The 144,179-nt window shown below is 38.4% G+C and overlaps 6 protein-coding genes, 2 long non-coding RNA genes and 7 other non-coding genes across 44 annotated transcripts; 11 read left to right on the top strand and 4 right to left on the bottom strand.

Annotated features, from left to right (window-relative positions):
• The first annotated feature begins 3,537 nt into the window (after positions 1-3,537).
• On the top strand, positions 3,538-3,626 carry TRNAY-GUA (transfer RNA tyrosine (anticodon GUA)). Its single transcript is given in 2 exon segments — positions 3,538-3,574; positions 3,591-3,626. It is a non-coding gene; the product is annotated as a tRNA-Tyr (tRNA).
• Positions 3,627-4,585: 959 nt separating this feature from the next.
• On the bottom strand, positions 4,586-6,324 carry LOC107765636 (putative pentatricopeptide repeat-containing protein At1g03510). Its single transcript, XM_016584305.2, has one exon. It carries the CDS (start codon positions 6,236-6,238, stop codon positions 4,952-4,954), a length of 1,287 nt encoding a protein of 428 aa, XP_016439791.1. The 5' UTR covers positions 6,239-6,324; the 3' UTR covers positions 4,586-4,951.
• Positions 6,325-16,961: 10,637 nt separating this feature from the next.
• On the bottom strand, positions 16,962-18,156 carry LOC107765629 (F-box/kelch-repeat protein At3g06240-like). The gene has a single exon (XM_016584297.2). The coding sequence runs from the start codon at positions 17,983-17,985 to the stop codon at positions 17,125-17,127; it is 861 nt and encodes a 286-aa protein (XP_016439783.1). The 5' UTR covers positions 17,986-18,156; the 3' UTR covers positions 16,962-17,124.
• A 7,210-nt stretch (positions 18,157-25,366) lies between these two features.
• Positions 25,367-26,382, top strand: LOC107823391 (uncharacterized). Its single transcript, XM_075223232.1, has 2 exons — positions 25,367-26,005; positions 26,125-26,382. Exons 1-2 carry the CDS (start codon positions 25,367-25,369, stop codon positions 26,380-26,382), a joined length of 897 nt encoding a protein of 298 aa, XP_075079333.1.
• A 7,519-nt stretch (positions 26,383-33,901) lies between these two features.
• Positions 33,902-63,831, bottom strand: LOC107802802 (uncharacterized). 24 transcript variants are annotated; one of them, XR_012711106.1, is made up of 12 exons: positions 63,560-63,831; positions 63,269-63,350; positions 39,469-39,626; positions 39,100-39,375; positions 38,908-38,998; positions 38,704-38,836; positions 38,549-38,627; positions 38,317-38,449; positions 34,669-34,826; positions 34,446-34,566; positions 34,082-34,355; positions 33,902-34,013 (listed from the first exon to the last, which is right to left on the bottom strand). XR_012711106.1 is itself a non-coding variant. In XM_075256349.1 (12 exons), exons 9-12 carry the CDS (start codon positions 38,428-38,430, stop codon positions 34,146-34,148), a joined length of 603 nt encoding a protein of 200 aa, XP_075112450.1. In that variant the 5' UTR covers positions 38,431-38,449; positions 38,549-38,627; positions 38,704-38,836; positions 38,908-38,998; positions 39,100-39,375; positions 39,469-39,626; positions 63,086-63,157; positions 63,269-63,350; positions 63,560-63,822; the 3' UTR covers positions 33,902-34,145. The 24 variants fall into 24 exon arrangements, 23 of the variants coding, with proteins under 23 accessions (XP_075112450.1, XP_075112457.1, XP_075112465.1 ...); XM_075256349.1 differs by adding an exon at positions 63,086-63,157 and having other exon boundaries at positions 33,902-34,355; positions 63,560-63,822; XM_075256356.1 differs by adding an exon at positions 63,086-63,157 and having other exon boundaries at positions 33,902-34,355; positions 39,469-39,546; positions 63,560-63,822.
• A 1,544-nt stretch (positions 63,832-65,375) lies between these two features.
• On the top strand, positions 65,376-74,846 carry LOC107806872 (uncharacterized). Its single transcript, XM_016631170.2, has 2 exons — positions 65,376-65,872; positions 73,867-74,846. Exons 1-2 carry the CDS (start codon positions 65,509-65,511, stop codon positions 74,559-74,561), a joined length of 1,059 nt encoding a protein of 352 aa, XP_016486656.2. The 5' UTR covers positions 65,376-65,508; the 3' UTR covers positions 74,562-74,846.
• A 2,019-nt stretch (positions 74,847-76,865) lies between these two features.
• LOC107806953 (uncharacterized) lies at positions 76,866-79,425 on the top strand. Its single transcript, XR_001652801.2, has 2 exons — positions 76,866-77,112; positions 79,081-79,425. It is a non-coding gene; the product is annotated as an uncharacterized LOC107806953 (long non-coding RNA).
• On the top strand, positions 77,176-77,331 carry LOC142165373 (small nucleolar RNA snoR134). The gene has a single exon (XR_012696167.1). It is a non-coding gene; the product is annotated as a small nucleolar RNA snoR134 (small nucleolar RNA).
• LOC142165351 (small nucleolar RNA U36a) lies at positions 77,570-77,658 on the top strand. The gene has a single exon (XR_012696160.1). It is a non-coding gene; the product is annotated as a small nucleolar RNA U36a (small nucleolar RNA).
• LOC142165279 (small nucleolar RNA Z223) lies at positions 77,728-77,821 on the top strand. Its single transcript, XR_012696139.1, has one exon. It is a non-coding gene; the product is annotated as a small nucleolar RNA Z223 (small nucleolar RNA).
• Positions 78,097-78,182, top strand: LOC142165371 (small nucleolar RNA snoR117). The gene has a single exon (XR_012696166.1). It is a non-coding gene; the product is annotated as a small nucleolar RNA snoR117 (small nucleolar RNA).
• On the top strand, positions 78,408-78,525 carry LOC142165289 (small nucleolar RNA Z278). The gene has a single exon (XR_012696143.1). It is a non-coding gene; the product is annotated as a small nucleolar RNA Z278 (small nucleolar RNA).
• On the top strand, positions 78,615-78,720 carry LOC142165335 (small nucleolar RNA snoR97). Its single transcript, XR_012696156.1, has one exon. It is a non-coding gene; the product is annotated as a small nucleolar RNA snoR97 (small nucleolar RNA).
• Positions 79,426-84,045: 4,620 nt separating the features above from the next.
• On the top strand, positions 84,046-102,156 carry LOC107807010 (external alternative NAD(P)H-ubiquinone oxidoreductase B1, mitochondrial-like). Of its 2 annotated transcripts, XM_075256307.1 has the most exons (10): positions 84,046-84,281; positions 85,828-86,104; positions 86,633-86,839; positions 87,453-87,703; positions 88,384-88,603; positions 88,975-89,079; positions 89,247-89,510; positions 89,612-89,733; positions 101,542-101,661; positions 101,759-102,156. In XM_075256307.1, exons 1-10 carry the CDS (start codon positions 84,202-84,204, stop codon positions 101,844-101,846), a joined length of 1,734 nt encoding a protein of 577 aa, XP_075112408.1. In that variant the 5' UTR covers positions 84,046-84,201; the 3' UTR covers positions 101,847-102,156. The 2 variants fall into 2 exon arrangements, with proteins under 2 accessions (XP_075112408.1, XP_075112414.1); XM_075256313.1 differs by lacking the exons at positions 101,542-101,661; positions 101,759-102,156 and adding an exon at positions 89,889-90,085 and having other exon boundaries at positions 84,052-84,281.
• A 16,697-nt stretch (positions 102,157-118,853) lies between these two features.
• LOC107785413 (uncharacterized) lies at positions 118,854-121,444 on the bottom strand. 6 transcript variants are annotated; one of them, XR_012711097.1, is made up of 4 exons: positions 120,919-121,421; positions 119,675-119,735; positions 119,339-119,537; positions 118,854-119,185 (listed from the first exon to the last, which is right to left on the bottom strand). It is a non-coding gene; the product is annotated as an uncharacterized LOC107785413 (long non-coding RNA). The 6 variants fall into 6 exon arrangements; XR_012711098.1 differs by lacking the exon at positions 118,854-119,185 and adding an exon at positions 119,825-120,011 and having other exon boundaries at positions 119,192-119,537; positions 120,919-121,444; XR_012711096.1 differs by lacking the exon at positions 118,854-119,185 and adding an exon at positions 119,962-120,011 and having other exon boundaries at positions 119,192-119,537; positions 120,919-121,441.
• Between the last annotated feature and the right edge of the window lie 22,735 nt (positions 121,445-144,179).

Below are 144,179 nucleotides of genomic sequence, written 5' to 3'. Positions count from 1 at the left end.
TTTTTCCTATTATTTGCCATTTTATAGGATTTTTGTAGGATTTTATTAATTGTTTGCATTTTGTGCAAGTTTAATTTTTGTTAAAAATCATAAAAATGTCAAAATATCATGCATTGCACTTAGATTTTTCTTTTATATTTAGGATTAATTAGTTAATTAATTGCTTTATTAAAAAATAAAAATCACAAAAATGATTTATTTTTACATTTTTACCGTTTAATTTTTAGATTAATCATTTTTCCCTTTTAAGTAGGATCAAGTAATTGTTAAAAATTTTATAATTAGATAATTATGCTTAATTTTACAATTTAGATTAATTTAGGAATTTTAGTTAAAGAAAAAGAAAAGAGAAAAACAAAGAAAAAGGAAATCAGAAAGGGGAATTGAACAAGGGAGTTTTTTATTTTGAAATTGGGCCAATTTAATACAAAATCAGTCTAAAAATTCAGCCCAAATAATTAGCCTACCCAACCGGACCCCCTCCCCCCTCCCACTTTAAAAAAGACCTAGACCTAACATTCTAAACCTAGACAGAATATAGAAAAACCCACTCCTTAGAGAATACAAAAGGGCGGCGGATCTCAAGGAGCTAAAGAGAGCATCAACGAAAAAGAACAAAAAAATTTCGCCGATAACTATGGAAAAACATCAGCCGCGACTTTTTTTTTCTCCAAAGGAAGTTTACACGAACAGGGAGAGGTTTAAAGGACAAAATTTTAGGGAGAACTGGGTTTTGGTTTTTGGATTTGTCACCTTCTAATTTCTGATTTTAGTTTTTGATATATAAAAAAGGGGGGGTCAAGTTCTCCTAGATTTTTTCCTTTAGCTTCAGAAACCAAAAAATGAAATTGGTATTCCTTTCGTTAGATTTTTGGATGTTAGGGATGGAGTTTAATTGAGGTCAAGTTTGATTCGAGATTTATGATGTCGTTCGCGTCTCCGGTGGTTGTTCGCCGTCTCCGTTCGTAATCGACATTCCTGTTAAATTTCGAATTTCATGCTACTTGAGTTATGGAAAGGCTGTCTACTTTCAACTGCTGATTTCTAGTCTGTCGCGGCTGAGCTCCATTGTCGGAGTATTCTGGTTGTTATTCGATTTTTGAATTTGTTTCACTTGCCGCTAGGTATGTGAATGCTCACTTTGTAATCCTTCCTTAATTGTATGAATGAAGACTCGAACTGTTTGCTGAATCTATGTTTGATTTTTGTGGGTTCGTTATGGTTGGCTACTAGATTCCTTTCCATCTGATTTGTTCGGTTTAAGTGCTTAAATTTGAAGATTTAAGTTGGATATTAGTGATTGCTAAGAATGCCTTGAAGCCTAGTCAAAGAATTATTCTGAATTTGTTTTGGCTGTGTAGCTGAAATTTTTCTCATGTCTAAATTCTCGGCCGCTATAAATAATTATTCATGTAATTAGGGTGGATACATGTGTTTATGGGTTTTATAATTGAAATTCCTCTTCTGAAATTAATCAAATTAATGCTTGGCCATGTGAATTGTTGATACTCTTATTTACGTTAATTTGTTAGTAATGAATGAGAATACGTTGAATGTAAAGATTCATTTTTTTTATACAGCGGAAACTATTAGGCAATGAAATAATTATTTTTTTAAAAAAAAAACACAAAACAGGAGCAAATTTCATGATGTTTTAGTTTATCTCTGTATCTTTGAGCTTCACATTATTTTGTTTTAGTTTGACTTAATAAAATTGTCAGTTAAACCTTTGTTGCATCTCACGATTATTTGGTTTTGGAATGTTGAAGATTCTGTTTGGATTTCGTAGGAATTGACCCCTTTTAAAGTGTATATGGGTTTAGATAGAAATTAATCCAAGATATCAAACACTTCCCTATAGCTAATTTATTTTTCCATAATAATTTCCATAACCAATGGCCTCATAATAATCTCAAAGTAGTCTTAGAAAGAATAATTCATGAATATTGTAGCTTGCTTTAGGCGTCATTAAATAAATCATCACAACTTCGAGTACGGTTTCCGTGGTGTAGTTATAATACCTAATTTTAAATTAGTTTCAAATATGAACATCCGTAGCTTGCTTTAATTAGGTGCAAATTTTTAAAAAATAAATCGAGGAGTGCCATCAATAAAACCCATAACTTATGGCCATCACACTAAGTATTAATTTAGTATAGTAAAACATCTTTTTAAACATTTGCAGCTTGCTTTAGGTGCGTTACAATAAAATTATTATAGCTACGGGTACGGTTCCCGTGATAGAGTTGTGATACCTAATTTCCAAATTCGGAGGTACATTTATGTGACCCGATCAAAACTTCTAATAACTTTAATAAATTAAACGTGTTGTAGATTGTGGGTACGGTTCTTGTGACATGATTCGCAATGTGTATCAAACAAACAAGTGTATGACAATCGTAACTTGTTCCAGAATAATTCCATAAATTAATTAAAAGCGGTTATAAAGTTAAAAATGCACAGTGGGTTTAAAACGTGTAATAAATCAGATAATATGCCAATTATTAATAGGTTAAGCGACCGTGCTAGAACCACGGAACCCGGGAATGCCTAACACCTTCTCCCGGGTTAACAGAATTCCTTATCTAGAATTTCTAGTTCGCAGACTTATAAAGTAAAGTCGAAATTTCCTCGATTTGGAACTTTAAAATAAATCGGTGACTTGGGGCACTCTAAATTATTTCAAGTGGCGACTATGAAAAATAAATAAAATAATCTCATTTCGAATAATGTCACTTTAATTGGAAAAACTCCCTTATATTACCTTCGGGTGGTAGAAAGGAGGTGTGACACCTGCCTAGAGGAACAACGCGCCCTCGAACATTCTTACACTTTTGTTTGTTTGTTTTTTCTTTCCTCCTAATGCAAAAACAAAATCAGAGTAAATATTATGTAATCAAAGGACCAGACTACGTGTCACCTTTGGCAATTTAGAATATTTCTTGCTATATAAGTGAAGATATAATTAATTTTGTATCTAAAACCTTTTCGGATGTATACATGAGCGCATACTCTCGTCTACATAAACTTTATCCTAAATCCAATTTCAGATAATTAAAGCTTTGAATTTCTAATGCTCAAGGGAGCAATACAAGGATGTAAAACTTTCTTTTTTGCCGGAAAAAAATTAATTCACTTGATTTTAGATCAAAATTTGATTTTCGTATAATCTTACAGTATCGTCTGTGAATTATTCTTTGTCCGAGAAAACTTTTAGAAGATTATATTGCTTTCTTTATGGATTTTAAAGGTAATATCCCTTGTACGTTAATAAACCAGATGATATAGAATAGAAATGATGAGGCAAAAAAATTAAAAAAGAATAAATCTTCCACATGAAAGAGTAAGGAGAGAAATACTCTATAATCTAGAAAAGTTTGAGTTTCCATTCATGCAACATTTAAAAATTGAAAGTAGTACATGCGTATCAATTTCTTTTGGTTCTCTTTATCTTGTATAGTATAATAAATTATTGGGAACAAGAATCACGTCTTTGTTTCTTAAATACTGAAATTTCGGAACATTTCGTAAGTAAATCCGACCTTAGCTCAGTTGGTAGAGCGGAGGACTGTAGTTTGATCAAACAGCTAATCCTTAGGTCACTGGTTTGAATCCGGTAGGTCGGAAATTTTCTTTTAATGTTTGATTTATTCTTTAATTTTTCATTCCACAGTATTCATTGTAAAAAAAATTGTTTAACATAGCGATGTACCAAATGCTGCCATCACTGAAAATATAAATTTATCACTTATGGTATAATAATTTTAAGTACCTAATTTTTAAGTTAATGATACGTGTTACAACATTATTAGTGCATGATATAAAATTGCTGGAAGTCAGACGCCAAATACGTGTGTAAATGATACGTTTTGGATTACATTAAGTTTTGGTGTGTAAAAATTCATCCTTGAAAATGGAGTGTGTTAAAGGCACCAAAGATGCAGTGGCGTATAATTTTTGTACGCAGTGTTAATATTAGAAGAAGTGAATAAATAAATATATTATTGTAACAATAAGCGGTGTTGAAGTGTGTTTTATTATACCTCACAATAGAATTGAGAACCGTTCCAAAAAGAAAATGTTTTGTTATACCTCACAATAGAATTAAATTTGGACTTTTTTACTTCTCGTAAAAGGATGTCATTGTTGAAGTGTGTGACAATTTCATCTGAAAGCTTAGAGATAGTCACACACATCAACATAGTATTAGAGCAGACAGAGGTCCTGAGTTCGAATCTCACCGCCACCCAATATCAAAAATAATTTTCACGTGCTTGGCTCATCAAAAAGAATCAAGCATGCACGTGAGGGACGTGTTGAAGACAAAATTAATAAATAAATGTGTGTTCTCTCTAATAGATTAAACTTTTAGACAAGATGGTCACACACAAATTTTACGGTCATTACATAAGACATGCTTTAATTTACACAAAATCGACTGGATATTATATCACATGGAGCAATCATCAGTGGTGCTCTCATTTGGATATTGTAAATTACATTAAGCATTGGAAATCAAGCAGAATGTCATCAGACTTAGACCAGCTTTCCGCAAAAGGCAAAGCACAGAACAAAGAGCAGCTTCTTTGATGAATTTTCCAAATTCATATTTCAAACTGTTGTACAAATTACATCAAAATTGTTAGTACACTCACCAGTTGCCTTTCTAATTGGGGAAGAGCTCTTGGCTACAATGTTCACTTTTTCTTCTACCTCCAAAAACTAGAGGCAGGTTCAGGATTTAAATTATACGGATTCACTTAATATTAAACCCATCTTATTTTTAAAATTATGGGTTAATATCTACTATTTGTTTTCAATTTTGATAAATTTTTACACAAATTTATGCTCTGTGTCGAAAGTACTGGGTTCAAATGAACCCGGTGCCAAAACGTTGCATCCGCCTCTGCCGAAACCCTCATCCCCACCACCCAAAAAAACAACTGAAAAGTCAATCTTGATGAACAACCCAACTGCTACCAGGAGCTGCTTTCATGCCCCTCTTGATCATCTCTCTTCTGAGTCCTTCTGCTTCCTCAAATCGCCCATTGCTAGCATAAATTCTTGCCAATATCACAAAATTAGCAGGATTCTCAGGCTCTACTTCAAACAAAGCTCTTCCAGCTATTTCTGCCAGCTCGACTTCTCCATAAGTTCGACAAGAAGCAAGAAGTGCACCCCAAGCTTTAGCAGTCACCTTCACTGGCATTCGCCTAATAACATCATACGCCTGATGCAATCTTCCCGCCCTACTCAATACATCTACCAAACAAGCATAGTGATCACTGCTTGCTTCGACACCATATCGATCTCTCATACGAGCAAAGTACATTTGTGCTTCATCAGCTAATCCAGCATGACTACAAGCTTTCAATACCCCAAGGAAAGTTATCCCATCGGGCCTTACATTGGCCATTTCCATTTCCTTAAAAACTTCAAGTGCTGTTCTTGCTTGCCCCTGAAGCGCGTACGCTGAGATCAAACTACTCCAAGCAACCACATCCCTGTTCCTCATACTAACAAACACATGATGGGCTTTGTCAAGACATCCACAACGCCCATAAGCCTCGATTAATCCGCTCCTCAATTGGGGGTCTGGATCAATGTCATTCCGTACTGAATACCCATGAATCTGTTTGATTAAATTCACATCTGATATACCAAGACAAGCACGTAACAATGCAAGAACCGTAATCAAATTCGGTCTCAGACCCATTCTTTCCATTTTTCTATAACACAAAATGGCCTTAGAAAACCCATCCTCTGTTTCCGCCAACGCTGCAATAATCGCGTTAAACGTGGAAGAATTAGGCTCCACGTCCATCACTCGAATCAGTTCTAACGCACTGTCAACATCATTAGAATGTGCGTGAAGCGAAATCATCGAGTTCCAAACGACAACATTTCTGTCAGGAGATTCATCGAACAGTTGGCGTGCGGACACAAGTGAGACACACTTACCATACATGTCGACTAAAGCGCAAACAACAAAGGGGTTGGAGGTAAACGATGCTTTGTATGTGTGAGCGTGAATGGTGGTGCCGAGCTGAGAGAAGTTAAGGGCAGCGCATGACTTAAGAGCAAGAGGAAATACGAAGGGGTCGAGCGAAAGGGAGAGTGTAGAGTGAATTTGGTAGAAAAGAGAAAGAGCTTGTTCATGTCGGGCTTGATTAACGTGGGATGTTAAGAGCTTTGTGTAAGAGAGCAAACGTAGGAAGTTTGAAGAATAAGTGCTCATTGCTTTGTAGCTTTTGCTGCCCAACTTTGATTATACATATACCGTTGGAATTCAGGGGTGGATGTAGTATGTCGACTAACTCATAAGTTTCGAGACGGAGTAAGTATTTATGTATAAAAATTCGTTAAAATTATGAAAATAGTAGATACGAACTCATAACTTTAAAAATATAATTGCTTCAATGTTAAACTCTGAAAAGTTGAACCCATAAAGTTTAAATTCTGAATCCGCCTCTGCGTTGGATATGGTTTTTTTTTAAAAAGCTTGAGCTTATTTTAACTACCCGTCCAAACAAAAAAATATTCAAATCATCTCATTACATCGAGTGCCGGGCAGAATTCTTTGCAAACAACTTAATTACGCAACGGGATACTGTAAGTGGCATAGTGACTTTGCTTCCACGAACTACCCACCACGAAGCATCCCCATTCACAAAATATCCCCACGTTCTCATAGGGTCCGGGAAAGGGCCGCACCCCAAGAGGTGTGATGTAGGCAGTCTACCCTAAGTGTATCACAGGCTGATTCCACGATTCGAACTTGTAACCTATAGGTCACACTGAGACAATTTTGCCTTCCCTTCGGTTGGATAAGTGAATTCAATAGGTACAAACCTCTTGATGTTTGTGACAGTTGGAGGAGGATATGGAACGCCAAAAGTAGATTTAGTTGGAATTGTTTGAGCAGATGAAGAAGAGGGAAAGCCATGGTAGATCGTTTAAATGCTCAGACACCAAGATAAGAAGATAAATTTAGAAGACCAATTTATGTTTGGCCATTGCATTTGCTTGTTTTTAAAAGTAAGACATACATGATACTAGAATATAAAATAAGAGTATAATCATAAGTGCAACAAATTTAAGTCCAATCGAATTACAAATAAGTACAAAAATTCTAACGAGACGATTTAAAGATATAATGGACTTAATGAACTATCTTAGTGACAAAGTTATGGATTTTGGAGGTAATACCTGTTAGGTATTGCCGGTAGTTTCAAAATCCACATAAACTAAATGGTAAATCAAGCTTGGTAAATTCGTACTTTTGGCATCAAATGAAAAGAATCAATTAATAAAAGATACGAGGACAAGAACATATTCAACATTCAGTAATTTCTTATTATGCATCAAGATTATGTGTAACAATTTATCATTTGGATAACATCAATTTAGATACAACACTACACTATTTTGATAAAGATAAGGATTCTGATCTTCACTAATACTAGCAAGTATCCCATTATTGTAGCTACAATTTGAAGTGTTTCATCTCTAATCAAATCCAATAGAACACTTAAAACGGCAACGCTGTTTTGTGGTAAAAGTATAATGTTAACCAGGCTTCCTATAGAAAGCTAAGCCCGTGAGTGAACATAGCAGCAAAAGCATTCATTCGAGTTTTGGGCAAAGACAAACCAATCTCTAAATCTCCATTAGAGTCCTTGGACTTGCTGAGGGACATTGATATGCCATCACCATTGTCAATAGAAACAAACTCTAACTTTTCTGGCTTTCCCCAGCCAAAATCAACAGCATATAAGTCAAGCTTTGGTGATCCAGCAATAGTAAGCGACCGTTTCATGTCTTCGGAGCAAAATTCCTTGAACCACTCCCCAGTAAGGATATAATCTTCATCCTTCATCCTTTTCTGAATGGTTTCTCCAATTGTAAAGCCTTCTTTTCCTACTAATTCAACATGACTTGCTCTTGCAATGAGCGTCACTAGGCAATTCCCGAAATAAGATTGAGGAAGTGGTGGATTGAGACGCGATCTGCAATCTGCTACACATCCGAAGAACTCTGTCACATTTTCTTCTATCTCTTCTCTGATCGAGTCCTCTGATTTTATCAAGCAAGTCCATACATAAGCACACATTACTGTGAAAGATGTTACATGAGTTAGGTTTGGTCGTCTTGACAACATTAAATTCTTGAGCTTCCCGATGACATCCCGTGTTATAATAAATGTACCTCGAACCTTATCAGGAGGAGTCACAAATGTCACACATCTCAAGCTTATTTTTCTTCGTTTCATCCCATATAGACATCCCTTGTCCATGAGGGTCTTTGATTACGGACCTATCATAAAATGGAATTAACTCTTTAGCTAAGAATTGTTCATCTCCACCGAATTTGTTGAGAGACGCCCATGCCCTTATGAACCCTAATATAGTAGCTCCATCACCAGCGACGTGATGGTTAGTGAAACCAATGGATATGCCAAGATTCGGAAAAAGTGTCACTTGAATAGCTAAGACCGGGGCTAATTGGACCCCTGATGCATGCTTAGGTTCTGCCAACTGAGGAACAAAGTGATAAAAAGCCTTAGCATTTCGGAGATGGTTACTAATGAGATAATTAAAATCCATATCAGTCTCAGAAAAGGTAACAGATACGGAATCCCCTGTTACATAACGCAGCTCAGAATAACCGCTAGAACTTAGTGGACAAGCAACGTTGCCAGCTAAGGGTATATAGTGTTTGAGAGCGAGGGAGAGTGAATCTTTAAGACTAGGAATAATAGTTTGGACAAAATCGGATCTGGAAATGGGGTGCTTGTAGAATAAAATTCGCCGCATACGGTTGAAAGCTAACCACATATGATCAAAATATGTGAGAGGGAGTGTGTGTTGTGTTTCTCGAATCAATATGAAGATTATTTGGGAGGAAAAACAACTCTATTTCACAAGAATAGAATTACAGAGAATTTACATCAAGAATTTCTCTCTACAAAAAAACCTCACCAAACTCTCTTTTTGTTCTCACAATCTCTTCCTGGATTGTATTTCAATCTCTCTGGATTGATGTTTCTGTGTAAAACATAAAGCTCTATTTATAGCCTTAAAGAAGGTGGTTGGTGGTTGAATTCTTCATTCAACAATGGAGGCTTCAACAATGGTGGCTTCTAGAATGGGTTGGTGGCTTCAACAATAGTGGGCTTCTAGAATTGGTAGTTGGCAGCAGCTGAACTTATCAATTCTCCCCCTTCAGCTACATTCCAACGCAACTACTATTTGAAAGTTATTCCAACTATGTCTCTGCACAGCTCTAACTTTTCTTGAGTGACCACCTTTGTTAACATGTCTGCTGGATTCTCCTTCGTATGGATCTTCATTAGTTTCAACAGTTGTTGATTCATCACCTCGCGTATCCAGTGATAGCGAATGTCGATGTGCTTTGTCCGAGAATGATACATTGAGTTTTTGCTTAAATCAATTGCACTTTGACTATCACAATGTATCTTATACTATGTTTGATTTATCCCTAGTTCTTGGAGAAACCGCTTTAGCCACAACATTTCTTTTCCAGCTTCCGCTATAGCAATATACTCTGCTTCAGTTGTGGATAATGCAACACACTTTTGCAATCTTGACTGCCATGACACAGCTCCCCCTGCAAAAGTATAAACATATCCTGAGGTTGATTTTCTTCCATCAGGATCTCCGGCCATATCTGAATCTGTATAGCCTTCCAAGACTGGATCAGCCCCCCCAAAGCACAGACTTGATTTTGAAGTACCTTTAAGATACCTGAAAATCCACTTAACTGCCTCTCAATGTTTCTTTCCAGGGTTAGAAAGAAAACGACTTACCACACCTACCGCATGTGCGATATCTGGCCTCGTGCAAACCATGGCATACATCAGACTTCCAACTATTGAAGAATATGGAATTGTAGACATCTCCTCAATCTCTTTCTTGGATGAGGGGCACAAACTCTTGCTAAACTTGAAGTGATTTGCCAAAGGGGCACCTACCGGTTTGGAATTACTCATATTGAACCGTTTGATCACCCGTTCAATGTAATTTTCTTGAGATAGCCATAACTTCTTGTTTCTCCTATCTCGAGTTATCTGCAATCCCAAAATATGTTGAGCTGGACCTAAGTCTTTCATTTCAAAGGACTTAGAGAGTTCTTTCTTCAACTGTCTAATTTTTGTTGCATCTTGTCCGACGATCAACATGCCGTCTACATAAAGTAGAAGTACAACAAAATTGCCATCCGAAAATCTCTGAATGTAAACACACTAATCTGCAGCAGTCCTTTTATATCCTTGACTTACCATAAATGAGTCAAACTTTTTGTACCACTGCCTCAGTGCTTGCTTTAGGCCATATAAACTTTTTGTAAGCTTATAGACGAGGTTTTCTTTTCCTGAAACCTCAAAACCTTCCGGCTGCTCCATATAGATTTCTTCATTTAGATCACCATGAAGAAATGTTGTCTTGACATCCATTTGTTCAAGCTCCAAATTCAAACTGGCTACCAATCCAAGGATGATGCGTATTGAAGTCAATTTTACAACTGGTGAAAATATTTCATCAAAGTCAATTCCCTTTTTCTGTAGGAATCCTTTGACTACTAATCGGGCTTTGTGCTTCACCACCTTTCCTCTGCCATCTTTCTTGAGCTTGAATACCCATTTACTCTTCAGTACCTTCTTTCCTTGTGGAAGTTTCACAATCTCATAAGTGTTGTTTTTCTGTAAAGAGTTTATCTCTTCGGTCATTGCTTGCAGCCATTTTTCTTTATCCTTATGAGATATAGCTTCATGGAAACTCTCTGGTTCTCCATCTAGAATATACTCGGTTTCTGGGTATCGAGTTGATGGAATCTGACCTCGTTCAGATCGACGAGGTTGTTGATTATTAGTACCGTCATCGTTCCCCTGTGATGGTTCTGTAGTTTCCTGAGGGGTTTGTGCCTCCCCCTGCCAAACATCCTCCTGTTCTGCTTCTGGTACTGTTTCATGCTCCCCCATGCTATTTGTGTCAAATTGCAATGGTAGTGGATCTGGACCAACTTTTGGGGCACTGGAACCTCTTTCATAAGACATTGTGGGCTTTTCAATGTTTTCAATTGTCTGGTTTTCGTGGAATGCAACATCCCTACTTCTGATCACCGTCTTCTGTATTGGATCCCATAATCTATACCCAAATTCTTCATCTCCATAGCCTATGAAGATACATGGTATAGTTCTACCATCAAGCTTCTTCCTGAGCTCCTTGGATACATGTGCATGTGCTAAACAACCGAATACCCTTAAGTGAGAATATGAGGGATTCTTACCAGACCATATTTTCTCTGGAACCTCAAAATTCAACGGGGCTGATGGTGACCGGTTGATTAGGTAGCAGGCGGCGCGAACAGCTCCTCCCCAGAATGGCTTAGGCAGCTTTGCCATACTGATCATACTTCTGACTCTTTCCATAATTGTTCGGTTCATTCTCTCGGCTACTCCATTGTGTTGTGGGGTGCGTGGGACCATCTTTTCATGTCGAATCCCTTGTCTCTTGCAATAGGAATCGAACTCCTTGGAAGTATACTCGCCTCCATTATCTGAGCGAAGGCATTTTAATTTCTTTCCCGTTTCACGCTCTACCATGGCATGAAATATCTTGAAATAATCAAAAGTCCGGTCCTTTGTCTTTAATAAGTACACCCACACCTTTCGAGAAGCATCATCAATGAAAGTCAGAAAATACCTAGTGCCGCCAAGTGACTTCTCCTCCATGGGACCACAAATATCAGAGTGTACCAGACTGAGTAACTCTGATTTTCTGGTTGAAGAAAATGTAAAAGAGACTCTATGTTGCTTTCCGAATAAGCAATGATTACAAGGTCTAAAGCAGCATTCTTGTCCATTCTGATAAGCTGCTTTTTCGTTAGAATTGATATCCCCTTTTCACTCATGTGACTGAGTCTTTGGTGCCACAGGTTTTGAGATGCCTCTTTTTCCATAACGTTGAGGCTGTCTGAACATACCTTCACATGAGTTTTATATAAGTTGCCACAAATATGTCCTCGAGCGAGAATCATAACCCCTTTCAGCAATTTCCATGTGCCTTTCCGAAATAACTTTCATAGCCCTGTTTGTCAAGAGCTATACCTGATATTAGGTTTAGACGAAGATCTGGCATATGACGGACATCCTTCAATATCATTGTACTCCTGATATTTGTTTGTATTTTGATATCACCAATTCCAACTATCTCACAGGAAGAAGTGTTCCACATCTTCACTACTCCAAAGTCTCCTGCTTTGTATGTTGTGAAGAAATCTTTTCGGGATGTGGCGTGGTATGATGCTGTAGTATCTACCACCCATTCGTTTTCTTCTTGACTTGAGACGTGAAAGCATGTCTCTTCTTGGATGGAACAAATGGCTACCTCTCCGTGGGTAGTGACTAATGCATCTCCATCCTTTTGCTTCAACTGCTCCTTCTCTTTATGCAATTTTCTGCAGTTCTTCTTTAAATGGCCCTTTATTCCACAGTGGTAGCACGCATATGATGACTTCCTACCATCTGTAGATTTTCCCCTACTCTTGCTTCTGCCTCTCCTCTTATCTTTACTTTTTTCTTGTTGTCTCCCTCTTTCTGTAATAAGGGCATGCGACTCACCATGATCGATGTCCTTTCTTCTGGCTTCTTCATTAAATAAGGCATCTTTAACCATAGACATGGTCAGATTTCCACTAGGAGCTGAATTACTGAGAGAGACTATCAGCGTCTCCCAACTATCAAGAAGAGAACTAAGGAGTAGTAGGGCTTGCATCTCATCCCCGAGCGGCATGTCAACAGACGATAATTGATTTATCAAGCTCTGAAACTCACTGGTATGCTCGGCAACTGAAGTTCCGTGCTTTAACTTCAAATTTACCAAACGCCTCATCAACAAGGCTTTGTTCCTAGCGGTCTTGGCTTGAAACATCCCTTCTAACTTCACCCAGAGGGCATACGCTTCTGTCTCTTGTGCAACATGATGAAAAATGCTATCGTCAATCCATTGTCGAATTTGACCGATAATTTTTCTGTTTAATTTCTTTCACTCTGCTTCTTTGGTGGAATCGGGGTTCCTACCCTTTGCTTCTATGGGATCAAACAAATCTTTACAACTGAGGAGATCTTCCATCCGAGGTCTCCACAATGTGTAATTTGTGGCAGTAAGCTTTATCATAGCTCCAGATGATGATGACTCTTCCATTATGTCTTTAAAATGGCTTGGTCAAAATTTTGGAGCAGGATCTCACCAAACGGAACTCACCAACGCGTCCGGAATGGTGAAAAATGGTAGGATTGACTCTTCTTGGGTCAAAATAGGGCCTCCAGAAAATTTTCAAAATTTACACCAAACTTTTGGGGTTAAATCGAAAATATACTAAACTTGTGGGGCAGATTTATAATTTCAGTAACTTCAGGGGTTATTTCATAAATTTCTAAAAATTATGATGACTGGGCGCTAACTAGATGCTGACGTGGCGCTGACTAGATACTGACGTTGCGCTACCTAAATGCTGACTGGATGATGACGTGGCGCTGACTGGCCAATTACTATTCATCATCTTCTTCCTTGGGCAGAAGAAAGAAAATTGCCATAACTTCTTCGTTTTAGCTTTGTTTGGCCTCCGGAAAATTGCGTTGAATTCGTATCGACGCAAGGAATCTAATGAAATGATCAAAACACACCGAAGATCACGTTTCGAAAAACGTAAATCCGGGTTGAAATTTTCAGTGTGCCGATATTTCTCGATGAACACAGAATCGAGGGCTCTGATACCACTTGTTGTGCTTCTCGGATCAATATGAAGATTATTTGGGAGGAAAAACAACTCTATTTCACAAGAATAGAATTACAGAGAATCTACACCAAGAATTTCTCTCTACAAAAAAACTCACCAAACTCTCTCACAATCTCTTCCTAGATTGTATTTCAATCTCTCTGGATTGATGTTTCTGTGTAAAACATAAGGCTCTATTTATAGCCTTAAAGAAGGTGGTTGGTGGTTGAATTCTTCATTCAACAATGGAGGCTTCAACAATGGTGGCTTCTAGAATGGGTTGGTGGCTTCAACAATGGTGGACTTCTAGAATTGGTAGTTGGCAGCAGCTGAACTTATCAATTCTCCCCCTTCAGCTGCATTCCAACGCAGCTACTATTTGAAAGTTATTCCAACTCCATTGTAGCTTTTGGTTGAGAAATACAGAGAGTAGGTTTGGCTTATCAATATATAGAAATATTGCACGTGACAAAAACTATTGCTTCTGGTGACTCAAGAGGTGACTTTCGTACATGAATTATTAGGCCAATAACGATTTGTGGCTGATATTGGATTAAGCCTGTCACTACAAGGGGCGGAGCTAGGTGCACCGTCCGAATCCCCTTTGTCGAAAATTACACAGTATATATAAAGTCAATCTTTCCATATATATATAATAGATGTTGAATCTCCTTAGCGTCTTCACGTGTTTACTTTTTTTATTTTTTGAATCCCCTTAGTGAAAATCTTGCTCCCACCACTAGTCACTACCATATGAAAGCTGCTAGGTTGTTGTAGAAAATCCAATTGCACATCTATAATTTTTAATCTATTCAATAGATTTCACACCAAAGTCTTTCTATCTTTTCTTTAATTATTCGACATTTGAAATTCATCAACTCGACTAATTTGATTTGTGCTGAATCGGATCATTACGGGGTAAATACTCCCTATTAAAAGTTCTAATATTTTCAAGGTTCGAACCCAAAAACTCTCATTAAGAGGATATGAATCGCGACTATCCCACGAAACTCTTTCGTGATCCCAAATGTTTTTACCTAATAATTCGGTGTGAACAGAAAATTCGGCGTGTGCGGACTTGAGAATATCTTCAACTTCATCATTGATTAGATTTAGTTATTTGGTCAATCATATAGTAAAGCAGTATTATGGGAACTTTATGTGAATAGATAAACGTCAAAAGCAAGACAATAAATTGCACAAGATTGTGAAATCCATTTCCAGGAATAAAAAATCTTTGTACTTCCTAGTTGCACTTTCTCTCATTATTTGATTGGAAACTAGAAGGGTATATAAATGCTAAATAAATAGGAATGTAGTTAAAACCTTGGACGACATTGTACTTAAATAACAATAAATACTGACAGTCATGTTGAAAAGGACATTATTAATGATTAAATATTGAATCCCTTTAATATAAGAAAAGATGCTATTGTAATGGTAAGGGGGTTCAAAAATTATTTTAAATCACAAGTTCAAATCCTAGATATGATATTTTAAAGTATTTCAAAACTTGCTCTAGGTTGTTTTTGAAAGGATGCCTTGGCGTAACTGGTAAAGTTGCAGCCATGTGACCAGGAGGTCACGGGTTTAAGCCGTGAAAACAACCTCTTGTAGTAATGCAGGGTAAGGTTGTGTAAAATAAACTCTTATGGTTCGGCCCTTTCTAAACCCCGCAAATAGCGGAAGCTTACTGCACCGGGTTGCCCTTTGCCCTCTTGGTTGTTTCTGTTGCATGCTTCAGCTTTAATAGGCAGATATCAGATGAAGGAAATTTTAAGTGATAGTATAAACTCAAGCTCTGCATTTGGGTGCCATTTTCCATATAAAGAGGCAGAGGCTTCTGAAGATTTCTCTAAATTTCTAAAGATTATTTGAAATAGAAGTTAGATGAATGAAGATGTTAGATGAATAACAGCTCGCTGCTATAATTCATCTAATATATGTCAGCTTAATTCTTTTCATTCTCAGACTGTTGATACTAATTCCCTTTACCTTTCATACTAAACTGTCTTGTTAGACAAGAAGAATAGGACGACGACAATAACAACAATCTAGTGTAATCCGACTAATAGAATCTGGGGAGGGTAAAATGTACGCAGACTTTACCCCTACCCGAAAAAGATAGAGAGGTTGTTTCCGAAAGACCCTCGGCTCAGGAAAGATAGAGAAGAAAGAGTAACAGCAAGTAACAACACCAGCAAATCAAACAGAAAGTCAAAGAGAAAGAAAAGTAAGCAATAACATAAATCTAATAATAAGAAAATACAAGACTAACACTGAGGGATGCATTAAAACTACCGGAATGAGCAAGGACACATCTCGACTACCTAGCCTACTACCTTAATTCTCGACCTCCACACCTTCCTATCAAGGGTCATGTTCTCAGTAAGCTGAAGAATAGTCATGTCTTGCCTAATTACCTCTCCCCAATACTTCTGAACAATACAACACCAAGTGATTTTATAAACTCTTGCACATAACAAATAAATCAAACTCCATTTCCTCCACAACAAGAAGAAACGACATAGAGGACTCATCCAACTCCAATGTGGGGTGATGCCGTACTCGATTAAGGACCCGTTTAGTTGTTGTGCGGTTGCAAGGGAGCAAAATGTATCAAGAAGATATGGAGCAAAATAGAAAATACTTTGAAGACAAGGTTACAACAGTGCATACTTTAGATGCTAAGGACTTTTGGCCCTTTGGTGCAGCAACAACAACAACAACAACAAACCCAATGAAATCCCATAAGTGGGATCTGGGGAGGATAGTGTGTACACAGACCTTACCCTTACCGTATGAGGGTAAAAAGGCTCCTGTCTCTGCAACTAAGTTGACTACATATAAAGACAAAGACCGTCAAAGCCGGAGCTAGGATTTTAGTTTACGGCTTATGGAACATAATCCTTTTTACTTACGGGGTACATATTCACATCAACTTTTTAACACAAAGTCAAGGTTTGAGTCAAGCTATTGGGTCCTGCCAAACCCGTAGTTTTAAGGCTGGCTCCGCCCCTGAGGTCTATCACTTGATTAAGATATGAAATCACAATAATTAAACGAGAAATACATCAAAACAACAACAAGAGTGCACTAACAACTAATATAAGGCAACAAATGGGAAAGCAAAAGTTCAACATTCAATATGCCATAATTAGATAGCTCTAAACTAGGTGAAGCAAATGTGATAAAACATCTTACACTCCCACTATGCCATGAAACAGAATTAGCGGAAAGCGACATTCCATGTCGATTGAACTTGGTAAAATACTTTACCTTCTAATCACGTTCTTCTTTCGCACACCAAGAAGTTCTATAGTCCAGCTAGTCTTCAATCCATAAGCTTCCCATTCCTTCCAAGAACTCGTCCGAAACTACATTATCTCCTTGAAGCAAAACAAGTGATTCCATGTAATTTTGAACATAAAACGAGCGGGAACTCCCACGGATACCAAGATCCTTCTTGTGTCCACTATTTGGATCATAAGAAACCAGCTCATAGCTCCTAGTTGAAAACAAAACTTCACCATTATTCCTAAATCCAACTACTCTCTCCATATCATCCAAATTTATACTATAAAATCTTGTCCAAGATTCCAAAACTCCGTACTGCTTCATCACCCATACTTCACATGAACCACCATCTATCTCCCTCTCATACTTAACAACAGCAAGGGATCCCTCAAACACCATGATCGATAAATTCGTTGCAATTTGACCAGCTAAAGCATCCAGTAACATAATATCCCCAAACACCTCATCAGCTATACTAAAAGACATAATTAAACTCCGAACACCACCATTCTCGCCCACATCATATGCAATCCAATGGACAGCTCCATTCACAAAAGCCTGAGACCACATAAACTCCACCATACAATGCTTAATCTCAACTCCTATCACTCTCCTCCAAACCCCAGTATTGAGTGAATAAATTTCAACCTCAGGAGGAACATTATACTGCGAAAATATATCATAATCATTCTTATGATACACAAGTCTGACCAACTTGTAATCATCATCATTATTAGAAAAATTATCAGCACCAAATCCAAGTACAAACATGTGGGGTGACTTAGGCCTAATTAAAGGCAAGGGTAAAATTATAAACTTTTGAATAGAAGGGTTCCATAGAACTATATCTACATTCCCTACGACAGCAAAAAAATCATCACACAAACACATGATTCCATTGCAGCTGCCAACTATTCTGAAATACCCAAGTTGGCAAGTGAATGGGAAATTCAGTTGTGATGAGAAATCCACGGATAAAGTTCTATTGAGCCACTATTCTATTGAGCCACATGGTAAGATCATTTTTTTTTCAATACACGGATAAAGTTATTAAAATTATAATATTAGCCCTCAAATACCCTTTTGCATTATCATATCTGTTTGCAACTAATTTAAAAATAAATTGCAATCACAAAATAAGAGAAAAATATTTTTACTAATCAATTCTGAGTATAATTTTATTTCTCCCTTCATTCTTCGTATTTCTCGAATGTAGAATAATTTCTTCTCTCCGGATTATCTCCATAATTCGAGGGCTGAAGCTGCGTATTTCTCGAATGTAGGATAATGCAAACCTTCATGGGATGTATTTGATCTCCATAAATTTATGTCTATCCGGCCACATCTTGATCTCTTTGGAAATATCACTTGAGTTTATGGAATTTTTGAGATGATCTCCATTTTTTTGAGATATCTTTTTAAGAAAATACGTAACCCTTTTTATAGGAATGACCTAGGGTTAGGATAGAGTAGCTTCCAATGCTGGACTTTGGTAGAATAGCCTCCAAACAACACTGACAAACTCCTAGAATTTCAAGAGGTCTTGTAGTATATTTAGCTTGATCCATTAAATTTTCCATGTCTACAATATCAAAGGTTCAAACTGAATACAAAATTTTATCCATGTTTATTCAGTTTCAAACCAAATATATATTTTAGATCACACCTTGCATCTTCTATTTTTAATTCGGTTGAACCAAACGAAACAATACTGTTAAATAATCTTGGAAATATTAATTCCAACATTGACGCCTTATAAAATAAGTCAGTTACAGATATGACCCGGGAAAAAATAGTTTGTATGAATTGATTGCGGGTCGGGCTCAATCGGGTTACCGAGTTTTGCAAAACCCCAAACCCCCACTCTTGTGAGTAACTAATTTTCCAGCAATGGCAGAAGTCTAAAAACTCCAAACCTTAACCTCTCTGACCTCCAAAAACAATGTCGATTACACTCTCAGCTCTCTCATCTTCAATCTCATCTCTCAATAAACCCCATAAAATCTCCTCCTCACATTTTCCTTTAAATGCTTGCCCTCGTAATCAGAATATAGCTTTTCCCTTATCTATAACCAGAATTAAACCTTACGAGCTTGAATTGACCCAAAAAAGATATTCTGGGATTTTTGGTAGTAATTTTGGATTTTCGTTAATTAAGGAAAATGGGTTTATTATTGCTATCGAGTTGCACTCGTTTGGTCACCGGTTTGTTGCTGTTATGTTGCCGGATCTCCCCGCCTATTTCAGAAGCTTGCTTGTTGTTTTTCTTCAGTTAATTTCGGCTGCTAGTTACTTTCGGTGCTACACCAATGGTAGCGGCGACAACCCTTTTTGGTTTTTGGGTCGTGGTATTTTCTGTGTTTTCAGGGAAATTCTCAAAATTGTTGGAGACAAGTTGGGCGCACGAGCACTAGCAAAGGAGAGCAACGTGGACGAGCGTCAACAAAGGGCGGTGGAAAGCGGTGCGTAAGCTTGCAAGTACATCGAGGGCTGCAAATCAACACAGGTTTGGTTCTCGGGAATTGGTACCTCCCGTTCTACTGTTTTCCTTTTGGTGTTAGCTAAATTGATGTTACTTTAGTTCACAATAGTTAAATCATTCAATAGGTGTACCAGTAGTCACTTGTTTCCTTCTAGTTTGATTCGTTGTCCGTTGTGCACTAGCGAGTCTTCTGTAGATTTGTCGTAGGTGTAGTGGCGGCAGTCTGGGATGATAGATTAAAGGCATGTCCTCAGGTGGGGCAGAGTGTGGGGCAAAGAGTGGGCCCGGGGTCAGGGGGTGGGTCGGGAGGCAGGGGAGGTAGAGGGGGCAAGGGAGCCTATAGGTTGAGAATCGGGTCATGGAACATAGGTTCGCTAACGAGTAAGTCTATAGAGTTGGCGAAGATCCTTCAGAAGAGGAAGATTAATATAGCGTGTGTCCAGGAGACTAGGTGGGTCGGATCGAGGGCGAGAAACGCGGATGGGTATAAGTTGTGGTACTCTGGAGTCGTGAGGGGTAAGAATGGAGTGGGTATCCTGGTAGATAGCCATCTTAGGGAGTCGGTGATAGAGGTCAGACGTGTGAATGATAGACTAATGACTATTAAATTGGTGGTGGGTGAGTGTACTTTAAACGTCGTTAGCGCGTACGCACCGCAAGTAGGTTGTGATGAGGAGATTAAAAGGCGCTTTTGGGAAGGGTTGGATGACATTGTTCGTAGTATTCCGCCTTCTGAGAGGTTATTCATAGGAGGGGATTTCAATGGTCATATTGGGTCGTCTGCAGGTGGTTATACTGAGGTGCATGGCAGCTTTGGTTTCGGGGAACGGAACGGAGGGGGCACCTCACTACTGGATTTTGCCAAGGCATTCGATCTAGTGATTGCAAACTCGAGTTTTCCGAAGCGGGAGGAGCATTTGGTTACTTACCAAAGTTCGGGGGCGAAGACTCAAATTGACTATCTCTTCCTCAGGAGATGCGACAGAAGGTTGTGCGAGGATTGCAAAGTTATCCCAGGTGAGACCCTTGCAACGCAACATAGGCTTTTGGTGATGGACATTAGTATTATGATAAGAAGGAAGCAGAGGTCACTACGAGGACGCCCGAGGATTAGGTGGGGCGCCTTGACTAAGGTTAAAGCCCAGGAGTTGGAAGGAAGGTTGTCGGCAATGGGAGCTTGGAGAAGTAGTGGGGAAGTAAACACTATGTGGTCGACGACGGCGGACTATATAAGGAAGGCGGCGAGAGAGGTGTTAGGGGTATCTTCAGGCCGCACCGGTGGCCACAAAGGAGACTGGTGGTGGAATGCAATTGTACAAGGTAAAGTGAAAGCGAAGAAGGTGGCTTACCTGCGGTTAGTGGGGAGCACTGGCGAGGAGGAGAAGAGAGCGAACATTGCGAGATATAAGGTAGCTAGGAAGGAGGCAAAGATGGTAGTGACGGAGGCTAAGACGACAGCTTTTGCTCGTTTGTATGAGGAACTAGGGAACAAAGGCGGGGAGAAGAAGTTACTCTGACTCGCTAAGGTGAGAGAGAGGACGGCTCAGGATCTGGACCAAGTGAGGTGCATAAAAGATGATGACGGCAAAGTTTTGTTGGGGGATGACCAGATTAAGAGGAGATGACAGACCTACTTTCATAAACTTCTAAATGAGGAAGGGGATCAGGATATTGTACTAGGTGAATTGAGGAATGCCGACAGCCCCCATGAACTAAGTGATTGTAGGGACATTGAGGTCGATGAGGTCATGGAGGCAATGCGTAAGATGAGAACGGGCAGAGCTACCGGACCAGATGAAATTCCGGTAGAGCTTTGGAGGTGTGTGGGTAGAGCAGGCTTGGAATGGCTTACTAAGTTGCTTAATGTTATATTCAAGACTAATAGGATGCCCGAAGAGTGGAGGTGGAGTACAATGGTCCCGTTGTATAAGAACAAAGGCGATATCCAGATCTGTAACAACTATAGGGGTATTAAATTACTAAGTCATACCATGAAAGTCTGGGAGAGAGTGGTAGAAATGAGAGTGCGAAGGACGGTGTCTATTTCAGACAACCAGTTCGGGTTCATGCCGGGGCGATCTACCACAGAAGCTATCCACCTTATTAGGAGGATGGTGGAACAATACAGGGATAAGAAGAAGGATCTCCACATGGTGTTTATCGATCTAGAGAAAGCGTACGACAGGGTTCCTAGGGAGGTCTTATGGAGATGCTTAGAGGCTAAAGGGGTCCCGGTTGCCTACATTAGGGCGATTAAGGACATGTATGATGGAGCTAAGACTCGGGTTAGGACAGCAGGAGGCGATTCCGATTATTTTCCGGTTATTACGGGGTTGCACCAAGGGTCTGCGTTCAGCCCTTTCCTATTTGCCCTGGTGATGGATGCTATAACGCATCATATTCAAGGGGAGGTGCCATGGTGCATGCTATTTGCTGATGACATAGTCCTAATCGACGAGACACGACGCGGCGTCAGCGAGAGGTTAGAGGTTTGGAGACATGCCCTTGAGTCCAAAGGTTTTAGGTTGAGCATGACGAAGACGGAATACCTTGAGTGCAAATTTGGGGCAGAGCCGACGGAAGCGGGAGTGGAAGTGAGGCTTGATTCTCAAGTCATCCCTAAGAGGGGTAGTTTCAAGTACCTGGGGTCGTTTATTCAGGGGACCGGGGAGATCGACGAGGATGTCACACACAGTATAGGGGTGGGGTGGATGAAATGGAGGTTAGCGACGGGAGTCCTGTATGACAAGAAAGTGTCACCGTTACTGAAAGGTAAATTTTATAGGGCAGTGGTTAGGCCTGCTATGTTGTATGAGACCGAGTGTTGGCCGGTGAAGATCTCACACATCCAGAGGATGAAAGTTGCAGAGATGAGGATGTTGAGGTGGATGTGCGGGCATACAAGGAAGGATAAGATTAGAAATGAAGATATTCGAGAGAAGGTGGGTGTGACCCCCATGGAGGACAAGATGCGGGAAGCAAGACTCAGATGGTTCGGGCACATTCAGAGGAGGAACACTGATGCACCGGTGAGAAGGTGTGAGCGATTGGCTGTGGTGGGTACGAGGAGAGGTAGAGGGAGACCTAAGAAGTATTGGGGAGAGGTAATCAGGCAGGATATGGCGCGACTTAGGGTTACTGAGGACATGGCCCTAAACAGGGAATTATGGAGATCGAGCATTAAGGTTGTAGGTTAGGGGAAATTGTGATTTCCTTTTTACAGCGCACTAGAGTGAGACTAGCCAGTTAGGAATTAGTTTTAGGATGCTATTGATCAGCTACTGATGATGGGCTTTATCTGTTGTTTATTAGTATACCTTACATCTTTCTCGTATTTTCTATATCTCTTATATTGCTGTTACTTTGTTATTTTATGGTATTTATGTTATGTTATGGATTTTATGGTATTTTATTATGAGTCTATTGATAGTACTAATATAGTGTCTCTTGTTGCCTTCTTGAGCCGAGGGTCTCCTCGAAACAGCCTCTCTGCCCCTCGGGGTAGAGGTAAGGTCTGCGTACATATTACCCTCCCCAGACCCCACTTGTGGGATTACACTAGGTTATTGTTGTTGTTGTTGTAAGGAAAATAGGTTTATTGTGAAAGCTGAGAATGGAAAAAGTGTTGAGATAGCTGAAAACGAGGTTCGTGGAGAGAGCACAATGCCAGATAGATTCAGGTATTTGACCAAAGAAGCTCCTGATAATCCTGTTAGATGGCCTTGGTTCATAGGTATGTACAATCAAAACTCTTTATAACAGTCTAGTTTATTACGATTTTTTTGTGAACTGCTGTTATAGAAAACATATACTATAACATAACATGACAAATTGGTTCCAAAGCAAACTTGGTTGTTATAGTTAACTATTATAGAGGATGACTGTTATAGAGATGTCTATTATATACAATCAAACCTCTCTATGCAACTTTGTTTGTTCCGATATTTTTTCACTGCTCTAGTGAACTGCTTTTATAGAGAATACTATAACATAACATGACAAATTGGTTCCAAAGCAAACTTGGTTGTTATAGTGAACTATTATGGAGGGTGACTTTTATATAGAGGTTTATTATATACAATCAAACCTATTTATAGCAACCTCGTTTGTTCCAATATTTTTTGGCTGCTATAATTAACTGTTGTTACAGATAACATATACTATAACATAACATGACACATTGGTTCCAAAGCGAACTTGGTTATTATAGTGAACTGTTACAGAGGATGGTTGTTATAGAAAGGTCTATTATATAGTCCCTTTGTCTCAATTTATGTGATACTCTTTCCTTTTTAGTCTTACTTAAAGAATAATATCTTTCTATATTTAGAAATAGTTTAACTTTAAACTTCTCATAATCAATTGGGACACGAGTATCTTTGGCTTGTTTTCAAAGCATTTGGTTCTTTCTTAAAAACTGTGCCCAGTCAAACATCATACATAAAATTGGACGAAGAGACTAGTATTCTTTATTTTGGAATAAAATTGGCCCCAAATAAAGCAGAATGGATATACATGATTCATATAGTCGACCGTGAGCAAGCATAGTTGATTGATTTTTCTGTTTTACTTAGTATTTTTTAGAATGAAATTGGCCCCCAAATAAAGCAGAACAGAAAAAAATTATTCGTATAGTCAACCCCAAGTAAGCCTAGTTGAATTGGATTGCTCTTACAAAAAGAAGAGAAGTCAACTTTTGTTTCTCTCTTTCACTTAATTTGAATGTTTGATGTTTCAACTTATATTATTTCCTAGTTGTGATAATTGGAGAATTCATAGAGAGAATATTGAGATGAGGGTAGAGATCATTCTGTGGAATGGACAAAATCTGAGTGAACACTGTTCTTATTTGAATGAAGCAAAAATATTGCAATCTTTATAATATTAAATGCTGTTATTTCCTAGTAGCAGTCCTATGGCTTATTAATGGTAACTTAAGAACTACTTTTGGTTGTGGTTAATTCCCATATAAAATGGAAATTATAGACATTTCAAGACCTCTTAAGCCTGAATTGTGGATTTTTCTATTAGCCTCTCTTCTGTTTCTGTTTAGTAAATAAGATTTTATTAGAAAAGCACCAGAAGGAGGAAATGAACTTTACATAATTACAAATTACTGATAGACTAAAGAAATTATTGGACATAAACCCAGGATAGTTTTCATTTCTGTTCTATTGGGCCTTTGTATAGTTGGGCCTCTTTTCCTTTCTCTTATACTGGGAACCGACCCGTGTCCGGATATTATTGATTATTGGACTACACTATACATACTAATAGACTTGATTGAAGTCTATTGAAGATATACATCATTTTTCCTCTCTTTCTATTTACCCGACGGTTTCTTAGTTTCTCTCTAACACCGACTAGAACCTAGGGTTTTCTCATCTCCATTCATGGAGATTCAATCTCTTCTTGCAAGTTAACATGGTATTAGAGCGACGATTCCTGACGTACTCGATGAGCCGGTTCATCCTATCAGTTCAGTTTTCTCAATTTTGAGTTTTTTCGCTGTATTCGATGGGATCTGGTTTGCGATTTTTCGGGGAATTTGGGCTTTTTCCGACGTCAATTGAGGATAATTTCAGCCCAAGGCTCTACTCCTTCGAGTATTGTGAAGGAGATACAGTACTATCTGTTCATCCCTTGCTAAATGGGTTTTGTGATCTAATTGAACGATTTGTGAAACTACTGTTTGTGTAATTGATTTTAGCTCAAATTTTTTCTGTAACCTGTTCTATACGTGTTGTAGTGTTAAGTCCCAAATTTTGCCCTTAATTGTTGTTTCAAACCATGGGTACAGAATCGAGCACTTCCTCTTCTGTTCTTCAGTCTCCTCCTACGCTTATTGACTCTTCTCATCCTCTCTATGTTCATCCATCAGATAATCCTGGTGTTCTGTTAGTGTCAGTTCCCTTTTCAGGGATGGGATATACTTCATGGAGAAAAAATGTTCTAATTGCCTTGTCTGCTAAGAATAAAGCTGAGTTGATCAGTGGTAGAATTCCACAACCCTCACCTACTTCTCCTCTTTATGATTACTGGGTAAGATGTAATGACATGGTCTTTGCTTGGCTAAGCAATTCCTTATCCAAAGACATCGCAGACAGTGTTTTACACTGTGATACTGCTAGGGACCTATGGAGGGATATAGAAGAAAGGTATGGACAATCTAGTGCTAGTAGGTATTATCAAATACAAAGGGAAATTGCAGGGGTATCTCAGGGTTCTTCCAATATTGCTAGTTACTACACTAGGCTTAGGAAACTCTGGGATGAGTTGAGGACTGTTGCATTTGGTCCAGCGTGCACTTGTGGGGCTGAGCCACAATGCAGTGATGGTCAGAAACTTATTCATTTCCTCACAGGGTTGAATGAGACCTACTCAAATGCTAGAAGCAATATCATTATGATGTATCTTGTTCCAACTCTGGTAAAGCTTACTCCATTCTTCTTCATGATGAGAGTCAAAGAGAAATTCAACCATCTGGTGGTTCATTTCTCTCGGAGTCAGCTTCCTTTTCTGTGAAATCTACATCTGCCCCTGCTCAGTTCACTAATGGTCCTAAATCCTTTCCTCAGAAAGTCAATTTTGACATCAAAAGGACAACTATTGTGTGCAAATACTATAAAAAGACTGGGCATTCTGTTGACAAATGCTACAAACTTCATGGGTTCTCAAGTGATTTCAAGTTCACAAAGGGCAGAAAGTCTGTTGCTTGTGCTCAAGTTGACACTTCTGCATCAGAGGATCAGCAGTTTTCTGAAAATATCACCAACAATCATGTCCATGGGTTCAGCAAGGAATAGTACCAGCATCTCATGAGCTTATTTCAACAGTCTCACATCTCCCCTTCTCAAGATTCAACTAGCAACACTACTGCAATGGCTGCTTGTGCAGGTGTGGTCTGTAGTCTTGCTGTTTAATCTCTTGCTTTGTGCTGTGCATCACAACTAAAAATAAACACCTGGATTCTAGACTCAGGTGCAACCAACTACATGACACCTAATAAACACTTGTTACACAACATCCAAATTTTGCTTTTTCCTTATCTTGTCACACTTCCAAATGGTTATAAGGTCAAAGTTCATTGCACTAGTTCATTACAACTATGTGATGATTTGATTATATCAAAAGTCCTCTTAGTCCCTTTCTTTGAATTCAATTTAATCTTTGTGCCTCAACTAGTTGATCAACTTACTTGCACAACTTTCTTCACCAAATTTTCTGTTATTTACAAGGCCCTTCTCTGAGGAGGCCATTGAAAATTGGTAGAGCAGCAAATGGACTTTATGTCATTGATTCTGCAGCTACTCTACCAGCACTTACATCATCTGTACATAGCATCACAAATAAAAGATCAGTCAGTTTACCAGAGTCTACATGAGTTGTAAATAACATTTTAAATAAGGCATCCGTTACTTTGTGTAATTACAGTGCTTGCATTTCTACTTGTAATCCTGATTGCCCTATTAATAAAACTGATCTTTTCTGGCATCAAAGACTAGGACATATGCCCTTTCATAGAATGAAATCTATTGACTTCTTATCTGATAAGTTGTCTTCTAAACAATCATTTATTTGTCCTGTATGTCCTTTAGCCAGACAATAGAGACTCCTTTTTTTGGATAGTTCTATTAAATCCACTAAACCTTTTCAATTAGTACACATTGATCTATAGGGTCCTTATCATACTAGAACATATAATGGTTTCAAATATTTTCTAACCATTGTGGATGACTTTTCAACGGTAACTTGGACACACTTACTTCCTTGTAAAAGCAATGCTTTGATCTCATTAAGGCCTTTGTTTTAATGGTCAAAACTCACTTTAACCTCCATGTACAAACTATTAGGTCAGACAATGCCTTTGAACTTGGCTCTAGTGCCAAGGCTTCTTCCTTCTTTGCTGAGTTTGGCATTCTCCACCAAACCACCATTCCCCATATTCCTCAACAAAATGGTGGGGTTGAGAGAAAGCATAAGCATCTTCTGGAAACTTCTAGAGCATTACTATTTCAATCCAACCTTCCAAATAAGTATTGGGGTGACTGTGTGCTCACAGCTACCTATCTCATTAATAGGTTTCCTTCCACCGTCCTCCAAAATCTCTCCCCTTATCACAAACTACATGGCCATCCACCCACTTATACTCATCTAAGAACCTTTGGCTCTCTATGTTTTGCAACTATACCAAAGGTCAAAAGAGATAAACTTCAGCCAAGAGCCTCCCCTTCTCTTTTTCTGGGGTACCCTTTAGGAAAAAAAGGTTACAAGCTATTGGATTTAGCCAATCATTCCATTTTCTACTCTAGGGATGTGGTTTTCCATGAACACATTTTCCCTTACCACTCATCCTCACCTCCTTTTGGGTTCCCTGCCATTTCTAATCCTTTTGTGGACTCTCAGGCTTCTTCTTATTCTCCTCTCTCTTTTGCTCCTCCTCATTCTCCCATTCAGTCCTCTCACCTCCTCAGTCAGTCATCACCTCACTCCTTAAATCAGTCTTCTTCTCATCCTTCCTCTCCTCCACTCATTCCTACTGCACAACCTCTCCCCCTTAGGAAGTCCACTAGGGTTTCCCATGCTCCAACCTATCTCAAGGACTATATTTGTTCTTCTGTTCAACTCCCTGCCTTTTTACCCTCTGAACCTCGATACTATCAGCAAGCTGCACCACATCCTGCCTGGCAGGAAGCCATGGAAAGGGAATTTCAGGCCTTAATGCTAACTCCACATGGGACATTGTGCCTTTTCCACCTGGGAAAAAGGCAATCACTTGTAAATGGGTGTACAAAATCAAACAAAAGTCTGATGGTTCCATTGAAAGGTATAAGGCTAGATTAGTAATTAAGGGTGATTCTCAAAAGGAGGGCATTGATTATTTTGAAACTTTCAGCCTGTTGTTAAGATCACAACAATCAAATGCCTTCTTACCCTTGCTATTAAACACAATTGGAATGTACACCAAATGGATGTCAACAATGCCTTTCTCCATGGTGATCTTAATGAAGAAGTTTACATGAAGATCCCTTTAGGTCTGTCTGTTGCATCCACCTCTTTTGATGTTCCTTTAGTTTGTAAATTGAAGAAATCACTTTGTGGGCTAAAACAAGCTTCTAGGCAATGGTTTGCAAAGCTTTCAGAGTCTCTTGTTTCAAGAGGTTACTCTCCTAGTAAGAATGACTCCTCTCTTTTTACTAAAGTGACTCCAACTTCTATTGTCCTTCTTGCTGTTTATGTGGATGATCTTCTTTTGGATGGCAATGATGATGCTGAAATGTTAAGCCTGAAGTCCTTCCTTGATCATCAATTCAAGATCAAAGACCTTGGGAGTGTCCATTATTTTTTGGGCCTTGAGATTTCTAAGGTGGAACAAGGGTTTCTTATCAACCAGCAGAAGTACACAAAGGAGCTCCTATCTGAATTCCATTTTTCAGAGGTCAGACCTGCTCTCACACCCCTTGATCCTCATGTCAAATTATCTGTTGACTCAGGGGAAGCTCTTCCTGATCCTACTGTCTATAGAAGATTAATTGGCAAACTGAATTTCCTTCAACATACCTTATTCAATGCAACATCTCAGTCAATTTCTTGTGTCTCCTAGAGTTCCTCATATGCTGGCTGGTTTACATGTTCTCAAATACCTCCTCAATAATCCTACCCAAGGCATTCTGCTGAGTGTTGCCCCTGATTTCTCCTTAAAGGCTTATGCAGATTCTGACTGGGCTGCTTGCGCCATTTCCAGAAGATCTGTGACTGGGTATTATGTGATTATTGGTGATTCACCTATTTCCTCGAAATCTAAGAAACAACCTACTGTCTCTTTTTGTTCTGTTGAAGCAGAATATAGAGCTTTAAGGAAGGTTGTTACTGAGGTGGTTTGGCTTACAAGGCTGTTGGCTGACATGGGGCTGTCTATTACTGCTCCTGTCCCTATTTTTTGTGATAGTCAGGCTGCCCTCCACATTGCTAGAAATCCTGTTTTTCATGAAAGAACCAAACACATTGAGGTGGACTGTCACTATGTGAGAGATGTGCTTTCTTCTGGGCTTATTGTTCTTGAACATGTATCTTCTGCTGATCAACTTGCTGATGTTCTGACCAAAGCTTTGACAGGTGTTCCCCATCATAAGCTCTTGTGCAAGCTGGGTGTGCACTCACCCTCCAGCTTGGGGGGGTGGGGGTGATAGGCTAAAGAAATTATTGGACATAAACCCAGGATAGTTTTTATTTCTGTTCTATTGGGCCTTTGTATAGTTGGGCCTCTTTTCCTTTCTCTTATACTGGGAACCGGCCCATGTTCGGATATTATTGATTATTGGACTACGATGAACATACTAATAGATTTGATTGAAGTCTATTGAAGATATACATCATTTTTCCTCTCTTTCTATTTACCTGATAGTTTCTTAGTTTCTCTCTAACACCGACTAGAACCTAGGGTTTTCTCATCTCCATTCATGGAGATTCAATCTCTTCTTGCAAGTTAACAAATACATTAGTCAAAAGTGGTTGCAACAGTCAACCTTAAACAAAGTCAATCGCATGATACAATCTCATTGCCGCCTTGCTCTGCTTTGTCATTATTATTTTCCTTGAGGATCTTTTTTCACTATTTACACTCCATTATAGGTGCCTTGGTTACCTTTAATTTTGTACTAGTTTCTTTTGTTCTAGTCTTCTAAGGTTCTCCTCTTTTACTATACTACAGGATTGTCTGCTTTGTGCAACGGTACTGTTAATTGTGATCATTGTTTCTTTGATAATCCCTGTGAATTGACGATGTAGGGTGCTACAAGTATGATAAACTTCTATGTGTATTTGATGACTGTTGAAATTTACCTTAATACACATTATGCAACTCTTCAACTCCTACACCCCCCCCCCCAACCCCCCAACCCCGCCCCCAAAAAAAAACATTAAAGAAAAGACCCACACAACAAATGTATTCATTCAGGCAATCTATTTCCATAGATAGATTATGACTTATGCAGTACCGGCATATTCTTAAGTTTGAGATCTAGAAATTTCAATCTTAAGCCATGGGATAGGTCAATAATACACCTAAAATATCATCTGAGTATACATAATGATTGAGTGGTATAACTTGATAGAATCAGTCAATTTTCTATTCTTGGTCATTAGTTTAGCTGAGTGCCCCAGTCTAGGACGGAGATTTGCGTAGTTGATAGTATAGCTGCTGCTTGGAAAAAAAGGAGTATAACTGCTACTGAGTTGTTGAGTGATGTTAGTGGTAGTGCAACTACTTTATCGAGCCTTGCTTAGGTGGTAACAAGGTCACTGTTCTCTTACTCCAATGAATTCCTAGAAATTCCTCAGAATTCTTCTATGTTGGTTTACTGTTATATCTTTGTCTGGATTACATGGTAGGTAAATAAGAAGGATTAGTTTGTCTGTTATATCCAATGTTATATCCAATGCTGGGCTTTGGTAGAGTAGCCTCCAAACAACACTGACAAACTCCTAGAATTTCAAGAGGTCTTGTAATATATTTAGCTTGATCCATTAAATTTTCCATGTCTACAATATCAAATGTTCAAACTAATACAAAATTTTATCCATGTTTATTCAGTTTCAAACCAAATATATATTTTAGATCACACCTTGCATCTTCTATTTTTAATTCGGTTGAACCAAACGAAACAATACTGTTAAATAATCTAGTGAAAAGCGAGCCTAATTGGCCTTAATATATATATACTAGTATAGACAGCCCGTGCAGTGCACGGGCCCAATAACACCGCTAAACAATATAGTATAGTTATGAATAAAAAAGAGGAATTTTCATAAAGTATTATGGTTGCATATTCAAACGTGCAATGAGTATAGTTTTTTCACGTAACGGATACAAACCAAGGCAAAATACCAAAAATTAAAATGCTCTTGTTGAGAGTCAAAACTCAAGACCTCCGCTTACTAAACGATGCTCCAACCAACTAAGCTATGAGATCCTATTGCTCTCTTATTTCAGTTCAAAACAATTAATCATTTATTTCATGGATTTATTACAAATTTCATTTATAGCTATGGATGATAAATTTGCTGAAAGTATAGCTACAAATAATAAATACGGCGTATATATATTTGTTGTGTAGTGTAATTTTTCCAAAATTTTTTTTAATTTTTTTTTTATCCCAAATATTATCTGAGAAATAAATTTTAAAAGACAACTTATATGTTCTGACAATATAAGTTTTAATAATATATCAAACATCAATTTTTATATATTATTTCACAAAATATGACAATTCAAAAAAAAAATTAGATTGTGTGCTACAACCCAAGAATTATTATGAAATTGTCCCCTTTATTTACCACTTTATTTTGCGTTCTTTATAAATTGGTTGAGAATTCTTCTTTTCAAACGTTTGATCATCAAAATCTTTTAGTTATCTTTCACTTTTGTAACTATTTGTTGGAAGTTGATTTTTAAAGTATAAACTTTATGTTGATCTTCAAAGAATCGGTTGGAAAAGTAATATTTTTATTGGTAGAGAAATTCAGTATCATCAATTGGCCTTTGTTACCACTTTTCTTCATATTTCTGGAAATATATTTACATTAGATTACCATTTGCAAAGTATATTTTTCCTTTATACCTATATATGTGCATCCAGATGTTCAACCAAAGACGATTTAAAAGATTCCAAACTACCTAACAATGGCAATAGGATTAACAAATTAAAATCAAGAACCTTAATGTTTAAATCTCTTCATAAGTCATGGTAAGCAAAATTAATATGCTATACACCTTTCTATTTGTCATTACCAAAAACTTTTTGAAAATATTTGGAATATATTTGTATACATGGTTGATTTGAAAATTGTTTAATTTTTGAGCTGTTATATTTGTATATAAAGTGATCATCTCTTTAAAACTATTCTCTTAAATTACAATAGTTAAAATATCACAGTTCAAACTGAACAAAAATGATTTATCACAGTTAGAGCAAAATAAATGCCACTATGCATGATAATTTTTTCTCATTGAAGATGGATTCCTCTTTGAATTATATGCTCCGTCATTGATTTTTCAGACTAAATTTCAAGCAAATTCAGATATTACAGAAGGATAACATTTTCTACAAATAGCCTTTTTTCTGTTTAAAGTTTTGATCCTCCTAAATCTCAATTAACTATATCATAGACCTTTAAATAAAATGAGGTATTAGAGAATAAATATAATTTTTAAAAAGAGCCTTTTGTTTTACTCTTCTTTTTTAAAGTTTTGATTATCCTAAATTTCAATTAACCCTAAATCCTAAACGTTAAAAGAGGAGATATTAGGGGGGGGGGGGATCTAATTTATATGTTACTTTGTAATTTCTCTAATTTTCCTTAAAATCTTTAGATTACTGGAGTCGACAGATTTACTCTAACATCAAATAGAACAATTCTTACATTTTCTATGTGAAGTTAGTTGATTAAGTTTTTGCTTATTTCAGCCTTATTATTTTTCTGGTCCCGATTCAAGTTTTGTATTTTTACGATTAAACTAACTCTTCCTAGTTATATGTATCAAAGAGGACGATAAGTTATGTGTAAAATAGAGAATTCAAATGGGGGCCAGTGTTGTAGTGTCTTGAGAGTTATTACGTGTGACCAAATGGATGTTCCGGGGCTCACGTTTAAGAGAAGATGTACTTCACTTTATCTCTCCAGCCCATGTTTATCTGTTTTTTTCTGTCCAAGCAAGGGAATGTACATATATAACGCAATAATTATGAAATACCAAGAATGCCTCATGACAGGCAGACATGTTGACGGGGTCCTTCCTGCTATTCCCTCTTATAAGATAGTTATATAATAACTAGATGGGATCAGCCCGGGCTTGCCCGGGCCCAACACTTTGGATTAAAGTGTGAGCAATTGAGAAAGTCAGATCATATCTATCAAAGACAATGTATAATAGTGTCATAAATTCATCAAACTCAACCATATACTTCTTATAGCTAAAGAGTGCCATTGGGAAAGAGTTCATTTATAAGCAAGTGACTTGTATGAACGCACTATACATCGCAAAGTTCAGCGATGTACAGTTCTAACCTCAATCAATCCACTGAAGATACATTCTTCATAGCAATTACTGAATCTTTGCATAGAACAGCATGTTTGTAACATTAATGTGAAACAAACAAGATATATAGCAACACTACATTCAGTTTCTACATTTCAATAAACAGACTAGTATGTACAACATCTAGAGGCCGCTCCAATATCCAAAAATAATACCAATTGCCTTCAAAAACATAGGCACATACTACTGACAACTATCTACGCAAAAAATGTGGAACAGTTTGTTAAGGCGGCCAAAATATCTAAACTTTGTTAAAAGATCGGTATGATCTGGAAAAATGTTATCAAAATGTGCATGTACATCGCATACTGTCTGAGCGAACATCACTGGTTCGACAATCTGTACAAATAATATATTCATTTTAAGAACATTAGTACATCGTAAAATATGGTATTTGAGTTTCTAACCTTGATTGTAGCTTTGGTAGAGTACTTGGTTCCCTTTTCCGTTTCTTAGTTGCTTTTGCATCAGTCACAAGTATTGGCTCTTCTTCCATAATTCTGTCGGCACCACTCGCAGATGTTGACTCTTCTGGTAGAAACATGGTTGGTTTTTCAGTGTATGACAAAAGAACCAGAGAACCTGCATTTTTGTCTGGTGTTCTGGATGATGACCTTTGTAGTTGAATTCTGAATAGTTTATCAGTAGTTGGTTGATATGGGCAACAGGGAATAACTCATTCTGTAAACAGATAGTAATATAGATATCATATCAGAGTATTATATTAAGTTTGTTGACCTATGTTACCTGCAATGTTGTATGTGTATGTACCTTAACAGCGGTGATATCATATATCTGTTCAGCTGTCATTGATAATATTCTTTCGCCCAAGCCTTTAGACATTGTTGTTATTGTGCCAGTTTCGTCTGTAATTTCTACCTCAAAGTGGCACCTATGATGTGGTATATTGTAAATTATTTTAGTTGAGGTACAATAGATGGCATACAATATCAAATATTGTCAATGATATAACCTTATTAGTAGTAGTTGTTACCTTGGAATTAACATTCGTGGCAGCCTGCAGTTTATGCATTGAATCTCCTTTTTTATTTTGCTCCGAACAAGATGGTTACATTCAGAACAACCTAGCAGGTAAAATCGTTGGAAATGCTCAGGTAGTGAAATTTCTCCTTCGACGTAAAAACTTTCCGCCTGCAAAGTGTTAACACGGAGTAATAATAGAAGGAAAACTTAGTGGGTAAGAGACAAAATGACTTGATTTTTTGTTCTTTTTATCCAGGTAAAAGCATGTGAAACAATGTGCATGTTGAAATAAATTGTGCACCCGTAGTTGTAAGTAGCATGAGTTAAGTGACAGATAATGATACATATTTACGTATAGTTTATCCTACATAACCAAATTATAGATGAGAAAGCAATTTCATCTTTGTATAACTATAAATAACTCCTATTGCACATTAAACAGAAAGAAGAATATTAGATCAATAAATACTGCAAATAACATGAAAGGGAAAAAAGTTTGTTCCACTTCTGAACAAATTTGCTCAGAGCCTATTTTAACTTTGCGGAGGCAATCATTTCTACTTAAGACTCATCTTAACTTTAGTTATGTAATTGAGAGAAACTTTAGATAAGACTTCCAATAATCTATGATGTCGGAAGTAGCAGCAGAATCGAAAATAGTGTTACGTATGGGGTTAAGCAAGAATCGACTTAACAGAAAGAATCTTCACCTCAATCAGGACAGAAAATACAGAAATGAAAACATATAACGAAAACAGCTAGAGTGGATACAGTATTAGTCAAAAATGATTGAGAAGCCACTACGAAATGAATATCCTTTTTGTCACATATAATTGTGCTCATTGATAGGCAGTTGTAGGACAATTTTCAGATGTTCTTTAACTTTTTTCTACAGTAAAACTAAGGAAAAACTTAAAGGTAAATACTAATATGAATAGTCAGTTAACCATCTGCTCCAACCTAAAATTCATTTGGTAAAGGATTTCCTATTCTTTAATCCAACCCCTATATATACTTCTCCTTTGCATCTTCTTTTCTTCACATACAAGTTTAAAGTATTGGTTATAAGTACACTTCTTACATAAAAAATAAACCAACAAAGCAATACTTTTAGTTTCTTGTCTTTTTTAACTCCATTTGTTTTCCAAGTTAGAAGCAATAAAATATCAAAGATGATGATGTCTATATTCAGTTCCTTTGATGCTCTCTCTGCTGAAGTTTTTGGATAAAAGGTCACAGAGCTTACGTAGGAAGGCCAGTGAAGATAAAATTATATATAATTTCACAAATATTTGCAACCAAACACTTATCCAATTTGAACAATTTCTAGTCAGCAGAAATTCTGAAAATTAGGAAAAGAAGAAACCAAAACCTATCTTATAACTATAAGAGAGGCATAAAGAGTAAAGACATATAATTTCAAGGAATTTTTGGTCAGGCAAATTAACTGGGAGTAAGAGCTCCGTAAGTTTAACCTAATAAGTTATAGTATGTTTTTCACTGTACTATCTAACACCATATTTCTTCTAAACCTTTGTCAACGGGAAAAAAACTCTCAAACTATTTGAAAAGGAATTCACAAAATTAGTGTTTTGAGTTGGGAGGGGTAGATGGCATCTTATTTCAATATTGTAAAAACTTAAAAACTTTTGAATAAAGTAAAGAATTTCAAAAAAAAAATATTGAAACACTTTTGGAAACAAACACCATCCAATCCTCTGCATTGCAGAAATTGTTGTTGAACCATTAGCAATAATGAAGAAGCTTATTAGCTGAACTATGGGTAGTAAACACAACATTCGAATACTAAATTTATCTCCAAAGATTATTTCTGGTAGAAAATGAAAATTTTAAGCTGTAATAAAACAGCGACAACCCAATTTAAACAATTTGTACGCAGCAGCTATTTCAAAAATCAGGAAAATAAGAAAGCTGAGAAATTCAACAATACAATCTGGAGGTTCATACAAGACATGCCTACCATTTCGAGTGGCGTTTAAGTTTATCTTCCAGTGTTAACTATTTATTAACTTTCGTGTGTCAACTGTCCTCAGATAAGAACGGTAAAGACAGTTACTGAGCAACTCTAGTACTCCAGTAATAAAAGACGTGACTTTATTGTTATTCAGTGAAAGTCCGCTCTAGCAAAGAGTAGTAACCATACCATCCAAACTAAAAATTGACAAACTATATATCAATGACTTTATTAATAATACACAACTTTAACAAAATAATCACAGCAACTCAATTTTCCCTTTTGGTCTTGGAATAACATGCATTCTAGAGTTTTATTGTGAAAAACTTATCAGTGCATAACCTACAAATGTTGTGCATTACCACTAAGCCTCAGATGACATATGAAGATATAATGAAAACATAAAAATGTAATACTGAAATAAGGATTGCCTAAGAAAACAGATAACAGGGTAAACTTTTGGTGTTTTACCAAGAAGAAACTTAGAAAGGAAAAATTAGTAATCAAAGGCATAACAAGATCCAATAGTGGTCAAGATGACATTGTGAGGTACGCAAAGGAGGGTTGAAACATAGGAAAAATCAGCAATGGTGCGAATGCCATAGTAGAAGTGGTGAAAGAAGAAATACATCAGAAGAATATAACTGGTAAATGAGAAAAATGTGCTATCAGTAATCCAAAAATAGATAACAACGGGATATGGTCAACTACCATATCTAGACATCAGAGATAACATAATTCATATTTTCATAGAGAATCTTATTGTTGCACCAATTGGAGTTATGATTCTTTACATTGTAAGCACGGAGAGCTTCCTGAAATTAGGACAAAGGACAACAAGTATTTCTTGAAGCTATCTCTTTATCGAATTAAGTCATTTCAAGATTCCTAAGTAAGTTCAAGTGGATTAGCTTAATCCCTTCATAGCATAATGCTAAATTTGTCACGAATTGGCGGGGAATAGAGCAAGTTGTTCTTCCTCGTACAAGTCTCATTCTTTGGTTAATTTTCTCATTCATGTGAAGCAAAAGTTTCAATTTCTCCATAGTAGTACCTTCGTTGACTTTGGGTTCACTAATGACTAAATTGGTCATGTATATAGCTAAATGTTTGTTACTTTACTGACCAAGCAGTCCATCAAAGGGAAGACAGGAAAAACGTAATCGATGATGATGTTTCTATTTGGGAAAAATAGGTCAATAAGAAGATCAGAAGATAATAAGGCACCTGTGGAATACCAGTAACAATAAAATGTAATTCTTTTAATGAAAACCAACTCTTGTCCTGACCTTATTAGATTTGCTATTATGTTAACGTGTGTGAATGTGCAATAACTAACAAAAGTGTTCATCACAATAAGCCAATTTTCCCAATCATTCTTGAAAATGACTGCATTCTAGAGCTTCATTATATAAAACTTAGATTTAGAAGTTTGTTGAATGCGGTGCATTACCACTAAAGTTGAAAAGATTGTGCCAAAAAAAAAAAGAAATTGAAGCACACTGCTTTGATGCAAATACCAAAAAATCTTCAAAACACAGAGTCGTAAGAACAAAGAACACTAAAAATAATTTTTATATACGAATCCTCATAATAAAATTCATTGAACTGTTATCCATATTGTATAAAAGATACATTGTGTGGCAGTTCTCGGCATTTTATTTTGTAATTTAGTGAACTCACAGTGGAGGTTTGCGTAGCAATAGCTGAAACAGATAATATTTCATCGTCAACAGCTACAAGATTAAGCGATGAAGCTGACTCTGCTGAACTCTTCATTGTGTATTCGATTAGCATTTGTTTGTTCTCATTTATCCTGTAATTCACACAGAAAATGTCAGACAATTATTTTTCCACAGAAGAAATAACAACTAAATAATAATGTGGTACATTTTAAGCACAATTTGTATTGTACCAATTCCGTAATTCGGTTGCTTGCACATATAGGGGATTGATTAAGATTGTTGAGTTATATCTTGTTGCGAAACGGGTAACTGTGCATGAAAATTTTGTTAATAACCAACGCGAAACAATAATCCATATATAGGAACAGGAGTTGCATGAACTTACCACCCTGATATTTTGTGGTACCTATCCGCTTTGCGAGAATAATAGGATATTCTTGTAGTTGCCTCACTTGTCTCAGTAACTCAGCTCCTTCATTGCTTGCCAAGTCTTCCCATATAGTGAAGAAGAGAGGTTTCTTCATGTACATGTACTTTTATAAGTGTGAGCTAGAGATTTTGTTATGCAACAGAAGATTAAATGACTCACATTTTGTCCATAACTATGGCCTCTTGAAATCTCTTACTCTGATCAACGGTGTATTGCATTGCCCCACAGTTTGCCACCACAGCTAATAGATCTGTTGTTATAAACAAAAAACAAATGTACGTCAAACCAATATACTTGAATGAGTTTCAAGCAATTAAGCTGTTATAAAGCATAGGGTAATTTGAAACATACCAACTCAACACCGGAAGGCTGTTGTGCAACGTCGGCGAACGAAATCGTACTCAGTCTTGACGGAAGAGGTAACGATGCCTCCTTTTCATTATTTTTTTGGATAGACTCCACAATAGTAAATCTGTCAACGATCCACTCAAATTGGCCTATATGTAGTGAATAAGGCTGCGGATTTCTAACCTTGGCAGTTGAAATCAGATATGTCTCAAAAAGTTCGAACAAGTTATCACATCTTCTAATATCGTCACCATAAAGTATCACACAAACTTGTTCCTCCTACAATGTTATTAAGAATGATGACTAAGTAATTATTGGAAGAGTACAAGTGAAAAGAAGTTATGTTACAACTATAGTTGTAACTTGACTTACGCTTACATCCTGGACAATTATTGTCTGAAAATGAACTCGTTGATCTCTACTGTCTCGTGGCCGAAATTTGTCTACAGCCTGGACTTTGCAAGTCCATTATGTAGTTAGTGGTGTAATTTCACTAATACTAAGTCTTTGTTCCATTTTATTAATATAACCTGCATATTGGTAACTGTAAAATTGCAAGAACAAACCATCCCACATTACAAATATGAGGCAGCAAATATATGTAAAATACACTTGACATTTTTTGCAACAATTAGGAATTTCTAGTAAAAGTTGGATTTGGATTTTGTAATCACTACATTTCTGAGTGTTGGAACTCCCTGCGTCACGAAAGAATTGAAAACTTTGTTAAAGATATTCAAGAAATTTTGGTAATATGGAGAAAAGGCAGATCTTAATACGATTGGCATGATAAGTGAAATTCATAGGCCAAAATCCTTTGAAGTTAGGCAAATATACAAACTTAAATCACGGTTCCTTTCACTCTACTTTCAGATTCAATTCAAACAGACATGAAAAAAAGAATGTGCATCAAGTCCTTCACTATCGATTCCTTTATTTTATTTATTTTTGTCAAAATGGGATTTAAGAACGAACTCAAAGAACTGATTCGTTTATTTTATTGAAGTTAATTCTGCCAGCAGTTAAGCATATCATCCAGATTCCTTAAAGTAATGCAAAGTTTTTTAGAATGATTCTGACCTAAAATGGCTTGAACTGAAGAAGTTTCAAATTTTTCATGAACTTCCTTACCGCAGGACTATTATGTATAGTTTCCTGAAAGGTTTATTCAAACTTATGTATTCCTGTAGCTTATAAAGAGAACAGCATAGGCTATACTTTTATTGGTTTTAGAAAAGCTATGTGAAAGTTTCCTTCTAGTGACTTCATACTAACTCTTCTTTCTCAAATTGACTAAATATATCATTGATTGTATGATTTCCTTTATCAGAAGCAGTTGTGAGCACGTGATTTTTGCTTCACGAAAACAACTCCCAAAGAAATCGAAAAATAAAATAAATTGCTTTTGGGTACAATTTTGAGAACTTTGCGTGACATTTTGGATAATTATTTTTGTCTGTGAATGTTTAGTTTGTTTTAATTAATTAAAAATATAAAAAATATATGGTGCATGCACATTTAAGATTTAATTGTGCACTTAGGAATTAGTTGAACCATGTTTTGTTTTAAGAGAAAGAAAATCACAAAATAATGTATTTTTTGCATTTCATGTTCAAGTTATGTGATTTTATTTGATTGTGTGTGTTAATTGTTATTAAAAAGTTAGTAGTAATTTTGTAAATTAATCTGGTCCAATAAGCTAATTTAGGATTTTTGGAATTTTTTGTTTTATTAGTCTAAGAAAAGAAAGGCAAAATAAAAGAGTGTTAAGTCATATTTGGGCCAAATCAATTTAAAGTCCAAATAATTTTTCTTCCCCTTTGAAATTGAAACCCGGATACCCAGCCCATACCTCATCCCCGACCTGGTCTGCCCCATAGCCCAAACAACCAACCCCCCTTTCCCCATTTTCATTTTCATTTTTCTAAACCCATAACCAAAAAAAAACTAAACATCCGCCCCCTCTTCTTTCTTCTTCTTCTTCGAAAAACCACCCCCCATGGCTGCCCTCCTTCCCCCTCACCACCATCTGCCCCAAGCGACCCCTCCAGCTCCAAACGACCACCCCCATGGCTGCTTCCTTCTTCATCTTCGTCCGAACGACCACCCCCTATGGCTGCCTTCTTCTACTTCTTCTTCGAACAACCAACCCCCATGGCTGCCCTCCTTCCCCCTCACCACCATCTACCCCAAGCGACCCCTCCAGCTCCAAACGACCACCCCCATGGCTGCTTCCTTCTTCATCTTCGTCCGAACGACCACCCCCCATGGCTGCCTTCTTCTACGTCTTCGTCCAAACGACCACCCCACATGGCTGCCCCCTCCTCCTTCTCCCTCGACACTAATTGCTGCCTCTCCGTCGAGCAGCAGCGAGCAGCAACATCTCCAAGCCACTGCTGCTCCAGCTCCACTGTCACGCCAACGACCCCTTCGTCGTCTCCCAGTCCTTCTCCATAACCACCCTTTTCCGTCGAGCAGCAGCGAGCAGCAACATCTCCAAGCCACTGCTACTCCAGCTCCACTGTCACGCCAATGACCCCAGCAGAGTCCCCAACCCTTCTCCATAACCACCCTCCAGTCCAAAACGAGACTAGCCATCCGAGGTCGGGCTCAGTGGTACGTCGAGGTTCCGTTCGAGTCCGTGTCTGTTAATCAAGTATCGAAACAGTGTCGTGAACGAAGCTGTGTTTCATCGGAAGTTCATCATTGTTCGACGTCGAATCATTAGCATAAAGGTCAGCCATAGCTCGTTCACGGATTTTTTTGTTTGCTTTTTCTTTGGAATTTCGTTTTCACTGTGTGTAACAGAGCAAGAAAGTACAGTAGTAAAGGTCATATCTTTTACCTCGAATCTATGCTATTCACGGACCTATTTGTGGTTTCGTTTTTAATGTGGGTTCATTTTGATAAAATCCGCGCATGAAGTATCCTACTGCATATTCGTTGAAATTATATGTGTATGCGTTTTTCCTACTATTTTGAGTTCAATTGATGATTGTGTTTAGTGATTTGGATATACTTGTTTGTTTTGTTAAGTTTGTTTCTGATATGAATCTGGCCTTGTTGAATTGTCCTGATGTTGTTGATTGGGAGTTAGTTTCATGTGTTTTAATTAGTCAATTGTTAGGATTTCTCACTTAAGATTGGTTATAGCTGCTGTAGTTTGGTTAATTAATTTAGGAGGATTGGATATAGCTGATGGGGTATAATGGTAATTTCAATAGTTTCAAGGATATTTCGGGATTTAAAATTTTTAATTTGAGTGCTCTGCCCACTAAGCACTAATAATATTAAAATAATACATTGTTTAATACATAGTGGGGGACAAGACATGTGGCAGTGAGAACTAATACATTTGTTTAATATAGTGGGGGACAAAATATTTGCTAGTGGAGAACAAAGCAGAGTGGGGAACAAGGCATGCAAGTGTGGGGAACAAAACATAATGGTATGAAAAGCTTAAAAAGGATTGATTAAAATATGTTGCTCATACCTGTTTTGGGTTATAAATAGGGTCATTTCAAGACAGAAAATAGGGCTGGTTTTTTGGAAGGAAAAATCAGTTCTCTTTCAGTCTTTTTTTTTCCAGAGAGTTTAGGCTGGATTTTTAACATTTAAAAGTTCAGTAATTTGAGAGTAAAAAAAGGAGCCTGGTTTTTAATCCTAAAAGGTTCAGTGTTTGGAGAGTTAAGAAACTAAAAAGGGTTTCAATTGGTTCTTCCTGAGTTTGCTATTGGTTATTGGCTACTGTTTTCATTGGGTGTTGCTGGAACTTTGTTGGTTCCTTCCTTTTTAATTTGTCACTGGGTTGTTCTGTCACTGCGTTGTTGTGTTATTACTGTTGCTGAATGCTCCTTCGTCTTCTTTTATTTCCGTTATCCAGTTCTACAGCTCTCAAATTTAAAGGAAAGGAAGTAAAGAGTTGTTGGAATGGATTTCTGAAAAAAACTATTTCTTTGTGTTTAATTTGATGTATAAGCAGTAGTTCACTTGATATTTCATAGTATGTATTGGAATGATTTTGAAATGCATAAACTGGACTGGTTGAATCTATTTCTACAAACATGGAATATCAATTGTAATTAATCTTAGTTGGTGATTACTAGTTATGAAATATACTGTATTTAGTTCTTTTGTTCAGTAGTCGTGAAACAGTTTCAAATAGTTTATGTCGCAAAACAGGTTCAAATAGTTTATGAAAATCAGCATGTTGGTTTAATAGGTTTAATTCTGAAATCGCGAGTTCACTTGAGTAAATAACATCATTTTAAATAGCAATGTGAATAATGTTAGTAACTAATGTTAGTTCTCGAATGTTAGTGATTCATGTTAGCTTGATGTCAGTTTTAAGCATTGATGCATTTTTCAACAAATCGTAAAAAGAGCTCAAAAATGGCTTTATATTCCACATAGTTAACTCCAATAATCCAATTCATATAATGAAGCTAAAGTTGAACTGGATCGAAATGGTAGCTAGTTTGTTAATATTTACAACGGCAGGCGGCGGATCTTAAGTTAGGTAGCGGGTTCAAACTAGAAGGTGTTTCCTTTTGTTTGGACCCGGACTTGAATTTGAAGCCCGAACTTTTAATGCTAATTGATTAGGATTTTTCTTTATTATTAAAGACCAATAAATAGAAAATCATAGTCGCTTTAGGATATCCTTGAATAAAAAATGAGATGAGCATCGCCAAATAAAAAATACAGAATTGCGAGGCCCTCAATAAATATTTGTTTTAAAATACTTAGACTTAGGGACGGGCCATTTAGCCAATTTCACGGCCTTCCCCAAAAGATAACAACGCGCAAGTCACTTCCGACGCGCTTTAAATAATTTACTCTCTTAAACTCGGGTGCACATTTATGTGACCCAAAGCCAAATCTCAACGAAGTCAAAATGTGTCGCTAATCACGGGTACATTGATTGTGACGTGGTTCGAGATACATTTCCATAATGTTGCAAATTCCTTTTAAAAATAATGAATGAGACGAGGCTCGACAAACAAAAATACACAAGCTGCGGGACCCTCTATACGTGTTGGTAAAATTACTTAGACTTCGGGATGGGCCGTTTAGCAAAATTTCACGGCCCTACCCAAAATAATGATACGCTAGTCGCTTTAGGCGCGTATTTAATAATGTTATCTTCTTAAACTCGGGTGCACATTTATGTGACCCAAATCCAAATCTCAACAGAGTTGAAATGTGTCAATAACCACGGGTGCATTGATGTGACGTGGTTCGAGATGTATTTTCACGATGTTGCAATTCTCGGTAAAAAATAATAATAATAAGAGCGGTACACAGTTAAAATTTGCACATAGATTCAACATGTATAAAAAATCAGATAAATAAGCCGAATATGACAGTGGAGCGAGCGTGCTAGAACCACGGAACTCGGGAATGCCTAACACCTTCTCCCAGGTTAACAGAATTCCTTACTCGGATTTCTGGTTCGTGGACTGTAATACAGAGTCAATATTTTCCTCGATTCGGGATTCAACCATTAACTTGGGACACCATAAATCTCCCAAGTGGCGACTCTGAATCTTTAAATAAAATCCCGTTTCGATTGTCCCTTAATTGGAAAAACTCTCTTTTAACGCCCCCCCGCGGGGTGTAGGTGAAAAAGGAGGTGTGACAGCTCTAGCGACTCTGCTAGGGACATAACCCAGAATCTCTGGTTCAGGGTTCAAAATTCGAGCTTAGATAAATTGTTATATTTGGCTTTATCTGATTTGGTTACATGTTTGGGCCTAATGTGCTAAATGATGCTTTTACCGCTTTGATATTATCCGAAATGTATATAAACTGTGCTGAACCCTTCTCTTCTTGCCTCCGGGGATGAGCTTGCTGGTCGAGACTCCCTATTCTGTTAGTGTCAATACCTGAAATAAGAAAGAGGCCGGATAAGTTACTAAGTCGGATGGCCTTTTGGTTCCCGGTACGTAGCCCCCTCCTCGACTCGAGTTGTCCGCTCGGGTACACAGTTTAGAACAAATACCCAGGTTATGAACCTAGAATAACTCAGCTTCATGCCGGATCCCTAGTAGGAACGTTTGTTTGCATCACATGCATTTGACTTTGGAGGCTCAACACAGGGGTTGGGTCTGTCTAGGACAGGTGTACCAAAAAATGGAAATGACCATCCTGATGCATCTTACTTTCTACCTGTGCATTTATTTGCTTCAGACTTGCATGCTGACCGACTTTTTGAGGAAAGCAAAATAGCAGTATGAGGGTTAAGGAGAGTTAATCGCCTGTTTTTGAAAAAAAAACAATGTCCAAATAGTGTCGAAACTCTGTCGAATTTTTCTTTTTGAGAAAGTGAAAAAAGAAAAGAAAAATATATATAGTTTTATTTGCCAATGAAAAGAGTCTGGTTTTCAAAAAGAAGTTTGTTTTATCGGCCCGAACAACGTCGGTTTGATTCTCACCGGATGTGAGATACGTAGGCAACCCTCATCGGGTCCAACTTCCCCTTTTTTGCAAAATACCCAGAAAATGTCAAAAATTTTAAGTTTCGTCATAAATAAGTCGGGTGACGCCGTTTTTGTCAAAATAGCCGAATGTTCCCAACAGGGACGCCGGAAGACTGACTTTGCATAAACATCCACTTGTAGTCATTTTTTGGATTTTTGATCGGTTGACTCACCCAGCCTCAATCTTCGTTCCCGAAGTGCTGAAAGGCCGTGTGCGGAACCGGATCTTCCTTTTAATTTGTGGAAAATTAAAAAATAGTCAATTAGTTGAGTCAAATAAATTTTATTTCTTAATCACCTTAATAAATGTGCAGGATGAGCACGATGCAAATTGAACCTTTTTTAATGACTAAAATCCCTTTCAAGTTGCGGCTATGGTGGGATGATTTAGGTAGTGAAGGGCAAGATGAGGTCAAGAAATATCTAAAATGTCTTACGGGTTTATTGGAAATCCAGCCTCGGGGGGATATCATAAGAGCTTTGGTCACCTGCTGGGACCCGACACACAATGTCTTCCACTTCTCCGATTTTGAACTCACTCCAACTTTGGAGGAAATAGCCAGGTACATCGGAAATGCTGAAGTGTCGTTGAGGCAAAAATACTTGGTTGCTCCAAGAGTTGTCACTGTGCATCGGTTTTTAGATTCGTTAAAGATACCCAGGACGATCCATAACCCAGATTTGGTCGCAGGTTTTTGTAATCCGCACTTCATATACGACAGATACGGTCATGTCGGAGGATTCAACAACCAGGGTAACAAGTTATGCAGCAAAGGTAACCGTCAGAAATGGGACGAGCATAGACGAGTGGCTTTTATGATAACCTTTTTGGGTCTTTTGGTATTTCCAAGGAAAGACGGAAACATTGATCTGAAAATAGTCGGGGTCGTCAGTACCTTGCTCACTCAAGATAAAAACTCTCTTGCGCCTGTGATAGTATCTGATATCTTTCGAGCTCTCAAAGCCTGCAAAGCCAAAGGGAACTTTTTCGAGGGGTGTAACTTGTTGCTACAAATATGGATGACTGAGCATCTCTGCCACCGTTCCCAGCTCTTGAGTTATGGTTCCTCGAAGAAAACTTGCATAGAAGAGTTCTACACAAGAATTAAGGGGGTCAGTCTACCCGAGGGAGTTACGGCGTGGACATCATTCTTTCGGACCCTCACCGCCAGCCAAATACAATGGACACTCGGATGGTTGCCTGTGGATGAAATCATATATATGCCAGCCACTGGGCCCGATTTCCTTTTGATGGGACTCCGGAGTATTCAGCCCTATGCCCCGTATCGAGTCTTGAGACAGTTGGGGAGATGCCAAATAGTTCCGAGAGATGAAGATCTTAGTGGCCAAGTAGTCGAGATCGGGCCCAACGGACAATTTCCTGAAGCAGTAGTCCGACAAATTTAGAGCGAGTGTCAATACTTAACATCCAATACATGTGTACGCGATCGGTCCAAGGGTGAAGTTTCGCCGGGATACCTTGCTTGGTTTAGGAAAGAAATCGAGTTTGGGAGACCGGCCAAAAGGCCCCATCTCCAGGAGTTCGTCCAGGCGTCGCAAAAACAGTGGGATTGGTTGGTTGAAGAAGAGAGTTACAGGGTAGAAATAGGCAAGCTGAGGCAACAGATTAGAGACCTGGAATTTGAAAATAGTCTGCAAGTTGATACCGATCGGGGAGAAAAGAGCAAATTGGCCCAAGAAAACGAGGCGCTGAAAGACCAAATCCGACAGATGAGGAGAGATGCTGACAAACAACAAAGGAGTCGGTCGGATGAGCGGTTGATAAAAGGGTTAAAAAGGGAAATTGGTGAGTGCCGGGATGATTTGAAGAAATCTAAGGATACCATAGCACAACTCCAGGAACAAGGAGCAAAGAGAACGTAAGAGCACACACGGTACTTACAGCAGGCAGGGAAAGATTATGAAAAGACCATTGTCAGTCTAAAAAGGAAGGTGACCACCCTAGAGAGCAAGGCGGCTAAACAAAACAAGGCTTTTGAAACCGAGAGTAAACACTGCTGTAATCTAATGGCCTCGATGGAAGATGAAATACATCAGTTACGGAAACAACATCTGCATGATTCTCGGGTTTTAAAGGCTAGAGGGGATCAGATAGAACGCCTACTCCTAGAGAAAGACCGAACCAGGAACAAGAGTCTGACTATTGCTCGTGCTATCACCAGGAAATTTTGGAAGTGCGAAAACATGACCCGTACTACTTTCTTCTCGGCGGTGATGATATTTGTGAAGCAAATTATGTACAAATTGGAACAGCTGGAAAGGAACCTTACACCTAAACCCGCGACGAGGCCGAATGACGCCCCGCGGGCACTCAAATTTAAAACTTTAATGTGTTCATAGTTTTGAATCTGCATTTTTTTTTCTTAGAGTCTGGTGTCTGTTAGAGTCTGTCTTTATTTCACATCAAAGTATGTCAGTAGTAATTGAGTTCGTACTTGGTTTGGTTTCGAATCTGTTATTTTCCTTTCCAAAAAGTGCCTGGTTTGTAATAGAGTGTTTATTAATGAAAAATCAAAAATTTCCAAAAAATATCTTTTTCTTTTCGCACTTATGTGCCAGAACTACGCGCGGTCTGATTCATGCAGGGACATGATACGTAGGCAATCCACATAAGATTCGACCACCACTAAAAAGAAAAAGAGAAAAGAAAAAAAAAAAGAAAAAGGGAAAAGAAGAAAAGAAAGAAAATAAAAAGAGAGATAAAGAAAGTTTCGGAAACACTTAAACAAGGCACAAACAAAGTAAGCCGGAATGACACATGCGGTCGAAGCAAAGACATGTTAGAAATGGTTAAACTGCCTAGGAACATTGCATCCCCCAACGTGAAATTGCAATATGTGTTAAACTCTAACGCTAACAAGTTTGTTGTTTATCCAGAGATTTCGAACCAGTTAGTTTGTTAGAACGTTCTGGCAGATTACCATTACCAAACAAGATCCAAAGGGCCCGTACTAAAAAGCATGACTAGTTCAGACCAAAGTGTCGAGGATGAAAGGACGGAGAATCAAATGCTGAAGGAGGAAATGGATAAGATGAGACAGGAGATGAAAGAAATGCAGCTGGCCTTAGCTAGGGTGCAAAAAGTGCCTAACCCTCCCATTATTCCCACTCTCCCACCAGGACACACGCCGGAATACCCTCCCCCCGGCCCTTCGACAAGCTTCCCCAGTCACCAATACTATCAGGGAAGAAATGCCTATGATCCCCAAGCTTCACAACCCAATCAGAACCCTCCTCCACCAAATGTTCCTGTTTTCGTGGCACCCCCACCAGCCACACTGCAAAGATCATCCAGCGAGCCGTTGTTTCAGGCTCACGATAACCAGTATTACCCCCCCGAACCAACCTTCAAAGCACCCGAGCCTCATACTTATAATACTCACTTCGAGCTCCCGGCAGAGACTTAAAAACCGGCTAAGAGCCCAGAGCAAGACGAAGTGCTTCGAAAGCTTAAAAGCCTGGAGCAATCCTTTAGGAATATCCATGGGTTAGGCAACCAAGTCAGTGTGGCCTACAAAGATCTGTGCCCATTCCCCGATGTTCAATTGCCGGCAGGTTTTAAGATGCCAAAGTTCGATCTATATGAGGGACATGGTGATCCCATGGCACATCTACGAGGTTTCTATAGTAAAATGAGAAGGGCAGGTGGAAAGGATGAGCTGCTGATATCTTATTTTGGTCAAAGTTTAAGCGGGTCCGCACTGGAATGGTACACGAGGCAGGATCCTAGCAGGTGGTATACCTGGGACGATCTAGCACAAGCATTTGCAGGTCACTTCCAGTATAACCTTGAGATCGTCCCTGACCGTCTCACATTGCTGAAACTTGAGAAGAACCCGGGGGAAAGCTTCCGAGAATTTGGGTTCCGCTGGAGAGAAGAGGAAGCAAGGGTTGATCCTCTTATGAGAGAGGGGGAAATGGTGGACCACTTTCTACAAACTCTAGAGCCAACTTACTTTGGTCACCTGGTGACGTCAGTTGGCAAATCTTTCAACGAAGTAGTAAAAATGGGCGGTATGATTGAGGAGGGACTTAAGTCCAACAAAATCCTAAGCTATTCGGCGATTAAAGCAACCACTCAGGCCATCCAGAGCGACATGGGAGGTGCACTCGGAAAGAAGAAAAGGGAAGATATCGTAACAGTCGAGGCAGGTACTTGGTCTAGATCCAGAGGTCCCACCCCTTACTACCAACCTAAACCCCATCACTCAAATTACCCACACATTCCATATGACCCTCCACAGCCCTACTACCCACCACAAGAGCCACATTTCTCTGTCCATCACACCCAAACTTACACCCAGCCTCCGGCTCGCCTGCAATGGCGTGTACTGGCTCCCCAAAATACATATCCCCCTCCACAAAACACATATCCACCACCAAGGGCCTACAGGAATCCTTCAGGACTAGGTTTTCATGGGAATCAGACTTTCAGGAATGAAAGGGTGCAGAGGCCGAGAACATTCACTCCGCTGGAAGAAACCTATACTACTCTGTTCCACAAATTGAGGCAGTTAGGCCTATTGAGTCCTGTGGAGCCCAAATTGCCAAATCCCGTTCCCAAAAATCTGGATCACTCGGTAAGCTGTGAATATTGTTCATGGGCTCCCGGTCATGAGACTGAGAAGTGTTGGAAGTTGAAGACTGCCATACAAGATCTTATTGACACCAATAGGATCGAGGTCCAGGAGCCAGAGGCACCCAACATCAATCAGAACCCGCTGCCGGCACACCACAGAACCCATATGATCGAACTAGTGCACGAAGGAGGGAAGCTCAAGAAGCCATCACAAACGGTAATGATGATCCGTGCCAGTCCGAAAGAAAAGTTTATCAGTGGAGAAGCGGTAGTACAGCCAGAAAGGGTAGAAGGCAAACCAGTGGTGGTGATGGGGAAGAGCTCGTCTGATGTTGCCAAGAACCCAGAGCAGATCAAAGTAACGGTGCAAGGGATATCAAGCACGCCAGTGTTGGTTGTGAAGGGGGCCCGCGTAGAACCAGTTGTTATCAGGCCAGTAATGCAGTTGCCGATAATCAGCGAGAAAGTTGTGCCATGGAGCTACAATCAAGTAATGGTAATGCACAGGGGGGAGGAAGTTGTGGAAGAAATATGTGAGGCACATAGGTTAACTCGTTCGGGAAGGTGTTTTTCCCCCGCAGAATTAAGAAGGGCCAATCCAGTAGCGACAAAGAATCCAGTTATCGAGGAAGGGGCGGAAGAATTTTTAAAGAAAATGAAGGCGCAAGATTATTCCATTGTGGAACAGTTGAGGAAGACCCCGACACAGATCTCATTGTTATCATTGTTGATCCATTCAGACGAGCACCTTCAGGTATTGATGAAAATTCTGAATGAAGCCCATGTTCCGGATAAGATCTCTGTGAATCATCTGGAGAAAATAGCAAACAAGATTTTCGAGGTCAACACGGTCACTTTTTCAGACGACGAGTTGCCCATGGAAGGTACAAAACACAATAGAGCCCTTTATCTGACCGTGAAGTGCGAAGACTCGGTAGTCACTCGAGTACTGATTGATAATGGGTCCAGCGCCAATATCTGTCCTTTGGCCACATTGAACAAACTGAAGGTCGATGGTGACCGGATTCACAAGAACAACATCTATGTTCGAGGGTTTGATGGTGGTGGTACAGACACGGTGGGTGACATCATACTTGAGTTAACAATTGGTCTAGTCGAGTTCACCATGGAGTTTCAAGTGTTAGACGTGGCAGTGTCATATAATCTTCTGTTGGGGCGACCCTGGATCCACACCGCCAAAGCAGTTCCTTCTACATGACATCAGATGGTCAAATTCGAGTGGGATAAGCAAGAGATCATAGTACATGGGGAAGACAATGCAAACGCCATAAGTGATGCCATCGTGCCATTCATAGAGACTGATGATAATAAGGGACCGTGGGTTTACCAGGTTTTCGATACAGTTTCAGTGGGTAAAATTTCTGAAGGCGAGGACCTTCCACTTCCCAGGATCGCAGCTGTGACTGTCATGGTAGCCTCGGAGATGTTGAAGAACGGGTTTGTGACAGGCAAAGGTTTAGGGGCTAAACTTCAGGGTATTGTTCAGCCGATTTCTTTGCCCAAAAATCTGGACATCTTTGGGTTGGGGTTCAAGCCTACATCGGCGGATGTGAGACGGGCCTGCAAGTTGAAGAAAAGAGTCTGAGTCCTTCCCAAGCCAATCCCGCGCCTATCCAGATCATTTGTCAGAGCAGGTATCAGAAAGCTGTCGATCTCGAAAGTTCTCGAACCACTGATTGGGCCAGATGGAGATTTGAATGAAGGTTTTGAAAGGTTGTTCGCTGATGTCAACATGATAGAAGCTGGAGAAGGTTCCAGTAAGGCAGACATACAGTTTGTAGGGCCTAGGGCCAATATCAACAATTGGATGGCTACTCCCCTTCCTACTCGGAGGGAGTCTTGGTAGTGGGCTCTGATTTTTCTTTCTTGTTTTTGGATTATTCCAGGGTTGTAATCCAGTTTTCTTTTGTATTCGGCAAAGTGTGAAACTCTGTTATCCTGTATTTTAATAAAGTGAAAGCCTTTTCTTCTTATTTTGTTTTAACTTTGTTTTCTTCTTTTCTCTTTCTGAATAGTTCTCTTTAAATTGGTTCTAATGACATGGCATGCACAATGGATCTTCAGCCCAGTCTAAAAAATCAATCTGATTCCGAACTAATTATACAAGGGGTTGATTATGATAAATGAATCGGAATACGATGAGGATGAAGCCTTTGAAGAGATAAACAGAGAGTTAAGCCAGTTTGAAGAGAAATCTAAGCCCAACTTAAATGACACAGAAGCCATCAATTTAGGGGATGCAGATGGTACCAGAGAAACTAAAATAAGCATCCACATTGCACCGAATATCCGGGAGGAACTAATCAAAGCACTTATTGAGTTCAAAGACATTTTTGCATGGTCGTATGATGACATGCCAGGGTTAAGCACGGATTTAGTGGTTCACAAACTGCCCACTGACCCGGCGTGTCCTCCCGTCAAGCAGAAATTGAGAAAGTTCAAGACAGATATGAGTGTGAAGATTAAAGAAGAAGTAACCAAGCAGCTGCAAGCAAAGGTTATTCGGGTCACTCGATATCCTAATTGGTTGGCTAATGTGGTGCCAGTGCTGAAGAAAGATGGGAAGATCAGGGTGTGTGTCGATTACCGCAATCTGAACAGGGCAAGCCCAAAGGATAACTTTCCATTACCCAACATCCATATCTTGATCGATAATTGTGCCGGATGTGAGATCGGGTCTTTTGTGGATTGCTATGCTAGGTATCATCAGATTCTGATGGATGAAGAAGACGCGGAAAAGACGGCTTTCATTACGCCGTGGGGGACTTATTTCTACTGGGTAATGCCATTTGGTTTGAAGAATGTTGGGGCAACGTACATGAGCGCAATGACTACTGTGTTTCATGACATGATACACAAAGAGATTGAGGTATACGTGGACAATGTGATTATAAAATCCAAGCATCAGGAAGACCACGTAGCAAACCTAAGGAAGTTTTTCCAAAGACTTCGAAGGTACGATATTAAGCTCAACCCGTCCAAATGTGCATTTGGTGTTCCATTTGGAAAGCTATTGGGATTCATCATCAGTCGGCGAGGCATTGAGTTTGACCCGTCAAAGATCAAATCCATCCAAGATTTGCCACCGCCGAAGAACAAGACAGAAGTAATGAGTCTGTTGGGAAGGTTGAATTATATCAGCAGGTTTATTTCTCAACTCACAGCAACTTGTGAGCCCATTTTTCGGCTACTGAAGAAAGATGTTGCGGTTGAGTGGACGGCAGAATGTCAGGAAGCATTTGACCAAATCAAAGGATATTTATCAAACCCACCTGTGTTGGTTCCACCTGAGCCGGGGAGAACGTTAATTCTTTATCTAACAGTCCTGGAGAATTCATTTGGTTGCGTACTGGGGCAACACGACATTACAGGAAGGAAGGAGCAAGCCATCTATTATCTCAGCAAGAAGTTTACAGTATATGAGGTTAAGTACACTCAACTTGAGAAGACATGTTGCGCCCTAACTTGGGTGGCCCAGAAATTGAAGCATTATCTGTCATCATATACTACTTATCTCATTTCACGCTTGGATCCACTGAAGTATATTTTCCAGAAGCCTATGCCTACAGGGAGATTGGCGAAATGGCAGATATTACTCATAGAATTCAACATCATCTATGTGTCGAGGACGGCCATCAAGGCCCAAGCATTGGCGGATCACTTGGCTGAGAATCCTGTTAATGAAGAGTACGAGCCATTGAGGACGTATTTTCCTGATGAAGAAGTTATGCATATAGATGAGTTGAAATTATCTGAGGAACTAGGTTGGAAGCTCTTCTTTGATGGAGCCGCAAATGCGAAAGGAGTTGGAATAGGAGCGGTACTTATTTTTGAAACAGGACATCATTATCCTGTTACGGCTCAGCTACGTTTCTATTGTACCAACAATATGGCTGAGTATGAGGCATGCATTCTGGGCTTACGGTTAGCTACAGACATGGATGTCCAGGACATCTTGGTCTTGGGAGACTCGGACCTCCTGGTGCATCAGATTCAGTGTGAATGGGAAACAAGGGATTTGAAGCTCATACCATATCGACAATGTTTGCACGATCTGAGCAAGCGATTTCGATCAGTGGAGTTCAGACACATCCCAAGAGTTCATAATGAGGTTGCCGATGCTTTGGCCACTTTGGCATCGATGTTGCATCACCCAGACAAAATTCATGTTGACCCATTGCATATTCAGGTTCATGATCAACATGCTTATTGCAACATGATAGAGGAAGAAAGGGATGGCGAACCATGGTTTTATGATGTCAAGGAATACCTCAGGATGGGGATATACCTGGAACAGGCCACCGGAGATCAAAAGAGAGCCATTCGGCGATTGGCAAATGGATTCTTCCTCAGTGGAGGAGTGTTGTACAAAAGAACCCCAGATTTGGGATTACTGAGATGTATAGATGCTAGTCAAGCCACGACAGTTATGACAGAGGTACATACTGGAGTTTGTGGGCCACATATGAGCGGATATATGTTGGCGAAAAAGATTCTTCGAGTAGGGTACTATTGGCTCACTATAGAGCGTGATTGTATCAATTGCGTACGAAAATGCCATCAGTGTCAGATACACGGAGATTTGATTCATTCTCCACCGACAGAATTGCATACAATGTCAGCACCATAGCCATTTGTTGCTTGGGGCATGGATGTCATTGGACGTATTGAGCCAGCAGCTACCAACGGTCATAGGTTCATTCTGGTGACCATCGATTATTTCACTAAGTGGGTTGAAGCTAAAACTTTCAAGTCTGTAACCAAGAAGGCAGTGGTAGACTTTGTTCATTCCCATATCATCTGTAGATTTGGGATCCCAAAAGTGATCATCACGGATAATGGTGCTAATCTTAACAGCGGTTTGATGAAAGAGGTATGTCAACAGTTCAAGATTACACACCGCAATTCCACACCATATCGCCCCAAGGTGAATGGAGCGGTCGAGGCGGCCAACAAAAACATAAAGAAGATATTGAGGAAGATGATAGAAGGATCCAGACAATGGCATGAGAAATTACCATTTGCATTGTTGGGTTATCGCACTACTGTTTGTACTTCAGTAGGGGCAACTCCTTATTTGTTGGTATATAGAACTGAAGCAGTAATACCGGCGGAAGTTGAAATTCCATCCCTTTGGATTGTCGCTGAAGCTGAGATTGATGATGACGAGTGGGTCAAAACCCGTTTGGAGCAGTTGAACTTGATTGATAAAAAGAGATTGGCAGCTGTGTGTCATGGCCAGTTATATCAAAAGAGAATGGCAAGAGCATACAACAAAAAGGTGTGTCCCCGGAAGTTTGAAGTGGGCCAGCAAGTGCTGAAACACATCCTCCCACATCAGGCTGAGGCGAAGGGCAAGTTCGCCCCGAATTGGCAAGGGCCATTCATTGTAATCAGAGTGTTGTCCAATGGCGTTTTGTGTTTAACAGATATCGAAGGGAAATGCGTCGACATGGCTATCAATTCTGACGCAGTTAAGAGATATTATGTATGATTTCTTTTGATTGTAATTGATGTTTGTTTGTACTTGGCATTTATCGGAGAATGAAATGACGGAGGCAATTCTTTCTTCTATCCAAACACTTTAACCTTTGCTTCCCCCTTTGAGCCTTATTTATTCTTTCATACCCCTCTTTTGGAATCAGTAATGAAAATGAAAGAAAAAGAGAAGAGAAAAATAATGATAATAAAGACAAAAGAAAGTCACAAGAAAAACAAAGAAATTGGGAACTACGTTTGACCTGATTCATCAAAGAAGGATACGTAGGCGCCTCACGGCTCGGTCATAGTGTAACAAAAAATAAAAATCCCCAAGCAAGAAAAACTGGGACAGAAGTTTGTGTTTGTAATTTTGGAAAGAAAGTTTGATTCCAAGAGTTGTATTGTTTTACCCATCAAAATTATTTTGAACTCTTGATACCCATTTTCTTTAGTCATACACGAAAACCCATATTGATGTCCAAAAGACCTCCCGATCAATATCCGAGAAGTGCCAAGTCATGCAAACGGATGTCGGGGATAACACCCCGATCCCCAGCAGAGAAGAAGATCATGAACTGGAAATGAATTGATAGCCGAAAAGAATCCCCAGCAGAGAGTCATATCGGTAGCACTCCAATCCCGAGCTGAAAATAAAATAAAATGAGAGTCTTATCGGTGAAAACCTTCACAGGCACCATAAGGCGACAGAAGATGAGAGAAATAAAATGAGAGAGTCTTATCGGTGAAAACCTTCACAGGCACCATAAGACGACGGGAGTTGAGAGAAACGAGAGAGTCTTATTAGTGAAAACCCCCCGAAGGGCACTATGAGGTGACAAGACAAGATTGGCAGAAAGGATCCGCATTTGGCAAAGAGTTGAGTGCTTGTTTATCCCCAGCAAGATGAGGTCATCCCAAAGATTGATTGATACAAATAGACCGGGTTGGTTAATCCGGAATGCACGACATGATCGTTGGGATCGGTTATATCATTCAGATAAGTTCTTTTCTTTCCTTTTCCCCAGCATTTGTTCGGAAAAATTTCTTCTTTTTTATCTTTTGAAATCATCACTTTTTCATTTCTTGGTTTAAAGACTTTACCTCCCCAGCAGTTTGTTTTTGAAAAGGATTTTCAGAGCTTACCACCAGTTGCCAAAATGGTGCAAAGCAAAATGCGAATAGGACAGGCCAAAAATAAGGCAACAAAGCGAAAAGAAGTTTGTCGCAAGACCAAATGATGAATGGGTCTAGATTCCAAGAGGACCGAATTTCCAGGGGAAGTTGGAGAAAAACAGAAAAAACAACAGTTGAAAAGTTATGGATTAAATTCCAAGAGGATCCCCAGCAGATTTGCGAGATGTAGGAACAACTCCGGCAGATTATCGACCAAGTTCTGCGATGGTCGGACAACACAGAGCGAGGAAGGAAGAAAAAAGAAAAACCATCCCCAGCAGGAATATTATCCCCAGCAAATAATATCATCCCCAGCAAGTTTTGTAATAAAGCGCAAAGCAGGGAAGGAAGAAGGGAAAAACCATCCCCAGCAGGAGTGGCACGACCACTCACCACGTTTTGAACTAACAAATTTTTCTTTAATTTGAAGCAGGGAAAGGAAATGTTATTGACAGCGGGAAGACATGGCCACAAAGAAGATTATCAAACTGGGGCAGAAAAGTTTCTCTCATTGTGAAAATTTTCTTGAAATCAGATAGCCACTTGGGGAAGAGGGAAATAACACAAGTTTTAAAGGAAGTAAAATCCCCAGCAGTATACGAGAGAAGGCGATACAAGTTTTAAAGAAAACAATCTTGGAAGAAGCAAGATAACCCGAGTTTTAAGGGTAGTGGTCCGTGAATCAGTGCCATCCCCACCATTGTTAAAGGGAGGAAAGTAACTAGTCTTAACGAAGGAAGATAATTCCCCAGCAGTGTTATCCCCGGTGGGTTTCAGAGAAGTGAAAACACCAGCCGGAGGGAAGTAATTCCAGTGGAAGGAAAGCGCCAGCTTTAGAGAAAATAGTCTTTGAAGTAGGAAAATGACATATTTTTGAATAAAACACCGGTGTTATCCCCAGCAGTTTTCAGAGGAATAAAACACCAGTCGGAGGGAAGTAATTCCAGTGGAAGGAAAGCGCCAGCTTTAAAGAAAGTAGTCTTTGAAGTAGGAAAATGACATATTTTTTAATAAAACACCGGTGTTATCCCCAGCAGTTTTCGGAGGAATAAAACGCCAGTTTTGAGGGAAGCAGTTAAAAGAGGATGATTTACGTTAGAAGGAAATTGGTTCGGGAGGCAGGAAGGAACAACATCGATTAAAACACATTTTTAAGAAGTAGTTGAAGTCAGGAGCCCGCCTGGAGAATGAAGGTGTTATATTTTTAAGAAGTAGTTGAAGTCAAGAGCCCGCCTGGAGAATGGAGGTGTTGTATTTTTAATAAGTTGTTGAAGTCAGGAGCCCGCCCGGAGGGCGAAGGTTTACAACAAAGATCCCCAGCATAAATTAAAGTTCAGAAGTCGGAAGAAGGGCAACACTAGCCAGAAGAAGGCGGTTCAAGCTTCGAAGGAAAAATAATTCGGAGCTCACAAGAAGGAAATAAGCAGTTCAAATTCGGCAATCAAGAGAAGACTACGAGTCAAGACAGAAAGAAAGAAACATCAGAGGAAACACCAGTCACCGAGACATCAAAGCAACAAGAGACACAAGAGCACGGCTGAAGATCTAGGTAAGATTTTGTAATTCATAGACTATAGTTTAGTCTAGCTTCTTGTTTTCTTTCAGCATGGTGTAATAAGGAAGTCGGAAAGCAGTAATAACAGCATGCAACAACAGTAACATTGCAGTCCCATGGAAGGCCCAGCTACCAAAACTTCCCGTACTACATTGACCTGATTCCCTTTTAGCCAGGGATATGTAGGAAACCTCTGAAGCAAAGGTTCGGTTAAATCTTTTCAAAAAATGCTTCACACGGAGTATTCCAACAGGCAAAAATCGCTCGTATCCGCTCACTGTCTTTGCACGAAAACTCTTTGTGTTTTCGGACAAAGAGGGGCAGCTGTGAGCACGTGATTTTTGCTTCACGAAAACAACTCCCAAAGAAATCGAATAATAAAATAAATTGCTTTTGGGTACAATTTTGAGAACTTTGCGTGACATTTTGGATAATTATTTTTGTCTGTGAATGTTTAGTTTGTTTTAATTAATTAAAAAATACAAAAAATATATGTTGCATGCACATTTAAGATTTAATTGTGCACTTAGGAATTAATTGAACCATATTTTGTTTTAAGAGAAAGAAAATCACAAAATAATGTATTTTTTGCATTTCATGTTCAAGTTATGTGATTTTATTTGATTATGTGTGTTAATTGTTATTAAAAAGTTAGTAGTACTTTTGTAAATTAATCTGGTCCTATAAGCTAATTTAGGATTTTTGGAATTTTTAGTTTTATTAGTCTAAGAAAAGAAAGGCAAAATAAAAGAGTATTAAGTCATATTTGGGCCAAATCAATTTAAAGTCCAAATAATTTTTCTTCCCCTTTGAAATTGAAACCCGGATACCCAACCCATACCCCATCCCCGACCCGGTCTGCCCCATAGCCCAAACAACCAACCCCCCTTTCCCCATTTTCATTTTCATTTTTCTAAACCCATAACCAAAAAAACCCTAAACACCCGCCCCCTCTTCTTTCTTCTTCTTCTTCTTCGAACAACCACCCCTCATGGCTGCCCTCCTTCCCCCTCACCACCATCTACCCCAAGCGACCCCTCCAGCTCCAAACGACCACCCCCATGGCTGCTTCCTTCTTCATCTTCGTCCGAACGACCACCCCCTATGGCTGCCTTCTTCTACGTCTTCGTCCAAACGACCACACCCCATGGCTGCCCTCCTTCCCCTTCACCACCATCTACCTCAAGCGACCCCTCCAGCTCCAAACGACCACCCTCATGGCTGCTTCTTTCTTCATCTTCGTCAGAACGACCACCCCCTATGGTTGCCTTCTTCTTCGTCTTTGTCCAAACGACCACCCCTCATGGCTGCCCCCTTCTCCTTCTCCCTCGACACTCATTGTTGCCTCTCCATCGAGCAGTAGCGAGCAATAACATCTCTAAGCCACTGCTACTCCAGCTCCACTGTCACGCCAACGACCCCAGCAGAGTCCCCAGCCCTTTTCCATAACCACCCTCCAGTCCGAAACGAGACCAGCCATCCGAGGTCGGGCTCAGTCGTACGTCAAAACAGTGCGTCGAGGTTCCGTTTGAGTCCGTGTCTGTTAATCAAGCGTCGAAACAGTGTCGTGAACGAAGCTGTGTTTCATCGGAAGTTCATCATTGTTCGACGTCGAATCATTAGCATAAAGGTCAGCCATAGCTTGTTCACGGATTTTTTTTTGTTTGCTTTCTCTTTGGAATTTCGTTTTCACTGTGTGTAACAGAGCAAGAAAGTGCAGTAGTAAAGGTCATATCTCTTACCTCGAATCTATGCTATTCACGGACCTATTTGTGGTTTCGTTTTTAATGTGGGTTCATTTTGATAAAATCTGCGCATGAAGTATCCTACTGTATATTCGTTGAAATTATATGTGTATACGTTTTTCCTACTATTTTGAGTTCAATTGATGATTGTGTTTAGTGATTTGGATATACTTGTTTGTTTTGTTAAGTTTGTTTCTGATATGAATCTGGCCTTGTTGAATTGTCCTGATGTTGTTGATTGGGAGTTAGTTTCATGTGTTTTAATTAGTCAATTGTCAGGATTTCTCACTTAAGATTGGTTATAGCTGTTGTAGTTTGGTTAATTAATTTAGGAGGATTGGATATAGCTGATGGGGTAGAATGGTAATTTCAATAGTTTCAAGGGTATTTCGGGATTTAAAATTTTTAATTTGAGTGCTCTGTCCACTAAGCACTAATAATATTAAAATAATACATTATTTAATACATAGTGGGGGACAAGACATGTGGTAGTGGGAACTAATACATTTGTTTAATATAGTGGGGGACAAGACATTTACTAGTGGGGAACAAGACATGCAAGTGTGGGGAACAAAACATAATGGTATGAAAAGCTTAAAAAGGATTGATTAAAATATGTTGCCCATACCTGTTTTGGGTTATAAATAGGGTCATTTCAAGACAGAAAAGGGGGTTGGTTTTTGGAAGGAAAAATCAGTTCTCTTTCAGTCTTTTTTTTTCCAGAGAGTTTAGGCTGGATTTTAACATTTAAAAGTTCAGTAATTTGAGAGTAAAAAAAAAAGGAGGCTGGTTTTTAATCCTAAAAGGTTCAATGTTTGGAGAGTTAAGAAACTGAAAAGGGTTTCAATTGGTTCTTCCTGAGTTTGTATTGGTTATTGGCTACTGTTTTCATTAGGTGTTGCTGGAACTCTGCTGGTTCCTTCCTTTTTAATCTGTCACTGGGTTGTTCTGTCACTGTGTTGCTGTGTTATTACTGTTGCTGAATGCTCCTTCGTCTTCTTGTATTTCCGTTATCCAGGTACATGTTCTACAGCTCTCAAATTTAAAGGAAAGGAAGTAAAGAGTTGTTGGAATATCAATTGTAATTAATCTACAAACATGGAATATCAATTGTAATTAATCTTAGTTGGTGATTACTAGTTATGAAATATACTGTATTTAATTCTTTTGTTCAGTAGTCGTGAAACAGTTTCAAATAGTTTATGTCGCAAAACAGGTTCAAATAGTTTATGAAAATCAGCATGTTGGTTTAATAGGTCTAATTCTGAAATCGCGAGTTCACTTGAGTAAATAACATCATTTTAAATAGCAATGTAAATAATGTTAGTAACTAATGTTAGTTCTCGAATGTTAGTGATTCATGTTAGCTTGATGTCAGTTTTAAGCATTGATGCATTTTTCAACAAATCGTAAAAAGAGCTCAAAATGGCTTTATATTCCACATAGTTAACTCCAATAATCCAATTCATATAATGAAGCTAAAGTTGAACTGGATCGAAATGGTAGCTGGTTTGGTAATATTTACAACGACAGGCGGCGGATCTTAAGTTAGGTAGCGGGTTCAAACTAGAAGTTGTTTCCTTTTGTTTGGACCCGGACTTGAATTTGAAGCCCGAACTTTTAATGCTAATTGATTAGGATTTTTCTTTATTCTTAGAGACCAATAAATAGAAAATCATAGTCGCTTTAGGATATCCTTGAATAAAAAATGAGATGAGTCTCGCCAAATAAAAAATACAGAATTGCGGGGCCCTCAATAAATATTTGTTTTAAAATACTTAGACTTAGGGACGGGCCGTTTAGCCAATCTCACGGCCTTCCCCAAAAGATAACAACGTGCAAGTCACTTCCGGCGCACTTTAAATAATTTACTCTCTTAAACTCGGGTGCACATTTATGTGACCCAAAACCAAATCTCAACGAAGTCGAAATGTGTCGCTAATCACGGGTACATTGATTGTGACGTGGTTCGAGATGCATTTCCACAATGTTGCAAATTCCTTTTAAAAATAATGAATGAGACGAGGCTCGACAAACAAAAATACACAAGCTGCGGGACCCTCTATACATGTTGGTAAAATTACTTAGACTTCGGGATGGACCGTTTAGCAAGATTCTACGGCCCTACCCAAAATAATGATACGCTAGTCGCTTTAGGCGCGTATTTAATAATGTTATCTTCTTAAACTCGGGTGCACATTTATGTGACCCAAATCCAAATCTCAACAGAGTTGAAATGTGTCAATAACCACGGGTGCATTGATGTGACGTGGTTCGAGATGTATTTTCACGATGTTGCAATTCTCGGTAAAAAATAATAATAATAAGAGCGGTACACAGTTAAAATTTGCACATAGATTCAACATGTATAAAAAATCATATAAATAAGCCGAATATGACAGTTGAGCGACCGTGCTAGAACCACGGAACTCGGGAATACCTAACACCATCTCCCGGGTTAACAGAATTCCTTACTCGGATTTCTGGTTCGCGGACTGTAATACAGAGTCAATATTTTCCTCGATTCGGGATTCAACCGGTAACTTGGGACACCATAAATCTCCCAAGTGGCGACTCTGAATCTTTAAATAAAATCCCGTTTAGATTGTCCCTTAATTGAAAAAACTCCCTTTTACGCCCCCCTGCGGGGTGTAGGGGAAAAAGGAGGTGTGACAGCAGTCAGTTTCAATTTTTCTTCTTTTGCGTGCGTGCGTGTGTCCGCATCTTTATTTGTTTCTATTGTAATTGGTTCCATAATTGAAGCCTATATATTATTTTCACTCATGCAGTGTATTAAAGACAATTAAATACAATCTCAAGTAGCCGTTTCACCATTGTCATAAGGACATTAGCACAGAATTTAAGTGTAGTTGAAGCTTTGAACAGGAAAAAACACAATAAAGTTGAAAGAAGAATTTTATCAAACACTTACAGGACAAAGAGAGTAAACAACAGCAGCACCACAGGTTTAGGTCAAACAAAAATCAACATGAAGACAACCCTACTACGCATAATATCCATTAAGAAAATCAAATTTTGATTAACAGAGCAAAATACAATATTCAACTAAAAATAATCATAAAGAATACAAATGAGGTGGCAAAGAAGGTCTTACAGTGAGAAGGAGTTAACTTTGGGGTTTAAGCTACAGGTAGCTTTTTCTTGCTATAAACATCGTTTCTTCACAATGATACAGCCTATAAAAAAAAACCAAAAACAAAATATTGATATTCCATTTCAGTTTTTGGCCCTAGAAAACTTTGAATTTTTCAGTAGAATTCGAATTCAAAAACATCGAAAGCAATAGCACAATCAGCAAAAAAGATAAAGAAATTGCACTTATGGATATGCAAAACAAGTTGTTATTAAAGATCAGAAAAGCTGAGTTCTTTGGTAAGGAAATTACACTGACAGAGATAGAAAATCGAAGATTTCAGAAGTGTTTCAGTCTGTGAGGTGGAACAGATATCCCTAATTTAAACACCGACCAATTTTAATCAAATACCAGTGAGTAAAGAAGAACGATGGAGAAATTCTCGTGTTGTTACTGAGAAATCCAGCAAAAGCTCACGGAGAAAATTCCATAGAAGATACAGAGGAAGAGAGATGCTGGGAGTAAAATCCGATGAAATTTCGTAGAAAACATCGATATGTATCTGTAGATGCATTCTCATCTCATATGCAACTTACTCAGCAAAGTTCAGCGCACGTGTAAGCGCAGCGGGAAATAGAAGGTATGTGAAAATGCCTAAATACCCTTTAGCAGCAAGCAGACATGACGACCTTCAGCTACTTCTCTCGCTCTTCTATATATTAGTAATATAACTAGTATTAGTACCCGCGCAATGCGCAGACAAAAATCATATCAAATTGTGATGTAGGTTGTTTGAATTATGTGCGAATAACCTTAAAATATAAACCTCTGAGATAAAAATTATATAACATTAGATATTAATTATGAAGAAGGATATGAAATTATTGTTCAAATCTCGTAGTGGACAACCTATTTTATATATATATATATATATTAGCATAATCCTTAATTGTAGTACTTGCATTTCATTTTGCTGTCAATATTAAAGAAAACTAAACATGTCATGTTGTGATCTGTCTTGTTTGAGCACATTAGATAATATTATTTTAACAAAATTCTTACTATCACTTTGCTTTTATCTGAAAGACTGAAAGTCAAATATGTCTTATTTATCACATCATTTTTATGCAAATTCTTTTTTTTTTGTTGTTCTTTTCTTATAGTTATTGTATTATTTATTAATTAATATTATTATACTATCATATAAGTTTTTATTAGCTTAATAATTAAATTAATGTCTTGCTTATTATCCTTTAATAGTCCTTAATAAATATAAATATTTATTCTTGAAATTTGGTATATTCTTAAATAACTTTCTCATCTCAAATTCAAATATTTTTTTATCATTCTATTTTCTAGATTGGACCGCATTTTCAAAAATTTATGTTATGCTTTCAAACTTAAATTAACTGTACTCAATTCAAATATTAATCATACAAAAGTATTTTTCTTAATTGTTTGAACACACTATATCTAAATGTTATAGTAATATTTACGTATAAGATAATTGTTTTCTCGATTTATCAATATTAATATGACTTCATTATTATTGTTATTAAAATATTTTTTTACTGATTCTTTAGTTTTTTTCTTACCTTATAAATAATTTGTATACTTTCATAAGATCTTATTTTGCTGCTTGAATTTATTAAATTTTTAAACTCAATAAATCTTTAATATTTTAAGCAAATTTTAGTTTTATTTATATTTTAACTTACTCCAAAATATAAATATTCATAGGTTATCTCAATTTACGTATCTTTATATTTTTATTTTTTTTCTATTATAATTTTTTTAATTAATTTTTTACCTCCATATTTCTAGCTAAATTTTTTACCTCCATATTTCTAGCTAATATAGAAGAAAATCTATGAGTTGATCAATATATAGATACAAATATATATATATAGATTAGATTTGTCTAAGATCTATTTAGATTATGTATAAGATTCATTAAACTACTTCCATTGATTATGTTTTCATTTATAATTTCTAATTATCAATGTTGTCCTAAAATTTTCAAGTGAATACTGTTAAATAATCTTGGAAATATTAATTCCAACATTGACGCCTTATAAAATAAGTCAGTTACAGATATGACCCGGGAAAAAATAGTTTGTATGAATTGATTGCGGGTCGGGCTCAATCGGGTTACCGAGTTTTGCAAAACCCCAAACCCCCACTCTTGTGAGTAACTAATTTTCCAGCAATGGCAGAAGTCTAAAAACTCCAAACCTTAACCTCTCTGACCTCCAAAAACAATGTCGATTACACTCTCAGCTCTCTCATCTTCAATCTCATCTCTCAATAAACCCCATAAAATCTCCTCCTCACATTTTCCTTTAAATGCTTGCCCTCGTAATCAGAATATAGCTTTTCCCTTATCTATAACCAGAATTAAACCTTACGAGCTTGAATTGACCCAAAAAAGATATTCTGGGATTTTTGGTAGTAATTTTGGATTTTCGTTAATTAAGGAAAATGGGTTTATTGTGAAAGCTGAGAATGGAAAAAGTGTTGAGAAAGCTGAAAACGAGGCTCGTGGAGAGAGCACAATGCCAGATAGATTCAGGTATTTGACCAAAGAAGCTCCTGATAATCCTGTTAGATGGCCTTGGTTCATAGGTATGTACAATCAAAACTCTTTATAACAGTCTAATTTATTCCGATATTTTTTGTGAACTGTTGTTATAGAAAACATATACTATAACATAACATGACAAATTGGTTCCAAAGCAAACTTGGTTGTTATAGTTAACTATTATAGAGGATGACTGTTATAGAGATGTCTATTATATACAATCAAACCTCTCTATGCAACTTTGTTGTTCCGATATTTTTTCACTGCTCTAGTGAACTGCTTTTATAGAGAATACTATAACATAACATGACAAATTGGTTCCAAAGCAAACTTGGTTGTTATAGTGAACTATTATGGAGGGTGACTTTTATAGAGAGGTTTATTATATACAATCAAACCTATTTATAGCAACCTCGTTTGTTCCAATATTTTTTGGCTGCTATAATGAACTGTTGTTACATATAACATATACTATAACATAACATAACACATTGGTTCCAAAGCAAACTTGGTTATTAAAGTGAACTGTTACAGAGGATGGTTGTTATAGAAAAGTCTATTATATAGTCCCTTTGTCTCAATTTATGTGATACTTTTTCCTTTTTAGTCTTACTTAAAGAATAATATCTTTCTATATTTAGAAATAGTTTAACTTTAAACTTCTCATAATCAATTGGGACACGAGTATCTTTGGCTTGTTTTCAAAGCATTTGGTTCTTTCTTAAAAATTGTGCTTAGTCAAACATCATACATAAAATTGGACGAAGAGACTAGTATTCTTTATTTTGGAATAAAATTGGCCCCAAATAAAGCAGAATGGATATACATGATTCATATAGTCGACCGTGAGCAAGCATAGTTGATTGATTTTTCTGTTTTACTTAGTATTTTTTAGAATGAAATTGGCTCCCAAATAAAGCAGAACAAAAAAAAATTATTCGTATAGTCAACCCCAAGTAAGCCTAGTTGAATTGGATTGCTCTTACAAAAAGAAGAGAAGTCAGCTTTTGTTTCTCTGTTTCACTTAATTTGAATGTTTGATGTTTCAACTTATATTATTTCCTAGTTGTGATAATTGGAGAATTCATAGAGAGAATATTGAGATGAGGGTAGAGATCATTCTCTGGAATGGACAAAATCTGAGCGAACACTGCTCTTATTTGAATGAAGCAAAAATATTGCAATCTTTATAATATTAAATGTTGTTATTTCCTAGTAGCAGTCCTATGGCTTATTAATGGTAACTTAAGAACTACTTTTGGTTGTGGTTAACTCCCATAAAAAATGGAAATTATAGACATTTCAAGTCCTCTTAAGCCTGAATTGTGGATTTTTCTATTAGCCTCTCTTTTGTTTCTGTTTAGTAAATAAGATTTTATTAGAAAAGCACCAGAAGGAGGAAATGAACTTTACATAATTACAAAATACTGATAGACTAAAGAAATTATTGGACATAAACCCAGGATAGTTTTCATTTCTGTTCTATTGGGCCTTTGTATAGTTGGGCCTCTTTTCCTTTCTCTTATACTGGGAACCGGCCCGTGTCCGGATATTATTGATTATTGGACTACACTGTACATACTAATAGACTTGATTGAAGTCTATTGAAGATATACATCATTTTTCCTCTCTTTCTATTTACCCGATGGTTTCTTAGTTTCTCTCTAACACCGACTAGAACCTAGGGTTTTCTCATCTCCATTCATGGAGATTCAATCTCTTCTTGCAAGTTAACATGGTATCAGAGCGACGATTCCTGACGTACTCGATGAGCCGGTTCATCCTATCAGTTCAGTTTTCTCAATTTTGAGTTTTTTCGTTGTATTCGATGGGATATGGTTTGCGATTTTTCGGGGAATTTGGGCTTTTTCCGGCGTCAATTGAGGATAATTTCAGCATTTCCTTGTTCTAAGTCAACAAGGCTCTACTCCTTCGAGTATTGTGAAGGAGATACGGTACTATCTGTTCATCCCTTGCTAAATGGGTTTTGTGATCTAATTGAACGATTTGTGAAACTACTGTTTGTGTAATTGATTTTAGCTGAAATTTTCTCTGTAACCTGTTCTATACGTGTTGTAGTGTTAAGTCCCAAATTTTGCCCTTAATTGTTGTTTCAAACCATGGGTACAGAATCGAGCACTTCCTCTCCTGTCCTTCAGTCTCCTCCTACGCTTATTGACTCTTCTCATCCTCTCTATGTTCATCCATCAGATAATCCTGGTGTTCTGTTAGTGTCAGTTCCCTTTTCAGGGACGGGATATACTTCATGGAGAAAAAATGTTCTAATTGCCTTGTCTGCTAAGAATAAAGCTGAGTTGATCAGTGGTAGAATTCCACAACCCTCACCTACTTCTCCTCTTTATGATTACTGGGTAAGATGTAATGACATGGTCTTTGCTTGGCTAAGCAATTCCTTATCCAAAGACATCGCAGGCAATGTTTTACACTGTGATACTGCTAGGGACCTATGGAGGGATATAGAAGAAAGGTATGGACAATCTAGTGCTAGTAGGTATTATCAAATACAAAGGGAAATTGCAGGGGTATCTCAGGGTTCTTCCAATATTGCTAGTTACTACACTAGGCTTAGGAAACTCTGGGATGAGTTGAAGACTGCTGCATTTGGTCCAGCGTGCACTTGTGGGGCTGAGCCACAATGCAGTGATGGTCAGAAACTTATTCATTTCCTCACAGGGTTGAATGAGACCTACTCAAATGCTAGAAGCAATATCCTTATGATGTATCTTGTTTCAACTCTGGGTAAAGCTTACTCCATTCTTCTTCATGATGAGAGTCAAAGAGAAATTCAACCATCTGGTGGTTTATTTCTCTCGGAGTCAGCTTCCTTTTCTGTGAAATCTACATCTGCCCCTGTTCAGTTCACTAATGGTCCTAAATCCTTTCCTCAGAAAGTCAATTTTGACATCAAAAGGACAACTATTGTGTGCAAATACTATAAAAAGACTGGGCATTCTGTTGACAAATGCTACAAACTTCATGGGTTCCCAAGTGATTTCAAGTTCACAAAGGGCAGAAAGTCTGTTGCTTGTGCTCAAGTTGACACTTCTGCATCAGAGGATCAACAGTTTTCTGAAAATATCACCAACAATCATGTTCATGGGTTCAGCAAAGAACAGTACCGAGTATCTCATGAGCTTATTTCAACAGTCTCACATCTCCCCTTCTCAAGATTCAACTGGCAACACTACTGCAATGGCTGCTTGTGCAGGTGTGGTCTGTAGTCTTGCTGTTTAATCTCTTGCTTTGTGTTGTGCATCACAACTAAAAATCAACACCTGTATTCTATACTCAGGTGCAACCAACTACATGACACCTAATAAACGCTTGTTACACAACATCCAAATTTTGCTTTTTCCTTATCTTGTCACACTTCCAAATGGTTATAAGGTCAAAGTTCATTACACTGGTTCATTACAACTATGTGATGATTTGATTTTATCAAAAGTCCTCTTAGTCCCTTTCTTTGAATTCAATTTAATCTTTGTGCCTCAACTAGTTGATCAACTTACTTGCACAGCTTTCTTCACCAAATTTTCTGTCATTTACAGGGCCCTTCTCTGAGGAGGCCATTGGAAATTGGTAGAGCAGCAAATGAACTTTATGTCATTGATTCTGCAGCTACTCTACCAGCACTTACATCATCTGTACATAGCATCACAAATAAAAGATCAGTCAGTTTACCAGAGTCTACATGAGTTGTAAATAACATTTTAAATAAGGCATCAGTTACTTTGTGTAATTATAGTGCTTGCATTTCTACTTGTAATCCTGATTGCCCTATTAATAAAACTGATCTTTTCTGGCATCAAAGACTAGGACATATGCCCTTTCATAGAATGAAATCTATTGACTTCTTATCTGATAAGTTGTCTTCTAAACAATCCTTTATTTGTCCTGTATGTCTTTTAGCCAGACAATAGAGACTCCCTTTTTTGGATAGTTCTATTAAATCCACTAAACCTTTTCAATTAGTACACATTGATCTATAGGGTCCTTATCATACTAGAACATATAATGGTTTCAAATATTTTCTAACCATTGTGGATGACTTTTCAACGGTAACTTGGACACACTTACTTCCTTGTAAAAGCAATGCTTTGATCTCATTAAGGCCTTTGTTTTAATGGTCAAAACTCACTTTAACCTCCATGTACAAACTATTAGGTCAGACAATGCCTTTGAACTTGGCTCTAGTGCCAAGGCTTCTTCCTTCTTTGCTGAGTTTGGCATTCTCCACCAAACTACCATTCCCCATATTCCTCAACAAAATGGTGTGGTTGAGAGAAAGCATAAGCATCTTCTGGAAACTTCTAAAGCATTACTATTTCAATCCAAGCTTCCAATTAAGTATTGGGGTGACTGTGTGCTCACAGCTACCTATCTCATTAATAGGTTTCCTTCCACTGTCCTCCAAAATCTCTCCCCTTATCACAAACTACATGGCCATCCACCCACTTATACTCATCTAAGAACCTTTGGCTCTCTATGTTTTGCAACTATACCAAAGGTCAAAAGAGATAAACTTCAGCCAAGAGCCTCCCCTTCTCTTTTTCTGGGGTACCCTTTAGGAAAAAAAGGTTACAAGCTATTGGATCTAGCCAATCATTCCATTTTCTACTCTAGGGATGTGGTTTTCCATGAACACATTTTCCCTTACCACTCATCCTCACCTCCTTCTGGCTTCCCTGCCATTTCTGATCCTTTTGTGGACTCTTAGGCTTCTTCTTGTTCTCCTCCCTCTTTTGCTCCTCCTCCTTCTCCCATTCAGTCCTCTCACCTCCTCAGTCAGTCATCACCTCACTCCTTAAATCAGTCTTCTTCTCATCCTTCCTCTCCTCCACTCATTCCTACTGCACAACCTCTCCCCCTTAGGAAGTCCACCAGGGTTTCCCATGCTCCAACCTATCTCAAGGACTATATTTGTTCTTCTGTTCAACTCCCTGCCTTTTTACCCTCTGAACCTCGATACTATCAGCAAGCTGCACCACATCCTGCCTGGCAGGAAGCCATGGAAAAGGAATTTCAGGCCTTAATGCTAACTCCACATGGGACATTGTGCCTCTTCCACCTGGGAAAAAGGCAATCCCTTGTAAATGGGTGTACAAAATCAAACAAAAGTTTGATGGTTCCATTGAAAGGTATAAGGCTAGATTAGTAATTAGGGGTGATTCTCAAAAGGAGGGCATTGATTATTTTGAAACTTTCAGCCTTGTTGTTAAGATCACAACAATCAAATGCCTCCTTACCCTTGCTATTAAACACAATTGGAATGTACACCAAATGGATGTCAACAATGCCTTTCTCCATGGTGATCTTAATGAAGAAGTTTACATGAAGATCCCTTTAGGTCTGTCTGTTGCATCCACCTCTTTTGATGTTCCTTTAGTTTGTAAATTGAAGAAATCACTTTATGGGCTAAAACAAGCTTCTAGGCAATGGTTTGCAAAGCTTTCAGAGTCTCTTGTTTCAAAAGGCTACTCTCCTAGTAAGAATGACTCCTCTCTTTTTACTAAAGTGACTCCAACTTCTATTGTCCTTCTTGCTGTTTATGTGGATGATCTTCTTTTGGATGGCAATGATGATGCTGGAATGCTAAGCCTGAAGTCCTTCCTTGATCATCAATTCAAGATCAAAGACCTTGGGAGTGTCCATTATTTTTTGGGCCTTGAGATTTCTAAGGTGGAACAAGGGTTTCTTATCAACCAGCAGAAGTACACAAAGGAGCTCCTCTCTGAATTCCATTTTTCAGAGGTCAGACCTGCTCTCACACCCCTTGATCCTCATGTCAAATTATCTGTTGACTCAGGGGAAGCTCTTCCTGATCCTACTGTCTATAGAAGATTAATTGGCAAACTGAATTTCCTTCAACATACCTTATTCAATGTAACATCTCAGTCAATTTCTTGTGTCTCCTAGAGTTCCTCATATGCTGGCTGGTTTACATGTTCTCAAATACCTCCTCAATAATCCTACCCAAGGCATTCTGCTGAGTGTTGCCCCTGATTTCTCCTTAAAGGCTTATGCAGATTCTGACTGGGCTGCTTGCGCCATTTCCAGAAGATCTGTGACTAGGTATTATGTGATTATTGATGATTCACCTATTTCCTCGAAATCTAAGAAACAACCTACTGTCTCTTTTTCTTCTGCTGAAGCAGAATATAGAGCTTTAAGGAAGGTTGTTACTGAGGTGGTTTGGCTTACAAGGCTGTTGGCTGACATGGGGCTGTCTATTACTGCTCCTGTCCCTATTTTTTGTGATAGTCAGGCTGCCCTCCACATTGCTAGAAATCCTGTTTTTCATGAGAGAACCAAACACATTGAGGTGGACTGTCACTATGTGAGAGATGTGCTTTCTTCTGGGCTTATTGTTCTTGAACATGTATCTTCTGCTGATCAACTTGCTGATGTTCTGACCAAAGCTTTGACAGGTGTTCCCCATCATAAGCTCTTGTGCAAGCTGGGTGTGCACTCACCCTCCAGCTTGGGGGGGTGGGGGGTGATAGGCTAAAGAAATTATTGGACATAAACCCAGGATAGTTTTTATTTCTGTTCTATTGGGCCTTTGTATAGTTGGGCCTCTTTTCCTTTCTCTTATACTGGGAACCGGCCCATGTTCGGATATTATTGATTATTGGACTACGATGTACATACTAATAGACTTGATTGAAGTCTATTGAAGATATACATCATTTTTCCTCTCTTTCTATTTACCCGATAGTTTCTTAGTTTCTCTCTAACACCGACTAGAACCTAGGGTTTTCTCATCTCCATTCATGGAGATTCAATCTCTTCTTGCAAGTTAACAAATACATTAGTCAAAAGTGGTTGCAACAGTCAACCTTAAACAAAGTCAATCGCATGATACAATCTCATTGCCTTGCTCTGCTTTGTCATTATTATTTTCCTTCAGGATCTTTTTTCACTATTTACACTCCATTATAGGTGCCTTGGTTACCTTTAATTTTGTACTAGTTTCTTTTGTTCTAGTCTTCTAAGGTTCTCCTCTTTTACTATACTACAGGATTGTCTGCTTTGTGCAACAGTACTGTTAATTGTGATCATTGTTTCTTTGATAATCCCTGTGAATTGACGATGTAGGGTGCTACCAGTATGATTAACTTCTATGTGTATTTGATGACTGTTGAAATTTACCTTAATACACATTATGCAACTCTTCAACCCCTACACCCCCCCCCAACCCCCCAACCCCACCCCAAAAAAAAAAACATTAAAGAAAAGACCCACACAACAAATGTATTCATTCAGGCAATCTATTTCCATAGATAGATTATGACTTATGCAGTACCGGCATATTCTTAAGTTTGAGATCTAGAAATTTCAATCTTAAGCCATGGGATAGGTCAATAATACACCTAAAATATCATCTGAGTATACATAATGATTGAGTGGTATAACTTGATAGAATCAGTCAATTTTCTATTCTTGGTCATTAGTTTAGCTGAGTGCCCCAGTCTAGGACGGAGATTTGCGTAGTTGATAGTATAGCTGCTGCTTGGAAAAAAAGGAGTATAACTGCTACTGAGTTGTTGAGTGATGTTAGTGGTAGTGCAACTACTTTATCGAGCCTTGCTTAGGTGGTAACAAGGTCACTGTTCTCTTACTCCAATGAATTCCTAGAAATTTTGAAGAATTCCTCAGAATTCTTCTATGTTGGTTTACTGTTATATCTTTGTCTGGATTACATGGTAGGTAAATAAGAAGGATTAGTTTGTCTCTTCTATGTTTGTCTTTTTGCGTTGTAAGCTTGGCTTTTTCATATTAGTTAAAAGCAGCCCAAGATACTGTGTAGTTTTGGCGGGCAACTTGCCAGGACATGTATCTGTTGTAAAAGCATCATATAGTTGTTGATCATTTGTGTTCCTTACAGTTCTCATTAAGTAATGGATCGCCTCCTCGTTCTGCACTTTTCTTGTGTGGCCTGCCCTCTATTTATGAAGAAGTGTTCAATAGATATAGATAGAGTATTAAACTAACTCTGTAAGTTGTCGATATGCAGCATTGGCCTTTCTGCTATATGCCTGGAGAACTGTCTTGTGGGAACTGTCTAATTGGAAAAAAGCTGTGGGTGCTATCTTCCGATTTCTTGGTTACATCCCGAAACTTGCATTGTTCTTTATATACTACTTCATAGGGGATCAGATCACAGCTGTAATTAGATTTATTGAATCAACAATTTACTCCATTCGAGCTTTCTACTCTGGTGTAGTTGCATATGCACCACTTCAAGAGCTGACAACAATCATAATTTTGGCATCTTGTGTACTTGCCATTGCTGAAGCGGCTGTTCCAGATTCTGTGAACAGCCAACCGTACCTTCTTACTGCAGCTGGAATAATGGGATTCGCTGCTGTGAGAGGTTATATCTCTGAGCTGTTCTTTTGGTTTCTACTTGTGGGCTTGTTTGTCTTTGCTCGATTTATTAGAAAAAGAGACTATGTGTCTTCCGCATTGCCTGCTGCAGCTGTATTAGCTGCTGTGGGAGAGCCTTGGATTAGAATGGTAGTAATGGTTTCTTATGCTGCTTTGGCCGTTATGCAACATTCTACGATGCCTTTGAATAAAAGTGAAGGTGAAACTACCGGTGCAGTTAGGAAGGTCCCGTTGCCTCTGATATGTGCTGCATTGGCCATTGGCGTTCGACTTGCTGCAAAATGGGCTGGTTATCGGCATTTGACTTGGATGATTGTTTGATATGCAACAAGTCTGCCCCTTGTCCGCGCTGATAGAGCATTCTTAGTTGTTAGTTTCTACAGTGGCAACATGTTTTTTCATTTGGCAAAATTGCTGCTTCTTTCTCTTTTTTGCCTGTCCAGTTCTTTTGTACAACTTATCTTTTACGGAGCTTATTTTTCTTTCAAATTATGTTCTAAAATCCACTGTAGTTGCAGTTTTTATTGGTTCTTTCTGTTTCCTTTTATACATGCAACTACAATGTAGAAGAGGCAAGACACTCAATGATATTGGCTATTTCAGATATGTGTGCGATTTTGCAAGAGTGGCGTGGTAAAAAACATAAAATTGTGAATTTGATTGAAACTTGTCAGATGACTAAATTTTTGTTACACTGCAACTAACCTATTTTACAGCAACGTAAATCGTGATTAAAAAAAATCAATACATCTAATTGAAGTCATTCAGTAAACAATGTAAGTTGTCTTTCAAATTTTAATTAAATCGTGTTCAGAATATAACTTTTAGTTGGGAAAGGTGTCAAAGTAATTTAACTTTGTGAAATAGCAGATTTCCCCATTATTAATAGTTGCGTCACATTTATCTTGTCGTTACCAAAATGGGCTAGATTGTTTATATTGGTTAATGGTAGAAGCTTTCCAAAACGTGGTCCTCTATTATAAAGGAAAAAAATCAAATTTGTCATTGAACTATGCGAAATGATGCAGATTTGCCCCTAAATTTTGAAGATGATCACTATTTCGAGAGGACACCACTATTTTCTTCAACACTTATTTCTATCCCCAAGCTTAAAGAAACCACCCTCAGACTTTAAATAAGTCCAAATGGAGCTCAAACTACAATTGTACGACCAAATCTAATCCTCAATTATATCGGAACTTCATCAATACAATTCCATCACTAATCTTTCTTAGATCGCCAATAGCGATGTCAGAGCTCCACATCGACCTCCTAGTGCTAAAATAAACTCAGGCACAAAGAAATCAACTCCTAAATCATTTGCAACAGAAATGTGGTCTTTTCGTGGAGGTAAAATAGTAATTAAGAGTCCCGAAGGGACGACCCAGTTGGGTTTGGAGTGCGATATCCACACGGATGACGCCGGTTCGAAACTAACTCTATGCTTTTCTGGGTCTGAGTCTGTTGTACGGGACTTGCCTAGTGCGGTTTACATCCCCTGTGTGGTTTGCAGGTTACTACATAGTGGGGGTTTACCCATTACGCACAGAGTGCTCATCCAAAGGGCAGAGACTGTAGCAGCTGCAAATTTTTCTGGGATTCCAAAAAAAAATAGTAATTAAAAAAGTGATAAAGATTAAAAGTATGACAGTGTTTATTTGAATGAATGATTTTTGTATGAAAATTATTGTTGTTCTTTTTTGGAGTGTCGTGGGAGTTAGAAGCAGGCGTGGAGTAACAATGATCTTCACGTGATGTTTTTAAAAGTGGAAAATATTAATCGTTATAATGGTGATCGATTTAGAGGGATGAAATATATTGGTCGAAAGAAATAGTGATCAATTTTGAACAATTTCGCAAAGTTTAAGGGCAAGTGTAGATCATTTCTCTTAGTTCAACGAAAAATTTGACCTTTTTCCTTTTAAATGAAGGTTCACATATTGAAAAATTAGTGAATAAGCACGAATATAAACCACTTTTACCATGTCAAGAATAGATTTAATAGGATTGCACAAACACAAGGCAAAGTGCAGCAATAACTACTTTTAAATCTGTTATTTAAAATATATTCATAATTTACAATGTATTTAAAAATTAGTCAATTCACTCAAACTTCAGAACTAAGTATTCTGAATTTAGAAATTCAGGACTTAATGTTCTGAAGTTTTGAGCTGCTAATTTAAAATTCAGGACTAAGTGTCCTAAATTTATGAACTACTAATTTAAAACTCAGGACATAAGATTCGAATTTCTGGACACAATTTTCGAACTTTAGGACACGATGTCCTAAAGTTTGAGCGAAATTGACTAATCTTTAAATACATTGTAAATTATAGATATATTTTAAATAACATGCTTAAAAGTGGCTACCTGGTGTCATTTCCACACAAACTTAAAACTCCGTGGTTGGAAAAAATAACTAGCACAATCTAAAATTTCAATATTTAGAGTAGACAATAAAATTACTTAATGGGCAAAATACAAAACTAGTAGGTCGACAGAAACTAATTGTATTTCTTATATAAAAATGTATAAATTTTTATACATATATATAATAAACCTATATACAAAAAATATATATTTCTCTTAATAATCAATATATGAATTCATATTCCTACATTTTAATTGTGGAATAGAAGAGCCCATTAGCTTCACAGATCCAGAACGGCGCAATTAGGGTTTCACTGACCCCCTCCTGTCTTCTATAAAACTAAGCCACAGCTCTCCTTGTTATAATACCCTGCCTCTTCTCCTCTTCCTCCAATGGCGTCTGTAATAATCATCGGAATCACACCCGAGCCTCTCTGACGCTCAACCGAGCAAATGCACCTGTTCAAAATCACGATATGAACTTTCAAATTATTGATCTGAGGTCATTTACCTTTATCTGTGCACTTATTTTTCTCTTTTCATTTCAGCTAAGTAAATTGTAAGTCTGCACGTAGCCTCCCGGGCTCGTCTGAGCAATTTTTACATGAAGTTAGCAGCCCCAAAGCTCGTGCTATATCTACCGCCGCTAGTGTTGCAGTTTAGCCCTTTTGTACCTTCTTTACCCTTGGCTTTATCTGTGTCAAAATCAACGGCTACATTAAATCCTCTTTACACTATTTCTATGTTAATTTCTTTTTTTTAATTTAACCAAAAAATGCCTCATATCACCTTTAGCTTATTTTCTTCTTACTCTGTGAAAAAACTAAGCTAGTCAACGAGGCTGAAATTAAAATAGCAGTGTCAACGTGGGGTTTATTGCATTTTTCTTACTGTTTTACTCCTAAGTCCACTGCTATATTGTAAATATTTGTTTTTCTAATTTGGGATTTTTTTAATGTTGGCTATGATTTAAAAATTTATCCGCGCTTCTGAGAGCAATCTATGAAGTATACGATAAAATAATGGTTGAATTTCTTAATATGAGCCTATGTTTTCTAATTTTTTCTTACTATTAAGTGAGTTTTTGACAAAACAAAAATTATTCAGCTTATTTGGTTTTTGGCAGTGATGATATATAAATACAGCTTTAAAGCCAGTTCTGCTTCTGAAATTCCGTGATTGATAGAGCTGTTTATTTCTCTGAGCCTCAATTTCATTAAGAAAATTACGTTTTTCACATAGTTTTGTCTTAATTTATGTGCTTTAAGTATAATTATTTACGTATAAAATGTTTTATTTATTGTTATGTTTAGCTATGTATACAAATAGTTGACCTGTCTTAATTGTACAAGTGGTTGAATTTGGATAAATGTAACAATTTTATGATTTTCTTGAATATTAAAGGTTGAGAAAAATGTTTTTAAGTGTGATAATTAATGGAGTATTGTTTATTAATTAATGAACGATTGATGTTTTGTTAATAAGAGGCCAGTGATGTATGGTAATTGTCCGTACCATATGAGGAGCTTCACGGCTCCTTTGATTTTAAATTTACCTTAATTTCTGAGGCCTCTTTAATCTTCCTCATTTTTCCTTATAAAACATTATTGTTCAATAGGTGACTAAAGTAATATAATAGCATTATAGCTAGTAAAAGTATTGTTTTTTATTGCTTAAACCTTGGCAGAGTTTGGCAGTGATGCACAAAGCATCTTGCGTTCATGCAGGCCCTTAGTAAGGGCTTGAAGCCGGGACAACTAAGAATTATACTGTTGCTCTAAGGCTTATTGTCTAGTTGCTGATGATGATATAATCTATTTTATATGAGGTGTAGTGGATCCAAGTCCCTGCTTTTGCAGGGGGAACCTCTTGGCGAAACAACATTACAAATGATCATATTGGATTTTTCTGAAGCTATAATTTTTTTAGTTTTTTCAAAATGGGATTTTCTTTCTTGCTGATTTCTTAATATGCTGAAAAAATGAGTTTCACTATACCCTTGCTCTTTAAATGTGGATGTAGGGTCTGAAAAACTCATATAGTTAAGTGCTGTCATCAGCTTCTTCACTTGTACCAAACATGTTTGGAGTCAAATAAAAGCACTACATTTTTTGCGTTTTTAGTTCCATCTAATTTCCTTTTATTTGTTAGAGTTGAAGAAATTGTGATTGTTTATTATTTGGAGTTGCGATTGTTGACTGTCAAATGTGCAATATTATTGTAGTCTGATCAAAGATGATCAAGTATATCTGATACAGTTTAGGACCATATTCACTATTTGATGATTAACAAAATATGATCATCACCTTTTACTCTTTGAGCAAGTAGTGAAAATGGTTCTAAATTGTTTTGGACATACTTTATCCTAGCCGATGTTGGAGTATTTTGAAGGATTAAGACTGCTTCTGGTACCTATTTCTCTTGTACTTTTGTTGATTATTGATATGTCACCTCTTATAACCAATCACAGCACTATTGAGTTCCAGTGCTCTATGTCACTGTTCCCCACATGCCAGATTTGGTTAGCAGCCTTGATTAAGTACAACAAAGAAATGTGATGAACAATTATCAAAGATCAAAGGATCTTTGTGTGATGATTAAACAAGTTGCTATCTTGCATGCAATTGTATCAATTGGCCCTTGTGGTTTCAACTAGAAAAGCTTGCTCAACACACCCATTTCCAGATTAGTACTTGTGTATTATGAGAAAATACTCCAGAAGTTGGCAAAAATGTCCATACGCTTAAAATTAGTCTGATTCATTACTGTAATGTATAAGAAAGTGTGTTTCTGAAATGAGACGTTTCTTCTTGCATTTTGTTTGAATTGAAAAATGATAATATGATACTATCTTTTATTAATTTTGACTAAAAAACTGTACTATAGGGACATTAATTTGAGCATTGGGGCATAATTTTCAATATATTTACCAATACCATAGTAAAAGTCTAATTATATAAGAAATAGGCGAGAAATTATAAAAATGTATATTAAATTCACAGTTATCTTTCTTGCTGAATAAAGTTAAAATAGCACGGCTAGTCAGTTTTCGGACTGGTCATTGAAAAATAGCCAGCGTTTGCAAAATCATTGAAAAATAGCCACTATTTTGCTGCAACGGGGACCGGTCCAACATGGCATATTGGAGATCAATGCACCTGTGTATGAACTTCCAGCATATTATGCTGGAACTCCAACACGCGAAAAGTTCCAGCATAATATATTGGAGATTGGAGTAGGACTGTGCACGGATCGAATTGGATCTGATTTAGCCTATTTCAGATTCGAATTTCGGATTTCGGATTCTGAAAAGGGCAATCCGAATCTGATCCGAATTAACATTGGATTGGATCGGATTTTAAACTTTGGATCGGATAATTTTTCGGATTGTCGGATCGGATTGTCACAAAAAATTTCAACAATTTAAAGTTCATTCGGTGTCTCTATCTCATCTTCCATCTACCAAAACAAACAAAAAAATCAAAATAAAATCAAAAGTTGAAGAATAGAACATGAAATAGACATAAAAGACAGAAGAGAAGAGAAGAGAGGCGGAAGAAAGAGACATAAAATCAAAGTAAAATCGGAAGTTTGAGTCATTGAGACTCTTTTAGTCTTCACTGAAGAGAAGAGAGGTGCAAGAGAGGCGGAAAAATCTAAGTGAGTGAGGGTGTGTGTGAAAAATGAATAAGCATAACCCTAAAATTTTAGTGTGTATTTATATAGGTACATATAATTTCGATATCGGATCGGATCGGATTAAAATCATACCAATCCGAAAATCCGAAATTTGAAATCCGAAATCCGAAATAGAGTGGATCGGATCGGATTTCGGATATCCGATCCAAATGCACAGCCCTAGATTGGAGCACATGTGTATGAACTTCCAGCATATTATACTGGACCGGTATATTATACTGGAACTCCAGTATATTATGCTGGAGTTCCAGTATACTTATGCTGGAACTCCATTATAATATACTGGAGTTTTAGTATACTTATGCTGGAACTCAATATAATATGCTGGAGTTCCAGTATACTAATGCTGGAACTCAAGTATATTATGCTGGAGTATTTTTCGGATTTTGAACAGTGTTTTCATTCAGATTTAGTGACTAAATTTTGATTACTTTTGAAACTGTTGCTATTTTAAATGACCACTTGTAACTATGGCTATTTTCGAATTTCTCCCCTGAATAAATGGTATTTATAATAGTACTAGTAAGGGATAGCCCATGTCACGCATGGGCCCAATAACACTATTACCTAAATATTGAAGCCGTGAAGATGTGTGTGCTAGAGTTAGACCGAGTTCATCTTCAAAGGATACTAAAGTCATAAGGGATTATATAATAAATTGTCAGTAAGGTCCAACATTAACAGCTTGTTTGCATGATTGTTGCTTATTGTGTTAGTATCGTATTGTTACTTCAAATACAATGTTTATTTTGATTATTACTTAAATTTATAATATCATATCGTTAGATCTGTCGTTATGTAACGACGAAAAGTGATTATGTAATGATCGATTTGGTATGGTCACATTGTTACCTTATTTTTTTCTTTTGTCTTACCTTTTTATTATTAAATAATTTTATTTTAATTACATGTATCCTCTCTTTTTGTACAATAATTCTACCCAAACCTTACTCTTTTTTTTTTTTTTTTTTTAATAAAAATATCTTTTTCCTAAAGTTGAAGCATAGAGTTTAATGTTCTTGTCGTTTGTTTTTTTTATTTTTGTAGATCCATCAATGCTCTCAGATCCCAATTAAAACCTTCTTTTCCTCGCAATTCTTCTGTAAAATTTAAGGTTTTTTGCTTAATTTTTATAAATTTATTAAGATACTGTAAATGATTAGGAAATACGTCTTCAATATCATTGTAAAGAACTAATACTTCCAACAATATCACACTAAATTTGCACCAAGCTAATCGCGTTGTTTGTTAATACTTCATTTTAAACTATAAAGTTAATCAATTTGGATCTTTTACATATCAGTATTGTATGCCTAATTCATTTTACCTTTATTATAAATTATTGAATAAAAAATATTGTTTTTTGGTAAATAAAGATATTTATTACCAAGTTGTAAAACTGTACAATGCCATACTGAACTGGCTATCCGGAAGATTGGGCAAAGCCCCCAATTCCTAGTAATGTTTACTTCTTTGGAATAGTCTTGTATTACTTCTAGAGTATTAGTTTTGTATGTTAGTTTTATTTTGGCAAAATACATAATTTACCCCTTGAACTATAGACCAAATCCCCATAACATATGTTTTGCGAACGAAAATCACTTTACACGCGTAACTTTTTCAAAGTCTGTCTAATACACCTTGCCTTTTATTTTTGATAAATTTTTATAATCTATTATTACAAAAATAATTTTCTTTATTCCAATAAATACCTTGTATTATAATATTTTTGGACATCAAACAATTAGTTCAATTTTTTCATCCACTAAAGTGTTGTAAAATAACTGCAAGTAATATAAAAACTTGCAGACAGAACAATAACAATTTTTTTTTTGGAAGGAAATGGAAATTGATGTACTTTGGGTGGAACATAGCTGCAAAAAGAGAGCACAAAAGAGCTGATATAAGCCATTTGATACTGTTGGAACAATTAGAAATATAAACTGTTGGAACAGTTAGAAATATTAAAAGAGGGGTCCACGTGATCGGAAGTTGCAATTTCAAATGCTCCTCTAAACACGTGGCATAGGAATTGAGGTTGGCCCCTATATTATCACCAAACTCAGCAAATATGTATAAGTAGGGGCGGCAAACAGACCTGTCGGGTCGGATATAGTTCGGGTCGAAAACGAGTAATGAAAAAATGAATCAATTATTTTACCTGACCAAAATTTATTACGGATAAAAAACAGGTTAACCAGCGGATAATATGGTTAACTATATTATCCATGACTTCTTGCATATGATCACTTTTGGGAGAATTTTTAGTCACTCTAACTTGAGGAATCCCCAATTTGAGGCTTTACAAATGTAAAAGTTAGACCCATTGATTATCCATATTTGACCCGTTTTTAAAAAGTTCATTATCCAACCAATTTTTTAGTAGATAATATGGGTGATTAACTATTTTCTTTTAAACATTTCGTCACCCTTATGTATAAGTGATAGAGCTTCAAGTACTGCAGCTGAAAGGAGATAAACAACAAAATGCCAAAAATGCCCTCACGATAAGCAGGGATGTTGACCGAAAGGTGTCTGCTAAACTCTCTCCTATAGAATAGTAGAATTTGCTTAGAATCAAATAGGAAATTTAAACGAGCCAGATATAGTATTTTTTAAGTGAAACGGATTTTGCGAAATTCTTAATTATATAAAAAGAAAATTTCATGAAGAAGTATTGACTGTTTCCTTTCGGACGGGACACCACGTTTCATGCTCGCAGGTCCCGATAGACAGATTGACATTTCTCTTTGTAGGCTATCAGTTCAGCGGAAGGTGTTGGTGCACTCTACTTGCTCCGGAGTTGCCTATTTGGTCAGTATGATTTGGACATGTATTGATTGGTATAGGGGGGGCCTGTCCCGACCTTTATGATATGTATGTACTCTTAGAGATTTGTAGACGGATGTCATGTATATGAAAGATTGTATGACCTTGTCGGCCTATGTTCAGTGTACGAGTGTTCATTTTGGTCTTATAGAAAGGTATATCACATGTATAAGTTTGTATTACATGTTGAGTCGTCTTATGTCAAGTAGTCCCTTATGTTTTATTCTAATTATATCATGACGGCCCTTCCGGCCCATTTACCCATGATGATATGATAAGAAAGATACGTTACGTTGGTACTCGGTTGGATAAGGTATCGGGTGCCAATTGCGGCCTTCCAATTTGGATCGTGACAAAAGTTGTATCATAAATTATAATGACAAAATGAATAGCGATGAGTATTTCATAATGGGACAAAAAAGGAAAAAAACCAAATAAATGATTCGATTTATTACTTATGGTATTTTTTAAGGTCAGAAATCTAAAATAATTTAGGATTAAAGTCCATCAAGTTCAAAATAACAATGATATTCTACTACATTTTATATATGCTATTTAAGCTAAAAAATAATAAATTCACTTATGTAGTAATACGTTCTACTAAGTAAATTGACTTCCGCATGGACTTTGTCATAACTCACCTCGCTTCAGTTTATATGACCTTATTATTTTTAAACTGTAATAAAAATAATATAATCACTTTTTGAACTTAAAAGTCATTTAACTTTATACTATTATTTTATTCTTTATAATAAAATAATAGCCACGCAAATTTCGTACCATGTTTAATAACTAAATTTTTAATTTTTTTTTTTTTTTGTAAACTCTTAAGATGTGCCACATGTAAACTAGGATAACAAAGAAGATTTCATATATTAAAAGAAGACGACTTGATAAACTAATTTTCAAATCCTGAGGTTTGGACCAAAAAGAGTTGACATTCTGTTTATAACCTTTTCAGACAACTTCTGATATTCACTTTACACTAACAATACTGAGAAGGTGTCAATCTTGAAACAAATTTGATCAGCGTTGCAAAAAAGAAGAAGCTGAATTAAAGAAAATGAATGGTTTTACATATCTGACCAGATTTCTTAGTAGCCATTCTTCTTACTCTAGACTTCTGCTTCTCTCTTCTGTCAGGTTATGTATTCTGTTTGATCATCACTTCATTTTCATCCCAAATTTGTGAATTTTAAGTTTGCTTGCTGATTTTTCACTTAATTCTTTGTTTATTTGACACTCAATGTTGTGTTTTTTAAAACCTTTAGTAAGGGTGTGAATTGTGAAGAGGATTTTGCCGTAACTAGTAAAGTTGATGCCATGTGACCGGGAGGTCACGGGTTCGAGCCGTGAAAATAGCCTCTTGCAGAAATAAGGCTGCGTAGAGTGCGCACAATAGACCCTTGTGGTCCGGTCCTTTCCCAAATCTCGCGCATCGCGGGAGCTTAGTGCATCTGGCTGCCCTCGCCAGTAAGGTGTGAATTGTGTGAAATTGCTTTTGCTAGATTCTTTATATTTGATTTTCATTTTTCTTCTACTGTTTTTTTTGCTTCAGTTATCCTTTTTCTGGTTGTGGTTACTGCTTCTCTTTTACATGTATTCTCCTTTGCCATATTTCCTTATCTAAACTATTGTGATTATGCTTTTCTTGAGCTGAGGGTTTATCGGAACAGGTTTTCTGCCTTCATAAGGTAAGGGCAAAGTCTGTGTATACACTACTCTCCTCATACTCCACTTGTGAGAATATACTGGGTATGGTGTTGTTTTTGTTTGTGTTTTTCTTCTGCTCTTCTTTTTGGGTTCTTGATTTTGTAGTGAAGGAGAATTTGTTAATTTATATTGACAATTGAACATATTTATCCTCTTTTTCTACCTTGCATTGAAGTTTTTCATCGAAGTCGGAAGTCTCTACTACACAGAGGTCGGATCCAAAATATAAACTTGATAAGTCAACCTTTTAAGGTTTTCAGTATCGAATACATTGTACTTTTGAATATACTGGGTCCAAAATCTGATATTTGTTGAAATTTGTGGCTTTTTCAATTGAAAGTATTGGTTTCAATTGAACCCATGAATTTAGGCTGCATATACTCTTAGGCGCAACAAAGGTAATGAAAGGAAAAGGACAGTTCTTTTCAAGTTAAGCATCAAAATAAATAGGCAAATAACAGGATTGGTGTGCTTTTTGACAATTTTTCTTTTAGAATGTTGAGTTGTATATTATGATGTAAGCTCTTGAAGATCTTTCTTTTTAATTTTTGTGGAATATAGCTCAAATAAATTTGATGAAGGGAACTATGTCCGATGAATTCAAAAGTGGGAGCAGAGTTTCTAATGATCCATGCTTGACAAATAACGATATCTTTTAAGAAGTTAGACATGAACTGGTTTGATTTTGAATACTTCGGTCTCTTGACTAAGATGTTCTTTCGGGTTTGTTACATCATTGTCTGCATTTCTTGTAGTTTTAGGTATGTTCCTCTTAAGTTGCGTATGAAGTGAGTTATGTTTATAGAATTCACAGTGGGGACAAATGCTTATTAACAGTTCCGACCTACTAAATTATACATAATCAGAGTCCGGATTCAGTGAAAGCATTGATGTTTAGTGAATCAAATGTCGTGTTTTTCTCTCCCATATTTGATAGAGGATTTTGCTTCTTATACTTTTCTGCTGGTTGTTACAGTACTGGAGGTCTATTGGTATATGCAGAATCGAACGTAGAGAGCAGAAAACAAGTCGTCGAAGAGAATCAATCAGTATCAGCGAAGAAGAGAGTAGTGGTGCTTGGAACAGGATGGGCTGGTACCAGCTTCCTAAAGGATCTTGACATTTCTTCATATGATGTTCGAGTGGTTTCGCCGCGTAATTATTTTGCATTTACACCACTGTTACCTAGTGTCACATGTGGAACAGTTGAGGCACAAAGTATCGTTGAGCCAGTTCGGAACATAATAAAGAAGGTAAGACAAGGTTTGAGAGAAGTCACTTGGAGCCAATCTGGATCTCCAGTTCTTGTTTTCATGTCATTTATAATTTTATGTTGTACTCACAAGATTTGGTATGACTGCATAGCTTTGTGCACTGCTTCAGTGCTTCTTAGAATGATCCTTTCGCCCCTTCAATGCTTCCAAATTCGCTTGGTTTATCGTTCTTTTTTTCGATTGTTCTAACCTAGTCTGGAAATTTTAACTTTTAGTATATGCTAAGTTTCTTCAAGATCTTGCTTTTCTAAAAATAATACAGTCAGACTTCTCTATAACAACATCGCTATATAATATCTGTTCACTATAAAAGCCAAGTTCTTTATGGAACCAATTTTTATGCTATTTATAATATATGTTCTCTATAACAGCACTTCACTATAACATTCAAAAAACTCCGGAACAAATGAGGTTGTTATAAAGAGGTTTGACTGTATATATTATTATAGTTCTCCTTTGAAGATTTTCTTTCTGTTCCTGTTTAATTTATGTTATTTGGTGTGGCAGACAAGTGGAGAAATTCAGTTTTGCGAAGCACAATGTCTAAAGATTGATCCAGAGAACAACAAAGTATTTTGCCGCTCCGGTATCAATGATAATTTGGTGGGACATAATGATTTCTCCCTACAATATGACTATTTGATCATAGCAGTGGGAGCTCAAGTAAATACTTTTAACACTCCGGGTGTCATGGAACATTGCCACTTTCTAAAGGTAGGATTTTCTTCCATAAAGATCTAAGTCGCTCGGACTCGTTACTTTCGTTGCCGCATCTGTGTCTGCACGATGTGTGTATGGATGTGGATCTGGGATCCGTACCAGATCTAGCCATTCGATTTTCGGTACTTTGACCAAAATCGACGGAGAAATTCAAGACATATATATACAATGATTTTGAAATCAATACAAAAGCTAGGGTGAAATTGAGAATAAAAGAGAAACTTTATGCACTCTACAAGCACCATGTAAGTTTTCCACATAATGTTTCATAATTTAGCATAATCTTATAACTCTATTTTTAGATATTTGAATTACTTTTAGCCGAACCCCCCGCACCCATATCCATACCGGGATCCGTACCCCGAATCTTGTTATTAGATCATGAAGGATCCGATCCCTAGATCCGCACCAGTATCGGGACATCCGCACCTGAGTTTGAGAAACTTAGATAAAGCCTATCTTGACTTAGCTGTAGATGTGTGGCATTGCTCCTGTTAGAGAGGGTGTCTTTATGCATTTTGAACCTGATCAGGTTGTGACATCTCATATTTTTCTTGAGATGCTAAATTTTCCTTGTCTGAAAATAAATGAATCATATCTCGTACAGGAAGTGGAAGATGCTCAAAGGATACGGAGGACTGTAATAGATTGTTTTGAGAAATCTGTCATTCCCGGCCAAACTGACGAAGAGCGAAGAACAAACCTCCATTTTGTTATAGTTGGCGGGGGTCCAACTGGAGTGGAATTTGCTGCTGAGCTACACGACTTTGTTCATGAGGACTTAGTAAGAATATATCCATCAGTTAAGGATTTAGTGAAGATCACACTTATCCAGTCTGGAGATCATATCCTGAATACGTAAGATGCAACGATTCCTAGCTAGATTTATTTCTAGATTTACTTTTCCACTGATTTTAATGCATGCTATAGCCTGTTTGTCGTCAAGATGGTGTTGAAAGATTTGAGACTAAGGAAGATAGACAGGTCGGAAGAGAGCACAATCCCTTATGTGGGGTTGGATGAGGAAATGGTGTAGATGGTTTAAGTGACGAAGGACAGAGGACATACCAAAGCTTGATTCTAGTTTGGACCTCCTATTCGGTGAGAAACTTATAAGTCGCGATACAACAGCTTGATCTTGAAGATCTAGTGAAGATAAAATGGTTCCTTAGCATATGAACATAGTTATCTGGTATCTATGCTGGTGCGGGGTAGCAGGTACTCCGGTAGAATAGTCGAGGTGCAGGCAAGTTAACATCCTACAAGGTGTCAATGGTTATTGAACAAGGGAGTATGGGAAGGTAGGGAGCGGGACAGAACGAAGAGCGAGAGTATAAATATAGTGGAAGGGGGCTTTACAGATCACATAGTAGTGGAAACTAAAAGATTTACCTAATATCAAATAATGAGCTTACTGTTATTATAATTTGCATGCACTTCTATACTAAAGTATAATTTCTTGCATGCAACACTTCAGTTAATAGAGTATAATATCTTGCTTGCAACCCCTCTAAAATCACAATTTTGTGTCTAAGCAGATTTGATGAAAGAATAAGCTCATTTGCTGAACAGAAATTTCAAAGAGATGGAATTGAGGTTATGACAGGTTGCCGCGTCATTAGTGTCTCTGATCATTTTATCAGCATGAACGTAAAATCTACAGGAGAACATGTTGAAGTACCCTACGGAATGGTTTTATGGTCAACTGGAGTTAGTACCCGACCATTTGTGAAGGATTTTATGGAACAAATTGGCCAGGTATTTTGCATTCCCTTTTGTTTAACTCTTTCATGAGTTGTTCTGCACTAAATATAGCAACAACAACAACCCAATGTAATCCAAGAAGTGGGGTCTGGGGAGGGTAGTGTATACGCAGACTTTACACCTACCTTGTGAATATAGAGAGACTGTTTCCGAAAGACCCTCGGCTTAAGAAACAACAAACAGGAAGTCGATGCTTAAAAGTCGACTAAATGCTATGCTTAAAAGAAACATTTGTTCTACACTAAATGCTGTACTTAAAAGTCGATGCTTTTGCCTGCCATATTCTGAGATAAAAAGTTTCTGACCTGCAAGAACTGCAAGTTTTAATTAGTTATGTCGATGTAACTTTCATTTTCCTCTTGCAGGGTAAAAGACGCGTTCTAGCAACTGATGAATGGTTGCGAGTAAAGGGATGTAACAATGTTTACGGACTTGGTGATTGCGCCACTGTAGATCAACGTAAAATAATGGTAAAGAAGCCTTAGTTCAAATAACTGTGCTGAGATATTTTATCAATTCTTGATCTATAGTATAATCAATTATTGACCTATATGGTATAGTCTTTCTAGTAAATGCAGTACCAAATTTCTATTTCCTTTACTCCCAATAATTATTTTCATGGAACTATGTGGTTTAGGAAGACATTTCTGCGATTTTTAGAGCTGCGGATAAGGATAATAATGGAAGTTTATCAGTTGAGGAATTCCAAGATGTCCTGGAAGACATAATTATTCATTATCCTCAAGTGGACTTGTATCGGAAGAGCAAACATTTGTTAGAGGCGACAGACTTACTCAGGGATTCAAAGGGAAATAAAAGAGAGGAGGTAGATATTGAAGGGTTTAAGTTAGCCCTTTCTCATGTCGATTCACAGATGAAGAGTCTACCTGCCACTGCTCAGGTACTTCCATATCTCGGGTCTCGCCTCCCCTCTTTCCCCCCCCCCCCCTCTCTCATTTCATTCCATGTTTTGCTGTAGTTTCATTTATCTTCACATGCTAGGTTGCTGCTCAACAAGGTACGTATCTTGCTGGTTGCTTTAACCGTTGGGAGCAATGCAAAAGTAATCCTGAAGGCCCCCGCCATTTCAAAAGTTCTGGTCGTCATGAATTTTTACCCTTCCGGTAATAGCTTAACCTTCTCGGACCTTTCCTTTTCATATTGTCCTAGCTTGTTACATGTAAGCATACTGGGAAAACTAACTGCTATTTTCTTGTTACACTTCTATACATGGCTCGTGCTATTTTTTCCAAATCCTCTATGGGGGATGAAACTGAAGTATGACCAGAATTTTGTTCTCTACAAATTGGTCTTGCATACAACAGAAGTTTTGTTAAGAACACATTTATGTTCCTTAAGAAAAGAACAGAAATGTGGTCCCGTCCCTCTATCTGTATTGGGAAAAATTGAGTTTACATATTAAAGTGGAATAAAGATGACGTGTCAAGACACGTAGACTAGTGAAAGAGTTACAGCTGGCAAAGAGACACGAGTTGCAACAGATACGAGCAAAGACAAAGGAAGAGGCACGGGCAGATATTCAAAGGACTCGGCGCCCGTATCTATTTAAGTCATTTAGGTCCAGGAATCAAGGGGAATGAATCTGACAATATATGAGAGTACATATATAGTATTTAGTGAGCATTAAATACTGAATACGTTAGAAAATCTTTATTAAATACAATGATTGTGTAACGTAGCATTAAATGTCTTTAATTACTCATAATAGCCTTATTATGACAAGGGCAAAACACATATCTCCCAAATAGCTATAAAAGGGAGATAACTGATCAATTGTGAGGAGACGAAATACTATCTGAATATATTGATTTACTTGTTTTTCTTCTGATTATATTATTGCTAGCCAAATTACTTTCTTTCATAAATTCTTTTGATTATCAGTAACCCGAGTTCTTCTAAATTAAAGCTTTGACCGAAATCCCATTTTTTGGTTAAACAAATTGGTTCCGTTACCGGGAATCTGATAATCTATTCTCTTTTAGCTTAACTTCTCTTGTTGTATCAACCATGTCGAACAACAATGGCGACATTCAAGGAAACCGAGAAAACCAACAACATCAGAGTGATCCACAGAATACTAACACCCTGGTCTCTTCTCCAAGAGATTCTCCTTTGTGGTCTCGTGAGGGCACTCCTGAGGGGTCTCATACGAATGGACACACTCAATTTGAAAATGCTGAGGCTATCGATGAAGCTTTGCAAAAACTAATTGTTGCACATGTCAATAAAGCTCTTGAGGCATTTGTTAACCAGTTACCTGCTGCAACACCCACACCCACTCTAAATAACAACACTTTGGAGAACTCTCGTTCCGGGCTTGTTAACTCAGGTAGCGGTGGAACTCTCAGTGAACCACAGGAGAGAGAATCAGGTAATTTAATCAATTCTGATTTACAAAATTAAGTACTAACATTACAGAAACAGCTCAAGGAGCAAAATGACCGCATAGAGCAAATACCCGGGGTGCCGCCCGTAATCAAAGGGGTAGATATGGATAAATATTTACAGTAACCCTGGAAGCCAAGTGCTGCTCCCTTCCCAATTCCAAAGAAATTCAAAATGCCTGATATTCCAAAATATGATGGAACAACAGACCCACGAGACCACATGACTGCATTCACAACAGGCGTAAAAGGCAACGATTTGACCAAGCAAGAGATTGAATCAGTATTAGTCAAAAAATTCGGTGAACACTCACCAAGGGAGCATTAATATGGTATTCTCTTTTACCCGAAATTTCTATAAATTCTTTTGTTGAGCTTGCAGATTCTTTCATTAAAGCACACTCAGGAGCTCAAAAAGTCGAAAAAAGAATGGAAGATATTTTCAAGATCAAGCAAGGGGACTCAGAATTGCTTAGAGAGTTCGTGGACAGATTCCAACGTGAAAGAATGACATTACCACGTGTACCAGATAATTGGGCAGCTATAGCTTTCACAAGCAATTTGAATGAAAAAAGCTCAAAAGCTACGAGGTGACTCAAAGAAAGCCTTCGTGAATTCCCAGCTACAACGTGGAATGACGTTTGCAACAGGTATAGCACGAAACTGAGGATAGAAGAAGATACTGTTCCATGACTTCAAAAAGAAAAGGTAAGTTCGAGACGTGCGGAGACCGAAAAAAGATCCGGTAAAAACAGGTACGAGCCATACATGGGACCTGCGGGAAAAGATTCACGATCAAAGCAGGACAATTAAAGGTATTATCACAGATCAAGGAATAGAGAGTCAGGTTCTTCGTCAAGATCTAGAAACGATCGAAATACCTAGAGTCACGAGATGATGATAGAAATTTGAAGGCGAGATTTGGCGGTTATAGTTTCAACGTGAGCACTTCCGAGCTCGTAGCTGTTTTGAGAATCATGGGAGATAAGGTACGATGGCCAAAAGAGATGAGATCGAATCCAAACAGGCGCAACCCTGATCATTGGTGCGAGTTTCATAATGACCATGGGCATAAAACGGCATATTGTAGGTTTTTACAAAGTGAAGTTGATCATTTATTAAAACAAAGATATCTCACTGAGTTGTTCAGTGAGAAAGGTAAGCAAGCTTACATGAAGAACATGCAGGATCCCCCGAAGCCACCTGCTCCCAAAAGAACCGTCAACGTTATAAGCGGAGGTGAAGACATCAATGGCATATCATACACTACAGCTAACAAAATTTCCAAAGTTACAATCACCCAAGGGAAACGAGTGCGGCATGTCATAGAGGAAGAAAGCATTACATTTGATGATGCAGATGCAGATGGCGTATTAACCCCTCATAATGATGCACTGGAAATATCTCTAATTATACATGATACTAATGTAAAACGAGTTTTGATTGATCCAGGTAGTTCCGTGAACATTATTTTGCTAAGAGTATTACGTGAGATGCAAGCAGATGATAGAATAATACCAAAGGGGCATACTCTATCTGGATTTGGCAATTCTAGTGTTGTGACGAAAGGAGAGGTAACACTCACCACATTCGAAGAAGGAGTCGTCAAAGATACAAAGTTTCAAGTAGTAGATATGGAGATGGCTTACAATATGATCCTTGGGAGACCATGAATCCATGAAATGGATGTTGTTCCTTCAACCTTACATCAAGTCATTAAATTTCCATCACCCTGGGAGTATGTCAAATTCGTGGAGATCAACATACATCCAGGAGCATCAATTATGTAGCAGATTCAAGTACGAAAAATGAAGGAATATAGCAATCACAGAAGACAGTTGAGGGCACCACAACACAAACCTCAACTGAACAGAGACGAACAGATGTGGATTCAAGGCCTGACACCATTCAAGAACCAGAAGAAAACGAAAATATCAAAACAACAATTGAGGAATTGGAGCCTGTTGTGTTATTCGCTCAATGGCCTGATAAGAAAGTTTACGTAGGGGCCAATCTTAGCCAAGGCATGAGAGGTAAGATAATTGAATTTTTAAAAATTAATGTAGACTGTTTTGCTTGGTCCCACTCTAACATGACAGGGATACCACCGGAGGTGATGACTCACAAATTAAATGAAGACCCATCATACCCTCCTGTCAATCAAAAGAAAAGAAAGCAAGGAACTTTCAAGAATCAGGTGATTCAAGAAGAGGTTCAAAAATTGCTGAAGATTGGATCCATCCGCAAGGTAAAGTATCCTAATTGGTTAGCCAATACTGTCGTAGTTCCAAAGAAGAACGGTAAATGGTGAGTTTGTGTAGATTACACAGACCTTAATAAAGCTTGCCCTAAAGATTCATTTCCCCTACCACGTATAGATCAGCTGATTGATGCAACTGCAGGGCATGAACTATTAAGCTTTTTAGATGCATATTCAGGTTATAATCAGATCAAAATGGATCCTGGAGATGAAGAAAAAACTTCATTTATAACAGACAGAGGGACTTATTGTTATAAAGTAATGCCGTTTGGTCTCAAAAACGCTGGTACAACATACCAGAGGCTGGTTACTAAAATGTTTCAAGAACATTTGGGAAAAACCATGGAGGTTTATATAGATTATATGCTCGTTAAAACTCAGTATTCGAGAGATCACATATCACACCTGTCTGATACTTTTCAAATTCTGTGCAAATTTAATATGAAGTTAAATCTTGAGAAATGTGCATTTGGTGTTGCGTCAGGTAAGTGTTTAGGGTTTATTGTTTCTAACCGTGGTATTAAAGTAAATCCCGCACATATTAAGGCCATTGAAAAAATCTCTGATATGCTTTTAAGTAAAAAAGAAGTTCAGAGATTAACAGGAAGAATTGCAGCCTTCGGAAGATTCATTTCCAAATCATCAGAAAAGTGCTTTAAATTCTTTTCAGCTCTTAAAAAGCAGGATCTTTTTGAATGGAATGAGGAATGTCAGCAGGCGCTCAGAAATTTGAAAACGTACTTATCAAATCCACCATTGCTGGCAAAACCAAAGGCTAAGGAAAGACTTCTCATTACCTTGCTGTTTTTGAAGTAGCGGTAAGTGCTGTTTTAGTCCGAGAAGACCAAGGTAAACAATCTCCGATCTATTATATTAGTAAATCTTTGTTAGATGTAGAGACACGATATCCTCAATTAGAAAAACTTGCACTTGCATTAATCATGACATATAGGGAATTAAGACCTTACTTTCAATGTCACCCTATTACTGTAGTAACTGCTTATCCCTTACGTAATATATTTCATAAGCATGAGTTATCAGGTAGATTGGCTAAGTGGGCTATAGAATTAAGTGAATATGAAATCACATACCAACCTAAAACTGCTATAAAATCTCAAGTGTTAGCTGATTTCGTGGCTGATTTTAGCCAAGGGATGCAATTAGAAGTAGATAAAGAATTACAGGTGTTCAATGGAGCTAACCCAGGAACTTGGACTTTATTCACTGATGGTTCATCTGACGTAAAAGGTGCAGGTTTAGGGATCGTATTGGTACCACCTACGGGTGAAACCATTCGACAAGATATCAAAGGTCATTCTATAACTAACAATGAGGCAGAATATGAGGCTATGATTGCAGGTTTAGAACTGGCACGAGAACTCGGCATAAATCAGATTACAATCAAAAGCGATTCACAACTCGTAGTCAATCAAATGCTGGGGACTTATACGGCCAGAGAAGCAAGGATGCAGCAATACTTAGCGAAGGTACAAGATTTGATAAAGCAATTTCAAACCTGGAAAGTAACATTAATACTAAGGGATGAAAATGTTGAAGCTGACGCCCTAGCTAATCTTGCATCTGCGACAGACGTGGCAAGCAATGAAAATGCTTCAGTTATTCATTTGTTTCATTCAGTTCTCGATCTCGATAAGAATGAGGTAAATTTTAATAACTTAACTTGGGATTGGAGGAACGAGATTGTTGCTTTTTTGCAGTATGGTATCGTCCCTGAAGATAAGAGAAAAGTTCATGCGCTTCGAAAAAAGGCTACTCGGTGTTGCTTAAAGCAAGACAATCTTTACCGAAAAATGTTCGGTGGTCCCTTAGCAAGATGCCTCGGACCTTCTCAAACGGAGTACGTAATGAGGGAAATACACGAGGGCCATTGTGGGAATCACGCAGGAGTAAGATCATTGGTAAGAACCCTAATTAGGCAGGGTATTATTGGCCTAAAATGGAAGAAGAAGTAGAGAGTTTCGTGGCTAAGTGCGATAAATGTCAAAGGTACGGTAACAATATGCATAGACCTGCGGAGTTACTACATCCGGTCATTGCACCGTGACCATTTATGAAATGGGGAATGGATATCGTGGGTCCATTACCACAAGCAAAAAGACAGGTAAAATTTTTGCTCGTACTCACTGATTATTTTACTAAATAGGTAGAGGCAAGAGCATTCAAACAGGTGCGAGAAAAGGAAGTGAAAGATTTCATTTGGTAGAATATCATATGCCGATTCGGTGTACCAAAGGGGATCGTGTGCGATAATGGCCCTCAGTTTATAGGAGCTCAAATCACGGAATTCTTTCAAAGTTAGCAGATTAAAAGGAACACGTCTACGTCTTATCATCCGGTGGGTAATGGGCAAGCAGAATCAACAAATAAAGTCATTATCAATAATTTGAAGAAGCGTTTAGAGGAATCAAAAGGTAATTGGCCAGAAGTGTTACCTGGTGTTTTATGGGCATATCGCACAACCGCAAAAACAAGCACAGGAGAAACACCATTTTTGTTGGTTTATGGAGCAGAAGCTTTAATTCCCGTTGAGATAGGAGAGCCAAGTACGAGGTTTACGCAGGCAACAGAAGAGTCTAATGACGAAGAAATGCGTGTAAATCTTGATTTACTTGAAGGAAGACGGGAAGCTGCATTAATAAGAATGACAGCACATAAGCAAGTCATAGAACGGTACTACAACCGAAGAACACGCCTCAGATTCTTCAAAATTGGGGACTTCGTGCTCAAAAAGGTTTTCCAATCTACGAAGGCAGCTAATGCGGGTAAATTAAGTCCAACATGGGAGGGACCCTATAGAATTCATGATATTGCAGGTAAAGGAGCATATGAACTGGAAACAATGGATGGCAAAATACTACCTTCACATTGGAATGCTGTTCATTTGAAGAGATACTACTTCTAAGGAATACCCACGGTCAGATATCTATGTTTTAAAATTCTATTTTCGAATTGTTAAAATTTTACTAACGATTTTAGATGATAGGCAAAAAGCTAGCCCATACTAAATGATGAGCCACGATCTGCAAGGCACGTGGAATACATTAAACTTCCTGGCCTAGGGTTACAAATATTCTGATAGAAATTCAAAATGGGTTAAGCAGTCTTTATCTATAATCGCACCTCCGAGTCCCGTATATTATTCCTTTTTCAGGGAAAGGACCAAATGAGAGGAATAATCAAGTGCTCGAGGCTTCATACTTCAACACTCAAACACTTGGGGGACTACATAATATACACAAGGCATGTGTATAAAGAAGGCAAAGAAGTCAAGTGCAGAGTAAAAGTCACGAAGTCACGAACTAAGGCCAAAGAAAACCTTACTATAGTTAGGGTAAATGCTATGTACTGAAACAGGTTATAAATAAAAACCCCGTGTTTATTATTTTTACTTTTTTAAATCTGTTACAAGAAAAACAGTTACGAGAAAGTTATAGATGTAATTCAAATGCATGTAAAGTGTTATTCAAAACTAGACAAGGTTCAAATAAAAACTTGTCAAAGTTATTTCAAAGAAACATGTGTGTTCCTATTTCTTTTCCTGTATGTTAATCACCATTATGAAGTTGAGACGTCTTCTTCATTAAATGTTGAATATAAAAGGGTCCTCTTCTATAAAACTTATGTTTAAATTAATTAGTCATAAGTTTAACAGAAGCATTTTTGAAGAATAAAAATGCAAATTATTCTGTAAGACTTTAGAAATAAAGGCAAGAATAAAGTAAACAGAAGTTCAAGATAATAACAAAAGAACTTCTTAATATTTAAAAAAAAACTTAAGACTAAGTACGTACTTAGTTGTAAAGCTATGAATTGTTTGTACAAATTGCCCCATGAAAAGGTCTGGGGACTTGCATTTCCAAAATAAACCCTCAAATGAAACCAAGGGTTTGATCACAATTTTCCAAATAAAACAAAACAAAGATATTCAAATAACTAAAGCTGGTCACTGAGAAGTTGAAGGTACTGAAGCAGGAGTATCAATAGTTGCGGGCTCAACTTGACTTGCAGCAACAGGCTCGACTAGGCTTGAAATAGTTGGGATACCCGTATCGACTTCAATATTCACGGAAGCTTTGGCCTCGAGAGAAGGAAAATCTTGAGTTTGCTGAGCTTTCTCAATAGTTTCATTGATCTTAGCCAACTCAGATTCCAAGTTGAATTTTTCTTGGCCAGCTTCAAGTAGGATATCACGGCGTGAATTCAAAAACCCCCAACTTACTTCAATAGCAGATTTATCTTCAAGGATCTCATAATCCCTTTCCCAGTCAGCTATCTCGGTCTTTAACTTTTCATTTTCAGCCAAGGCAGATGTGTAAGAAGTCTGGAGAGAGGCATGGGAGCTTTCTAAAGCACGCACCTTATCAGAAGAAGCTCGAAGGTCTTCTTGTGCCTGAGTCAAATTTTGTACGAGCTCCCCAGCGTAAGCTTCTTTTTTACTCAAAAGAGCCTTCAACTCTCTGATTTCTTCACTAGCCTTGGACAGCTACTCTGAGAAGGAAGTTTCAAGGCGAGTTTTTTCTTTATCTGTTTGGCTTGAGGAAGCCTTTTCAACCGCCAACTCCGAAGTCAAAGCCCGTACCTGCTGCTCTAAGGTATTCTTACTCTCTTCTAAATACTCCACATCAATTTGCAAGCTCTCAAACTGTTCCCTCCAATTGCACGCCTCTAACTTGAGAATCACACACTAATTGATCTGAGTGGGCAACTCTTTTCATCATCTCTGTGCCGATAAGGTTGGCCTAAAAAGGGGAAAAGGAAATAAGAATCCTCAAAATAGAAAAAGAAAAAAGAGAAAGGGAATACCTTCAAAGTGGCATGCACAATATCGTTCATCAGGGTCAAGGAGTTATGGCTCTCTAGCTTAGCTTTCTCAATTGGGCCAATTAAAGGCTCTAGCCATACATCCGCTTGACCTGATTTCCTTAAGAGACTGCCCTCAACAGGGACTTCAATGACTACTCGGCTCATAGCAACACTCCTACTTGAGGAACCAACTTCAGTGCGATGAATGTTTGGAGGAGGAATTGTCGAAGGAGGAACAAAAGAGGTGGTAAAAATAGTCTGGGGAGGAACAGAAAAAATCGAGACTGGCAAAGAATGAGTTACAGACACGGGTGACGAAAAAGAAGCCAAGGGTACTTCATCTAAAATAGGGCCTAAACCTTCACTACCAAACCTGCTAAAAAAAGCTGCTCAACAAAGTCATGAGCAGCAGCGGGAGCAACGTCATCATCAAGAATCAGTACCGGAGTCTCAGCAGACTCGGTAAGAGGAATAGAACGACGGGGGGGGGGGGGGATACCTTTGCTTCATTATCAGAAATGATGCGTCTTCGAGCTCGTGTCGTTGTCACCAAAGATCACCTGTCTTCCTCCTCTTCAGAGTCTTGTTCCTCAACGGAAATGACTTTTCCAAAGAGATGCGGGAAGCTGTGACTGCCTCGGCAGTGATTCCACGAATAGCAAATCCTGATAAAAAGATGGATTGAAATTAGTGCAATAAAAAAAAATATATACACGAAAAGATGAAATAAAATAAAAGCTCTTACCATGAGTTTTTACTTTCCAACCAAAACGGTTAGAAAGTGTCTTCCAAGACCTACCATCCATTAGTGCGGTCCTCAATAATTTGTCTAAAAAATCACGGAAATTGGGAACGTCTTCCACAACTCCCATGGTTGCTAAAAAAAAGCAAAATTATAAAAGTTGACAAACTTCAAGAAAAAAGGTACGAGAAAGTTAAAAGGACTTACGTGCAAAATTCCACTTCTCAGGGAAACATTATCATCACCCACTAAACCAACAGTGGGGGTAGCAACAAACCTGGCATAGCAGCCATAGTCTTTGTCATCCTCAGGGCTCACCAAAACTCTTTTGCTCCTGGATACTAGTGTGAAAACACCATTGCGAAAGAGTCTAGGGGAGTAAAGGTGAATCAAATGAGGGAAAGTAAAGGGAACACCGGCTGTGTTGGTCAAATGCCTCAAATAGGCAACAACCCTCCACATGATTGGGAACAAACATCGAAGAAACGACAGAACTCAAGAATAACAGGGTCAATAGATGGTCCAAACCCTAAAGTGAAAGGGTATGTATAAACAAAAGAAAACCTGGTTATGTAAGAGGTGATTCTTTGATTTGGACTAGGGATAATAATAGGAAAATCACTACTCCAATGACAGTCTCTATGAACTACAGAAATCAAACCTTCTGTAATTTGAGTGGGATAAATATCAGCACGATCTAAACCAGAGACTTGGTTCCTAAGAGATTCTCTGTCATGATAAAAAGATAGTTCCATAGGAACTATCTCCTCTACTGTAGGCTCACGAAGAGGTTCAGAAGGTTCCTTACCTATTGAAGAAGATCTTTGTGAAAGTGAACCCCTAGTTCTAGAAGAAGGGCCAGAACTAGGTAAAGAAGTGGAAGAACCGCGAACAGATCCTAAATTACGAAGCCTACCTCCCCTTCTGCTTCTAATGGGGGCATTAGGGAAGGTATCAACTATGGGAACCCTTCTAGGGTTAGAATTTAAAGAAGACATGATGAAGAAGGATGATACGATGAAGAAGCAAACAGGGATTTGAGAGATTGAATATTCAGTCTTTATGTGGAAAAGATAAAGAAAGAAATTATATTTATATTGATAAGCGACCGCCGAAGGAAAAAGTGTAATGATGGAAGTACCATAATAATGATAATTGACGCTTCGTGAATAGTGGAGCCATGAAAAAGCCTTAAAAAGGGATGCAAAATTGCAGAACTAATAAAAAGGTGACACATGTGAAGAGCATTAAATAGAAGTGACAATTGAAGCGTCAATTTTGTCATAGCATTAATGGTGACAAAAATTCTCGTTTTAATGAAATCCACTTCCAAATATTCAATTGATGAATAAATGGCAAATGAGGGGACTATCTGTGTTGGGAAAAATTGAGTTTACATATTAAAGTGGAATAAAGATGACGTGTCAAGACACGTAGACTAGTCAAAGAGTTACAGCTGGCAAAGAGACACGAGTTGCAACAGATACGAGCAAAGGCAAAGGAAGAGGCACGGACATATATTCAAAGGACTCGGCGCCCGTATCTATTTAAGTCATTTAGGTCCAGGAATCAAGGAGAATGAATCTGACAATATATAAGAGTACGGATACAGTATTTAGTGAGCATTAAATACCGAATACGTTAGAAAATCTGTATTAAATACAATGATTGTGTAACGTAGCATTCAATGTCTTTAATTACTCATAATAGCCTTATTATGACAAGGGCAAAACGCATATCTCCCAAATAGCTATAAAAGGGAGATAACTGATCAATTGTGAGGACACGAAATACTATCTGAATATATTGATTTACTTGTTTTTCTTCTAATTATATTATTGCTAGTCAAATTACTTTCTTTCATAAATTCTTTTGATTATCAGTAACCCGAGCTCTTCTAAATTAAATCTTTGACCAAAATCCCATTTTTTGGTTAAACACTATCATTTCTGCTTCTTTCTGCGGTGTGTTTAGTGTAGAGAATCATCGCTTTATACTTGTCAGCAACTTCGTTGAATTTATTAGCTGCTCATGTAGTTTATTGGTACTCTCTGATTTTGGTTTCTAGCCTCCTTTCCCATTGGTAAATAGATACTGTTGAAAAAATGAACTTTGTTTTGGAAGAAGAAAAGACTTTGGTTTTTGTGATACAAGGATTATCTTAGTTCATGTATTAGGAAATTATTTTAATGATACATGTATTGTTTTGTTCATGAACTAGGGAGGAGGAAAAACTTTAGTAGTATTAATTAAGGTACACGTGGAGTTGAGAGCTAGCTCACTTGGTGAACTCTTTGCCTTCTGCAGTTGAGGTAGAGGGTTCAAACCCCATCAGTAAAGTAGCATGCCCTTCCCCTTCCCCCCTCCTTCCTCCCCTGATGTAATTATTTTTTTTTATTTATAAAAAAGGGTACATGTAGTAGACTAGGTACTTGTTAGGAAAAAAACTCATAAATACCTATGTAGTTTAACCATTTTATGTAAGCAAGTAGAGTGAAGTAAAGAAGAATCATTTCCTCACTTGTCTAAAAAGAAAATTTGAGAGATTGAGAGTTTTCTCCTCCCCGAATTTCCAAAGATACATCCTCATTCACAATGAATATCCTTATACTAGCATGACTGAATGTCTGATGGTTTCAACCGAGGCATCAAATCCTCTCTCGCTCAGTGATCCTTTGCTTGACAATATGTTGCATTTCAGGTATCGTCATTTAGGGTCATTTGCCCCTTTAGGTGGGGAGCAAGCAGCAGCAGAACTTCCTGGAGACTGGGTTTCTATGGGCCATAGCACACAGTGGCTATGGTACTCCGTGTACGCTAGGTAATAGTTGATCGCTTTCTTGAACATGACTTGGTTCTGATATTATATCCTTCAGCAATGAAAGAGTCTAAATCCGGTAGCTTTATATGCATTTCAGCAAGCAAGTTAGCTGGCGCACGAGGTATTTAGTGGTTGCTGATTGGGCAAGAAGATACATTCTCGGGAGAGATTCAAGCCGAATTTGATGTGCTCAACCCCATTTAGAAGGTGGTGCTTGTTTTCTACTGTTTTGCTGGCATGCTTCGTGGCTTTTTAATGTTTATGACACTATCCGGTTACAGCAGTTCAAGCCGGACATCAGTTTATGTTGTTTAAGAATGTACATATCACTTGCGTATGAATCACATTCGATCAGTTCCTGGAGAAATACACTGAATGTTGCAGATTTGATTGTATAAACTTGTTGTTCTAGTTTGTAATTGATTGAGATTTGAGGCTCCAATATTGTTTTAAAGCAGAACATAACATGCTAGACATTGAGATCATCCATACTGATAACTTTTGCCTTTTCTTGTGTTGTTGAAACTTTGATAATGGTTGCTTTGCTATCTGCTTTTTATGCAACCTCTCTCTGTTCCCCTTCAAAAAAAAAAAAAAAAGAAAAAAAAAAGATTACTTATTCCCACTGCAACTTAAGGCTCGACTTCACTACTATCATTGAGGATGCCACTTGTAATATTTTTGTGAAAATGTCATTTTCAGAAAAATATTACATGTAGAGATGTGAGAGGTTAATCATGGCAAGGCTAGAGGAAGGGTAGAGAGAAACTTAAGAAGAATTGGAGAGAGGTGATTAAATAGAATATAGCACTACTTCAGCTTACCGAAGATATGAAACTTAAGAGAATTGGGGAGATGTGATTAAACAGAACATAGCACTACTTCAGCTTACCGAAGACATGACCTCGCTAGGAAGGTGTGGAGATCGAGAATTAGGGTTGTGCGCTGGCAGGTAGTCGAAAGTTTCTCCTAGTCGTACCATCAGTATTAACACTATTCTTGTAGTTTCGTATTCCTAGATCTTTGTTATTACACATTGTGTCATTTGCTTCCTATGTCTTATTACTTTTTTGTTGTTGTTTGTTCGTTGCGCCCTTTTCACTATTCTTGAGCCGAGGGTCTATCGGAAATATCATCTCTAACTTCATAAGGTGGGGGGTAAGATTTGCTTACACATTACCCTCCCCTGACTCCACGTGGCGAATTTCACTAGGTTTGTTGTTGTTGTTGTTGATCTATAAACATATGTATAAATTTAGCAAAGAGCCTAAAGGGGCCAGGCACCCACTCCTTTTACGTGGGTTCGCCCTTCCAATGTGATGGAATTTTTTTTTTATTCACACATGATGTTTACACCAAACTAATGAACATGTGATGTCTTATACATGTGCTTTTATCACATGTAATTTCTTATACATGTGCTATTATGTGTTAAAGCATAACCAATCGTGTGGGTACTAATACTAGTTATTTAAGAATACCACAAATCTACTTCTACTTAGAGTAATTATCAATTTATAAGCTAATTACCAGTATTATATTATTATTTAATATAATTATTACAAATACAGTTTCACTTAGTGTAATTATCAATAGTTTATTATAAGCTGCAAAATAATCTTAAGGATATTTCTATGAAATAGCATCTACGTGGTGTGATTATCAATTTTCAATAGATCATCGGCCAATCCACTTGTACTTAGTGTAATTATCAATTTATAAGCTAATTGTCACTAATACATTTCTACTTTATGTAATTATCAATTTATAAGCTAATTAATCGCTAACATTTCTTATTGATATTACTAATACACTTCTACTTAGTGTAATTCTCAGTGCATAAGCCAATCAATCAGTAATAGTTCTTAAGACTATACTAATACACTTGTACTTAATTAGTATAATTATCAATGTATAGGCTAATGAATCACAAGCATTACTTCATGATACCATTAATTTTACTTAACGATACCACTAATAAACCTCTATTTACTTTAATTATCAAACTAAAGATAAACAATCACAAACATTTCTCACAAATAGCATTAATACACTTCCATTTAGTGTATAATTATCAATGTATAGGCTAATCAATCACTAACATTACTTATATAAGGATGCCACTAGTTCACTAATACTTAGTGTTATTATCAATGTATATAGGCTAATCAATCACCAACATTACTTACATATATATTATTAATACACTTATATTTTGTGTAATTATCAATCTACATACTAAATACAACTAATACACTTTTGCTTGTATATTATCAATGTGTATGATAATCAATTATTAACGTTACTTAAGGATACCATTAATACACTTCTACTTAAAGTAATTATCAATTTATAAGATAAACCATCACTAATATTTCTTATGAAAACGACTAATATACTTCTTCTTAGTGTGTAATTATTAATGTATAGGTTAATCAATGTAGTTAAGGATACTACAAATTCACTTTTACTTTGTGTAATTATAAATTACTAAGCTAATTACCACTAATATATTTTTAAGTTGTGTAATTACCTTCACTTAGTGTAAATTTCAATAAATAGACCACTAAGATTTAAATAAATACTTACCGAGGGGTTTACCGACGGTCTCCCTCGGTATGGTGTAATAAAAAATAAAAGATAATTGTAATAATACACCGCTTCTTTCTAATGGCCAGAGCACAATTTTCACTAAGGTAATTTAAAATATAAAGAAGTAAATTTGTGAAAAAGTTGGCAAAACAAAATTCTACCCGTGAAAGCACAACTCAAGTACATTATTACAACTTTAATGATATAGCTATTAATTTGTTAGCCGTATATTATCAAAATTACTTTATCAAATCATTTTAAGTAAGTTATAAGATTCAGTATGATTCTTTTTTTAATTTTTAGTGAGCACCGACATAACCGCACCAAATTACACGAGCTAAGTGATAAAAATTGAAGGTGAAGGGACATAGGGGACCATCAAACCTAGTTTCGTGTAAATATATCCATGCATCGAGGTTCACATATAGAAACAAAATACAAGCATTTGTGGTGAAACTAGCCAACTAAACCATGTCCACATATTTGTTTTATAAATTTAGCCACTAATAAGCCAAGTGCAACAACTTAATACTATAGTACAAAGCAAAAGCTGAAAATAGAAACAGGTTTTGATCGCACTAGCTAGTTCAAGGGTTTGACTAATAAAGACAGTATCACCACCGTCGGAATGAGGAATTCTCCGGCAATTTCCACGGCGGAATCCGGCAACAAAAGTGGAATTAGATGGTTTTCCGGCATGGTACACGCCGGGAAGAAGGCATACATGGATAATCAGAAGCCGAGGCAGGTTGAGAAGGCTGAGAAAGTCATGCATCTTATCTGTTGGGGACCCAAATAGTTCATTTCTTAAGTAAGTAGTGCTTACGTTCGAATCTTGAGAATAAAGAATCTTTTCAGATGAAAGCGGTTTTCTCTTTAGTGAGTTTATATATTACAATGAAATCTGAACAATCGAATTAATGACTTCAATTATCGAATGGTTAATAAAAAAAAAAAGATTGTGTTTATAACTTTTTCCTTTTTCCCCCCTTTTTGGGGTTTGTTTTGCCCTTTTTTCCTGTCTTATTATCATCTCCTTTTCTTTCTTTTTTTTGTTTGCTTTAGTTAGTATGGCCTAATGGGAGAGTCGAAATTATTATGTTATTTGCTCTCTAGGAGAGTTTGTAATTATATATTAAATGTTGTTAAAAATATGTTTTGGTGGGAGATGTTTCGTCTAAATTTTCCAAATTGAACCAATATGTGATATTCTCAGAAATACAAAATGGAAATCAATCCAGAATACTAGTAGTAAATTTCTAACTTCATTTTAGACGATTCGACTTGATTTGAGTTATTAGTTCTGTGGTTTTACAACTTAATTAGATAGAAAACCTTCACCTAAAAAAACATAAACATATAGTTATGACCGAACACCACCTCATAATAAACCTAAGAAATAATGAATTCAGTTGTGAAATTGAGAAGAAAAGAGGCAAGTGAGGACAATTTTATGGGTCGTCGATAATCAAAGAGGTAAGGTCTGCGTATACTCTATCCTCCCCAGATTCCACTGATGAAATTTTACTAGGTGGTTGTTGTTGTTTTTGTTGATAAGCAAAAGAGGGCCTTTTAGTGTGTGTGTGTGTATATATATAGTAGTTTATAGACAAATAAATTAATTTGATCCCATGATAATGAATAAGTTAGACAAACATAAAATACTTAGCATTGATATGGAGACAGAACAACAGAAATCGTAATATCGGGAGCAGGGCTTCCGAGGACAATAATCACGATATAAATGAGCAAAAAGATAAAATTATATTGAGCTCTGAACAAAGTGTAGCATATGTTTGTAAGAAAATTCGTGTCATTTACAATGATAATATTGCTCATTATTATAGTTGCACCTAGGGAACAAGGTCCTAGGATCAAGCCCCTCTTTAATGACAATTATGAGGGCTATTGAAGAATGTGTAACAGTAGGCAATGAATGTCATATTCTCTATAACAGTCCACATACTTAATGCTGTAGAAAATTCTTTATTAAATGCTACCGGGTGGCAGACAATTATTTCACCTTCATGAGGATCATTTTCTTCGATAACAGACGAGATCGTTGCCTTCGGATCCGACTTCCTTCTATCTTCGGCTCTATGTCACTTTCTCATGTGATCATTTAATATAAACACATTTTACCCTATACATATGGCCCCCTTGCTTTTCGATGGCATAACTTTGTGTCAACGGGAAGTTGGTAGAAATACCTTTTTTGGCGGAAAATTCTCTGGCCCCCGCCGAAAAGTTTCTGACAGCTGATTAGACCCATGTCTCTTTGCATTTAATGCCCTGAACACGCGTCATCCCACGATTCATCACCACTTTTGTCGGTTATCGAGGTAATTATGGCCACGATTTTAGCCGCCTATTCCGTTACTTATACGTATCAAACTTCTCCATTTACACTTCATAACCTTCCAAACTCTCTCGAACTCTTTTTGTTTAACTTATACTTGTCCTCAACTTTCCCAAATCTTCTCTTTTAGTGAAGACCCTTTCCTCTTTTTTGATAGCAATGGCCTCTTCTTCCAGAAACCTTAGTTCTTCAAAGAACAAAGGTAAAGTTGATGACATTGCTCCTCTTACGGTGAGCACCATCATCCCAAAGAGTCTTATCAAAACGAAGGACTTCAAAGAGAAGTTTCCTACCGTTAATTCACGCACGTGGGTTGTTGGCATGTATCCTTCTTCTATCCGTCCTTCCAGCATCCCTGTTGTGAAGGAAAACCGACATTGCCTTGATTTGAACATCATCGCTCGTGACCTGTCGGAGTCGATAATCTTACCCAAGAAAGGTTTTACGTATTTTTATATGTATCCCTTCACTTTGGGGCCATTCTCTTTGAACTGGGAGCTTAACTCTGTTATCACGGAGCTCTGCATCCGTTATCAGGTATACCTGGCGCAGGTAAGTCCTTCTGTGTGGAGGACAATTGCTTGTCTTAGGCGTCTATGCCAGGAGACAGGAGAAGAGCTAACCTTGGCTTGATTAATGATCCCCCAAGATTTTCCGTGGGAGAATGATAAATTTCAGCAAGTGTGGCCACTATGCTCTGCTATCCAGCATGGATGATGATAACGATCGTGAGTGGAAGGAACGGTTCATCATAGTTGCCACAAGCGACATCATTCCGGCCACGGCTTCATCCTTTTCGGAATTATGGAACCTAACTCATAAGTTCATCATTTGTCTTTTCTTTCATTAAAGATCGCCCCATATCGTTATTGGACCTTCTTCTTTAGCTTATTTCAGCAACTCGGTGGGTACCACCTAGGGTTGAAGGCTTGGATCAGTGGGTCCAAAAAAATTTGAATGTTACTATGCTCGAGACCCGCACGTGGAAAAAACTTGCCCTTAAATATGGGTGGGAGGCCAAGAATCATGGTAAGTTGAACTCATCTTGTTTTTACTGTAACGACATGGCCAGTTGTTTTGAGTATTTTAGCCCCTATCCCCTATATTATGCTTCCTCTATGCTATACTGTAGTTATGTAACTTGCCTGGGTGGTTGGTTTTGGTTTCGGGTGAGTTTTGGAGTGAAATGGGATACATAGTCCCTAAGTTGGAAGGTTAAGTCGTAGGAGTTGACCGTAGATTGACTTGTATGAAGACGACTTCGGAATGGAGTTTTGACAGTTCCAATAGCCCCTATGGTGATTTTTGTCGTAGAAGCATGTCCGAAGGGTAATTTGGAGGTCTGTAGGTTGTTTCGGCGTGATTTGGCGAAATTTGAAAAGTTGGAGGATTTTTGGAAAGTTTGACCATGAGTTGTCTTTATTGATATCGGGGTCAAAATCCAATTTCGAAAGTTGAAATATGTCTGCAATATCATTTATGACTTGTGTGCAAAATTTGAAGTCAATCAGAGTTATTTTGGTATGATTCGGCATCGGTTTTAGAATTCGGAAGTTCATAATTTCTTAGGCTTGAATTTGGATTGCGATTCGTAGAATTTATGTTATTGGATGTGATTTTTGTCCTTGAGTAGGCCTGTTATTTATTTTGAAACTATTTGGTATATTCGAGCGGGGTCCCGGAGGCCTCGGGTGTGATTCTGATCGAATCCGGAACAATTTGGACTTATTGAATTTTGCTGAAGGTTGGCAGCTTCTGGTGTCTTTGCACTTGCGGAGGGATTAGCCGCAGATGCGGGCTTGCAAAAACGAGCACTTGGTCGCAAATGCGGAGCTAGGCATGCCCAACTGGGGGCGCATGAGTGGGAAATGTTCCACAGAAGCGGCTTCGCTTATGCATTGGAGGGGAACGTAGGAGCGACAGTGGTAACAGGTGAGACGCTTGTGCCGCAGGTGCGCATGCGCAGATGCGAACCTTTTTCCGCAGATGCGGATATCTTGGACTTAAGTGAAGACCGCACCTGCGATGGTTTTCCCGCAGGTGCGTAGCCACAGATGCGGTAGAAAGGTCGCAGGTAAGATTTAACTGGCAGAAAAAGGGGAAATTCGAGGCTTAGTTTTCATAATTTATTTTGGGATTTTGGGAGCTCAGTGGGAAATGAAATTTCGAGGAATTTTCAGTGAGAATGTTGGGGTAAGAAGAAGCCTTAACTCAATTTTGGTTAAATTACTCGAGTCTATCATTGTTTTATCATGTAATTAGGGATTGGAGTTGGAAAAATTGGGAAAAGGTGGTAGAACTTCTTAGACTAAGTTTTTAGTTTTGAAAAGCGAATTGAGGTCAGATTTGAATAATTCTTGTGTGATTGAACTCGATATCGAATGGGTGTTCGAATTTTATAATTTTGGTCGGGTTTCGAGATGTGGACCGAGTTGACTTTTTGGGTTGATTTTTCAATTCTTTGCAAAGATCGTAATTTCACTGTTTGAATTAGTTTCCTATAGTTATAATTTTAGTATGAAATTTTGGCTGAATTCGAGCCGTTCGGAGTTGGAAAATCGAGGGAAAGGTCTTCTAGTGGATTGACTTAGCATGATTTGAGGTAAGTGGCTTGCCTAACTTTGTGTCGGGGAACTTTCCCTTAGGATTGGTGTTACTTGTGATAATTGTGATGTGCAAAAGCCGTGTACGAAAGGTGACGAGTGTGTACACGGGCTAAATATGAAAATTATCGGTTTTTGGCTGTGTAAATTCCTTTCATGTCATAGTTGAGTTGCTTTAACATGTTATAGTCTTCATTTTTAGTCTAATTCTATATGTCTACTTCTCTTATCCCTTACTGGCTAATTGCTCTACATGTTTAGTCAAAATTCTTGTTTCTTTTATTCCGTATTCATTATTAACTATGGAATTCTTTATTGAAATTATTATTTCTTGGAATATCTTGTCGTTAAAATTAGTATTGAGTTGCAAGGGCCGTGATTCTATTGAGGCAAAGTGTTAAGTTGTTAAACATCATGCTATTGAGTTATTCCTCGGGTTGTTAATTGTTGAGACTTTGTGTACATTGTGTTTGAGTCGTGGGCTCCTTGTTGTGAAATTATGTTATTGTTTGGTTTCTCTGGCACGTTGTGATATTGGGCCCTTGAGGTGTGGTTTATGATAAGTTGTGATAGTGATACGCATGTGGTGGTATAAGGTTTGGGTGTTGAAACACATGCGGTGAGATAAGGTGGTCTTGATACGCATGGTTAGTAGGAAACTACTAGAATCCATGCGGTATGATAAGGTGGGCTGAAACGCGGGATGCTATTTCGGGAAAAATAATTTTCAAAACTAAATGTAAAGACTCCCGCGGTGATATAAGAAAAGATTTTGATTTATTTTGTGATTTGAGACTACGAGGCGGTACCTCAGTAGTGACTCTTGTTGACATTTTCCCATTTTCTTGTCTTGATCGGTTTTTCCTTAGCATATTATTAAATGTCTTGCTCTATGTTGCACTATTTGCTTAGTTTCGTGTATCTAATCTTGTTATGCTATTCGTTTGTTTAATTTTCATTACTATCTTATTATACTATCTATATTGTTCAGTCTTTTATTTATTTTTAGTAGGGCCTGACTTGATCTCGTCACTTCTCTACCAAGGTTAGTTTTGGCACTTACTAGGTATCATTGTGGTGTACTCATGCTACTCTTCTGCATATATTTTTATGCATATCCAGGTGCTTCCTACTAGCCCAGGCGTTAGTTAGGATTCTACTGCGAAGACTTCAAGGTATACTTGCCGGTGTCCGCAGGCCTTGGAGTCCCCCTCTCTCTAGATCTCTTATTTCGTCATCCTTATTATATACTCGTGATGCATATGATTATACAATACTCATACTTAGAGATTGTGACTTGTATTTTCACCGGGCCTCGGGATTTGTGTATGATGTGTTGAAGTGTTGGTATATATATATCTATTGAGTTTGAGAAGTTTATTTACTATTATTTCAATTATTTTGCATGTTGTTAGGCTCACCTAGTTGTTGTCACAGCATCCTACAGAGGAAATTCGAGGTCATGACAAGTTGGTATTAGAGTTCTAGATTTATAGGTGTTATGAGTCACAAGCAAGTTTAGTAGAGTCTCGCGGATCGATACGGAGACGTCTGTACTTATCTTTGGGAGGCTATGGAACTGTTAGGAAAAGCTTCACTTCTTTGATTCCTTATCATGCGAAATTGTTGACTTCGGGATTCTAAACTTCTGTCTTTCTGTTCTCTCATAGATGGTGTGGACACGTATAATTGGATCGGATTACGAGATACCCACGTCCCCTAATAGAGCCTCGAGAGGCCGGGGCCGAGGACGTCCATGTGGTGCAGCCAGAGCACCTGCACGAGCTGCTACAGAGGAACCACCAGTAGCTCTAGTTGGAGAACAGGCACCTGAGACGTCTGTTACTACCCAGCACTCCAGGAGACTCTCTCCCAATTTCTGAGCATGTTCGATACTTTAGCTCGGGCAGGGTTGATACCACTTTCTCTTGCCACATCTCGGGCTGGGGGAGAAGCACATACTTCCGCCACCCATACCCTAGAGTAGTGGGCCCAAGTTGACCAGGTCCCAAAGGTCATACCAATACAGTTGGTCGTTCCAGTTCGGCCCGAGGTTAGGGCAGCAACTTTTGAGGGGGAGCAGCTCAGGCTCGAGAGGTACAAAAATTACAACCCTCATACTTTCAGCGGCTTGGCGTCAGAGGATGCCTAGTGTTTTCTTGAGGAGTACCACCGTATCCTCTGTACGATGGGTATTGTGGAGTCTAGTGAGGTTGTTTTCACTACATTCTAGCTTAAGGGAGCAGCTTATTATTGGTGGCAAGCATATGAGTTGTGTAGTCCGACCGAGGCAGCTTCACTCACTTGGGCTTAATTTTCAGATATGTTCTTGAGGGAGTTTGTTCCCCAGAGTCTTAGAGATGCATGGCGCGCAGAGTTTGAGCAGTTGCGCCAGGGTTCTATGACTGTGTCGGAGTATGCGATCCGGTTTAGTGATTTGGCTAGGCATGCACCAACCTTGGTGGCTACTATTAGAGAGCGAGTCCATCGATTTATCGAGGGGCTTAACCCGGATTCAGATTTAGCATGACTCGAGATTTGGAGATGAACATTGCATACCAGCAGGTAGTGGAGATCGCTAGGAGGTTAGAGGGTATGTGGGCCTGGTAAAGAGAGGAGAGGAGGGCCAAGAGGCCTCGAGATTCTGGCACATATAGTGGTGCCTGTGCCCCAGTTGCAGCTCGTCATGGTAGGGGCTATGTGAGTCACTTTGTTCATTCAGTACTTCCAGCTTCCAGCGGTATTCTGGCCACTCCTAGGCCTCAGGATCCCTTTTATGCACCGCCATTATCTAGTGCACCTCCTGCACGGGGTGCTTTTAGCAGTCAGTCCAGCTGACCAGGCCCGAGCCAACCACAACAACCAAGTCCTCTGAGAGCTTGTTTTAAGTATGGTGACACTCGTCACATGGTGAGGGATTGCCCCAGACTCAGGAGGGGTGCACCTCCACAGACCACTCAGGCTCCGCGTATTCCACCGGGTCCTCAGGACATGGTGACCGCACCAGTTGCCACTCCAGCTGCATAGCCAACTAGAGGTGGAGGTCAGGCAGGTAGAGGTTGCCATATAAGGAGAGGTCAGGCAAAATATTATGGTCTTCCTGCTAGGACGGAGGCAGTTGCATCCGACTCACTCATCATTGGTATTGTTCTGGTCTGTCATAGAGATGCATCAGTCTTATTTGATCCAAGATCCATTTATTCCTATGTGTCATCTTACTTTGCTCTATATTTGGGTGTATCTCGTGATTCTTTGAGTTCTCTAGTTCATGTATCCATACCCGTGGGAGATTCTATTGTTGTTAACCGTGTGTATTGGTCGTGTTTAGTTGTTCTTGGTGATTTTAAGACCACAGTCGATCTATTATTGCTCAGTATGGTAGATTTTGATATTATTTCGGGCATGAACTGATTGTCATCCTCTTATGTTATTCTCGATTGTCACGCCAAGACCGTGACGCTTGCTATGCCAGGGTTACATGGGTAGAGTGGAGAGGTGCTTTAGATTATGTTCCTAGTAGGGTTATCTCATTTCTAAAGGCTCAGTGTATGGTTAAGAAGGGGTGTAATGATTATCTATCTTTCGTGAGAGATGTCAGTGTTGATACTTCTACCATGGAGTCAGTTCCGATAGTGCAGGATTATCCAGATATATTTCCGGTGGATCTTCTGGACATGTCGCCCGATAAGGATGTTGATTTTTGTTATTGATTTATTACTAGTCACTTAGCCCATTTCTATTCCACCCTATCGTATGGCCCCAATAGAGTTGAAAGAATTAAAGGAGCAGTTGCAAGAGTTGCTTGATAAGGGCTTCATTCAGCCCAGTGTGTCGCCTTGGGGTGCTCCAGTCTTGTTTGTAAAGAAGAAGGACGGTTCTATGCATATGTGTATTAATTATCGCAAGATGAACAAGGTTACAGTGAAGAATATGTATCCATTGCCACATATTGATGAACTATTTGATCAGCTAGAGGGCGCCAGAGTGTTCTCCAAGATTGACTTCCGTTCAGGCTATCATCACTTGAAGATTTGGGAGCCAGATATACCGAAGACTACCTTCAGGACTCGGTATGGTCATTACGAGTTCCCTGTGATGTCTTTTGGATTGACCAACGCCTCAGAAACATTCATGGATTTGATGAACAGTGTATTTCAGCCCTATCTTGACTCATTTGTCATTGTGTTTATTGACGATATTTTGGTGTACTCCCAAAGTCGGGAGGATCATGAGCAGCACTTGAGGACTGTACTCTAGACCTTGAGAGAAAAGAAGTTATATGCAAAATTTTCAAAATGTGAATTATGGCTTTATTCGGTAGCATTTTTAGGCCATGTAGTGTCGAGTGGGGGGATCATTGTAGATCCGAAGAATATTGAAGCAATGTAGAGTTGGCCCAGACCGTCTTCAGCTACGGAGATCCGGAGTTTTCTTGGTTTGGCGGGGTATTACCATCGATTTGTAGAGGGTTTCTCATCTATTTCATAGCCTATGACCAAATTAACCCAGAAGGGTGCTCTATTCAGGTGGACCGAGGAGTGTGAGGAGAGATTTTAAAAGCTCAGGACTGTTTTGACTACAGCCCCAGTGTTGGTATTGCCTACAGGTTCAGGGTCTTATACTGTGTATTGTGATGCATTACGTATTGGTCTCGGTGCGGTATTGATGCAGGACGGTAGGGTGATTGCCTACGCATCTAGATAGATGAAGGTGCATGAGAAGAACTATCATGTCCACGACCTTGAGTTACAAGCTATTGTTCATGCCTTGAAGATTTGGCCGCACTATTTGTACGGTGTTCCTTGTGAGATCTACACTGACCACCAGAGTCTACAGTATCTGTTCAAATAGAAGGAACTTAACTTGCGTCAAAGAAGGTGGTTAAAGTTGCTTAAGGACTATGATATCACCATTCTGTATCACCCCAGGAATGCCAATGTGGTGGCCGATGCCTTGAGTCGCAAGGTGGAGAGTTTGTGCAGCTTAGCATATCTATTGGTAGTGGAGAGGCCATTAGCATTGGATGTTCAGGCCTTGGCCAACCAGTTTGTTAGATTGGATGTTTCTGAGCCAGGTCAAGTTTTGGCTTGTGTGGTTTCTCGGTCTTCTCTTCATGATCGTATCAGAGAGCGTCAGTATGACAGCCCCCATATGCTTGTCCTTAAGGACACAGTTCAGCATGACAATGCTAAGGAGGCCACTATTGGAGATGAGGGTGTATTAGGGATGTAGGGCAGGCTATGTATGCCCAAAGTAGATGGTTTGAGTGAGTTGATTCTCCAGGAGGCTCACAGTTCGTGGTACTCCATTCATCCAGTTGCCGCGAAGATGTATCAGAACTTGAGGCAGCATTATTTGGTGGAGGAGAATGAAGAAGGACATAGTGGAGTATGTAGCTCGGTGCCTAAACTGTCAGCAGGTGAAGTATGAGCATTAGCGGCCAGGTGGATTGCTTCAAAAGCTAGAGATTCTAGAGTGGAAATAGGAGCGAATTACTATAAATTTTGTTGTTGGGCTCCCATAGACTCAGAGGAAGTTCGATGCAGTTTGGGTGATTATGAATAGGATGACCAAGTCAGCTCATTCTATTCATGTGATTACTATTTATTCTTCTGAGCAGCTAGCCCGAGTTTATAATCGCGAGATTGCCAGGCTTCATGGAGTGCCGATATCCATCATCTCTGGCCGGGGTACATAGTTTACATCGCGGTTCTGGAAAGTCGTACAACAAGAGTTAGGTGCACGATTTGAGTTGAGCATGGCATTTTACCCGTAGACGGATGGGAAGTCCGAGTGCACTATTTAAATATTGGAGGATATGCTTCGTGCATGTGTGATGGAGTTTGGGGTTTCTAGGGATCAGTTCTTGCCGCTTGCGGACTTTTCCTAAAATAACAACTACTAGTCAAGCATTTAGATGGCTCCATATGAGGCTTTGTATGGTAGACGGTATCGGTCTTCGGTGGGTTGGTTTGAGCCGGGTGAGACTAGGCTATTGGGTGCAGACTTGGTTCAGGATGCTTTGGAAAAGGTTAAAATTGATTCAAGATCGACTTCGTACAATCCAATCCAGATATAAGAGTTATGTGAATCGGAAGGTTCGCGACATTGAATTCGTGGTTGTGGAGTGGGTCTTGCTCCAAGTTCGCCCATGAAGGGTGTTATGAGGTTCAGGAAGAAGGTCAAGTTGAGCCCTAGGTATATTGGGCCATATGAGATACTTGAGAGGATTAGAGAAGTGGCATATAGGCTTGTATTACCACCTAGTCTAGCTGTAGTTCATCAAGTAATCCATGTTTCTATGCTCCGGAAGTATCACGGCGATCTATCTCATGTGTTAGACTTCAGCTCAGTCCAGTTGGACAAGGAATTGTCTTATGTTGAGGAGTCGGCGGCCATTTTGGACAGGAAGGATCCAAAGTTGAGGTCGAAGAACAATGCTTTAGCGAAGGTTCAGTGGAGGGGTCAGCTAGTCGAGAAGGTGAATTGGGAGACGGAGCATGATATATATAACCATTATCCTTATCTTTTCACCACTTCAGGTATGTCTCTATACTTGTTCGAGTACGAACGTTTGTTTTAATAGGGGGAGGATGTAACGACCCGGCCGGTCATTTTGAGTATTTTAACCCCGATCCCCTAAATTATGATTCCTCTATATTATATTGTGGTCATGTAACTTTTCGAGGTGATTGGTTTTGGTTTCGGGTGAGTTTCAAAGTGAAATGGGGCACATAGTCCCTAAGTTGGAAGGTTAAGTCGTAGGAGTTGACCATAGTTTGCCTTGTGTGAATACGACTCCATAATGGAGTTTTGACGGTTCTAATAACTCCGTATGGTGATTTTGGTTAGGAGTGTGTACGAATGTTGATTTGGAGGTCTGTAGGTCGTTTCGGCGTGATTTGGCAAAAGTTGGAAAGTTGGAGGATTTTGGAAAGTTTGACCGGGAGTTGAGTTTATTGATATCGGAGTCGGAATTTGATTCCGGATGTTGGAATAGGTCCGTAATATCATTTATGACTTGTGTGCGAAATTTCAAGTCAATCAAAGTTGTTTTGGTATGATTCGACATCGGTTTCGGAATTTAGAAGTTCATAATTTCTTAGGCTTGAATTTGAGTTGCAATTCGTAGAATTTAGGTCATTGGATGTGATTTTTGACCTCGAGAAGGTCCATTATGTATCTAAGAACTAGTTGGTATATTCGGACGGGGTCCCAGAGGCCCGGGTGTGATTTGGATCGAATCCGGAATAAATTGGATTTGTTGAATTTTGCTGAAGGTTGGCAACTTCTGGTGTCTTCGCACCTGCGAAGAGATTGGCTGCAGGTGCAGGCTCATAAAAATGAGCACTTGGTCGCAGATGTGGAGCTGGGCATGCCCAGCTAGGGGCGCAGGAGCAGAAAATGTTCCGCAGAAGCAGCTTCGCTTCTGCAATAGTGGGGAACGCAGGAGCGACAATGGTCGCAGGTGCGACGCTTGTGCTGCAGGTGCGCATGCGCAGATGTGAGCCCTTTTCCGCAGAAGCGAATTCCTTGGACTTAAGTGAAGTCCGTACCTGCGATGAGTTTTCCGCAGGTGCGCAGCCGCAGATGCGGCAGAAAGGTCACAAGTGCGATTTAACCGGCAGAAAAATGGGAAATTTGAGGGTTAGTATTCATAATTCATTTTGGGATTTTGGGAGCTCGGTGGGAGACGAAATTTCGAGGGATTTTCAGAAAGAACATTAGGGTAAGAATTGTTAATTCGATTTTGGTTAAATTACTCGAGTTTATCATTGTTTTATCATGTAATTAGGGATTGGAGTTGGAAAAATTGGGAAAAAGTGGTAGAACTTCTTAGACTAAGTTTTTGAGTTTTGAAAGACGAATTGAGGCCGGATTTGAATAATTCTTGTATGGTTGGACTCGATATCAACTTGGTGTTCGAATTTTATAATATTGGTCGGGTTCCGAGATGCGGGCCCAAGTTGATGTTATGGGTCGGTTTTTCAATTCTTTGCAAATATCATAATTTCATTGTTTGAATTAGTTTTCTATAGTTATATTTATAATATGAAATTATTTTGTATTGATTCAAGCCGTTCGGAGTTGGAATATCGAGAAAAATGCCTTCTAGTGAATTTATTTAGCATGATTTGACGTAAATGGTTTGTCTAACTTTGTGTGGGGGAGATACCCCTTAGGATTGATGTTACTTGTGATAATTGTGATGTGTAAGAGCCGTGTATGCAAGATGACGAGTGTGTACACAAACTAAATGTGGAAATTACCAGTTTTTAGCTATGTAAATTTCTTTCATGTGTTAATTGAGTTACTTTAACATGTTATAGTCTTCATTTTTAGTCTAATTTCACATGTCTACTTGTCTTATCTCTTACTTGCTAATTTCTCTACATGTTTAGTCGAAATTTTTGTTTCTTTTATTCCGTATTCATTATTTAACTATGAAATTCTTTATTGAAATTATTATTTCTTGGAATATCTTGTTGTTGAAATTGGTATTGAGTTGCAAGGGCTATGATTCTATTTAGGCAAAGTGTTAAGTTGTTTAATATCATGCTATTGAGTTATTCTTCAGGTTGTTACGTGGGCTCCTTGTTGTGAAATTCTGTTATTGTTTGGTTTCTTGCACATTGTGATACTGGGCACTTGAAGTGCGATTTGTGATAAGTTGGGATATTGATATGCATGCGGTGGTATAAGGTTTGGGTGTTGAAACGCATGCGGCAAGATAAGGTGTGCTTGATACACTCACTACAACAAAAAAGCTTTTTAGCGACAATAGATATGCATTTTAGCAGCAATTGTTATTGTCGTAAAAACTTTTAGCGGCAATTGATCATTAACCGTTGTATCCAGCGTCGCTAAAGGTTTTAGCGGAAAATAGACTGAGTGCTGGTAAATGTCCCATTTATTGCCGCTAAAAGATCTGACATTTAGTGGCATTTATATACTAGCAATTACAAGAGCCACTATAATTATCCCATAACCTAAGTTGCTCGGACTCGGGTGTGGGTATTCGATACGGGGACGAATCCTAGTATCGAATTCGGCAAAATCTAAATTTTATAATTCGGGAGTGCGGATCCAGATATGGATACGGGTGCGGGATTCGGCTAATAAAAAATAGAGCTATAAAAATATTATAAATTTTGAGGGATTTTCTGTGAAAAACTTACATAAATATTGCACAATTCAATCTTTCATTTCCCAAGATGGACATTATTCTTTCATTGTTCTAAATCTGTTTTATTTTTGATTTTGAGAACTCAAAATCTCAGTTTTTCTACCAAAGTTGTCGATGGACTCCGGTCAAAGTGTCCGAAGTCAGTTGACTATATCCAGGACGTATCCAGTCCTCGTATTCGTATCTATCCCGTATCAGGATGGGAACAGCACCAAAATCGAAGAGTCCGCGCAACTTAGTCCATAACTAGCCTTCTATTTGGTCTTAGCAGCATCTGTTATGGTCGGTAAATATTAATTTTTTTGCCGTTAAAGAAAATCTTTTAATGACCTTTCTTATTGCCGGTAAAACTATGCATAAATTGTCAAATGCTAATCGTCGGGAAACTATAAGCCTTTTCGACATAAAGGTAATAACAAAAACTGCACATATATAATAACATAAATGTATATAATAAAATATGCAAATATTTATTCTAGGAAGAATAAGGTGTTTCACTAAATTCATAATATACAGAGATAATTACAAGTTCATACTTTAGAGTTTCAGCAAAAAAAAATAAAAAAATACACCATTTGAATCCAACAATAGTTTTTTCTCCTCCTGACAAATCTAGTTCTTTCTGTGTCAATTTCTGCGTCCAAGGATATCATAATTAGATGAGTTAGAACAAAGCATCTTCATTGACTGTAGAAAGTCAGTTCTTGTTGACTCCAGCAAGTTTCATCCATTGGATACTAGTTCTGCAGCCATGTAATTTGTGGATTGTAGATTTAAATTGAACTGCAGAACAAAAGTTTTTTTTTTGTCAAAATAAACTTTTTTATTCAACCAAGTAAAGATTTATACACAGCTAACTCTTTTGGACCCAAGAGTTAGTTCTCTAGGAAAATTAAAACTACGCTATAATCTATCTATGCTGGGTAATAATTTAACCTATCTAGTATACTCTTCCATTTTGCAATTGCTCTGTCCTTTAATATGTAACTGTATTACAATTTCCTTCACTCTCTGTCTAGCCTCTTGCTTCCTTTGTTGAAATCTTCTTGCATTTCTCTCTGCCCAGACATGATAGACAGTTGTTGCAAAGAGAAATCATAGAATATGAGTCCTTGGTCGATTGTTCCTTTTAATTCTGCAGCCATGTAATTTGTGGATTATAGATTTAAATTAAAACTGCAGAATAAAGTTGCATAAAACTTAGGCATATACTCATGAAATGGGATTAGTTTATCTATAGTTGTAATGTAAAAAATGAAGGATAAAATGAACCTTGATTCTTTAGTCAAATTCTCATTTCTAGCTCTTTGCTCACATGCTAGTTCCTAACTTCCTGTTAGTAAGTAAAACACACATTCAGACAAGTAAACTTGGATTTGGTTTTTGGAAAATACTAGACAAACATATAAAACCATTTGAAACCTTTCCAGTTCAAATGTACCCTTCTCCTCAGTAATAAGTTTTTTTTCTCCTCAAGTTCAGTGAATTTCTACTAAAAATGGCTGTAAATCTTTTGTTCTTGCAAGTTTGCTTGTAGAGTTGCAACGCAGAATACTTACTGCTAGTTGTGAAAGCAATATTTTCACCTACTTAACCATGCTCGATCCAACTACAAGTATAAATGAAAAAGATGAATGTTTGAACATCTTATTAATACAATAGAATTCACATTTGTCTTTAATGGTGAAAAATAAGCTTAGCTACTTATGGAGATCACAAATATTAAAAGTTCATTTAATTCTTGCCATATACATTAGATGCAGTTCTACTTTTCATCTGTAGATCACCTCCCCAGCTCGTCTAATTTTAAGAACCATCAATACTCCATTTCTTATTCTAATAAACTTGAATTAGATATTTCTAATCAAAAAATGCCGGAGCAATAAATTTATGTAATTTAAGTCAAAACTAGATAATACATTGGCCCTAGAAGAACAGAGAATACATATCCAATATTCTTCATTTTTTTACTAAACATGTTATTTTAGAATCTTTAAACTAGTTTAAATATCCTCCACATAATATCTTCATTTTCAAATAAAACATTGATAACGAGTAACATCACAACTTAGAAGCCTCATTAGCTCAGAAATACTTCTATTGTTCTTCGAAGTTTAACATTTGAAACGACTCTAATTTAACCCATGATGAAAAACATTAAAGATTTTCAACCTACGAATGTCTAAAATTGATTTATCATCTTTTAACAATTGAAAATACTACTTGTAAAATACCATATATAAGTCATTATTGTCCAAGCGACAATATTTCTATATGACATTTTATCAAACACTTCATAGGCTTCTTAAGTTAGTTCTATAGGAGCAAACACCAAAAGTAATATTGTCTAAACAAATGAATTCAAATCAAACTAGATCACTAGCAATTCAGTAAAAACAAACGAATAAGAAATAAACTCATACTCCTCTTATTACAAAATGAGCATCAAACAAATGCCAAACTAAAAAAACCAAAACCAAATTATAAACAATTATTTACTGTACTTAGCTACCTACCTTCTCCGATGGGGAAAAAAATCCATAATATACCTGCAGTATTCTAACACTCGTACATGAACTAACCCATGAGCCAAAATAAATCTTCTGCTAGCATTGATAGCCTCATAATCCCAAGTTTTATTCATGCCAAAATGGAATAAAGAAAAATAATCAACAATTACCAAATCTTATAAGAATGTGAATAGCAAATGACAAAAAAATATTGATTGTGAAAGTACCATAGAGGTAGCCGGCAGTGACGAAGATGTAGGTGGTAAGGCAAAGAGTTCTGATCTACAACCGGTTATTCGAGATTTGCCAATGTTATAATGTTTGTGTTCATCCTTTTCTTCCCCTTTGGTTGTAGTCTGTAGATATGGGCTAACGAGATTCTGAAATAATTTTGATGGACGAAAATAAGAGAAATAAGAACAGTAAATAAAAAACAAGCCAAGGGCGGGAGGATTAAAAGAAGAGAGGGAAATGAAAAAGTATAGGGTTTCCTCTGGAGGGAAGGTTAAAAATAAAATATAGGCTCTTTAGTGACTAATTCGTTTAATTGCCAGTAAAATGAAACTTTTTACCGGCTAATATATATTTACCCTAACATTCTAGTTTAGGAATTAAATTAGTTGCAATTATCTTACTGTCACTAATTAATTACTGCTAAATAATTTTTTTGTGGTAGTGCACGTGGATAGTAGGGGAACTACTAGAAACCATGTGGTGTGATAAGGTGGGCTAAAACACACGATGCTATTTCGGGAAAAATAATTTTCAAAACTAAATGTAAAGGCTCACGCTATGATATAAGAAAAGATTTTGATTTATTTTGTGATTTGAGACTACGAGGCGGTACCTCGGTAGTGACTCTTGTTGACATTTCCTCATTCCTTTGTACTTGTCTTGATCGTTGTTTCCTTAGCATATTATTAATGTCTTGCTCTGTGTTGTAATATTTGCTTAGTTCTGTGTAGCTAATGTTGTTATGTTATTCATTGTTTAATTTTCATTACTGTGTTATTGCACTGTCTACATTGTTCAGTCTTTTATTTATTTTCAGTAGGGTCCTAACTTGGCCTCGTCACTACTCTACCAAGGTTAGACTTGACACTTACTGGGTACCGTTGTGATGTACTCATGCTATTATTCTGCATATATTTTTGTGTTGATCCAGGTGCTTCCTACCAGCTCAGGCGTTAGTTGGGATTCTATTGCGGAGACTTCAAGGTATACATGTCGGCGTTCGCAGGTCTTAGAGTCCTCCTCTCTGTAGGTCTCTTATTTTGTCATCCTTATTATATAGTCATGATATATAGAATTATATAGTACTCATATTTAGAACTTATGACTTGTATTTTCATCGGGTCTCGGGATTTGTGTATGCTGAGTTGAAGCGTTGTTTTATATATAGTTGTTGAGTTTGAGAGGATTATTTACTATTATTTCAATTATTTTGCATGCTGTTAGGCTTACCTAGTCTGAGAGACTAGGTGCCGTCACGACATCCTACGAATGAAATTTGGGGTCGTGACATTTACCTTTCGTATAAGGAAGTTGATTACCGTTTCTCTCTTGTTGAATTCAGGTCTACCCCAGGGATTAGTTGTCGTCCTTGAGGAGGACATTTTGAATAATCATGCTGACGTGGCGAGGCTGAAGGAGGATTTTACCCGAACATGTGTCTCTGAGCCTGCTTCTAGTGCAAGTGCTTTTTCTCGGAGTCCTCGGCCGGAGAACAATCGACCAAAAAGAAGACGTTCTTCCGCGGCCGGGGAAAAAATAAAAAGGCAAAGAGTGCCTCATCTGAGTCGTCCATAGACACCATAGTGATCGACAATGATGGAGAAGCCAACGAGGATGAGGATTCTCTACATAGAAGATGACGACCTTCCTCGGCTCAACATGCTCAACCTGTTGAGTTAGTTACCCCAATCGAGGATGATGCCTCGGCACTCTGGGGAGTATTATATGGTGAAAAATGCCAACTCCCGTTTTCGAATCCTAATCGTTGTGCCTGGTACCGCGAGGCTAGTACCGGGTCCCTACCGTCTTCAGTTGATGAGAATCCAACAATCAGCATTGCATTTACCACAGCTGCTTCGCCATCAGCTTTATCTCCTTCTTCTCCAACTCTGCCTTCGCCACCAACAACTACTACATCATCTCCACCTGTAACGATCCGGCCGGTCGTTTCATGAATTACCGCTCCATTTCCCCCTTTTTTACTTCTTTATGCTTGTTTCGTCTGTGTTATATGGTATCGGGTTGGTCGGTTCAAATTCGGAATGATTTTGGAAAGGTTTGAGACACTTAGTCTCTTTTGAGTAAGCTTAAGTTGGAAAAGTCAATCAGATGTTGACTTATGTGAAAAAGGTCTCAAATGTGAATTTTGATGGTTCGGATAGCTTCATGAGGTGATTTGGGACTTATGAGCGTGATCGGAATGTGTTTTGGAGGTCCATAGCAGATTTAGGCTTGAATTGGCGAAATTGGAATTTTGGCATTTTTCCGGTTGGTAATGAAGATTTTGATATAGGGGTCAGAACGTGATTCCGGAAGTTGGAGTAGGTTCGTTGTGTCATTTGTGACGTGTGCGCTAAATTTCAGGTCATTCAGATGAGGTTTGATAGACTTTTTGATCAAAAGCGAAATTTGGACGTTTTTGGAAACCTTAGGCTTGAATCCGATGTTATTTTTTGATTTGACGTTGTTTTAGGTGTTTCGAAGATTGGTATAAGTTTGGATTGTGGTATATGACTTGTCCGTACTTTTGGTTGAGGTCCTAGGGATGATTTCGGGTGGTTGACGGGAAGTTTGGAGTTGGAAATTTGCTGCTGAAGTTCCTGCCATAACCGCACCTGCGACTTGGAGACCGCAGGTGCGGGCCCGTAAAAGCACAAGGAGGGTCGCAAATGCGGCCAAGGTCGAGGAAGATTGGAACCGTAGATGCGGTGGTTCGAGCGCACCTGCGGCAGATGCAGCTAAGGTCGTGGAGGTAAGGTTTTTGGACCCTAAACTTGTTTCTATGATGGTTTTAACTGTTTAAGCTTGAAATCTATGGAAATTAGTAGCAAAATTGGGGGTCTAGGGCTTGGAAATTGGAGACCTTAACCTAGGGATTTGAGGGGTCAATTGTGGTCGGATTTTGGTATATTTGCTACGCATGGACTCGTGCGAGTGTAAGGATTCCAGTTTTGTGAATTTTATCGGGATCCGAGACGTGGGCCCGGGGGTCGGGTTTAGCCAATTTCGAGATTTTCTTTGGTGTTAATTGGTTATTTTGGAGTGGGATTATTCCCTTAGCATATTTTAATGGTATAAATATGTTTTTGGTTAGATTTGGAGCATTCGGAGGCCGAGTCGAGAGGCAAAGGCATCGCGGGCTAGAATTTGAACTTGATAGAGGTAAGTAATGATTGTAAATGCTGTCCTGAGGTTACGAAACCCCGGATTTCACATTGTTGTGCTACTTTGAGGTGATGCACATGCTAGATGATGAGCGTGGGGTCGTGCACCGTTAGGGATTGTGACTTAGTCTGTCCCATATGATTGTTAAGTCACGTATTTGATTAAAACTTATTTGATATCATCGTGTTTAGGAAAGTATTATTATATTTTGGGCTGAATGCCATATTTGGGCCTCGTGCCAATTGTTTTGGACCCTTAAGAGATTTTTACTAATATTCCTCACTGTTTTGATTTCATAAATTTTACTCAGTCATGTTGTATTCTACTATTTTCATAAACTCAGCCGTATTTACTCCGTTTTGATATTCTAAATGATATTTTGGGATGAGCTTCATGTTTTACTGTTTCTTGAGTGGCTTGAAAGGATTCTGACTGAGTGAGGCCGGGGGCTTGAGTTGTGAGGATTATTATAGGATCGGGTTGTGCGCCGCAGCATGTGTACTGGATTATGATACATGAGAGCCGAGGGCCTGATTTGTTATGCCACGAAATGGCTTGTGATAGCGCTTGGGCTGTAGGAGCCCCTCAAGGAGTCTGCACAGCCTCAGTGAGCGCATGCACCCAGTGTGAGATGTGATATTGCTTGAAGGGCTGTTGTTGTTTCATGTTATTGCCCGAGGGGCTGATACGAGTGATTGTGAGATGGCCCGAAAGGCTGGTTCTGTTGATATTTTGCCCGAGGGGCAGTTGTGGTATATGTTTTGCCCGAGGGGTTGTTAACATTTCTATTCTTTTCTCACAGTTTTCATCACTCGCTTGAAACTATTGAAAGTTGTTTTAAAAAAAGGTTTTACTGAACTGAGATGTTTTTACGAGTGTTATTGCTTTACTTGCATTGTTTTGGACTTATATTGTTTTGTTGTAGCGTCATGCTGTGGTTTACGTGTTTTCTTACTACTCAACTGTCTTTACTTTTATTACTTACTGATTTGGCGTACTCACATTACTCCATGCACCCTGTGTGCAGATCCAGGAGTCTCGGGTCACGATAGCGAGTGCTGATTTGGCTTCCAACAGGCTTTCGGAGTTGACTAGGTAGCTGCTTAGCATTCGCAGCCCAGTGCTTCTCCTTCCTATCTTTATTCAGCTTTATATTAGCTTTGTTTCAGACTATGTTGTCTTTTCATATTCCTAGACGAGTTGTAGTTGCTCATGATTGGTGACATCCCGATGTCGGGCCGTGTTTTATCTCTGCACTGTTCTATTCTATCTTACATTTTGGGATTTTAGCTTATTAATGACTTTAAATGACTTATTATAATTGTTTGGTTGGTTTTGGGGTTTGTGTCAGTTGGCATATTTTCACGATATGCGTCATCACGATCGGCTCCGTTTTAGGGTCGTGACAAGTTGGTATCAGAGCCTAAGTTACATAGGTCTCACGAGTCATGAACAGGTTTAGTAGAGTCTTACGGATCGGTACGGAGACGTCTGTACTTATCCTTGGGAGGCTGCAGAACCTTTTAGGAAAAACTTCATACTCTTTAATTCCTGTCGTGCGAATCTGTTGATTCTAGTACTAAACTTCTTTTATTCTACTGATATTGAGGACACGTGCTACCGGTCAGGATGGACGCCCACCAGTACCACTAGTTGTGGCCACTATAGACCGAAGATGCGATATAGGCCATGGTAGGGGTAGGGGTGTAGTCCACACAGCAGCTAGGGCAGCACTTGCAGATCCACCAGCCACCCCAGTTCATAATCAGGTCCCAGTTGTGGATGCTCCAACAACACCAGCTTAGGCACCAGCTGTGCCTATTGTAATTCCAAGCCTTCAGGAAGCCCTGGCCCATATTCTATCAGGTGCTACTTTTAAGGAGGTTGTTGATATTGCTTGTAAGATTGAGTCAGTTCGTAGCCAAGAGCGGGATGAGAGGAAGGCCAAGAGGCCTCGGGGATCTGGTAGTTTCGGTGGTGCTCCTTCGAGAGGTCACTTTTAGCACGGCAGAGTCCACCTATTCAGGCATGCTCAGTCAGCCCGTCCAGGTTATCGTAGGGCATCATTGGAGCATGGTTCTCACAGTTCTCATCAGGGTCATTCATCACTTAGTGCCCTTCTAGCCCAGAGTTCGTCTCGTGCTCCATCAGTTTAGGGCTCTTCTATGCCAGGGGCATTTGCTAGTCACTCTGGTGCTAGGTGTTCCCTTCAGTCCCCGTCTCTAGCAGCAGGGAGTTGTTATGAGTGTGGAGAGTTGGGATACATGTGGAGGCAGTGTCCTCGTCGTCTTGGAGGTTCATCCCAGCAGAAGAGTCAACCATCAACTTCAACACCAGTTACTTCACCACCTACCCACCCAGCTAGGGGTGAAGGACAGTCAGCTAGGGGTCGCCCCAGAGGGGGAGGTTGATTAGGTAGTGGTCAGGCCCCTTTTTACGCACTCATCGCTAGACCTGATGTTATTGCTTCAAATGTTGTGATTACAGGTATTGTCTCAGTCTGCCACAGATATGCCTCTGTATTATTTGATCCCGGTTCCACTTTTCCATATGTGTCATATTATTTTGCTCGTTATTTGGATACGCTCTGTGAGTCTCTTGTTTTATCTGTTCGTGTAACTACGCTGGTAGGTGATACTATTATTGTGGACCGTGTGTACCGATCGTGTGTGGTGACTATTGGTGGTTTGGAGACCTGAGTAGACCTTTTGTTGTTGTGTTTGGTGGACTTTGATGTGATATTAAGCATGGATTGGCTATATTCGTGTCGTGCTATATTGGACTGTCATGCTAAGATAGTAACGTTGGCTATGTCGGGTGTGCCACGGATTGAGTGGCGAGGTTCGACTGATTTTGTTCCCAGTAGGGTCATTTCATTTCTGAAGGCCCAGCGGATGGTTAGGAAAGGTTGTCTTTCATACTTAGACTTTGTGAGGGATGTCAGTGTAGAGACTCCCAGTATTGATTCTGTTCCTATAGTGAGGGATTTTCCCGATGTGTTTCCTGTAGACCTGTAGGGCATGCCCCCAGATAGGGATATTGATTTTGGTATTGACCTGGTGCCGAGCACTTAGCCCATTTCTATTTCATCGTATCGTATGGCACTAGTAGAGTTGAAGGAGCAGCTTCAAGAACTCCTTGATAAGGGGTTCATTCGGCCTAGTGTGTCGCCATGGGGTGCGCCTGTTCTATTTGTGAAGAAAAAGGATGGCACGATGAGGATGTGCATTAATTACAGGCAGCCGAACAAAGTAACAATCAAGAACAATTATCCTTTACCTCGTATCGATGATTTATTTGACCAGCTTTAGGGAGAGAGAGTGTTCTCCAAGATTGATCTTCGTTCAGGTTATCACCAGTTGAAGATTAGGGACTCAAAAATTCTTAAGATAGCTTTCAGGACCCGATATGGTCATTATGAGTTCCTGGTGATGTCTTTTGTGGGCTGACCAATACCCTAATATCGTTCATGCATTTGATGAACAACGTGTTTCGGCTTTATCTCGACTCGTTCGTGATTGTTTCATTGATGATATTTTGGTGTACTCGCGTAGTCACGAGGAGCATGCGGAGCATTTGAGAGTTGTGTTGCAGAGATTGAGGGAGGAGAAACTTTATGCACAGTTCTCCAAGTGTGAGTTTTGGCTCAGTTCATTGGCATTCTTGGGACATGTGGTGTCTAGTAAGGGTATTCAGGTTGATCCAAAGAAGATAGAGGCGGTTCAGAGTTGGCCCAGACCGTCCTCAGCCATAGAGATTCGCAGCTTCCTCAATTTGGCAGGTTACTACCGTCGGTTCATTCAGAGATTTTCATCTATAGCATCACCCTTGACCAAGTTGACTCAGAAGGGTACTCCATTCTAGTGATCGGATGAGTGTGAGGCAAGCTTTCAGAAACTTAAGACTGCCTTGACCACAACTCCAGTGTTAGTTTTGCTATCAGCTTCAGGTTCATATACCGTGTATTATGATGCTTCGAGAGTTGGTATTGGGTGTGTGTTAATGTAGGAGGGTAGAGTTATTGCTTATGCTTCTCGTCAGTTGAAGCCCTATGAGAAGAACTACCATGTTCATGATTTGGAGTTGGCTGCCATTGTTCACGCATTGAAGATTTGGAGGCATTATCTTTATGGTGTATCTTGTGAGGTGTTTACTGATCATCATAGCCTCCAGCACTTGTTCAAACAGAAGGATCTCAATTTGAGGCAGCAGAGATGGTTGGAGCCGCTAAAGGATTATAATATTATTATCTTGTACTATCCGGGGAAGGCCAATGTAGTGGCTGATACTTTGAGTAGGAAGGCGGTGAGTATGGGGAGTTTGGAGTATACTTCTGTTTGGGAGAGATCTTTTGTAGTTGATGTTTAGGCCTTGGCCAATTTCGTGAGGTTGGATATTTTGGAGCCCAGTCGGGTATTGGCTTGCGTGATTTCTCAGTCTTCCTTATTTGATCGCATCAGAGAGCGTCAGTATGGTGATCCTCATTTGCTTGTCCTTAAAGACAAAGTTCAGCACGACGATGCCAGAGATGTGACTATTGGTGATGATAGGGTATTGAGGATGCAGGGCCGGATATGCGTGCCAAATGTAGATGGGCTTTGGGAGTTGATTTTGGAGGAGGCCCATAGCTCACGGTATTCCATTCATCCGGGTGCCGCAAGATGTATCAGGATCTGAGGCAGCATTATTAGTGGAGGAGCATTAAGAAGGACATTGTGTGATTTGTAGCTCGGTGTCTCAATTGTCAGTAGGTGAAATATGAGCATCAGAGACCGGGTGACTTGCTTCAGCAGATGGATATTCCAGAGTGGAAGTGGGAGCGGATCACCATGGACTTCGTAGTTGGGCTCCACGGACTTTGAAGAAGTTCGATGCTATTTGAGTGATTGTGGATCGACTGACCAAGTCCACGCACTTCATTCCTGTGTGTACTACCTATTCTTCAGAGCGGTTGGCAGATATCTATATCCGAGAGATTGTTCGTTGGCATGGTGTCCCAGTTTCCATCATATCAGATGGGGGTACTCAGTTTACTTTGCAGTTTTGGAGAGTCGTGTATAGAGAGTTGGGTACTCAGGTTGAGTTGAGCACAACTTTTCACCCTCAGAAGGACGGGCAGTCCGAGCGCACTATTCAGATATTGGAGGACATGTTACGCGCTTGTGTCATTGATTTTGGAGGGTCATGTGATTAGTTTCTACCGCTCGCGGAGTTTGCCTATAACAATAGTTATCAGTCGAGTATTCAGATGGCTCCATATGAGGCTTTATATGGGAGGCGGTGCAGATCTCCAGTTGGTTGGTTTGAGCCCGGCGAGGCTAGGCTTTTGGGTACAGACTTGGTGCAAGATGCTTTGGACAAGGTGAAGGTGATTCAGGAGCGGCTTCATACAACACAGTCGAGACAAAAGAGTTATGATGTCAAAAAGGTTTGGGATGTGTCCTACATGGTTGGGGAGAAGGTTCTACTGAAGGTTTCACCCATGAAGGGTATTATGAGATTTGGGAAGAAGGGTAAATTGAGCCCTCGGTTCATTGAGCTTTTTGAGGTGCTTCGGAGGATTGGGAGGTGGCTTATAAACTTGCTTTGCCACCCAGATTGTCGAGTGTGCATCCGATATTTCATGTTTCTATGCTCCAGAATTATATTGGAGATCCATCTCATGTTTTGGATTTCATCACGGTTCAGTTAGATGGTGATCTGACCTATGATATAGAGCCAGTAACTATTTTGGAGCGTTAGGTTTGAAAGTTGAGATCAAAGGATATAACTTCAGTGAAAGTGCAGTGGAGAGGTCGGCCCATGGAGGAGGCTACCTGGGAGATCGAGCGGGAGATGCGGAGCAGATATCCTCACCTAATTGAGGCTTTAGACATGTTTCTTGACCCGTTCGAGGACGAACATTTATTTAAGAGGGGGAGGATGTAACGGCCTGGCCGGTCGTTTCATGAATTACTGCTTCGTTTTCCCCTTTTCTGCTTCTTTATTCTTTGTTCATCTGTGTTATATGGTATTGGGTTGGTCGGTTCGAATTCGGAATGATTTTGGAAAGGTTTAAGACATTTAGTCTCTTTTGGGTAAGCTTAAGTTGGAAAAGTTAACCGGATATTGACTTATGTGAAAAATGTCTCAAATGTGAATTTCGATGGTTTTGATAGCTTCGTGAGGTGATTTGGGACTTAGGAGCGTGATCAGAATGTGTTTTGGAGGTCCGTAGTAGATTTAGGCTTGAATTGGCGAAATTGGAATTTTGGTATTTTTTCGGTTGGTAGCGGAGATTTTGATATAGGGGTCGGAACATGATTCTGGAAGTTGGAGTTGGTCCGTTTTTTCATTTGTGACGTGTGTGCTAAATTTCAGGTCATTCGGACGAGGTTTGATAGACTTTTTGATCAAAAGCGAAATTTGGGTATTTTTGGAAACCTTAGGCTTGAATCCGATGTTATTTTGTTTATTTGACATTGTTTTAGGTGTTCTGAAGATTGGTATAAGTTTGGATAGTGGTATATGACTTGTTCGTACTTTTAGTTTAGGTCGCGGGGGCCTCGGGATAATTTCGGGTGGTTGACGGGAAGTTTGGAGTTGGAAATTTGCAGCTGAAGTTGCTGAAATTCCTATTATAACCGCACTTGCGGCTTGGGGACCGTAGGTAGGGGCCCGCAGAAGCGCAAGGAGGGTCGCAAATACGGCCAAGGTCGAGGAAGATTGGAACTACAGATGCGGTGGTTCGAGCGCACCTGCGGCATCGCAGGTGCGGGATTCTGATCGTAGGTGCGATTCTTGAGCGGATAAGTGACTTTCGCAGATGCGCACCTGGGAACGCAGGTGTGGGTCCGTAGGTGCAAGATTTTGACTGCATAAGCGGTTTAGCTGGGGCAGAACATATAAATTAAGTCCTTTGCAAATGTTTGGTTATTCCACCATTTTCACATACGGGTTTGAGCTTGGGAGAGCAAATTGAAGAGGGAATTCAAGAGAGTTTCGTGGAGGTAAGGTTTTTGGACCCTAAACTTGTTTCTATGATAGTTTTAACTGTTTAAGCTTGAAATCTTTGGAAGTTAGTAGCAAAATTGGGGGTCTAGGGCTTGGAAATTGGAGACCTTAACCTAGGGATTTGAGGGGTCAATTGTGGTCGGATTTTGGTATATTTGGTATGCATGAACTCGTGAGAGTGTAAGGATTCCAATTTTGTGAATTTTATCGGGATCTGAGACGTGGGCCCAGGGGTCGGGTTTTTATTTAAGATCTATACTGAGTCATGTTGTATTTACTGATTTCATAACTTAGTCTTTATTACTCCATTTTGATGCATAAAATAATATTTTGGGCTAAGCACCCTGTTTTACTGATAGCCCAAGTGACTAGATAGGTTTCTAACTGAGTGAGGCCGAGGTCCTTTGTTGTGAGGATATTATGGGATCGGGATGCACGTCGCAGAATGTTGTTATTGATTCATGATTTTTATGAGGCCGTGTGTTAGACCCCATATTTTCTTAAATGAAAATACACCATAAATAAATTAATTAATGAGAGCTCGGAAGTGAGATATTACGTCCCGCATTTTGTACGTTGATGTTTCGTCGTAAGTTAATCAGCGTAAGCTCGGAAATGAGATTAGTTTGGAATTATAAGTATTATGCTATTTCAAACAAGGAATAAGTAAATTAGTGAAGGTGAAAGGGTAAGCGAATCGAAGGAAATGAGTTTCGTTGAAGTTTGACATTCTGGGATAAAAACGGTCCGAGCTATAATACTCGGTATTTATGGACTAGTACCATATAAGGTACCACACGACCATAATAGTAAGGTGTATAAGGTATGTAAAAAGTAAGTAATATTTTAAGTAAGTGGAAATAATTCTCAATTTTGCGGATAATTAATTAATTACCGGGTAACGGAACACTACCTAATTACTTAATAAGTAGATAAAGATTAAAACACCCCACCCCTACCCCCACGTGGAAGCCCCCCAATTCTTACACTGTGACTCATGCCTTCATTAAATTATGTGGCTTGATGTGGTAAGTAATGTTTTCTTTTGGCGGCTGAGTTGTGCCAAGTTAGGCATTAATTAGTTGGTATTTAAAATTACTAGTTTGACTTATTCCGGTGCATGTGGAGAGAATAGCACTCTTTAAAGTTTTTATAAAGCTCTAATCAAGATTCTTGTGTTAAAAATGAATCAATCCCAAATCCTACCATACTCAAGGCTAACGAATCCTAGGAATATTAATGTCAAGCTAGGAGTTTTTCCTATTGAATTATTTCATACTAATCTGTATGAAGATCTCAAGAGTGTAGATGGAATAACCATGTATCATATGTGATGTACACATATCCAAATTTCGTGAGATCAATATCGTAATGGAATAAATCTTTATGGGAGGAACGTGACAATTTGGGTTGGAATTCACTGCACTGTGTTGTCTATCTAGGATTGAAAGAAGTAGTTTCTGATATGCTGGGGCGAAATAAATCCTGAAGCCTGCATTTCAGCATGCAGTGAAAATCACTGGACAACAACAATTTACATTGTAGCCAGTGAAGGTGATGTAAGTATGATAAACGAGATTTCAAAGCACTCCACTTTGTCAATGTAGCGTGAGATTTTTGCAAATTTTAAGGAGTACGGTGTAATCTTTCTTAAGAGAATTGGCTCAGGTATGTTAAGGTTATCTCTTCTTTCTTTTGGCATGATTCATACGATACAAATGAAACATGCAAATGCAAAAATTCCATAAATGACTCTATTCATAGAAGTATTAGAGATATCTATATTCTTGAATTTCCATGTGTCATAATATTTTATCATCTGTTCACCGGCCTCAGAAAAATATAAAAGTTGAAAAGAGTTTACTTTATGATAGTACTCAAAAGCAAAATGGTCTTGTGAAGCTCCGAAAGATTTTATTAACGTATTTTTCATGCATTGCATACATATGCATTGACCCATGACCAGATGACGTTATATACGCGTATATATGTAAATATATGTATATGGGATATGGGAAAAGATTACGGCGTTATATATGCACCACCACCTGATCAGCTGGTATATGATAATGATGTTGCCCACAATGGATGAAATATGACTCAAACGGTGTTATATACACGTATATATGTATCTATATATATGTATATGGGATATGAGAAAGGTTATGGCATTATATACGCATCACCACCTGATCGGCTGGTATATGATGATGATGTTGCCCGCAGTGGCTAAGATATGATTCAAATGGCATTATATACGCATATATATGTATGCATATATATGTATATGGGATATGGGAAAGGTTATGGCGTTATATACGCACCACCACCTGATCAGCTGGTATACGATGATGATTTTGCCCATAGTGGCTGATATGATATGATGGGATGCCCTCAGAGGCTGATGATGTTATGAAACATGTACCTATGCACGACATGACATCCATACGCATATGCATGACGCTAAAACTAATTTATGATTTACAAAGTTATTCAGACTTACAGGTTGAGTCATGTACTCTATATTTATTACATGTCTCGTATGTATTTATTTATGTGCCTAACATACTCGGTACATTATTCGTACTGACATCCCTTTTGCCTGGGGATGCTGCGTTTCATGCCCACAAGTCCCGATAGACAGGTCGAGAGCCCTCCAAGTAGGCTATCAGTTCAGCGGAAGATGTTGCTATGCTCCATTTGCTTCGGAGTTGCTCATTTGGTTAGTATGATTTAGACGTGTATTATTTGGTATGGCGGGACTCTGTCCCGACCTTTATAACATTGTGTACTTTTAGAGGCTTGTAGACATATGTCGTGTACATAAAAGATTGTACGGCCTTATTGGCCTATGTTTTGAGTTTATAAACGATCATGTTGGCCTATTAAGCCCGTATGTCATGTTTATATGATGATGTAATAAGAAAGATACATTATGTTGGTACTCGATTGAGTAAGGTATCGGGTGCCCGTCGCGGCCCATGGGTTGGGGTCGTGACAAAAGTGGTATTAGAGTAGTTCTGTTCTAGGGAGTCTACAAGTCGTGTCTAGTAGAGTTTTTTATGGGTGTGTCGTGCACCACACTTATAAGCATGAGGCTACAGGGCATTTAAGACTGTCAATCTTTCTTCTTACTCTAGATCGTGTGGTAGAGCACACTTATATGAATTCAAGTCCCAAACTTCTATTTTTGTTCGTAATAAGATGACGCCTACGTTCAGAAAGATGATCGATAAGAGATATAGTTGTGGAAGTGTTGAATTAGAGTAACTCTACTTTGAATCATGCTTATGATAAGTAAATGTGAGATCTTCAGCAGATCATGTGCGTACTGAAAGGTGTAAGCTTCTTGATAAGGAGCCTTAAGGAGAGAATGCCTGTCCACCTTTATGGTGAAAGACAATGAGAGATTAAGAAGATAAATACAAGTTTCAACAAGAAAAATAAGCAAGATGAAGAAGGGTACGAGGCGCCTAGTTAACAAAGGTTAACAATGTTTATAACTCAGGCAGAGGAACATAAGCTTTTTGAGTTATATTCAATAGTAACAGGGGTATATACAATTGGTCACACCTATTCCAGATATGCCCTATAGGGTTTAATAGAAGTAGTATAAGAAGATATGATGGGTGAATTGTTTGTGTCAGTTGACATTTCTGAAAGATATTGCAAATGTGTTAATAGATCTCCTTGTGAGACACCCAGAAGGTACACTTTAAAATAGTGCAGCCAGATATGAGTACTACAAAGACATGCACTATAAGCCTTGAAGGGATACATATTACCTTAGTGTGGCCTGCGTCCCTAGTAAAGCGAGAACGTTAAGCAACTTAGAGAGCCACTGGATGGAGCAAAGGGAAGCTAAAAGAAAAAGAATGTCTTGTTCGAGTTTGCAGAATAAAGTGATAGGCATAAATGTTGGCGGGAAATAAGAAAAGAGTTAACAAACCATTATGAGTAAGATGTGATACATGGATGACAATGGTAGATGAAAAGATGTCAATATTACAAAATCTATAGTCAAGTGAATGAAGAAACGAGAAGTGACAGGCCTTAGGACAACAAAAGAGTATAGGCCATACAATCATGTCCTCATTTCGAGAAATAAGTTCGCAACTCTAGCGTGGTTACCAAGAGGAAAAGTTAGACCCCAGAGTAATAGAACCAGTATAAATTGGTGAACAAGATAAACTAAACATGAATTAGGGACTGAGTGACTGATAATAGTCGCCATCATAAGAATTTCAGATTTTGTTCTGCCAATAATAAAATGGATGACAAAAGAATATTCATGAGAAATTCAGAGAATGGTCATTTAGAAAAACGCTTCCCTACAGCAAGCAATGTGAGCAAATTTCAGCTTAAGGGATTGTATGTGCCAGTTATACTAAGTTCAACCCTCGTGAGTAAGCAATTTTTCTATCCTTGGTATGGAAGGATTACCGTAAGGCGAGTAAGGGTCATCGATGATGTGAAAGGATGCCAAAGATGAAAAGGTGAAACATCTATAGGCAGGTCGTCATAGCTCCCATTCTTAGTACTCCCCTAAAGGGGGGAATATGGCATGATAAAAGGAAGAATGCGATAAAAATGAGAAAGGGATGAGATTGCACTTATCCAAATGCTATAGATATGCTATGATTCCAGAACGTTATACAAACGTGACGTCAAGGAGAAGAACTACGGGTTATTTCCCAAGATGTTATTGATAATTAAGGATCCAGTGTGAGACATAAGTTAAGACTAAGGAAATAACCCAAGAAAGATTACGAGAAATATTGATATGAGAATGAGCCAATGAGTAGTTAGTGGTCAGGAAGATCCCAGTTATGGCCAAATAGGAGGTTATAGACAAGTCATCAAATCCTGTAAGATAAACATAGTATAACCCAACGTGAAAAATTCAGCCTCAAAGAGTATCATTATAATACTTGAGATATATTCAAACAAGAGTTGGGGTAGTTAAAGGTACCGTATAAGTATTATGGGGATAAAAGAAAGTGCCACTGGAAAGGCAGTCAAAATATTAGTTCAGAAGCAACCCTATAAGAACAAGGGCGTGGAGATAAGTAACTACGGATAAGTATAGGCAAGGAAGGACATCAGAAGGTCTGTCGAGTATACAATGTAATAAGCTCACAACTTTACAAGATTCAGAGGGTCTTCCCTAAGTGCTACGATGAAAGACTAGCTGAGAAAATAAGGAAGAAGGCTTCAACCTCGGCACAATGACCTAAAGAGGAAATGGTCGTGGGACAATAGTCTCAAAACAACATTGTATGCACTCCCTAAGAAAGTGGCACCTATAGTGGCTAATGGATAGGGAGTAAAATCAGAAGTGATATTCAAGATCATATGAGTTGTATGGAATTTCATATATGTGGGCACTAAGATAAGCTAAGTATGGATGCAACAAGGGGGCAGAAAGATCAGGAAAAGTAATAGCTTACGTTTAAAGAAAGCTAAGATGAAAAAAGGGATTATTCGATCGATGATTCAGAGTTGGTTACGTTATGAACGCACGTAAGGGTTCGGAGTTTTATACATACAACATATACAACCATAGAAGATTCTGGTATATATTAAAAGAAAGAAATGAGCCTAGGTCACAAACGAAGGATTAAGCTGTTAAAGGATTGTATCATGCATATCCCATAAGTGCCATGAAGGGCTAAAAGTAATAACTAACACCATGTGCTGCAGATCAGAAGATAGCTTAAAGCCGGTTAGAAAATACTAGCCTCATAAGAATTCAGTATGGAACTCCCATCAGATTGTATAGGCACCAGAGGTGCAAGTATTATAATAGAGTTTTAAATTATGGATGTGAATTCTACCTATATGGAAGGAAGGTCATGAAGGAGATAGAAGATGTGATACGAAACATTAAAGTACGTAAGGTAAAGGTAAATAACGTACGAGATGCAGAAGATTGTGAATACTCCATAGTTCAGGTAGAAAGCGCGTGGATTCAGTATCCAGGATTAATAGCTGCATCATCAGTAGCATATCCTCCAGCCTATGGTCTAGGTATCGAGAAGCCTGATTAAGAGAATAAAGAAGAGTCAGAGACGATGTGATGTCTCGCTTGACGTTCTAGAATAACATAAGGAAATCTATGGTGCAAGCAAGTTGAAGAAAGGTTGCGAGTAGTATAAATGGATATGTATAGGTCGCAAGCTGAAGTATGGTAGAGCGACAAAGTTTTAAGAAGACATAAGTAAGGATAAGGAAAGGCAAATGAAAAGGGTACAAGAATGGATAAGTCCTCGGGATTAGGCCCATGAAAACAAGGGAGCTAATGGCTTCTCTAGGTTATAGTAAGCTCAGTATAGCCTGAATGGACTCAAAGGAGTTACTCTTCATAAGTAGCATCTAGAAGAAATGGAATGCTGCCCTAATAGTAGAATAAGGGTGTAATTGTGATAAATAAAGGATGACGTTTGGGCCTTCAATTGAGTAATGATCGGACGATGAAAAGAAAAGGACCTCATGACTTAGACATGATTAAAATAATCATGCAAGGTGAATCACATTGGGGTGCGGTGAGATACGGTTATGAAAGTATGGTATCGCCCCAGGTGGATCAATCTAATCATTTCAGATGTTCCCCGATAAAACATGAATCCTAGCGGCAGTATTACATAAAAATGTTAAGTTATCAGGGGTGGATTATGGATCAAAATTGAGGTAAATCAACAATGGATAGATAAAAGTTATAAAATATGAGAGGAGATTAGGTCGTCATTCTTAAGATGAACAGTAATGTGGAAGTATTAGAGGACATAAATTTATACGTATGGGATAAGAAATGAAAATAGCTTGGAATTTGGTAGCAGACCTCAGTAACGAGAAATCAAGGTAAGAGTTATGGTATAGTACGACCTACATAGATGCAGTAAAATCATATGAATGTATAACCAGGTCTATGAAATAAGATGTAGCAATAATCGTAAATTCAACAAAGTACCGAGGGAAGAACTTCAAACATATCTATAGACACCCAAAGGGACACTTTATCATAATTCTATATATGTTCAAAGTGAAGCCCAGAGATTGGCTAAAAGCTAGAGGAAAAAGGAGGCAAGAGTCGCATAGGCTTACATACAAGGAAAAAGTCATACAGGCTTCATGACAAAAGGTAGCAACAATTGCGAGATTGGAAGAATTACGAGTCGTGGTGTGAAAAATAGGCCTAAAGGGGGGAATGCCCTGGCCTTTGGACTTATTCGCAGAACAGTTGCCTAGATGGAAAGAGGAGTACTAGAGTATTCGCAAGAGCTATGGGATATGAGGATGATAAGCGCATCGGTTAACATTCGAGGATGAATGTTCCAAAGGGGGGGATGATGTTAGATCCCATATTTTCCTACATGAAAATACGCCATAAATAAATTAATTAATGAGAGCTCGGAAGTGAGATGTTACGTTCCACATTTTTGTACGTTGATGTTTCATCGTAAGCTAATCAACGTAAGCTTGGGAATGAGATTAGTTTGGAATTATAAGTATTATGCTATTTCAAACAAGGAATAAGTAAATTAGTGAAGGTGAAAGGGTAAGCGAATCGAAGGAAATGAGTTTCGTCGAAGTTTGACATTTTGGGATAAAAACGGTCCGAGCTATAATACTCGTTATTTATGGACTAGTACCATACAAGGTACCACATGACCATAATAGTAAGATGTATAAGGTATGTGAAAAGTAAGTAATATTTTAAGTAAGTGGGAATAATTTTCAATTTTGCAGGTAATTGATTAATTACCGGGTAACGAAACACTACCTAATTACTAAATAAGTAGATAAAGATTAAAAAACCCTACCCCTACCCCCACGTGGAAGCCCCCCCCAATTCCTACACTGTGACTCATGCCTTCATTAAATTATGTGGCTTGATGTGGTAAGTAATGTTTTCTTTTTGTCGCTGAGTTGTGCCAAGTTAGGCATTAATTAGTTGGTATTTAAGATTACTAGTTTGACTTATTGAGGTGCGTGTGGAGAGAGTTGCACTCTTTAAAGTTTTTATAGAGCTCTAATCAAGATTCTTGTGTTAAAAATGAATCAATCCCAATTATCCTACCATACTCAAGGCCAACGAATCCTAGGAATATTAATGTCAAGCTAGGAGCTTTTCCTATTGAATTATTTCATACTAATCTGTATGAAGATCTCAAGAGTATAGATGGAATCATGTATCATATGTGACATACACATATCCAGATTTCGTGAGATCAGTATCGTAATGGAATAAATCTTTATGGGAGGAACATGACAATTTGGGTTGGAATTCACTACACTGTGTTGTCTATCTAGGATTGAAAGAAGTAGTTTCTGATATGCTGGGGCAAAAGAAATCCTTAAGCCTGCATTTCAGCAGGCAGTAAAAATCACTGGACAATAACAATTTACATTGTAGCCAGTGAAGGTGATGTAAGTATGATAAACGAGCTTTCAAAGCACTCCACCTTATCAATGTAGCGTGAGATTTTTGCGAATTTTAGGGAGTACGGTGTAATATTTCTCAAGAGAATTGGCTCAGGTATGTTAAGGCTATCCCTTCTTTCTTTTGGCATGATCCATATGATACGAACGAAACGTGCAAATACACAAATTTCATAAATAACACTATTCATAGAAGTATTAGAGATATCTATGTTCTTAAATTTCCATGTGTCATAATATTTTATCATCTATTCATAGGTCTCAAAAAAATATGAAAGTTGAAAAGAGTTTACTTTATGATATTACTCAAAGGCAAAATGGTCTTGTGAACCTCCAAAAAATTTTATTAACGTACTTTTCATGCATTGCATACATATGCATTGACCCATGACCAGATGACGTTATATATGCGTATATATATAAATATATGTATATGGGATATGTGAAAAAGATTACGGCATTATATATGCACCACCACCTGATCAGCTGGTATACGATAATTATATTGCCCACAATGGCTGAAATATGACTCAAACGGTGTTATATACGCGCATATATGTATGTATATATATGTCTATGGGATATGGGAAAGGTTATGGCGTTATATACGTATCACTACCTGATCGGATGGTATATGATGATGATGATGCTAACAGTGGCTTAAATATGATTCAAACAGCGTTATATATGCGTATATATGTATGTATATATATGTATATGGGATATCGGAAAGGTTATGGTGTTATATATGCACCACTACCTGATCAGCTGGTATATGATGATGATTTTGCCCACAGTGACCAATATGATATGATGGGATGCCCTCAGAGGCTGATGATGTTATGAAACATGTACCTATGCACGACATGACATTCTTACGCATATGCATGACGCTAAAAGTAATTTATGATTTACAGAGTTATCAGACTTACAGGTTGAGTCATGTACTCTATATTTCTTCCATGTCTCTTAAGTATTTATTTATGTGCCTAACATACTCGGTACATTATTCATACTGACGTCCCTTTTGCCCGGGGACACTGCGTTTCATGTCTGCAGGTCTTGATAGACATGTCGAGAGCCCTCCAAGTAGGCTATTAGCTCAATGGAAGATTTTGGTACGCTCCATTTGCTTCGGAGTTACTCGTTTGGTTAGTATGATTTAGACGTGTATTCTTTAGTATGGCGGGACTCTGTCCCGACCTTTATGACATTTATATACTCTTAGAGGCTTGTAGACATACGTGTACATAAAAGATTGTACGGCCTTATCGGCCTATGTTTTGTGTTTATAAAGGATCATGTTGGCCTATTAGGCCCGTATGTCATGTGTATATGATGATGTAATAAGAAAGATACGTTACATTGTTACTCGATTGAGTAAGGTACCAGGTGCCCATCGCGGCCCATGGGTTGGGGTCGTGACACCGCATGCCTGATTGATTTATGCCACGATGTGGCTTGTTATAGCGTTTGGGCTGTAGGATCCCCTCCGGAGTCTATACACCCCCAGTGAGCATGGGTACCCTAAGTGAGTGATATGATATTTTGATCGAGGGGTTGTTCTTGTTTTATGTCATGCCCGAGGGGTTGTTTACGAGTGATTGTGATGTATGCCCAAGGGGCTGTATATGAGTGACAGTGATGTTTGCCCGAGCGGCTGTTTATGATTCATGTTGCCGGATGGGTTGTATACGAGTGATGTTTGTCCGAGGGGCTGATTATGATTTATGTTGCCCGAGGGGCTGTATATGAGTGAGTTTTTCCCGAGGGGCTGATTATGCTTTCATCATTTTTACTCACTATTTTATCACTTCGTTTGAAAACTGTTGAAAGATGTCTTAAATGGTTTTATTGAAACTGGATTCAAATGAGCCGAATTGACTGAAAACCCTGATTTTAAATGCAAGTTGTATTCTACTGAGATTTCATGATATGAACTGTATATATTTTATTGCTCGTCACCACTGCTTAGACTTTACTTACCTTTATTACTCACTGAGTTGGCGTACTCACATTACTTCCTGCACCTTGTGTGCAGATCCATGTATTTCTTAACCCGATAGCGGGTATTGATTACTCAGTGGCAGGTCCATCGAAGTTAGTAAGGTAGTTGTCTGGTGATCGCAACCCTATTTTTATCCCTCCTTATCCTCCCTTAGTTGTATTCAATTATTTCTAGGCTATGTTAGTCTTGATATTGTCAGACGATTGTAGTAGATGGTCATGACTAGTGACACGCCGATGTCGGGCTTTCTTTCCGCACTGTGTTTTGATTTAAACTCCTCATGCAGGTTTATTGTTAAATAGCTTTGGTTTTGTCTTAAAAATAAATATATTGATTGGTTTTGGTAGTGTGTCAGCTTGCCTAGTACCACATTAGGCGCCATCACGACAAGGTTATTTTTGGATCGTGACAAGTTGGTATCAGAGCCTAGGTTACATAGGTCTCATAGTCATGATCAAATTTAGTAGAGTCTAACGGATTGCTACAGAGACGTCTGTATTTATCTTCGAGAGGCTGCAGAACCTTTAGAAAATCCCATATTCTTGAATTCTTATCGTGCGACATTGATTCAACTTGAAATGAAACTCTTGAAATTCCTTCCACGCATTCGTATACGCGCATGAACGCTCAGTATCAGTTGTGCATCGATGGCTTGTGATTCCCTAGATAAGGTGCGAGATGTAATTTCTATGTGTTGATGTTAGACCAGTCTGGAGGGCTTGAGGCCGAGTTTTGACTGTAGCTTGAGCACTTAGATTTCGATTGTGTAAGCATGTGTATTTGGGACTTATATGCCCAGTTTGTGTCCTTATTGGTGGGTTTTGTGACTGGATAGCTATGGGGTGAGTATGATTTGATTTCAAGGTGTGTTCAGATTGTTCGAATGTGACAAGAAGAGTTTGCTGGAGAAGTAGAAATGACTATTAGGTGCTTGACTTCTGTCTTGAGTTGGCGTCTGGCCTCGAGCTATAAGTGTGTTGAAGGACCTCTCATGTAGTTTAGTTGTGAAGTGGAGTAGATCTGCATGTTGTGTTATGAGTTCAGACTCAGGGGGTTAAGTGATTGTGTAATAGTTATGATTATGGAAGAGTATATAGAGATACCAATTTGAGGCTAAGCAAGTGGATTATCTCATGCAGGGTGTTCTGAGATTTGTGTAATCCTTATGTAGTTGGTTGGGAGTTCTCTTTTACCAGTGAAATATATGTGTTGCAATTTGATTTTGGATCGCTTATGGGAGTGGGCTTGTCTGTTACGAGGGTGAACGCGAGATATGCAGATGATTTGAAATACTAGATGGATGTGTTGCACGAGCTTATGAAGGATTTAGTTCAATCTGACCATGGTATTATGGCAGTAATAGAGTATGGGCATTGTGAGTTTTTTGAGTGTTTTGACCTATGGCTTTGAGCTAAGTGGGGGAGTCTGCTATTGATAAGTTGATTGCGCGACTAAGTGTCGTATAAATTTCAGTTAGAGGTAACTGGAATATCAGTTGTGGCTTACAAGGGTTGAGATCGATGATGACTCGAGTAAAGGAAATTTTGAATAGGGGTTGTGTTATGCTTTATGGGTGTATAAGAATCATGGAATGACTTGAGTTGTTATTTGTGAAGGATGTAATGTGCATGGAGCAGGAATTTTTTTGGTTGCATTAAGGTGGGGTTACTTCTTGGGGTGTTGGAATGCTAATGGAGCACATGTCGTTCGGTCCGTTTGATTAGTCTAATTGAGGTTTGAGCAGAGTGGATGACTCCCGAGAATAGTTCTAATGGATTCAAGATGTATATGTAACCATTGAGGGTTCTTCAAGATGTGTATTTGGCCAGAAACTGAGGTTTACATTGGAGGGTGTCAAGACTTGTGGCATTTCTACATTATTATAGATATCAGTATCAAGAATGTAAAGGTAATGGCTTTAGATTCGCAGGAAGTCTCTTCAGGGTAAGTTTTTTAAATGTGGTGCTTTTGGGGATATTTGAGAGAGGATTCAGCGGCTTATGAGCCTTAGACAGTGTAGTTTTATACTTGGGTCTCGTGTGGTGAGTCTGGGTTGAGGATTGTGGTATTATAGCAAGGAGAAGTATCAATTCGAAGGTAATTCAGAAGGAACCTAGATAAATAGGACAGCTTGGTAGTAGGTCGGATCAGCATGGTAAGAGATATGATTAGTTCTTTGGGTGCTTAGGAGGTAATGAGTTTCTACAGGTGTTTCGTGGCAAAGCTCTTGGGTTTTTGGTGACCTGCGTAGCTTGGTTGAGCTAGAAGGGTTCAGTCATAACGGTTTGGTTTTGTGCAAATGGGATTCTGAGAGTCCTTAATGGCTTCTACCATGGTTAGAGATGAATATTTTCTACTGGCGTGAGGAGCATGTGATGTATAGTGATTTTCTTCTAGATGGGATCAAATGGAAAGTTCTTGACTA

This window comes from Nicotiana tabacum, chromosome 1 (assembly GCF_000715075.1).
Source record: "Nicotiana tabacum cultivar K326 chromosome 1, ASM71507v2, whole genome shotgun sequence".
NCBI lineage: Eukaryota > Viridiplantae > Streptophyta > Magnoliopsida > Solanales > Solanaceae > Nicotiana > Nicotiana tabacum.
This window is presented reverse-complemented; position numbering and strand designations above follow the sequence as displayed.

What these genes read in the sequence shown, in the direction of transcription:
- LOC107765636 (XM_016584305.2), bottom strand. Translation starts at nt 6,238, where the DNA reads ATGAGCACTTATTCTTCAAACTTCCTACGTTTGCTCTCTTACACAAAG.
- LOC107807010 (XM_075256307.1), top strand. Translation starts at nt 84,202, where the DNA reads ATGAATGGTTTTACATATCTGACCAGATTTCTTAGTAGCCATTCTTCT. An exon ending in GGAGATCATATCCTGAATAC is followed by an intron (nt 87,704 to 88,383) that starts GTAAGATGCAAC and finishes GTGTCTAAGCAG; the next exon opens with ATTTGATGAAAGAATAAGCT. An exon ending in TGGTACTCCGTGTACGCTAG is followed by an intron (nt 101,662 to 101,758) that starts GTAATAGTTGAT and finishes TATGCATTTCAG; the next exon opens with CAAGCAAGTTAGCTGGCGCA.
- LOC107765629 (XM_016584297.2), bottom strand. Translation starts at nt 17,985, where the DNA reads ATGTGTTTGTGTGATGATTTTTTTGCTGTCGTAGGGAATGTAGATATA.
- LOC107806872 (XM_016631170.2), top strand. Translation starts at nt 65,509, where the DNA reads ATGTCGATTACACTCTCAGCTCTCTCATCTTCAATCTCATCTCTCAAT. An exon ending in TAGATGGCCTTGGTTCATAG is followed by an intron (nt 65,873 to 73,866) that starts GTATGTACAATC and finishes GTCGATATGCAG; the next exon opens with CATTGGCCTTTCTGCTATAT.
- LOC107802802 (XM_075256345.1), bottom strand. Translation starts at nt 38,430, where the DNA reads ATGCTAATCGAATACACAATGAAGAGTTCAGCAGAGTCAGCTTCATCG. An exon ending in TTGCTACGCAAACCTCCACT is followed by an intron (nt 34,827 to 38,316) that starts GTGAGTTCACTA and finishes AACACTTTGCAG; the next exon opens with GCGGAAAGTTTTTACGTCGA. An exon ending in CCACGAATGTTAATTCCAAG is followed by an intron (nt 34,567 to 34,668) that starts GTAACAACTACT and finishes ACCACATCATAG; the next exon opens with GTGCCACTTTGAGGTAGAAA.
- LOC107823391 (XM_075223232.1), top strand. Translation starts at nt 25,367, where the DNA reads ATGGGTACAGAATCGAGCACTTCCTCTTCTGTTCTTCAGTCTCCTCCT. An exon ending in TGTATCTTGTTCCAACTCTG is followed by an intron (nt 26,006 to 26,124) that starts GTAAAGCTTACT and finishes GCCCCTGCTCAG; the next exon opens with TTCACTAATGGTCCTAAATC.